The sequence below is a fragment of the Protopterus annectens genome, chromosome 13.part0 (genome assembly GCF_019279795.1).
Source record: "Protopterus annectens isolate FY-2018-M chromosome 13.part0, PAN1.0, whole genome shotgun sequence".
Lineage (NCBI taxonomy): Eukaryota > Metazoa > Chordata > Ceratodontiformes > Protopteridae > Protopterus > Protopterus annectens.
The window spans coordinates 844,831,737-844,975,915 of record NC_056747.1 but is presented as its reverse complement, the minus strand read 5'-3'; the positions used below and the strand labels follow the sequence as shown (position 1 = coordinate 844,975,915).

The following is a 144,179-nucleotide window of genomic DNA, read 5'->3' as shown; positions in this document are numbered from 1 at the left end:
GATATTGAAGAGGGCATTATACTCAAAGATGGGTGACAATGATTTTCTTACTATCGTAGGCACATCTTGGTTGAAAGCCAGGTTACTATCTACATGAGTTTCCAAATCCCTGACTAATGTGCCTACATGTAGGGTGTTTTATCAATGAGGTAGTTTTCCTGGGTGGCCGACTTCTGAAAAAGTTAAAAGGTACTATTATGCACTACCTGGCATTCAGTTTTAAGCCATGGCTATAGCACCAGTCATTTGTATGTGTTAGACCTTCTTGTAAGATGTTAGTATCTTTGGGGGTAGAGTTTCTATGATTGTTTCTAGCTTGTAATCATCTACAAACTTGGTAAGCCAGAGGACCTTGACACTGGTCTTGACTTCCAAAAATAGATGCCAAAGAGGAGCAGACCCAGCTTAGACCACTGGGGGACTCCACTGGTGACAGACCTCTTTGTGGAGGTGGGCTCTCCAGTGCTAACATCTTGTGTCCTGTCTGTGAACCAGATGGCTATCCAGTAAGTTACATAGAATTTTATGCCTAATTTCATGAGTTTATTTACAATGCAAAAGTGGAATATTGTTTCAATTGCTTTCACTAGGTCAAGGTAGACAATAAGCATTGTTTTGCCCTCATCCATTGCTTTAGTGACCTTCTCAATGAAGGCCACCAGGTTCAGTAGGCATGACCTGCCTTTGACAAGACCAAATTGGGCTGGGGCCTGTGTCTGAAGGTTTCCTTTGTCATTGGTAATCATTGCCATGATAATTATTTACATGGCTTTGCATATGAGACTAGTCACACTAATGGGTCTGTAGTTTCTGGGATCCATTTATAGTCCACCCCTTTTGCAGAGGGATGACCATTGCAGTCCTCTATTTGCATGGCAAAAAGCCTGTGGCTATGGCTGTATAGTGACTCCAGTGGCCGTGATAGGTCATATTCCAGCCTATTTAGGAGGCATCCTGGGAAATTATTAAGGCATATCAAAGCTGTATTCTTGGCCTTTGAGAGTGCATCTAAGACCTGGTCCCTACTGATAGCTGGACAAGTTATGCTAGGTGCTATTTCCTGTGGTGTGGCTGGGAGTTTGAGGGGGAGGGGGTAAAGGTGGAGCTGAATTTGTCAGCCAGAAGATTTGCTATATCTCCCGGTTCTGTGAATTTGGCTCCATTACTAACAGTTCAGCAAACTGTTATGTACTGCTTTTGAGGTTTTAGACATAGCTAAAGAAGACCCTATGATAGTATCCCAGGCAAAGGACAACCATAGGGTCTTCTTTAGACATAGCTAAAGAAGACCCTATGGTTGTCCTTGGCCTGGGATACTATCTTCACCTCAAAATATGCTTTGCTTGATGTAATTAGTCCTCTTACTTGTTTATCTATTCAGTTCGGTGAGAAAGTTTTATCCTTTTTTGGAGTTACACTTCATAATTTTGGCAATGACTTTTTTCTTTTGTTGTATCCCCTGTTTAATTTTGGAGTCCACCGGGGTGGTTTGTGTTTTGAGTTAATTTTGTGCTTACTTCTGGTAGGCACAGCAGCCTTTATGCAATAACTGGTATGGCTGTACAGACTTTCTGTGAATGATTCCACATAAACTGCTGCGTTGTCTGGGTCTGGAAGGGGTGAAAGTTTGGCAAGTTATCACTTAATTAAAGGTAGTTTGCCTCAGAGTAGTTTCTATCTGTTACAAGGTTTGCTGGGATTACAGAATTAATTCTTATTTTGAAGGAGATAGTTATGTGGTCTGACATTACCAGAGAGGACACAACACTTCGGGATGTGCAGCATTCTCCCATCTTTCTGAGTACAAGGTCCAATATACTTGTACCTCTAGTAGACATATGCACTAATGGGTCCAGAGTGTTTGTGTTTACAAAGTCTAGGAATCTCTGCACCTGCACATTTGGGGTTGTTTAGGATTCCCTGTTTCTAGAGGGATAATTAATTAAAGTCCCCCATGAGTATGGTATTTGGTTGAATATTGAGTGTCTCCAATAGATGTAAGTATGAGCCATGGATTTCATGGGACATAAAGGATGACCTATAGCTTGCTATGATATGGTATGGGACTTTGTTTGTGAAAATCCTTATGTGGTGGATCTCCAGTGCATCATCCTGTTTAATAAAAATAGAGGTATGCTTGTTACTGTTGTAGATCAAGACACCTCCACCTTTAGTCCCTGTCTGTGCAGTTGATGGTCTAAAATGTGGAAAGCACTGAAGCCTTGCATTGCTGGAGTATCCTCTAAGGCTGATATGAATTCAAATTGCGCATCTCCCATTTTACTTTCTACTTCTCTAGTATTCATTTATGAATCAACCCCTCCAGCACCTTCATGCAGTGTGACAGGAGTTTGATACCTCTGTACTGCCCACAGCTGTGAACTTCCCCTTTGTTCTTGTACACTTGCACTAGAATGCTTATTCTCCGGTCATCTGTGGTATGTCTTTCCCTCCATACTGCTGTGAGTACCCTCAGGAACCATTTCTTCCCTATCTTACCTATTGTCTTGATCATATTTGCCATGACTTCATTGTAGCCGGTTGCTTTCACTGACTTAATTTTCCTTAGTGCTGTTCTTACTTCGTCTAGGGTAGATTGGTCTTCCCCTTTCATAGTAGGCTGTATAGTGGTCAGTACATATTCTATGGGATTTTCATCATTCTAAAGCTGTTTGAAGTACTTCTTCCATTCGCCTGTGATGACCTATGGATTGGTGAACAGATTGCTGCTAGCATTTGTTATGAATGGTGTCTGATTATCTTCCTTATCTTTCTGTCTTTACTTTGCAATCTCTTAGAGTTTCATTGTGCTGTCTGCTGAGTCACTTTCCAGGAGCTGGTAAAATTTATCTTTTGTCCTGTCCTTTACTATTGTAACTGTTATTTGTCTCTTTGTTAGTCAACCAGCATTTCTTCTCAACCTCTCCCGTCTTGGTAACTTCTTGGACTTCTGCATTCCACCACCAGCTTTCCTTAGGTACCTTATTTCCATACCTGGCTTTGCTGTATATCTGGTCTATAGTCTTCACACATGCTGTTTTGAATAACTGTCATTCTTTTTCTTTGACTCAGCCTGGTTCTTCTTCTTCCTGTGGTGCTAAAGCCTTAAGTATGTCCTTAAGCTACTCTCCTTTGCTTCATAGGTTCATAGGTTCATAGGTAGGTACTAGGCTATCTGCCCGAGGGCATTTATAAGCCTAGCCAGAGTGTGGCAGCTTTCGTTGCCCCATTGATTCATTAACTGAGCCTCTGTCAAGAAGAGCCAATGAAGTGATCCCAGGGGTGTAATTTCTGTTACCCATCCACTCGTCAAGGTTTCTCTTGAAGAGTGTTAATGAGGGGCTCTGCCTAATGTAGTTAGGACTTCTGTTCCAAAGCATGGGGAGTCTCTGTGACAGGAATCTATCCCTCCAGCATGTTCTATTTATTGTTGTGGTGAGGTTTAGCTCACTAGAGCGAGTGGCTCGCAGTGACTTGGATTTCTTTAGGTGGAGCATGTCCATCAATTCTGAGTTGGACATGGCTTTGTAAGTCAGGCAGAGATCACCTCTGAGTAAGCGATATGCCACTGAGTACAGCTGGAGTTTTTCCAGTCGGGCTGCATAGGACATATGTTTGAGACCAGTAATCTTCTTGGTGCGGTACTTTTGTGGTCTTTCCAGCTGTTAGAAGTGTCTTGTGAGGTACATCCCAAACGGGGCATTGTACTCTATGATGGGTCTAATGAGTGACGAGTAGAGGGTACTATAACCTCTTTATTTCTAGATGCGAACCCTTTAGTAATTAAATGTGCTACATAGAAGGATTTTCTAACTACTTTGGCAATATGATTGTCAAAGGAGAGATTACTATCTACCTGGGTCCCCAGATCTCTTATTATCTCTTTTGTATTAAGGGGTCTGCCACCTATGTGGTAATTCATGGGTGTTTTGTTTTTCCCAAACGGGATGACTATGCATTTTTTGGCATTTAGCTTGAGACCATGACTTTGACACCAGGTGTCCGTCTCAGTAAGGCCCTTTTGGAGAATGTCTGTGTCAGCCGGAGAGTCAATTATGGCTCCCAGTTTGCAGTCATCGGCAAACTTGGTTAGCCATAGTCCTCCTGTGTTTGCCTGTACTTCTGAGAAGTATATGCCGAACAGTAGGGGTCCCAGGACCGAGCCTTGTGGAACAACACATGTGACTGGTTTAGAGTCGGACCTGGATCCCGCTATTCTTACTGTGTGAGTTCTGTCTGTAAGCTAGTTGGAAATCTATCTTGTGACGTAGGGGGTTTATGTTCAGGCTGGTGAGTTATTCTATAATTACCGAGTGGGGAATGGTGTCAAAAGCCTTGGCGAGGTCAGGGTAGGCTGTGTAAACTACCTTCCCCTCATCTACGGCCTTGATGACTGTCTCAAAGAAGTCAACCAGGTTTAGTAGGCGTGATCTGCCCTTAACAAAGCCGAACTGGGTTAGGTCAAGTGTTTGGATGTTCCCAATGTCTTTGTTAATGAGTTCCATGATGATGCGCTCCATAGCCTTGCAGACCAGGCTAGTCAGGCTTATGGGGCGATAGTTACCAGGGTCAGTTGTGGCCCCTCCTTTGTGGAGCAGAATAACCATTGCTGTGCGCCATTCTGTGGGTATGTAGCCTGTGGAGAGGCTGAGGTTGAACAGTGTGTTTAGGTGGGGGGTTAGTTTGTTCTGTAGTTCGTGCAAGACGCAGCCTGGGACACCATCTGGCCCCACTGATGCTGTGCTTTTGGCTTCTGAAAGGGCTGTTTTCACCTGTGCGTTTGTGATTTCCGGGACACTACACTTTTCCGGTATTGTTGTGGGCCCTTTTGGGGGTGAGAGGGGGGTGAAGTTTGCACTGAATCTATCTGCCAGGATGTTGGCTATATCAGTGGGTTCAGTATATTTTGTGCTATTTTGCACTAGTTCAGAGCATATCTGTGAGTTGCCACTTAGATTCTTGACATAGCTAAAGAAGGCTTTGTGGTTATCTTTTGAATCCTTGGCTATTTTTCTTTCGAAGTAAACCTTGGAGGATTTTATGAGGGACCTTAGTTTCTTACTGATACTGATCAGGGATGTCTTTCCTTCTTGGGATTTGCTTTGCTTCAGTCAGCCTTTAATTATTTAACCTAGTCTTTGTTGACTTTAGATCCCTCTCTGGCCACTACTTGCTGCTGATTGTGGCTACCAGTGATTTATGCTGTGTGCTGATAGTTTCACAGATGATGACTTTGTCATCTCTAATTCTACTCCAATTCCCCTTCCATAGTAGGAAGAAGTTTACCCAAGTTGCATGATGACCACTCTTATATGTGATCTTGTAATTGTATCTCTTGGTGAACCATGTGTTGGTTACCATCAAGCCAATTGCCAGACAGAAGTTAAGAATGGCCATCCCTTCTTTATTTTTATTGCCCCACCCATGTGGACCCAGCTAGTCCTAATATCCTGTTCTGTCATTCCCTTTATGAGCATTCAGGTACCCCATTATCAACACCAACTCATGTTGCCCTGCTTTATCTAGTTGTAACTACTTCCTGGATGCACTCTTTTCTTTGCCATCAGAACCCTGCTGTTGGGCATAAGCTGAGATTATGAATGCTTCCCTATTTTTACACTGGAGTCCGATTGCAATGAGCCTATCACCAGTCCTGATGACACCCCTCACATCTTCTGAAGACATTTCCTCATCATAATTCTCACACCATTTCTGGTCTATCCTGCTCCAGAGTGATAGGCTCTAGATCCTAAGCCAAGTGGCTTTGCTTCACTGCTCTTCCACCTTGTATCCAGGCTCCTCCTTAACATCATATCATCCACTTACAAGTTCCGGCCTGTTAGTGAACTTATATTCAGAGTAGCAATTCATAGTTCTGTTACTATTTCTCCAATTGTGTTTTGCTTAATTAGATACTTTTCAATAGACATTAGATCAGGTTTAGATATTGGTGAGTATGTGTTGAGGGGCATCTCTTGAAAGTTAGAAAAACAAAACTTTGTTTTCAGTACTTATAAAGAACTCTATTGCTAAAACAGAAGATGCAGTGAGTGGGTGGCTACATAGATCATACTTGAGGATATGCTACAGCCTGTATGAGAGTGATATAACTTCCATCCCTCTCCAATATTACAGTATAGAAATAGATCCTAGAACAACCATATTAGGGTGCCTAAATTCCACCTTTATGCTAATAGAATATTTTAATCTGAACTACAATCTTGTTTCAATAGGACTATGGCTTTGTAGACAAACTAACAAACTTGCCACAAGGTCCAAAATGCTGATTGGTAATTGTTCTCTTGCAGATACTAGCTAACAGGACAGATGGATATAATAGCAATATAGTGCCTCCCTAAATTTGTTAATGACCATTGTCCAGTTTATTCACAGTAGCCTTTCAAGAAACCCAAAACCAAACCAGTTTAAATAAAGGGCAGATCTGTCTCTCTGTGAAAGAAAATATAGTTCTGACAGAGAAAGTGGCATTAGGTGGAACACAGTCACTGACTAGACAGACAATGTAATATGACTTGAACATTTTTGTAATACTGTAAGAAACATACTTGATAGATTATTTTCATCGTGGCTAAGAGGACTTAATGGAGATAAATGCCTCTGATACTCAAATGAGTTGTAAACCAAGTTGAAGAAAAGGAACAGAGTCTGAGTAGAAGTAATCTTGAGAACCTGCATGTAATGAAAAATATCTGCAGCAAAAAACAGAATGTAGGATTCAGAGGTAGGGATGCCACCTTTTTAAATGCCAAACGTGGGACATTGTTGGTACAAACATCAGATTTTGCAAGCTAAAACATACGCACGGCCATTACAAAGGACAGAACTTTACTTTTTTGCCTAAATAAAAGCTTATTCTTGTAGAATTTAGTTGCTTATTCTGTTTCTTATAACACTTAGATGTTTCAGATATGGAATAACTGTTTTATGCAACTATTACATAAAATATAGGAAATAATTGTGTCCTACAATCTCAGGACATTTGCCATTTTTACAATTTGTTTGCAGGACACAACTGCCCAAAGAGGGACTGTCCCTCGCAAAGTGGGACAGGTGGTAACCCTATTCAGAGGTGAGTCTAATACACTGCTCATTAATCACCTCCCTAAAATCCTATCCGATCTAGAGGAACCCATAATGCAGCTAGTGACTGTATCACACACATTTAAAGGAAAATTATTTTTTATTACTGCTGTTTTTATGCATTGGGTTGTTTTACTTCATGTAACTGCATACTGCAGTAAAATAATGCTGATAAAGCAAACAAAATGTCATTTTAAGCAGAAAAGCCAATTATTGTAATATTGGCTGTTTCAAGATAGCAATGAACACCACTGTGGATGATACTGAAGATGTTTGGTCTATTTGTCTTTTTCTATATTGTCAGATCTCATTTAATTTTTAGTATGTACATAGTTATACAATGATAGATAAATGAAAACAGAGCCAGATTGGGCAACACATAGCTTGCTGAAGCTGGAATCTGAATAGTGCAGATAAAGAAACAATAGAAATGTTTAAGTAAGGAAAGGGTTGTGAAAATAAGAATGAGACAATGAAATCAAGAGGAATACAATGGAGGAATAAGCTCATGGGAAGGACTTAGAAATAAAATAATATATTTGCTTTATAGCTACAGTAGTAATTCCAGACCTGTGTCTATTTTATATATGTTTATAAGCCTCCAGTCAGCTGGGCAAAGATTAAGAGATGTTGAAGCAGCCAAACATTGGCATTGACTGTCAAAAGGCAAAATGTCTGCTTCAGTGATCTGTCTGGCAACTTCAGACTGTGCACCATTTTATTTTCTGCCCTTTATGTGTCAGAAAGCTATCTGATGAACACATTACTGTGAACATAAATTAATTTACTGTTAATTGCAATCAAAGCTCAGCAATGTGCGCATATACTGTCTATTTGTTTTGAGGAAAGGTGACTGTATTGGGGGGTGGATATGTGTGAATAAACTAGAATCATAGGTTTGGTTTGTGAACATTTTATGCCACCTATTTATAGTCAGAGTAAGTGTACCTTATCAAAATGGCCATATTTGACTGTTAGAAACTTGAGTGCTGAAGGCTAGAATTACAACTAAGTACATGCTGCAGTAATCATATAAGCATCCATGTTCGATCTACTGTTTGCCTCAGTGCTTGCTGACCATTATGAAGACAATAAAGCAGTTGATTAAAAAGGAAAAATAGATATTACTAATTGTGATAGTTATGGTTATTATTAGTATTACTGTATTATTGTTATTAGTACTTCTGCTAATGACATTGTGCACACTATTGTGTATTTCTTGCACAGTGCCATTGTTACAATGTATCACATGCATTTATTAATTCTGCCTCCATGTATTACTGTGTAAAAGTGTTGCTATTCTCCTGATATATAATGTGCCATTATCTCATAGGAACACTGAAAAGCAGAATGCATGAAGACATACAATTTTAATACTTGATTTTTTTTTAGCTGAGGGACCTCTGGGCTATCAACTTTTATAGTGTCTGTTTTCAACCTACATGTTACTTGGGTGCCAAATAATCCTAGCAAGTTCCCAGTGGATGTATGCCAGTGCAGGATCCCACTTGGGTCTTATTAGCATGTCCAAGAAATTCTGGATACCCTGATGGAGAGAGAACTTATAAGGCAGGTGAATTCTCTGTACAACTTTCCCATATGCCCTGATATTAAACCCACAGGTAAATGCATGCTTACCATAGACTACAGAAAGCTAAATCAGCAGGTACCGTTTTGTTGTGTGTCCATGACATATCTGGACCAAAGCTTTGCTAGTGTTGCAGATGCAAAATTCACAACAATGGATATATCAAATGGATTCTGCACCCTGGAGGTCCATCCTCAAGACCAGTGCAAACTAGCCTTCAAATTTGGTGGATAACAGAACATTTAGAATAGGTGTCTTTTGGGTACATGCACTCAGCTTCAAATTTCAGTATCTTCCTGCATAAGGCCGTGTCTGATGTAGAAAGAAGAGGGAATCTGATTTATGTAGATGATGTGCTAATCAAATGCAACAGTTTTGCAAAGCATCTTGCTGAAGTTACCTTATTTCTTAAACCAGCTCAAGAATGTTAAGGCTAAACTGTCCCTCACAAAAGGACAGTGGTTTCGAAATAATAAGGTCTGCTACCTAGGATGAGAAATTGGACCAGATGGATTACACCCTCAAAATATCAAAATAAGGGTTATCTAATGTATCAACTCTCCAAAAAACTTGAGGGAGCTAAGAAGCTTTTTAGGTATTTGCAATCACTCTAGACAATTTATTCAGGACTATCCAGAGGTGGCACAATCCTCTCCAAGCTACTAAACGCCAGAACCCTGGGTATGAGGAAGAGCAAGAAAAAGCTATGTAAGTTTAAAGGATAGCATGAGTCAGGCCTTATGTCTCTCATAGCCACAGATAGATAAAGATTTCTATTTAGAAACAGGTTATACTAGAAACAGGTTATACTGACTATAGCATGAGTGCTATCCTATATCAAAAGCATGACCGTGACTGCCATGTTATAGCTTATGCTAGCAAAGGGTAGAGAAAAGTTATCTGCGTGTGAAAATGTTCCCCTTTCAACTGTATGAGCTGTACAGAGATTCACAATCTATACTTGTGGTGAAAAGGTTGAGGTACAGACAAAAACATCAGCCCATTGCTCTTCTGGGAAGTCAGAAACTCAGGGATGATAACGAGTCTAGCAGCAAAATAGCACCCTGGACTTTAGCTCTCCAGGACCAACCATAGAGATAAAATATCCAAAAATAAAAAGATCCTAATTGCACAAGGACTGGAAAATCTGAAAATGCATGACTGTCTGATGACAATAGACAATCAACTCAGCAGGACTCACTGTCAGACCTTGCTAGTCAACAAAGCAGATACTACTGTTATGATAAAAACGTATGCAAACATTTTCCCATCTTATATGCTGATGGCTGTGGTTTTAACCAGAATGGAAAAAGATGTTGCGGTTTGGGAGTAGTATGCTATGACGATAAGCCATTCCCTCCTGTCAAGTGCCAGCTTGGGTATGAAATTAACCAGTATGCTGACTTAGAGTCTCTATATGTAGCTGTACACACAGCAGTTTAGTTCAGTTTGCAGAACATTGTAATATGTACTGACTCTTATTATGACAGACATAACATCCTTACGTGTTTGCCAGGTTGGAAGGTAAATTGCATGTTTATCTGTAAAGGAAAAGAGTTATACATGCTAAACTAATCCTGGGCGTAGATCAGTTAGTGCAAAATCACTGTAGTGGAAATGTTCAAAGGTCACTCAAAAATGCAGAAAGTAGACAGAGCTGGAAATGCAATAACTGACACTCCGGCTAAGGAAGGAGCCTTAAAAGGTAAAACCTGGGACTTTACTCAAGTCCAAAAAATTATATATGTAGTTACCCATCAACAAAATAAATAGGAACAGGCGTTTGATGAGCACTTGTATAGTAAAAGCTTGATTTGACTTGATCAAAATGCAGTAGGAAGATGAGATTGTAGGGAAGTTGCGTTGTTTCTTTCAGGATCTCAATGCAAATAAGCTGTCTGACAGGGATCTGGAAAACAGCTGTGATCTTAAGGTCATGTATAACCAGAAAGGCAGATTTCTGATAAAAGATGTTCTGCTGGTAAGCAATACTGACCTGTCACATAGATTCCAGTGTGTACTATATTTGGGGTACAGATGGATTAAGCTACAGCCCATTTGGGCAGCTTATTGGATTCACATGTGTCGTGATGTTACTAAGTATATGTACTTTCCCCTAGACAATAGGCACCTTTTCAAGTAAGAGGAATCATAACGACCTGGTCTGATCTTCAAATTGATTAGATTAATTGATTAGATTGCTCTAGAAGACCTTGTTACTGGACCAATCGCTACTTAACTGTTGCCTGTAATTTTACAGAATTGTCCCTAATAACAATGCAGAAACAGCTGCCTTGATTCTAATCACTGGGGATTACCCATGAAGGTAGAATCTGACAGGAGACCATATTTCACTAGTGAGGTAATAGAAAATGTATGGGAAATTTTAGGAATGAAAAGGAAACTACATGTGTCCCATCATCTAGAATACACAGATCAGGTGGAGAGAGCAAACCAAACCAAACAATTATTCATATACTAAAAATATCTCAGCACCACAGGAAGAACTGGGACGTCAAGTTATCGGTCATATTTATGGCCACCCATGTCACGCCAAATAAATCCATAGGTATCTGTCTCTTCGAAATGATGGTTAGAAGGAGAATGGTGCTACCTATGTATCTTCCATGTACTACAAATGAGGCAAGTCTGGCACATGTCCCCATGCCCATGATTATGTGACCCATCCAAGACAGCACATAAGAGAAACCTTTACCTGAGCAATTTGGAGAAGGGTGTGTAGGCCTATAAAACCTATTATGATGGAAAGACCAGCCCTAGGGAATACCAAACAGGTGACAAGGTAATCTGTTTTAACTACAACAGGGAAAAGCCAAAAACAAAGATATTCCTACCAAGTTAGAATGGACAGTTCTTAATAATACCAATGGCCTGTCAAACTGAAACAAAGAGAAAAAGCACTAGTGAAGCATTACTTAAATGGGTTCAGAATTGTACCTACCACAGAAAGTAAATAGACAAGCCTGGAAAATGAAAAAGAAGACTCCAAACAACTGCCATGTATAGTGTCATATAAGACTGCTAAGTGTGCTAAAGAATAAATAGTAACTTTCTTTTTCCTTCCTACTTTTCTTCTGAATGCAGATGTACCCCTTTAGGCATCTACATTCAATAGCAGGGGATGTAGAAAATAAAGCCTTTGATTAAATGGAAAACTATGTATTAATAGTGTTTCTAGTTATTGTTATTATAAGCATTATTGTTATTAATACTATTACTACAGACAGTGCAGAGGTGCAGCGGTAGTGTTGTCACCTCACAGCAAAAGGTACTCTGGTTCTCTGGTTCGATTCTTGGCTACAGTGCCTTCTGTGCGAAGTCTGCATGTCCTCCCTGCGTTTGTGTGGGTTTCCTCCGGGTGCTCCAGTTTCCTCCCACATCACAAAGATATGCATCTGGAGCATTTCTCCCCAGGCCTCAGCTGAAAACTGGCCTCATTCCAAGTTGGACTTTCCTGGTAAACAAATGTTAAATAAATAAATAAAATCTTGATAAAACTATTGTGTCTGTGCCAGTGTTAATGTGTCTTAATTGCATTTATTAATTCTCCCTCCACATATTGCTGTGTATTAACCTTGCAATGGTCAATATATAAAAAAAAACACTGAAAAACAAAATGCATGAAGCATGCAGTTTAATACTTGCCTTCTTGGCTGATGGAGCTCTGGGCTATCTCCTCTACTAGTATTTGATTTCAACAACAAAAAATGTAGACAAGTGATACCATCATATGGAATGAACTTCAAAGCTATACTTAAAATGGACACTGTCCTGCTCTACAGGATTAGTGTCAAGAGGTCCAAAAGCATAATAAAAATCACAGAATGTGGAAGAACACTTTTTCTCTCCTATAAATTATTTGTTTGTCAAAAAAAAACAAACAATAAACTTGATGGAGAGAAAAACAAGCTATTCCAAAGGCTGAGACAGGAACATAATTATGTTTTGACAGCTGGAGTAGCAAATAAATTCCAAAGCATTCCTTCTTTTTGTGTGGGGAAAGAGTTCTTTGCTAGAGGTAAATATGTGCATTCAGTCAGATATTCAGTCTCCTTTCTTTTGTGATACTTGGATATTCAGTCATATGAGCTGCCTAGATAGACCCTGAAAGAACTTTGCTTGGGTATATCAACAGAGGAACTTAAGATGGTGATATTCCATCTTGGTGATTCTGAGCCTGGCCATTCATATAGACAAAGAAAATGCATTTGCAATGAGGGAAATTAAGTTTGCCTGGAGAAGTATTGAAACAAGCAATACCCTGTGACTGAATTAATATTTGCCAAGGAGTTCTCTGTGGATTTGCAAATAATTATTTTCAGTTTTGTGGATTTTCCCAGAGAGAGGACACAAAACTCAAGACTATTTTTGCAATGCTCATCGAGAACCAAAGACCCTTGGAAGGATTCTGCCAACAAAGAACTTTTGTATGAACTCAGAAACTTTTTTAACTTACAAAATAACATAATAAAATAATAATGATGTTTGGATCTTTCTGAGTGTGAATTACATGACAGTATTGCACTGATATTTTATCCTGCATTACTAACACCGTGCAATACTTTGATTTATGCCTATTCAATTATTACATTATTAATTTAATTTTAATATTGACATAAATTCAAATTTATACAAATCCAGCTTGCTGTATGCTAGGTATTTTAATTCTTAGCTTAAGTGGAATTTAGAAAAATCGGTTTGGAATGTGGATAAATAAGTGTAGATACAACTTATTTTCACTTATAGACAAATGGCTAATCAATGAATAAAATATTATACTCCTACCTAATTGCTGTTATGCCTCCCCTGACTGGGCCTGAGATCATTCATTCCCCCATACTGGAGAGGAGTGAGAATCTTTGTGTCCTTTCAGGCATTCAGTCAATGATGGTAAGAGGTTAAGATTAAAATCCCTCCCCTGAGTAGAGAATCAGTGATCTGCATCACAGTGTGAGCCATGATTCTATCACTGCACTCATTTCTAGTATGTACTTAACCGCATGTGGACTGGATCTCTGTCCTGCTAAGCTTCTTACATCTTACTTTGATGTTCTAGATCCAGTTCTATATCTGATTATCCTCCTATCTCTTGAGACTGGTGTTTGCCCTGTAAGTTTAAAAGAGGACTAGTTTCCTCCTGTTCTCAAGAAAGCTGGGTTGGATGATTATAACTTGGACAGTTGCAGAGCTATGTCTTATCTGCAATTCATCAGTAATATTCTTAAGATGCTGTTCTGTGTGCAGATAGAATCCTGTTTACAGGATAATGAAACCAGTCTGGTTTTAGATTTAAGCATAATACCGAGACCATCCTTATCCTTGTTCTTAATGATCTCCTTGTGGTGAGAGATCAGATGTGTTAATCGATCTTCAGCCTTTTAGATCTTGTCCCTGTATTTGAGAAGGTGGGCCATGAAATCTTATTAGATAATTTGACCCACTAGTGTGGCATCTTGGGTATTGTGCATCAGTGGTTTTCCTCTTATCTCACTGGACATACTCAGCAAGTTGTGGCAAGAGTTAATTTCTCCTCTCTTTTACACACTGACACATGGAGTGCCACAAGGTTCTATCCTAGGTTCAGTATTGTTTATGTGTGCTAGCTTGGGGATATTATTCAATGGAGATGTCTAAATGTCTACTCTTGGGCCGATGATATGCAGCAGTAACTCTCCTTTCCTCAAGACTCAATAGCAGCTGTAAATAAATTTGTCTCAGACCTGATGATTATTAATCGCCATAAGCACAATACCAGCAAAATAACTGTTACGACCATTCATGCTCCAATGTGTAACTCTTTGGCTCCTAGTTTAGCACATTATATGATCTTCAGTGGTCATAGACTGAAGTCTGTGCCTAAGGTGCATAATCTTGGTGTGGAGTTTGATAAACAGCTAACCTTTAAGGACCAGATCTCAGTCACTGTCAAATCATCTTACTACTGTTTGAAGAACATCTCACTGATTAAGCACCTTATTCCACTTGTATATTTGCACATGGTGCTGCATGCTTTGGTCTAATCATGCTTGGACTGCTGCAATGCTCTTTACTTAGGGTTGCCAGATATTGAGCTTTGCTAATTACAGCTGGTGCAGAACTTCCATCCCCCTACCAATCAGGATGCCTAGATGCCATTACATTATGTAAGTGCTGCAAAGACTGCAATGACTGCCTATTCAGCTTTGCACTACTTATAAAACCCTTGACTTTTTTTTAATCTCACCCTCTATGATTTGGGTCCCCCTTATCTCAAGGAACTTCTCAGCTGGTGGTATTGGCCCACACCACATCTCTGCATTCTTGATAACTCAAGATCTCACTCCTTTGTGTACCAGGGTCCTTGCTTGTGGAATTTTCCCCGACTGGCTTAACTTGATCCTAATACCTGAAAGTTTCAAGTACTTGCTCAAAACTTATTTGTGGTCTGGTATAGGAGACCTAACTGGTTTGTTGTTTACATTCATTCTTTCAGGTACCATTAGTTTACTTCTTATTTTTTGTAATATTGCTTAGGCTTAAACACTTAAATAAACTTGAATTTGTTTGAGTGCATATTCCTCTGCACCACAGGTGGGAGCTACCATCAACAAAGCTTGGTGGTTAGTTGCAGAATTTTAAGGTTAGGGAGGTGAGGTTTAGGATTAGGATTAGGGAGGGGTTTTAGGATTAGGTTTGGGCATACCTCTCCCTTGTTCCTATTTTCCAGGGACAGCTCTGATTTCAGCTCAACATTTTGCCCTCTCCCACCTAAAACCAGTGATTTGGGAAGAAAAGGTGGTGGAATACACTTCATAAATAAAGGCAGTAATTTGAGTTATAGACTTATTTTACTTCAGAATACAAGATAATTCACATTTTCTTATTCTGTCAATTTCTTGAGTTAATAGTTCTAATTATTATAAAAAAGGAGTCCCTGACATAGCTCTCAACAAATAAGAGACACATTCAGAAATAATCATTGACACTGTTAAAAAATTAATACTATTAACTGGAGACATTTTTGAGAATAAAATTATGTGAATTAATAAACATTTTCTGAAGTAAAATATGTTTATAACTCATAACTATTGCCATTATTTATTAAGTGTAATTCACTACCTTTTCTCCAAATGTCACCAGTTTTATTTGTTGACAAGGAAAGTCCTACTGGGCATGTAACCCCTTTTCATCAGAGGCCCAAGGAGAAAAATTCTAGAAAAATAAACATAATATAAAATATAATATCATAGAATATAATTCAATATGTTCTAGTAGTTACAGAAGGCTTAAGAACTATATATACGGAGGAATATAATAGCAAAGATATCTATATTTTTATACACATTAATATAAACATGATAGATTATGATGCATAAAAAGCAGTTACATAGCGTTATGAGTAGTCATTGATTAGATGGAAATTAATAATTAATAACAGCAAGAATATCCATGTCAGTATAGTAGGCAAAAGGGATACTGGAAGTTGTGAAGATTGGCTTTACATGTGAGTTGTGGTTTATTAAGTTACAGTGCTAGAAGAGATTAACAGGGACAGAGCTAAATGTTGAGTGAAAATCAACGACAGTTGAGTGGTATGACCCCTGAATCAGGGGCTTTGATTATTTCTGCATGTGTCCCTGAGTCCAAAGGCAAAAGGTTAAGAGCATAACTCTCAACTGTCCCTGATATTTAGGGACATCCTTGATTTTGACTCAACTTTTAACTCTGTCCCTCTTAACCCCTCCTAGAACAGATGACTTTGGATAAAGGTGGTGAATTACCCTTATTAATAATGACAATAATTAGACATACTGACTTGCTTTGCTTCAGAAAATGAATATTAATTCATATTTTCTTAATCTGTCAATGTTTCAGGTTAATAGTACTAATATTTCAAAAGTGTCCCAGATTATTTCTGGATTTGTCACTAATTCTGTTGAGATTTGTCCATGGCAAGACAATTGTGGTTAAGAGCTATGCTTCTGACTGAGCTATACATATCCTTCAATTATCCTCATTACGAGGAATGTTCCTCATTTGGGATCTTAAAAAGTTCATGTTCGTCAAAATTCCACATTGAAAGGGTCTTTCACACATTCAGTGTTAGCACTTTTTTAACCGATATTCACGGTAAATAGAATTAAATCATATTAATTCATTAACATAACTACTCCATAAGTAAACATATCACATTTTAACCATTCCATGAACTTCCTACTTGAAGTTGTTAGTAAGTGTTCCACATTTTGCACATTTGTTCCACATTATGAGAGGTGATGTTCCTCATTTATAAGATGAAAGGTTGTGAGGAGCTATGGTGCTGTATAATAGTCAGTGATAATGGAGAACACTGGACTGACATAGTGTCTTTGTGTGACAATAGAAACAGAGCTGTATGCATGTGCACTGCTGTTGTAACATTTTAAATCACAATCACAAAGACACTCTTTTAGTCAGGTGTTGTCCAGTATGGCCAGTACATAGGTACTTGTTAAAGACTTTACTTCCGATACCTTGCAGCATTCTTTTTCCATCTGAAGTTACCTTCCTTTGTTTTAAGAGTCTTGCAATTGTAACTCAGAGATCAGTTAAGCAGCATGTGGGACCAGTTTAATTTAAGGGTGCAACAGAAAATTACATACTGTAAGAGAGCTCCTCTTTCAGGCAGTTAGATAAATGGACATTGATCCTTTTTTCAAAATTTACTGAAAGAACTTTGGAGTGGGGAGTTCATGTCCAAATGGCACATCACACCTCAAGTGTTTTTCAATGTAGGACTTGCATTAAAAATAAGCACATAGCTGGTGTTAGGCACCCATTGAGCCCACTGCTGCAGGGAGCTACCAATTATCTCCCTGCATAAAAGGGCCCCCACATTCAGCAGCCACAGGTTTCTCCTTTTCCTCCACTCCTTGCTCGGCACCTCCTTTATGTTTGCACGGTTGTGTGATGTCACTGTGCAATTCGGGCAACACCAAAATGATGCAAACAGTTTTTTTTTTTAGTTGCCTGTAAGCTGCATTCATTCAGGTCCACTTCTGTGAAACAAGGGACCTGGTTGGTTGCAGCAGCCAGGAAAGTAAGTTGTGTTTTTTTTTTTTTTTTTTTTTTAACATGGAAGTGATGAAACAAGTACCTGACTGGTCCTTGTAAAGCACTTCCTGTGTCAACTGCCTTTATAAATGCATGTGTGTACAAACTTTACTTCTCTTCTTGTTTTTCAAGAGAGGGGTTTGTTTTGCTGTAATTGGTGCATCGGTTCTGTGGATTACCAGTATGAGTATAGACAGAGGATTCAAGCTTTCCAAGAATGATCACAGGACAAGAGAAGGAGATGTATTTTCAACTGCCCTGGTAAGAGCAATTTCTAAAATATCTGAAAAACTGTCCTTTTAAGGGCAATTTAAAAGGGCTGAACTGGTCTGGTCTGTGTGGAGGGAAAGCAAGCAGCAGATCAGTTTGCAATCATGAAGAGGGAGCAGAGGATTAGTAGCAGCCTTCTAACAACTGCAGAAAAGGTAAGTTGCTGGGTTTATTTTTAACTTTATTTTTTTGTGGAGTGGGGGTAGGAAACCTAGGGAGATGATTATATTACTTTTTGTGCAGAGTTCTTGTGCTAAGAGGATTGGGGGGTGAGGGGCTATGGTTGTAACAGTATTATTTTACCTTTGTCTAGAATTTTTCTGCTAAGACATGGAGGGAAAGGAGGCTTGTCTGTAACAATGTCCAGATCTGATGTAGCCTTTTTAGTCAGTCTTGCATAAGAATGTTCATTAAATTATTTTTGCTTTATGCTGAGAGATTAATAGTGGGATGATAGTGGCTGTGAGAATGTTGCAGAATGTACAGATGTTTTAATGTATACCAATGCACACCCTGTTCTGCTAGTATTGTTTTATGTATACCAGCAATGTTTACAACTATCCCTGATGGTATGCCTTTGTTCTGTGATAATTTTTTGCTTTGTCCAGAATTATTGTGCTGAGGTTGGGAGGGGGGTTAAGGGCTATGAGGATGTTGCACAGTGTTCAGATGCTTGCCTGTTATTTTTTGCCTGTTTCTCATTAAAACATGTGGGGTCATGCAATACATGCTACTACAAAATATGTTATTCCAGCATCTTTGTTAGCTCATAAGCATGTTGTTTTTTTAATGCTATGCCCTTATCTTGTTTTTATTTTGTTTTTACTTCATCCAGAATTATTGTGCTAAGACATTGGGGAGTAGTGACTGTGAGAATTCTGCCAAATGTACTGATGTCTTAATGCAAACCCTGTTATTTCACTATCTTTCTAAATTTGTCATAGCAATGTTTTAAACTATCCCTGATGTTCTGACTTTGTTCTGCAGTTATTTTGGCTTTGTCTGGAATTATCTGAGAGGTTAGGAGGTTGGTAGGGTCTGTGAGAATATCGCACAATGTCGAGATGTTTGGTATTTCTTGTCTGTTCTTCTTCAAAAATATGGGGTCAAATAATACATACTACTATAAATCTGTTATCTTAGCATTATTATTAGTTCATAAGCCCAGTAGTATTTTAAATCCCTAATGTAGTGCCTTTGTCTTATGGTGTTTTTGCCTTGTCCAGATTTATTATAGCAATGTTTAACACTACCCCTCATGTTGTACCTTTGTTCTGCAGTTATTTTTGGCTTAGTCTAGAACTGTTAAACTGAAAGGTTAGGAGAGGGGAAGGCCTGCTAGAATGTTGCACAATGTTTAGATGCTTGCCTGCTATTTTGGTCTGTTCCTCATGTAAAATGTGGGTTCATGCAATACCTGCTCCTGCAAAATCTGTTTTAACATCGTCATTATTTCATAAGCACATGGGAGGGGGCTGTGAGAATTCTGCAGAATGTACTGATGTTTTATTGCATGCTAATGCAAGCCCTGTTATTCTAGTAGCTTTCTAAGTTTATTGTAGCAATGTTTTAAACTATCCCTTATGTTAGTATTTGTTCTGCAATTATTTTTTAGCTTTGTCTACTAGAATTATTGTGATGAGAGATCAGGGATAGGGGCTGGAATAATGTTGTAGAATGTTTGCTTGATATTTTTGGTCTGTTCCTCACTCACAAACATGTGATTATGTAGCACAACATTGAGGGCTGAAGCTACTGGAAAAATGGACTTCATATCCCCTGAGTAATGCATGGTTCATTCCCTGGCTTTATGCTTTTGTCCATAGTTCTTGTGCTCCAGATGTATGTACCTCATAAATGAGGTTTTCTAGCATACAACAGTAATGCCATGAAGGTCCAAAAATAGTTAAAAACAACCCAATTTTATTAGAAGATTGAGCACTTTCATCCCACAAGGGAGACTTCATCAGAATGAACAACCAAATCATAAAACTTCATTAAATACTCAATTCAAACCATTCCATTGGTTAAATAAAAATGAGTTGTACAACAATTACATTCTTAAAGCTGCAGAGATGAATACTGATAGGCAGCATATACAATATAACAGGGTTTGGTTATTCATTCTGATGAAGACTCCTTTGCAGGATGTAAGCGCTCAATCTTCTAATAAAATTATGTTGCTTTAAACCATTTTGGACCCTCGTGGAATTCTTATTGAATGGTTTTGGATGAGTTATAAATGCTACATTATTTTGCTGCTGTCTAGGTTTTCTACAACTTCATGATTTTACTCCTTTGTCCTACCAATGAATTTGTTTTTTTCAGACTTGTGTGTTAACAGATTGAGAGGTAGTGGGTGGGTGTATGAAAATGTTGTGCATGTTATGCAGTGCATGTCATTGTGATACTGCATTCCTGAATTTTGGCTGGTTTGTGATTAAAGTGGAAATAGTTTTTGGGAATGTCTTGTTTTTTGATCCATAATGTTTTTTATTGCCTCATAGTTTGGTGTGATCCCCTTAAAACTTGTGACTTTTTACCTAACCATTGTTTTTTTCATTCTTTCATCACCTGTTCCAGAGAGCTTGTAATAACAATATTTTAATTTTTTTGGACCTCTTCACATGTCTGGTAGGATGAAAGGAGGAGAATTTTATAGAATAAGCTGAGGTTTACCTCCAGTGTTTTTTTTTTTTTGTGTCTTTCAGCTTTTCCTGGTTAGGGGTCGCCACAGCAGAACTCCGGTCCGCTAATGATTGGTAGTTGATTTTTACGTGTTGAGTTACCAGTCCTGACGCACAACCTTCAACGAAGGTATGCCCATTCATGCATGTCTCCACGCAGAAGACACTCTAACTGAGAATCGAACCGGACAGCGTCTTACTGTGAGCCGACAACGCTACCGCAGCACACCTCCAGTGTTTGGTATTTGACTTAAAACTCTGATTGGGCTTTTCTTATTAAGTTTTGTGCCTACTGGTCAGTCATTCTTCAGTCTTTCTGCCTGCAGTTCAATAGTAACTGATGTCAGTGGAAGTCATTATGCACTCTGGCTGTTTATATTGTAATACACTTCAGTTGTGCCAATTGCCTGCATTACAGTTCTTTTTGCCTATTGCTGTCTGTTACTCTGCAGTTTTCTTCCTGTGGTACAACAGTAACAAATTTCAAGAGAAATTTGGTATTACATTTCAGTTGTGCCTATTGGATTGCTTGTCCTCATGAACAGTGTTCAGTATTGGTTGCTCATTCTTGTGCCTGCAGTCGTACTAACATGACTTTTTAGAACCTCATCCATTTTTCTGGTATATATGCCTGCACTGCAGTTCTTTTGCCTACTGGTCCTTGTTTCTCTTCAATTCTGCCTGCAGTGCAAGATGGAATCAACTGGGCATTTCTTGTTGGGTATACATTGCACCATGGGCTGTGTAGCTCTTAGCTGACTTAGTGTGGCAGCCTCAGTTTTTCTGGTTAATCTGAATGCATTTTTTGCAGTGGTCAGGCCTTAATACTGCTGTCATCATGTGTGCCTTTGAGATATAAAAGTCAGCTGATATGAGAATTTACATTTTGTAAAACTCGTCTGTCACATCAAGATGTAGTGCTAGAGGGGATGGTAATACTACCTGGTTACAGACCATCTGTTTGAGGTTTTCTTTTATTATGACTTTTTGTAGGAGTAGTAGTGCAAGACAGCAGAGGATGTTTGGAGAGTAATGCACAAAAGTGATGTATAGTTAGTGTTTGTTTTTTGTAAACAGAGGAGGCAAGTGTAACAGGTAGTGTGTTAAGGAAAAGTTTGTAGTTTAAACTTCCAGTTACGATACTTATTGCTTACACTGGTTGGTTAGCTTGGAATTTGTATTTCACATAATTTGGCAACGGACATCTCAAAGTTGAGGGTTTGCCTGACTGGATCAATTAAGGAAACCTGATAGGTAACATTCCACTATTGTCATATGGGAATTATTTCTGTGTAGTCTGGAAAATACCATCAGCCTCAAAATGTGCTCAGAATGCTAACCTTTGTCAAATTTCAGTTGACATTATGTAGTCCTGGGTAGGTCAAAGAATGCGGTGTAACACACACCTGAAGTGTAGTGCTTTTTACTAACATTATCACAAAAGGACCTGATGTCTGCATGTGTAGTAATTCTGCTTTACTTCCATTCCCAGTTAGAGATGAAGTGCACATATTTGTCAGGCACAGCAAAAAGAAAGTCTCAGCAGCAGCGGAATGAAGATGTGCAGAGACAGGGTTCCATTAAGAGATTATTCTGTGGGTTATCGGAGAAGGGAGATTCAGAAAAGTCTGCCTGCAGGACAGCCCAGTGGTTCTGCAATACAGCCTACCCATTATGATCCCAGTATCCTTTTCATAGAAAGTGACCACTTGGTTGCGGCTGCACCACAGGCTACCTCCTGTGAACCTACAGCCATTATCATGGTAAAAATTATATCAACATTTATGGATTTAACTTTAGAAGTGCTGCCTGGATCACCAGAGTTTGATAAAGAAGGACTCCATTCTTCTGTACTAACAACAGATATGGTCTATGACTTCCATGGAGTGTCAGGTGTATCATTTGAGGATCAAGGAACTTAGCCAGATTTAATAAGGGACTAGTTTAAAGTAGCTGCCACCCAGCATGGACCTGTGCAGTTGGTGTTGCCACAGTTCCCAGTCAATGAAAAGAAAAGAAGATTTACATCGGAGAACTATTTCCATATGCTGTGTAATGAGGAGAGAGCAATACGCACTTGGTTGACATATTCAGTCTCAGAGGATGCACTGCTTTGCATGCAAATTATTTGGCCATTCTAACCATCTTCTCTGGTCAGGTGGTTACAGAGCATGGAGACAGATGTCCAAAGCTTTACACAGCCATGACTGAACACCAGAGCATACAGCATGCATGATAAAGTGGAAGGAACTGGACAATAGAGTAGAGTAGACAGACAATGGATGATAGGAGAGGAGACAAGCAGTGGTTGAAAAAGAGATAACTCACTGGTGTACTGGTGTGGTGTATTAGAATGCATTATAGCTATTGTCTAATACTTGGCGGTATGGAAGATGGCATTTCATAGTACAAGTGATGCCTTGTACACCTATGGCAATGGCAATTTCTTAGGCCAAATGCCGCTTTTGTCACAATTTGATTCTGTAATGGCTGAACATCTGCCTCATACTAGGAATAAAAAAGTAATGGATCATTATCTTAAAAAGGACATCCAAAATGAAATTATCCAACTGATTGTAAATGCGGGTTCCTATCAGAAGAGTGAATGCTTAAATTAGCGAATGCTCTTATATCGAACTTTAAAACGCAAAACCTGAAAATATCGAAGGCACGGAACATTGTTTTTTTCACATAGAAAAAATTGATGTGTCGTTCTCCGGACTTTGCTGTTTTCTCCACTGTGGTGCGATCTTGGAGTTGGTATATTTAAGTTGGGGGTGTGTGGGGGGCACAGCCCCCCACTTTATTTTGCCTGTACATTTTTTTTTTGGATCAGCAGATTTTTTCCCTAGGAAAAAATTCACTGATCTGTTCCTTCGACATTTTAAGGTTTCGTGTTTTTAAGTTTGATAAAACAGCGTCCACTATTTTTAGCTTTCGATCTTCTGATATAGATGCGCAAATGCTACTTAAGTACCATTGTAGGGAAGATGAAGGACGCTATGTACTTTTCCATGATTTTTGATTGCACAGCAATCAAGAGCGAATGACTTTAATAGTTAGGTAAGTGGACATTTCAAGGACTGTAGCCACGGCTGAGGAACACTTTCTGGGATTTCTGCCTGTGAGGAGGACTTACAAAGCACTTCTTTAGACTCTGTAAAATTATCAGCTGGACATTAATGACTGTCGAAGACAAGGATATGACAATGGCAGCAATATGAAAGGAAAATGAGCTGGAATACAGGCCAGGATAAAACAGCTGAATTCAAGGGTTTTTTTGTGCCATGTGTCATGTGCCTCTCATAATTTAAGTCTTATAGTTAGTGATGGCGCACATTCATCACTACAGGCAGTCTTTCTTTGGATGTCTGCAGAACATTTATGTACTCTGTTCAGCATCAACAAGCCAGTGGCAGATCTTGAAATGGCACATAAACATCACTGTGAAGCCACTGTCAGAGATTCGCTGGGAATGCAGGATAAACTTTGTCAAAGCAGTAAGATTCCTGTTGAAGGGAGTTGTGGAAGCATTACAGGAGATAGGTGAAGCTTTACATACAAGTGATGCTGAAACATATCAACAAACAAGGGGAATGTGCTTGGAACTTATGTCATATCAATTCATTGTATGTTTTGTGGTTTGGTATAATGCGCTGACTACAGAGTCCATTGGTTGATATTTCTACATGTGTCGAAGTGCTGGCATCAATTAGGGACTTGCTGAAGAACTACAGAGTGACAAGATTTCAATGGGTCATGGGTGAAGCCTCCAAGACAGCAGAAGAAATGGATGTTGGCACCACATTTCAGGAAAGAAGTGCTTCTTTGACTATGAAAATTAGGATGACACTGTACATGATCCAAAGGTAAAACTACATGTAGAGTTCCTCTGAACACAAGAATACAGTCATTTACTGACTGGTTTGAGCAGCTCTCAGACTTTAAGACTTTTTGATTTTTATCAAATATTAAAGCCTTGAGTGAAGTTGTGGAAGGCACATTGATCCAACAGTGCAAGGCTCTGAAAGAACAACTGACTGACAGGATAAGTGACCGCTGTGGCATTGATGACTCTGACCTTGGATATGAACTGAAAAGCCATTCTCGAATGACTCATACTGAGTCATCACCACTTACTGTGTTAGATTTCTCATTCGCAACCACTTTCAAGACACCTAAATATTTATGTTTCACTGCACATTTATTTGACTGCACCTGTTACAGTGGCTACTGCAGAACACAGCTTTTCAAAATAAAATTTATAAAGGCATACCTACATTCATCAATGAGACAGCAGAGACTTTCAGCCTTAGTCATGCTGTCAATTGAGCATGAAGTGGGGCAAAGTTTATTACACAACAGCCTCACTGAAGACTTTGTCCAAAAGAAAATTCACAAAATCCCAGTAAAAATCTAGATATGTGCTCATATGTCCTTTCCAGTAATCTTTTAGAATGCTGTATGGCAGTACATTTCAGGCAGCACCTTAGCCTGGCTTGTATAGTATGATGTGTATTCACTGATTTTGCTTACTCCAGCAGGTAGGACCATGTAGGACAAGGAGAATGAAAAACAGCAGGATTTGTTGAGGCAAAGGCAGCTAGGAGAGGCAGGATTCATTGTGAGGCAGCACAGTTGGGAGTTGCAGGACTCATTGTGAGCCCTGGACAGAAGCACGGGAAAAACTAATTGTTCATTGCACTAAACGTGGCAGCAACTAAAAAAGCCGAGGAGCTAACTGCACACTGAAGATAAATGACACTCTGGTGTCTGTCATCTGTGTGCTTTTTGACTTCACCTGTTTCTCTTTGGGTTTGTCTGTCTGCCTCAATCTCAGTAAATCCCTATGGGTTCCTCCTGTATGCCGTGTGTGTTTCTTTGGGTTTGAGTCTGTCTGCATCAGGCTCTGTAATTCCCATGGCTTTCTCCTGTATGTCTTGTGTGTCTGTAGCCTTTTCTATGTCTGTCCCATGACTCTCTTGTGTGCCTCTGCAGTGTGGCTGTTCTGTATGCCTGTAGCTGTCTTTGTCTTGTGTGATGGGGTTGGTTTATCTAATGCTTCTTGTGCATTTCAGTCTTGCTATAGTGCTGTCATCATCTTGTTTTTGGGAGTCTGAGTGAGTGTCTCAGTTCTGTCCTGCAGTAGTGCTGCCTTCATCTTGTGTGGGTCTCTGTTCATTCTTGATGTAGTTTTGTCCTGGTCTTGTATGTCTCTGTCCTGTGTGTGGGAGTCTGTATGTGTTCAGTCTTGCTAGAGTGCTGTCTTTGTCTTGTGTTCATAGGTTCACAGGTGTGTACTAGGCTAATGGCCCTGAAGCCTTTACAAGCCTAGCTGAAAAAAGATGGCCCAGGCACCGTTCCACCTGATGTTATTTCACAGTGCCCATGTCCAGTAGGGCAACTGGAATGATCCCCAGAGTGAACTTTCTGTTACCTATCCACTCGTCAAGATTTCTCTTGAAGAGGGCCAGTGAGGTGCTCTGTTTGACATGAATGGGAAACTTATTCCAGAGTATGGGCAGTCTTTGGAAGATGAACCTGTCCCTCCAGCATGTTCTGTTAATTGTGGTAATGAGGTTATATTCTCTGGAGTGTGTGGAATGGGGGGTTTGAGATTTCTTTAGGTGTAGCATTTCAAGTAGGGCTGGGTTGAACATGGCTTTGTGCGTCAAGCAGAGATCACCTCTACATAGACGATAAGAGACTGAGAACAGCTGAAGTTTCTTGAGTCTGTCCATGTAGGACATGTGTTTAAGGCCTAGGATCCTTTTAATGAGGTACTATTGTGGCCTCTCCAGCTGTTGCAGGTGTCGTGTCAGGTACATGCCAAATGGGGCGCTATATTCGATGATTGGTCTAATGAGAGATGAGTTGAGAGGGATGATGACCTCTTTCTTCCTGGATGCGAAACCTTTGGTTATAAGATGTGCCACATAGAAAGACTTTGTGACCACAGTGGCAATGTGGTGGTTGAAGGAGAGGTGGCTGTCGACCTGCGTGCCCAGATCTCTTACTGCCACTTCAGTGGGCTCCCATTAACATGGTAATTTGTGGGAACTGAGTTTTTTTCCAAAGGAGATGATAACACATTTTTTGGTGTTAAGCTTTAGGCCATGGTTCCAACACCAGTCATTGATCTCAAAGAGGCCCTTTTGTAGGATGTCTGCATCACTTGGGGAATTGATAATGATGCCTAGCTTGCAGTCATCAGTGAACTTGGTCATTCAGAGTCCTTCTGTGTTGGCCTGGACTTCTGAGAAGTAGATGCCAAACAGGAGAGGGTCTAGCACTAAGCCCTGTGGGACTCCACTTGTGACTGATCAACAGTCTGACTTGGAATCTGCAACTTTCACTCTGTGGGTCCTGTCTGTGAGACAATTTGCAACCCACCTAGTGATGTAAGGATTGATGCTTAGTTTGGTGAGTTTATCAATGATACCTGAGTGGGGAATGGTATCAAAGGCCTTTGCCAGGTTGAGCTAGGCTGTATGCACTGCCTTACCCTCATCCACACTCTTGGTTACTGCCTCAAAGAAGTCAACCAGGTTCAGCAGGCAGGATCTCCCCTGGACAAAGCCAAATTGTATGGGGTTAAGAGTCTGGAGATTGCCTGTACCTTTATTAAGCAGGTCCATGAAGATACACACCATAGTTTACATACCAGACTAATGGGGTGATAGTTCCCAGGGTCAGTAGTTGCTCCCCCTTTATGGACCGGGATGACTGCAGCAGTGCGCCATTCCTTAGGGACATAGCCTGAGGTAAGGCTGTGATTGAATAGGGCAAACAGATGGGGTGCCAGTTCATTTTGTAGCTCATGTAGGATGCAGCCAAGGATATTATCAGGTCCCATGGACGCTGTATTCTTGGCTTTGGACAATGCAGTTTTTACCTGTGCCACAGAAATGGTGGGTACTAGGCTTTCTATTGGTATTGTGATAGGACCCTTGGGGGGGTAAAGTTGGCACTGAATTTATCGGCCAGTATGTTGGCTCAGTATAGGAGGTGCCATTGTGCAATAACTCAGGTCAAATCTGGGTATTACCTTTGAGGTTTTTGATATAGTTATAAAAGGCTTTGTGGTTGTTTTTGGTGTCAGCCGCAATTCTGCTTTCATAGCTGGCTTTAGAGAATTTGTTTAGGGATCTCAGCTTTTTGTTGAGACTGATAAGGGAGGTTTTCCAGTCTCGTAACTTGATTTTTTTTCTGCAACAGTTTCTTCCTTCTGTTGTAGAGTTTATTGATGGCTGGGGACCACCAGATTGGCATCCTTTTTTGGAGGAGAGCATCTTAGTTCTATTTGGTATGGCAAGGTCCATGCATTTGTCTACATGCTCATACAGTACATTGGTGTATGATTTGGCAGTCATGCAGCTATTTTCCATTGGCATGGGTGCTGAGAAGTTAGCCACCTCTGTTTTTAGGAGCCCAAAGTCAGTTTTAGACAAGTTTTTCAGGGTGGTCACCTTAGCGGGGGGTGTAGTTGAGATGGAGATTTCCATGGTGATCAGTTTCTGGTCAGATTTAACCAGGGAGGAATTGAGTACAGATGTGGAGCAATGGTCTCCCATGTTAGTGATAACCAGGTCAAGGATGTTGCTTTCTCTAGTGGGGGTCAGAATGAGCTGGTCCTGGCACTGGAATTGATAAATTCTAGAAAGCATTGGGCCTGTACATTGGTACTTGGATAGTTTTCCCAGTTGATAGAAGGGTAGCTGAAGTCACCCAGTATGAGTATTGGGTTGGACCTTAATAGATTCCAGGGTGCTTAGGAAGTTGGAGTGAAAGTCTGGGGACATGTTTGGGGTTTTGTAGCAGGCTATGACTTGTATCACCGTCTTACTCAGTATTAGTTGTACCTGAAGTATCTTGGATGCATTATGCTGGGCTACCAGTCTAGAGGTGTGCGTATCCTTTAAGAATATGGAGACACCACCACCTCTGGAGCTTCCAGATGTATTCTGGGACCGAAAGGTATGGAATGAGTTGTAGCCTGGGAGTGCAGGGGTGATTTCTGCCTCTTTAAACCAGATCTCTGTTACAGCACAGATGTCAACATTCTCCATTTTGAGAAGAGCTTCAAGTGAGTGCATCTTGACATTTAGACTTCTAGCACTGAGCAGCATGACCCTCAGATTACATTTGTTTGTAGCTGTTACGATGGAGTTTTGGGCTTTGGAAGAATGCCTAAAAAAGGCACTATAGGGGTTGCTAAAGCCTTAGCCAATACCCAGAATCCCAGGGGTGACAGATGCAGGCCGTCTCTGGCAAAGCATCAAGGTCTGTCAATCATGGGTGTCTGTCCTGTGTGTGAGTCTGTGTAGCTGTGTGTGGGAGTCTGTGTGGGTGTTAACATTTAGTCTTGCTGTAGTGCTGTCTTTGTCTTGTGTTGGTGTCCTGTGTGAGGAAGTCTGTGGGTGTCCGTTCTTGCTGTAGTACTGTATTTGCCTTATGTGGATGTCTATGTCCTGTGTGTGAGAGTCCGTGTAGCTGTCTGTCTTGTGTGCGGGAGTCAGTGTGGGTGTCTTTGTGTATCTCTATAGGACTGGCTTCCTTGATGTGGTACAGAGGCTTGTCATAATGTAAAATTGCTATTAAATGCCACTCAATGAGTGTGTATACCTCTGTGACTGTGTGTGGCTACCTTGCTGTGGTACAGGGGCTTGTCATAATGTAACAGTTATCACTAAATGCCAGTCAGTATGTGTACCTTGCCACTACAAGTCTTTGTAGTGGTCTGACTGCAATAACATTATACAGGAATTTGCCACTTATCCTTTTCACAATGCTCAGCTGCATTTACATCCATATAGTACATGCAGACGGACATTAAGCTAAGCCGAATACAAAGTATTGGGTGTTCGCTTAATGTCCACGCTGCTATAGGATACTATCCCTGATTTTAAGCAGCACATATCCGTACAGTGATCGTTAAATGTTGCTGGGCAAGCTTGACAAGGAAGGGGGCGTGATGGCAACAAGATCAAACTTTATATTCTCCTGGATAGGACCCCTACTTGAAACTTGCTGGGGGGGGGGGGCTAAAATGCTAGCACAGACCCTGAATAAGCATTGAGCATGTTGGTACAATAGGTTAGTGGCATTAGTGCTTCCTTTTGAAAAAGCCATTTACGAGCTCTCTGCCGCTGTCAGTGCTAATTCCTTTCTGGGAGTAAATTCTGTTTATTAGTACAACTCGGCAATCTTTAGAGCAATAAGGGAGAAGACTGATCTGACTGTCACTCGTGTTCATATTCATAGATGTTGAGTTATACTCAGTTCAGAGTATTCGTGATCAGCACTTGTTCAGAACTTGCAAGCACTAAATAACCTACTAATTACTACAGCACTCAACCTTCCTCATTACCTGGAGGAAAACAGTTATGGTACTTACTTTCCTCACTTGCTTAGAGAAAAACAGCTCTTGTACTCACTTTCCTCACTCATCTAGAGGAAAATAGTTTTTTATTCAGGCATGTCCAAGGGTCAGTTCCCAGTGTTCTCTCCTGTCTATCTTATGAATCTGAGCATCTTGGGGCAATGTAGAAATTGCCTCATGTACACAGACAACCCTCTCCTCCTACCACCCAACACTACAACCTGTGAGAGATGCACTTATCTAGCCAAACTGGAGGTAAAGCTCTCTCCAATCAAAACTGAACTTGACAGTCAAGAGGAGAAGGTAAATACTTGCACCACACCACACTTATCACATAGCCTCACTAAATCTACACCACCAAAATCCACACATAGAAACACAAAAACATTCATGGAGGCTCTCAATAATAATCTGCTCAAGCAACAGAGACCTCCAAAGCAGAAATGTAAGCAACCTCCACCCCCCAACACAACCCAAATGACACATAGCCCGCAGACACAGTGTGCCACTCAACCACAGCCAATAAGCCAAAACAACGTACCCAACACACTAGTCATAGGTGACTCTATAGTCAGGCACACTGATGTCCCACTCACCAGGCTAAACAAGGAGAAGGTTACATTCAGCTGCCTGTCGGGTGCCAGGATCCGCCACATAACCCACGCACTCAGGTCACTCCACAACAAGTACAAATATGACTCTGTCATTGTCCATGTTGGTGTGAACGACCTGAGACGTACCTCCCTGGACATGAAAAGAGACATGGAACAGCTCTCCGATCTTGTAGCCCAGGCAGGTATGACCCTAGCCCTGAGTAGCATTCTGCCATCACCCAGAATGATGCCGCAGTACACGGACAAAATGATTGACTTCAACAATTGGCTAAGCTTATGGTGTTATTCTAAAGGGATCCAGTATCTGTCAGCCTGGGATGACATGGTCGACAGACCACAATGCTTTGCCAGAGATGGCCTGCACCTGTCACCCCTGGAATTCCAGATACTGGCTAAGGTTCTTGCCTCCCCTATAGTGCCTTTTTTAGGCAAGGTCCAAATGATAAATTTACCACCGTAACAGGAACAGGCAAGCAGAAACTGAGGGTGATGCTACTCAATGCTAGAAGTCTAAATCTCAAAATGCACTCACTCAAGGCACTCCTTAAAATGGAGAACATCGATATCTGTGCAATGACTGAGACCTGGTTCAAGGCTCCAGAGAGCACCCCTGCACTACCAGGCTATAACTCATACCACACTTTTCGGCCATGTAACCTGGACCGGAACATCAAAGGCGGAGGTGTGTCCATATTCATTAAGGATATCCACACCTCCAGGCTAGTTGCTCAGCATAATGCAACCGAGGTTATCCAAGTGCAACTAACTCTAGGCAAAACTGCAATCCAAATTGTAGCTTGCTACAGATCACCCACCATGCCCCAGGATTCCCACTCCTCTTTTCTTGATGTAATGGAAAATATTAGGGTTCAAACAAACACCCTAATAATGGGTGATTTCAACTACCCCACCATTAACTGGGAAAACTACTCATGTACCAACTCCTTCACTCAACGCTTTTTAGAATTCATAAACTCCAATGCCCTGGATCAACTTATCCACATCCCCACCAGGGGCAACAATATCCTAGATCTAGTCATTACCAACATGAGTGACCGGTGATCCACACCTGAAGTCAACGCCTCATTGGTCCAATCCGACCATAAGCTAATTACCCCAGATATCCACATCCTGCCCCCACCCCCCCATTAAGGAATCCATGGTAAAAAATTTCTCCAAAGCCAACTTCATGCTTCTTAAGACAGAAGTGGTGAACTTCATGACACCCATGCAGTTGGACAATACAGTTACGACTACTGAATCCTACACAATTGTACTTTATAAGCACTTACATGAGTGCATGGATTGTGCTATCCCAAACAGAACCAAGAGGCTATCCTTCAAAAAAAAGGAAGCCAATCTGGTGGTCCCCTGCTATAAACAAAGTACAACAGAAGGAAGAAACTGTTGCAAAAGACAGTAAAATCCCATGAGTGGAGGAGCTCCCTGGTCAGACTCAGTAAGAAGCTGCGATCCCTGATAAAATCCTCAAAAGCTAGTTATGAAAACAAGATCGCCACTGATTCTAAAGACAACCACAAAGCATTCTATAGCTATGTCAAGAATCTCAATGGCAACACTCAGATCTGCTCTGAGTTACAGCACAATGGCACTAAATATATAGACTGATATTGCCAGCATCCTGGCAGATAGGTTCAGTGCTAACTTTATCCCCCTCTCACCCCCTAAAGAGCCCATCTCTATACTGGAAGAATGCAAAGTTCCTGTAATCACGGCTGCACAGGTAAAAACCACACTCTCCAAAGCCAAGAACACAGCATCCATGGGACCACACAACATCCCAGGCTGCGTTCTACATGAACTACAGAAGGAACTGGCACCCCACCTAAGTACCACGTTCAGTCATAGCCTCACCTCAGGCTTTGTGCCTGCTGAATGGTGCACAGAGACTGTTATCCCACTCCACAAGGGGGGAGTCACCATGGACCCCAGGAACTACTGCCCCATTAGCCTGACGAGCCTGGTCTGCAAGGCCATGGAACGTATCATCATGGAACTTATAAACAAAGACATTGGTAATCTCCAAACTCTGGACCCCACCCAGTTCGGGTTTGTAAAATGCAGATCATGTCTACTAAACCTGATAGACTTCTTTGAAGCAGTCACCAAAGCCATAGACAAGGGTAAGGTGGTTCACACAGCCCATCTAGATCTTGCCAAGGCTTTCAACACCATCCCCCACTCTGGAATTATAGATAAACTCACTAAACTAGGTATAAATCCCTATGTCACAAGATGGGTTGCCAAATGGCTCACTGACAGAACCCACACTGTGAAAGTAGCAGACTCCAAATCCAACTTCAGACCAGTGACAAGTGGAGTACCACAGGGTTCAGTCCTGGGTCCTCTCCTGTTTGGTATCTACTTCTCTGAAGTACAGGCTAACACAGAAGGTCTTTGGCTAACGAAGTTCGCAGATGACTGCAAACTAGGAGCCATAATTGAAACTCCTAACGATGTGGACATCCTACAAAAGGACCTCACTGAGACAGATGCCTGGTGTCAAAGCCATGGCCTCAAGCTCAATGCCAAAAAGTGCATTGTCATCCCCTTGGGTAAAAACTCTGTACCCATGAACTACAACATAGGCGGTAGTATACTTAAAACCGAAAGTGTGATAAGAGACCTTAGGACACAGGTGGACAGTAGTCTCTCCTTTGATAATCACATCGCCACAGTAGTAAGGAAATCCTATGTGGCACACCTCATCACAAAAGGTTTCTCATCCAGAAAAAAAGAGGTCATTGTTCCCCACTACTCATCACTCATTAGACCCATTATAGAGTACAACGCCCCTTTTGGTATGTACCTCACAAGACATCTACAACAACTGGAAAGGCCGCAGAAATACCTCACTAAGTGGATTACCGGCCTCAAACAGATGCCCTACGCAGACCGTCTCAAAAAACTACAGCTTTACTCCATCGCATATCGCCTACTCAGAGGTGATCCCTACCTAACATACAAAGCTATGTCAAATCCAGAGCTGTTGGACATGCTCCACTTAAAGAAATCCCAATCCCTCCAAGCTACACGCTCTAGGGACCTAAACCTTGTCACCACAATAAACAGAACATGCCGGAGGGATAGATTCCTGTCCCAGAGACTTCCCATACTCGGGAATAAACTACCTATCTATATCAAACAAAGCTCCTCATTAGCACTTTTCAGGAAAAATCTTGATGATTGGATGGGAAATAGGAAATTCACCCCGGGGATCACCTCTGTGGCTCTGCTCGACAGTAGCACAGGAAAATAATTTTCTTGGGTGGCAAAAGCCAGGGTACCTTTTTGGCTGGGCTTGTATAGGTCCCAGGGCCGATAGCCTAGTACCTACCTATGAACCTATTTAGTATTCTCCATCATCACCTAGTAATCTGCTATGTGCTATATGTATCTGATAACCATCTGTAAAAATGCAACCATACCTCTCAAGTGTACCTCATTATGAGGAACGTACCTCATTTGTGGTCTTAAAAAGTTCATGTTCCTCGAAGCTCCACATTGAAAGACTGTCACACATTTAGTGTTAGGAATTTTTAAGTGAAATCCATGGTAAATAGAAATGAATCGTATTAATTCATTAAAATATCTTCTTTATAAGTAAAACTAGCATATTTTAACCATCCAATGACCTTCCTAGTTGAAGTTGTTAGCAAGCCATTAGTGTGTGTTCCACATTTTTCCCCATTTGTTCCACATTCTGAGGGCTAGTGTTCCTCATTTTGGAGATGGAAGATTGAGAGCTATGAATGCAACTTAAAACATTTTTGACTTTTGAGTGTAATCTGTGTTAATGGTGTGACTGCTTTTTGGGCCCGGATCTTGGCTTTAAAAAGGGTTTTCTGACTATCCAAACTATATGGATAAAAACTATCATACACAAAAATAGAATAGTTTTCAAATTTCGCAGTTCGGAATTACTGCATCTCGGGACAACCTAACTTTCCAAGGTCTAATCTTACTGGCTTAGCAGCAAAAACGTCACTGATGTGTGAGACGCGGAAGGAATTGTAATGAAACTGGCATGTTGCCATTGTTTTAGTGGGAATTGTAGTTTATAATATTTTTACTTCGTTGTGACATCTGTTTTGTGATGTAGCTGCAATTAGTCCTTAAGTATGTAATTCTTGAATACCGATGCTTGTCTGGGATTTTTAATTACGCGATTCCAAGATGTATTTAATAACTACAGCGCAGAGTGATTTCTACATAGAATGACGTGTCTATTTCGTAATATACAGTCGGATTTATACTCGAACAGGTCAGTTTTATTTAATACTGATAGGGAAACCAGAGATATTAATTCTGAGATAGTGGTGGGTCGTTTTTACTCTAATCATGCAAAAATATATATATATATATATCTGATAGAGTCCCGGAGATATTCTATTTTGCCCTAGCTACTCTTACGTTCGTTACCCGGAAGTTTGGAATACTGACAAGACTAAATGTAATAAAATACCTTCTACGGGGTCTTACTCAGATTAATCCCTTTATAGAAAAATTATGCAGATAAACGTTATATGTCGTAAAGTACTGTTATTAAGTTTAGGAAGCTATTCGCTTATAGCTGATTTACAAATTTAGTTTCAGTACCAGTAGAAGAAAGTAAAGGGATTGTATTCCTTTTGTAAGGGAAATATTGACTTAAGGATTTAATTTCAATACTTGTTAGACCTGTCATTTAATTTCACTTGTGACATAAACAGAATGTGCTAGAATTACAAATATGTGTCCCAAAGGATCCCTGCACTATGAAATAGGCTCCCCATTCACATAAAACTGAGTTCATGTCTGACCCTATTCAAATGAAACCTTCACAGTTTGATGGGAAGTTGTAAATTTACCCCTGGACTGGCCCCCATACCCCTTAAGGACAGAGCCCATCAATAAGAAAAGTATTATAGGAAGTTACTGGGCTAATGGCCCTAGGGCCCTTAAAAGTGTAGCCAAGTTTTACCATTGTTTCCATGATTAGCACATATTGCCCCTGTTCAAAATGATGCAGGTGGAACCCCTGGGGTGAATTTACAGTTACCCATCCAGTTGTCCAGATTGCATTTGAAGAGGGTCAATGAGGTGCTTTGTTTGACATGAAGTGGGAGTCTATTCGAAAGGTGTGGCAACATCTGGGGGACAGATCTGTCCCTCCAGTAAAGGTCTTTAGAGAGAGTAACCTGTGTACAATTTGACTTGCGGATATGCAGCATTTCCAATAAAGCAGGGTCAGAGATCGCCTCTAAATTGTCTGTATGAAACAGAATAAAGTGATGGTGATTTCAGACAATCCACATAGGACAGATGCTGAAGACCGTGAATTTTCCTTGTGAGGAACCTTTGTGGTCTCTTCAGTTGCTTCAGGTGCTTGGAAAGGTACATACCAAAAGGGGCATTGTATTTAATTATTGGCCTGATAAGGAAAGAGTACAGGGAGGTTATTTCTTTTTTTTCTGGAAGTAATGCCCTTACTTATGAGATGAGCAATATAGAATGCCCTTCTTACCACTGTGGAGACCTGATGATCAAAGGTAAGGTTGCTGTCAACCTTTGTGCCCAGGTCTCTCACCACTGAGTGCGTACTTAGGGTGTTGCTATTAATGTGGTAGTTAGCGGGAACATCACTTACCAAAAGGGATGATAATACATTTTTTTGCATTGAGTTTAAGGCCATGACTTTGGCACCAGTCATTTGTTTGTGTGAGACCCTCTTGTAGGATGTTGACATCATTTGGAGATTCTATGACCGCTCCCAGTTTGCAGTCATCAGCAAACTTTGTCAGCCACAGACATTTAGTTTTAGCTTGCACTTTGGAGAAATAGATTGCAAACAGTAGATGTCCTATGACTAATCCCTGTGGAACACCACTGGTTACAGGTCTGCTGTTGGAGGTGGATTCCCCTATTTTGACTGTAGCCTGGGATGCCTAGTAAACACCTATGAACCTATGTTATCAGATCCCATGGATGTGTTTTTGATCTTAGAGAGGGCTTTCATGACCTGCTCTTTAAAGATACAGGGTAATGGACAGGTGGTAGGGATGTCTTTGGGGAATTGTGGCGGGGAAGGGGGAGTGAAGTTTTCACAGAACCTGTCGGCTAATGGGTTAACATTATCCACAGGCTCATTATATGTTGCATCATTAACTACCAGTTTGGCACAAATCTGAGCCTTTCCTTTTATGTTACGGATGTAACAAAATAATGCCTTAGTTGAGGAAGCTAATTTGAATTCATAGTTAGCTTTGAAGGACTTCACAAAGAGTCTTGTTTTCTCGTTTAAACTAAGGAGGGAGTGTTTCCAGTTTGGGGCTCACTTCCTCTTATTCTTAGACGACAATTTCTTCCTTTTATTGTAAAGCCTGTTAATGGCAGTTGTCCATCAAACAGGTTTGCTGCTCCTTGAGGAGCTTTTTTTGGTCCTGTCCAGTATGGCTGCATCAATGCAGTTGTTCAGGTGTTTGTATAAAACATTTGTGTAGAACTCAGCATAGTTGCCTGTTCTGTCTGAGGGAGGAGGTGCAGTGAAGCTGTTTATACCTTCCTGTTATAATCTGTTTTGGAGAAGTTTTTTAGTTTGGGTGGGGGGTCGGGTGTGATAGTAACTTTGAATGAGATGAGACTGATTTATTGTCAGATCTCACCAGGAAAGACCTCACAATATGGGGTTCTACAGTGGTCCCTCATATTGGTAAACACCAGATCCAGGATGTTGGCACCCCTTGTGGGGGTATCAACTAGCTGGTCCAGGGCATTGGAGTTAATGAAATCGAGGAACGTTTGGGCAAGTGAGTTTCTGCATGAGTAATTGTCCCAGTCAGTAGATGGTAGTTAGTCACCCAAGCCTATATTGTTTGGTTATATCTGGATAGAGTCAAATAGATCCAAGTAAGCAGAGTGGGTGTCCTGATTCATGGAGGGGGTCCTGTAGCTGGCAATGACTTGAATAGGTGTCTACCAACAGTTAATTGCACCCGAAGAATCATACTGTTTAACCAATCTGGAGGTGTATTTATCTTTAACGGATATTGATACACCACCTTCATTAGTTTTCATGCCTTCAGTTTGTGACATGATCGTGTGTAAGGAGGAGTAAGCCGGTATGATGGGGTGCTCTCCACAGCCTTGAACAAGGTCTCCGTGAGTGCACAGATGTCTGCGTCATCCAAAGTGAGGACTGCTTCCAGTGAGTGCAGTTTCATGTTAAGACTCCTAGCATGTTATCATTAACCCCCCCTCCCACAAATCCTTAGTTATCTAACTACTGTGCCCCACACGTGTAGATGCCCATGACTCTGGACCCAAATGGTTTGGGGGGTGTGGCTAGGCTTGTAAAGGCCCTCCCTAGTGGTCATTAGCCTAGTTATATAGCCTATGAACCTGTGAATACTAGTAATAGAAGAAAGTGGAGAAATTGCAGTTCTGTAATGTGGGGACAGTAAATCTCTTCTTGTGCATTTATTATAAATAATTGCACTATCTTTACCATTAAAGTAGTTTAGCTTTTGGAATTATATCCTGGTTTGGTTTTGGGGCAGGTCTAACTTGCTTAATGTGTGACTGCTTCTTGGGCAAAGATGTGACTGCTATTGTCTGTTGAGAAGCTTAATAACGTTTATCATGTCCGCAGTTCTGTTTTTTGCCAATTCAAGGTGTCCCACAACAGATTCAAGGGAAAAAAAATTCTTCACCCTGTTGTTGTGTTCTTAAACCCTGTGGCTGTTTTTTTGTCTACCCAATATGTTATTTTGATCATAAACTTCCTCACTGTCCTTTGACATTACTTTTGTGCTAAATGACAACAGTCAATCATTTTGTGAAGTCAGCCACTTAAAGCTAATTAAGTAGGTTTATTTTTCCCCTGTATTTCACACATCCTGAATAGTGAGTGTTCATCCAGCCAGCCTACATTGCTGTTTTATACCTGGGGCAGGCAAGTTGTTCAAAGTTGTCTTTTCATGTCATCTGACCATACCAATGAGCATTAGTAGTTCAAACTGGGGAGTTCTTCCAGTTAAACTGCTAAAGTTTTGCGTTACCTTCTCTTTCATGTCTTCCTGCCTTCTTACTGCACAATCCAGTACCAATAAATATCGGCCTTTTTCTCTGTCTGACGTTTAAAATGTGCAACATATGGGACAAAACTACCTTTCACTGGGGAGTCTTTTGTATATTTAGTGATTACTGTTATATTTACATCCACCCTCTGTTGCATTCATTTTACTAGTCTGGGCAACTAAGCACTGACAAGGTGGAAATTCATCCTGTTTCATCTCTGTTGCCAGTTTTTTAGCATTAGGTATCCTAAGAGTGAGAACTAACTCACTTATTCTCAACACTAGTAATTCCATCTATGAGAGGTGTCCGCACCTAGATAATCAAGAGACGTCTAAAAAACTTGCCCAGGTATCTTCATATCACTGTTCTTCACTAATCACACCAAAATGTGTTATGCTGAGTCTGTAAAGCATCATTCCCTAAGCCTCCTAGAAGTAAGAAGATTAAGTCTCAGCAAAGATCAGGCCACTCATCTACCAAACGCATTCTTGTGATAGAGTCACTGTGAACAAAAGCAGTGCAAATCTACAACTCTGATCTGCAGCAGTAACAGAGATAGTTTAGTCAAATGTAACTCTCTTATCAGGCACGGTGATTTTGTCACTCGCAAGGCTGGACAAGGAGAAGGTTATATTAAATTGTCTTTCAGGCACCATGATTTCAGACTTTACAAGGGTGCTAAGGACCTTAACTCCTGGAAATCTGGCTGTGACATGTTAGAGGTGCACGTGGGAGTGAATGACTTGAGACATAAAAGCTAAAGGGGCATAAAGACTGACATTTCAGAACTTTCTATGCCTGTTACAAATGCAGATAAGACACTGGTCCTGATTTGGAATCTTTCCTTCACCTCGAATGATGCCTAGATGTAAAGAAAAGATAATTGCTTTTAGCAGTTGGTTAATTAGCTGGTGTCATTTCAAGGAGGTGCGCTGTTTGTCAGCATGGGACGAGATGCTTGACAATCCAGCTTGCTTCTCTAAGAATGGCCTTCATTTCTACGTCAAAGGTTTACACGTACTGGTTAAAGTCTTTGCTGCTTGTCAGTACCTTTTCTAGGCAGAGTCAGGCTGAAGGGCATTCTTATGGGACTAACATATCAGTCCTGAAATTGGATCACGTTAGGCTGCTTCTCCTCAACCCCAGATGTCTAAATAATAATTTGCTTGCTCTTCAGGCGCTCTTGCATTTGGAAAACCTCCATATCTGTGTAGTTGCTGAGACTTGGTTTAAATAAAAAGAGACCACTCACAATATACTTGGGGTTTTGCACTTTTCATGTCTTCAGACCCAATGGCAGCTGTGTTGAAGTCTCCATATTACTCAGGGAACATGTTAACTTGCATTCATATCCCTATGAAGCCACTCGCTGAACATTACATCACTCCAGCTAGGATTAATTATCATTTAATAACTTATTACAGAACATCTTTTTCTCCTGATGACCATGTAAGATTCTTCAATGTTCTAAACTCTCTCCCTATTAGCAAAAACTGCATTATTTTTGGGTAACTTTAACTACCCTCAATAAACTGGGACACCTGAGCCTCCAATGTAGGATATGCCCAACAATTTGTAGACTTAATGAAAAACTCCCTTCACCCCCCAGTAATACCCTTAAAATTTAACCCTCCAACTATAACTAGGGAGCATGTACTAGCTTCACTCAATAAAGTCAAGGACACGGTGTCAGTGCGCCCCAATAACATCCCAGGATGCATCCTAAATAGTTGAAAATATAACTTATCAGGACTCCATGTGTCCAAGGTAGTTATAAAATTTTTCTCTGTTGCTCAACTTATAAGGAAGGGCATGACATCTAGGTCCAGAGAGGTCATCATACCACTGTAATCAGCCATCATCAGGCCCATCACAGAATAATGACCCTTTTGGTATGTACCTGACTAGACACACACAGCAACTGGAATGTTCACAAAGGTTTCTATCTCTTTACTCTGTATCATACAAGACTTCTGAGGGGTGAGCTTTGCCTGGCATATAAGGCATCCCTGGACCCTGTTTTGATGAATCTTTTACACATCCACAAAACAGACAGCATCAGAACTTGTAGATTAAAAGACCTAAATTTTGCTTGCAACATAAATAGGATATGTTGGAGAGACAGATATGTTTTTCAGGGAATTCCCATTCTCTGGAACAGGTTCCCTATCCAGATGAAGCACATTTCTTCCCTGTCTCTAGCTAAACGCAATTTGGACTAATGGATGGGTAATCAGAAATTCATTCCTGGTCTGGCTCCTATGACAGTAATGGACAAACAAGTAAATCACCCCCTATAAATCAAATTTGTAGGTCTCATTTGGGTTGCACGGCTAGGCTTTTTAGGGCCCTAGTGGTCATTAGCCTCGTATAGACGTATGTATCTGTGAACCTGTAAAAACTCACTTGAGTGGTTTGTAAGTAAAACCAGTAAGAAGTAGTAGCACAACGTTGCGAGTCCACAGATAGGATTTATTAATACAAAAATACACAAATAGTTAAGCGCTTAACTATTTGTGTATTTTTGTATTAATAAATCCTATCTGTGGACTCGCAACATTGTGCTACTACTTCTTACTGGTTATACTTCAGCACTTCAACACCATTTGGTTGGACTTTGTTGGTTTGTAAGTAAACCTATTACCGAACACAACATTTTTGACATGATTCTTACTAGTATGAGTACTATTATAGGTTCATAGGTAGGTACTAGGCTATCTGCCCGAGGGCATTTATAAGCCTAGGCAAAGTGTGTCGGCTTTTGCCACCCCATTGATTAATTAACTGAGCCTCTGTCAAGCAGAGCCAATGAAGTGATCCCAGGGGTGTATTTTCTGTTACCCATCCACTTGTCAAGGCTTCTCTTGAAGAGTGTTAGTGAGGGGCTCTGCCTAATGTAGTTAGGAATTTTGTTCCAAAGCATGGGTAGTCTCTGTGACAGGAATCTATCCCTCCAGCGTGTTCTTTTTATTGTTGTGGAGAGGTTTAGCTTACTAGAGCGCGTGGCTCGCAGTGACTTGGATTTCTTTAGGTGGAGCATGTCCATCCATTCTGAGTTGGACATGGCTTTGAAAGTCAGGCAGAGATCACCTCTGAGTAAGCGATATGCCACTGAGTACAGCCGGAGTTTTTTCAGTCGGGCTGCATAGGACATATGTTTGAGGCCAGTAATCCTTTTGGTGAGGTGCTTTTGTGGTCTTTCCAGCTGTTTGAAGTGCTTTGTGAGGTACATCCCAAATGGGGCATTGTACTCTATGATGGGTCTGATGAGTGACGAGTAAATATGATTGTCAAAGGAGAGATTACTATCTACCTGGGTCCCCAGATCTCTTATTACCTCTTCTGTTTTAAGGGGGCTGCCGCCTATGTGGTAATTCGTGGGTGTTTTGTTTTTCCCATATGGGATGACTATGCATTTTTTGGCATTTAGCTTGAGGCCATGACTTTGACACCAGGTGTCTGTCTCAGTAAGGCCTTTTTGAAGGATGTCCGTGTCAGCCAAAGAGACAATTATGGCTCCCTGTTTGCATTAATCGGTGAACCTAGTTAGCCATAGTCCTCCTGTGTTTGCCTGTACTTCTGAGAAATATATGCCAAACAGTAGGGATCCTAGAACCGAGCCTTGCGGAACACCACTTGTGACTGGTTTAGAGTCGGACCTGGAGCCCGCTATTCTTACCGTGTGAGTTCTGTCTGTAAGCCAGTTGGCAACCCATCTTGTGACATAGGGGTTTATGTTCAGGCTGGTGAGTTTTTCTATAATACCCAAGTGAGGAATGGTGTCGAGCACCTTGAGAGATCAAGGTAGGCTGTGTGAACCACCTTTCCCTCGTCCTTGGCCTTGTTGACTGTCGCGAAGAAGTCAACCAGGTTTAGTAGGCATGATCTGCCCTTAACAAAGTCGAACTGGGTCCAGGTCAAGTGTTTGGAGGTTCCCAATGTCTTTGTTAATGAGTTCCATGATGATGCGCTCCATAGCCTTGCAGACCAGGCTAGTCAGGCTTATGGGGCAATAGTTACCAGAGTCAGTTGTGGCCCCTCCTTTGTGAAGCGGAATAACCGTTGCTGTGCATTATTCTATGGGCACGTATTTGCACTACTCTTCTGGTATCTCATTCCCCAATAAAGTTTGACCACAAACCTGTGAGTTTCTCCTTTAAATTCACAAAAGCAAACCCCAATAAATTTAAGGACTACAGATGTGCTAACCTCAATCTACTCTATGATGAAATATCAAAATTCACATATGACTGTACCACCCCGCAACCTTTCTACAACAAGTTTTACTAAGGAATTTTACACTCATTTAGAAAAAATGCATAGTGCTAGCAGTCCTTACCAGAATCAAATATCATTGAAAAATTCAGACAAACCAACCTGATGGTCCACCACCATAAATAAGCTGTACAAAAAAACACAAAAAAGTAACTCCTTTTAATTACACATCAGATATCCTGTTCTAAAAGAAAAGCATTGTGAAGAAGTCTGAAAAAATGCTATCAGGTCCACTAAAGGAAACCATGAACTTAGGCTGGCCTCTGAAGCCAGTGATAAATGTAAATCATCTTTTAACTATTTTAGTAAACTAAAAAACAATACTGTATATTGTACCTCACAAAACTTCCAAAGAAACAAAATAGCCGTAAAAAGGCGAAATAATAAAAAAAGAACGGCTAAAAACACAAATTGACTTTATTACCAATTTGTGTTTTTAGACGTTCATTTTTTTTATTTAATACTGTATATTGCTCTGAACTTACTCATAAAGACACCTCCTATTCTTGCTCAACAGACATTGCCAATATCCTTCCTAACAAATTTAATGCCAATTTCACACCTGAGACTGCTATACAAAGACCTGAAATACCTGAACCCTTTACTGCCTCATTTTTTGTCTCTAAAGATCATTTATTGAAAGTACTAAGACACTGCAGTGATTACGCCTCTCCATAAGAGTGGGGTTACAGTTGACATAGTTAATTACAGACATGTCAGTCTAACAAGCCTCATCTGCAAAGCTATGGAACGTATAACTGACCTCATAGATTACGAAATCAAGAATAATATTAGTCTTGATTCTCAATTGTTTGGCTTTGTGAAGGGTAGATCCTGTCTCATGAATCTAGTAAACTTTTTTGAAGGGGTTATAGAGGTTGTAAACATTGGCCTTTCAGTACACATGGAATATTTTGACCTAACCAAGGCTTTCAGTATTGTTCCATATGCCGGCATTGATGCACAATGTTTTAAAGACTGACCCATGTGTGGGTAAGATGAATTGCAAACTGGCTGAAAGAAGGAACCCATACAGAGAAAGATGTAACCATTTCATCAGAATATAAGAAAGTGAACAGCAGTGTTCCTTGGGGCTTGGTGCTGGGCTCCCTCCTTTTTGGCCTTTACTTCTCAGATCTCCAATCAGGAAGTCATGACCTGTGGTTATCTAAGTTTTCATATGACTCTAAACTGAAGATTGTTAAGTCACCTTCTGACACCCAAACCCTCCAGAACTGAACTCTGCTTAGTAAATTTTATGTACAAAAATGGCTCAAATTAAATCGTAAAAAAGTGTAATATTATCACTTTTAGTAGACAACTCCTCCGCTCATCGTACTGTAGAGGCAACAAACCACTCTAAAACAGAAATGTAGTCGGAGACTTGGAACCTTGAGTTGATATCTCCCTCCCTTTTGACTATCATGTAACAATGGTTGTCAGGAAATACTTTTATTTGTTGCAGCTAACTGCCAAAGGAACATCATCAAGGTCTAAAAAAAGCAATCACTCATTTATACTCATCGTAGATCAAACATATTATTGAGTACAATGCTCCTGTTGGAATATGTCTTAACATGTCAAACAATTAGAAAGGCTCCAAATATTCCTAACGAAATAAGTCACAGGCATAAAGACCCTAAGCTATCAAGAGAGTTTGGAAGCTCTGTACTTTTATTCATTGCCTTACAGACTTAGAGAGATTTCGGTATATTTTATTGTGCCATTAGAGATCTGATTATCTTGGACCTTCTGTATCTCCTTAAGTCCAGTGGTTCCACCAGCATTAAAAACCAGGGACCTAAATTTTCACCAAAAGATAAATAAAACACTGTAGAGACACATGTTTATAACTCAGCACCTCCCTAACATCCAGAATAAACTTTCCATGCATATAAAGCAGTGTAACTCACTCTCTTCCTTTAAAACATGACCTAGATGCCCAATTGGAGGCGTTAACTTTCATTAGTGTTTATATTACATTTAGGACCTGCAGTTTCCTTCCCATGTATTATTAGTGCTGTATGCATTAAATTAAGTATCGGTTATGTGAAAAATTCCATATATTTAAGTTGCGAAGTTATGATCATCTTCTGGTAAGGTTCTGTGTTATCAGTAGGGTATTTTGAATTTCTTCTGATAAGGAGCAAGCTGTAGATGGAGATGAATGCCAGCTGTATCAAATAGGAAAATGTGTGGTTGTGAACAAAAAGTATAAAAAAAAATAGTTTGTATTATTTTTTCATTTATGTATGTTTGTTAACCAGGTAAGTGAACTGGTCCAAAGACCCTTTTCGGTCACGACTCAGTCTAGAAAGCTAAAACATTGTAAAGGCATATCACATTTATACAGTAGAATAACTTGTCAGTGCTGAGGTAATAACAGCAGCACGTTTGTTACAGCATCAAGTAGTACATATAACAAGTTTTCAGAACAGATGTAATAATGGCAGACCCTATACTTAGTACATGAGAATTTTTATCACCTACTGGTGCTGCTCGAGTTTCTTCTTGAAGCTGTTTACTTCCTCTTAATATTTTTCTAAATAGCATTCCAATTATCTAGTAGTATTTTTAAAGATGTTTTCAGTACAAGATAACTTTTATGGTGGTCTGAGCAATTGTATTGCTTTTGTATGTTTCGGCATGTACATAAGGCTGGCTTCTGGTAACTAGCTTATTTGCAAGAGGTGGGCAGTGTCAAGCATTTAGTAATGTAAAGGTTAATACATTTGGTGGTATTGATACCCTGGCTTTCACTGGCAGCCATTTTCCTTTCTTCAGGGTTATGCAGTGATGCTCATTGTTAGAGGTTTAAACCACAGTGTCTTATTTTCTGTAGTTTGTGTAAGAGAAGTCAGTATTTCACAGTATTCCACCTTGGAAGATATGCGTTTTTTTTTTTTGCACTATCTCTTCACTTTCTATAAGTATAATTAAATTTTACATAGGGTCTTTAGTTTATTAGTACTTTATTGACTTGCGCTTCTGTGTGATTAACAAAAGAAAGACTGATCCACTAGTACTATAGGGTATCTTTGTGTTTTATATGGTAAAGGTATTCCGGATGGGTCTTTAATGGTAATGGAAGCTATGTTTTTAGTCTTTGCGTTGTTCCAAATGCCATGACTGTAGCTTTGATGTGTTGACACTTTAATTTGTTAGTAGTCAGTCAACTCCAAAGTAATTTAAAATGTGTTGAAAAGGATGATTATAGTTTTAACTGCTCTGTTAAGAGCAATGTCATCTGTATAGAGTAGCAGTTGTGATAGGTGCTAATTTAAATTATTTGTGGGAAGATAGGAGAGAGCAGAGGTCTGAGGGTGCCCTGTTATGATGCATCCTTAGTTAATGATCCTTTTTCCTGATTGTCTGTTAGAGCCAAATATTCTAAATGTTCTGTTAGTAAGGTAGTCACTAAGCCATTATATTTTTGTAATAAAAAAAAACAAAACAGTATGATAGCTTTTCTACTAGTAAGGCATGATCCACAGTTAAATGACATTTTATGTCAAAGAAAATAGTTTCAAATAGTACGCCATCTTCCATCTTTGTGTATGTTTAATCAGTTAGTAAATGCACAGCTCTCATAGTACTAAAGTTGGGTCAAAAGCTGTGTTTGTCAGTATGTCATAGTTTAGTCTAAAATGTATTTATATAATTCTTAGTATTCTTGCTAGTGGGCATAGTTTAGTTATTGGCTGCAGTCAGAAAGTTTATGTAAGAGATGGTACCTTGGTATATGGGAGAATTATTGTGTTTTAAGCTGCACACTATGGTAATTGTGGTAAGGGTAAAATTATAAATTAATATTACCTTGTTTGGTTTTCTTGCCCAAGCTTAACTAATTTATGATATATACAGTGGATGTCTGACTTCTTATCACTGTCTTAGTTTTTCAAGGACGTCTAATACTTCTTGTTTTTTATAGCTGTTAACTAAAAGGGCAGAAAATCAATACATTTATCCAGTGGTATACTTGGTGTGCTTTTTGTTGTTTTGTCATGAAATAATGTGTTTTTTTTTGCTTGTGGTGGCAGACAACATTGGTCTCCTCTTATTTTTGTATTGAAGGCTATTTTAATAGTATTTTGCCTGTACTTAATGTTTTAGTTGTATTCCAGAACTGTTTAGGATTTCCCATATGTTTTGTCTATTGTTCCTCAACATATTTTGCCTTAGCAACAGCGGTATTTATTGTTATCTGTTATTCTGAGTTCTTTTTTTGTTTCTGCTTGTGTGGACTGCTTTCCATTCTTCTTATGTTTTGGTTCTAGACTTTGTGCCCATATGTGTTCAGTGAACCCAGGAGCTATGTTTTCTCTCATTCATAGTTGCTTCATTGGGTATAACCTGTCCAGTAGTGGGGTTAGTAAGTTATAGAATGCTAATAAAGCTATGGTGGGATCTCTTTGTGCAAACAGTTCATTCTAGCCAAGTATTAGCAGTTCTGCAGTTTAGTTAATGTCTATTATGTTTAAATTGTTCTTGTAAATCTTATTTATGGTGACGGTCTGTAATATTGTAGAAAGCAAGATGAGAGTTATAATTTATAGGTTATGGTTGCATATAGTATTGGGATCATACACATCTTTTGTAGTTTGTCTAAAATGCCAGTGTAACTTCTAAACCTGAAGTATGATATTTTGGGGGCTGGTTATAGTACTGCATTTGACCATCTGCGATTAACTATTTACTACGGATGTGGCCAGTTCTGTCTTGCATTATCCTTCTCAGCCCATCTTAAAATCACTCATAAAAGTAATTCTACATTTCTTAAAGAACTCACCAATTTTTTTTCTAATGTTGCATGAATGGGATGTAGTTATAAAAGGTGGAATATATGTTACACCAGTAACTGACCTTATTTTTCCCACAAAGTAGAATTTCTAGTGGAATATAGTTACATTCTTTAACTGAGGTCTGACTACTGCTTATAAGAGAACGGTTTAGGTTTGCCATTTTGTTAATTAGCAATAGTGATTCTCCTTGTTTCATGCCTGGCCTGTTATAATTGCAGTTGTCTTTCCTCTTAGGGGATTTTCAGGATGAATCTTTAAGCCAGGTCTCTGTTACTTTGGTTATACTTTATTTTTATGTCTGTGCTTTTTCTTCCAGTTGTATTCAGTTATTATTTAAGCTTCTTGCAGTCATGAAATTAAGAGGCAATTTGTGTGCAGGAAATGTTTTTTTTTTGTTGTTGTTTGTGGAGTAGGATTTAACTCTGTATCCCTTAGTAATTAGTATAATAGTTAATACAAAGAGGCGTCTGTGTTTCTTAGTCATGTTATATATTGGATTAAGTACGGTGTGATATTTTAATTTTGCAGTAAAATACTCATTTGTGGATGTGTTTAGTATGCAGTCCATCATAATAAGAACAGAAATTTCTATAGAATTGCAACCCTTTAGTTTTATGTGGGATAGTGTTTGTTCATTGGTGTAACTTTTTATGTGTTGCCTGAGTGGGAAAAAATGTATGCCAGTACATTATCTAAAAGAGAATAATTTGAATCCTTGTCATGTCTAGTATTGGTCTGTGAATACAAATTAGCAATGAGGGGTAGTAGTGCCTGGTTATGCAGTGGTGTAAAAGGTATTGTGGAGTTATGTATGTAATAAAGTTTTGTCAGTTTAGCAGTTGTCTGATATATTTGTTTATATAGGTTTTTAGTAGTTGTCTAGTATTGTAATTAATGTGTACTGTCTACTTTAACAAATTACTAAGCATTTTTAAGAGGGGTGTACTGAAGTGCAGGAAGAAGGCATTCATACAGAGATGGGTTGGGAGGGTGGACTAATCGTTAAGGTGTTTGCCTTACAAGGTGCAGGGTTCGATTCTCACAAGGGATACTTAGCTAGGCTTAAAATGGCTCGCAAGGGCAGTTAGCCTAGTACTAATCTATGAACCTATGGAAAAGAAAGAAATTGGAGATGGGAGCAGAGTATAGTGGGTCTCTGGTTAGCAGGAACATAATCAATAAGTGCATGCTTGTGTACTGCACAGACCTTGGTGGTTCAGAGATGGAACATATGTGTTTGTTTTTTGTTGTTATTTCATTTAATAATGTATGCAGTGCATTGCATACCCATCTGTAACTAAACATGCAGAATGCCACGCAAACTAATACCATAGAGGTGGTTCAGACACTGCATTCAATAGAATGACAACTGTGACTTTGTGTTGTGTAGTAGTTCACATCCCAGGCAAGTCTTCCAAGAAAGACCATAGTGAGTCAAAACACAGTAATTTGGTGTGTGTGTAAAAACTCAGTATAACCAAGTCAGGAGGACTAGAAATATGCAAGGGCGGAACTGCAATAAGGGTAGTCCAGTTAAACACTGCCATAATGACATTTGGGTTCTATACCACAGTAAAGCTTTGTCAGGACATTCCAGATGAGCTGGTGGTAGCTAGGTTACCACTCTGCATTTTAATAGATATGCTGATTGCTTGAGAGTGGGTGAACTGCAGACTCCACTTGTAGAGGCTGTTTACACTGAGAAGAGAGAAGATGACGTTAAGCAATTTGAGAGAAGAATTTATGAGAGGATATTCTATAGAAGAAAGTAATAAACTGCATGATCCATAAATAGTGGATAGAAAAGCTATTTAGCTGATTGTAAGTCCAGAGACCTTGTCTGTTTAGCTCGATGTATAAAATGTGCATGTTTCTATATAGGTAAAACTAACCAAATTTTAAGAGAAAGGGTAAGAGAGCATATTTATGCTATTAATCGTGAAGATGAGACCAATGCTTTGGCAAAACATGTGTTAGATCATGACCTAAGTCATAAGTTTAGATTTATGGTGTTGGAGTTGGTTAAAAAGAGTAATAGACTAGGGAACATTAAAAATTACAAAGAGAAGGAAGAGATAAAATGGATAATTAGGATGCAGTCAGACAAAGGCAATAGTTTAAATGACAGGCTATCTCTTAAACCATTCCTTAAAGACAGACCTTTGAAACAATGAGATTGAGATTCCTTAAAGACAGACCTTTGAAACATTTATGGTGTGTGTGTGTGTGTGTGTGTGTGTATATATGTTTTTATATTTTTGTATTTTTATATTGTTGATTTTATATAGGCATGTACACTTTTACTATATGTATTTATTATATTAAGGTAATTCATTGTTTTTTAACTAATTGTTTAAGATATATGTACTATGGCTGCCATCTAGTGGTTAAGTTTGAAATGATTATTTAGGAATTAAATTTTTATGAATGAGTTTTTGGCGCCTTTTTTAGTATTTAAATGAAATAGAGGTTATCTAACAGTGTAGTACCTCGCAGGATGCGCAGTAGCAAACCCCACCCCTAAACGCCCACAACTTACATTGCAACGTTAATAGTAATTAGCTGTAATATTGCAAAAGCATTTTAATATAGCTTCTAACAGAATTTAGCAACACCAAAAATCAAACTAAAAAGCATTTTAATATAGCTTCTAACAGAATTTAGTAAGGACAATTAATCATGAGAATGGTTAAAAAAAAACGGTACTTTTCCGAACTTTGAAGTTCAACGCAGTGGTGGATATTAGCAACAGCTGATGTAATATTTTCTATTTTTTGTACTAAAAATAAAATTGTCTCTTATTTTATAATAAAACAAGTCAGTAGAGTAATCAGTGCTGCTTAAGTTTTTGTGCTTGTCACTTTGGCTTCCTCCTCACACTATTATTCATTTTGTAACGTCATCACTAGTTATGTAATTCTTGTTTCATGCTTGTAATCTTGCCTTTCTTGTGAGAGTGCTATTGATTTTGGCCCGCAAGTCAGCGATGCTTTTTTGTTGCTGCATTGGGCTTTTAATTTTGCCTTTGTTGTCAGACTGTTACTGATTCCCTCTCAAATCAGTGGCACTTCTACAGACAGTCATTCAAACATGCAGTGTTACTTCAGCAAAACGGTTAATGGGGCAGAAGGCAAAAATAAGCAGGAAGTGGAAGGAACGCTTCCATTCAAAAAGTATCGACCACAAAATCTGCCTGACCTAGGGAAAGAAATTAGTCAACTTGATATTGAAATTGGGTAATTTCTTTCAGTAAAACAAATCCTAACAAACAGATTCATAGTGGAATTTTGTGCTTAGTGGTGTGTGGACATTTAGCTTAATGTACAAAGGTGTATGCTGCATACTCCGTGAGACACTTAGTTGTGTGAACTACAGCAGTAAACTGCTTGTGGGTTATACAAATTAACACTTTACAGGAAGACTTGAAAGCAAAAGTGATGACCAAACTGTTCAAATCAATCCCCATTCTGCCACGGATGGCAGGAAAGAGTCAGAACTGCCTTAACTTCTATATTTTCTCTATCTATATCTTCTGTGTATCAAGCCTGGCTAGCTCTCTCTAGAATGTGTAAAAATCTGTTAACAAGTTTACTGTGTAATTTAATTTAATCCTGACTTGTGCTCAGGATTAACTGTAACATGTGGAACTTGTTTAACTTGCTTACTTATGTAATCTCTGTAAATAGTCTGTTTGTAATATGTAATGCTGGTATTATGTAATGCTGTATCTGCTTACCTTTGGAGCTTTTCTCCCCAGGCCTCCGCTGAAAATGGACATGCATCCAATTGGACTATCCCGGTCAACAAATGTAAAATAAAATAAATAAAAATAAATAAATTTTGGAGTTGGACGTTGTCTGCAGCTGATATTATTGTGGGGCTTCCCTTGTGAATGGTCACTTGCTTGAACGTTTCATTTTGTTCTGACAAGCAGATGCAAGACTTTCTGTATCACAGACACTGAGCTGCTTTCAAACAACAAAAGCAATGCGGTACTATAAGCAGCACTGACTTTACATCAACCGCACATTTCGCCTGCTGCCCCATTAACGGAAAAGTACCAAAAAAGCGTATACAAACACCGGTCCGACAATTAATCAGTATCAGCATTAAAACACAACGTTGTGTTTTTCAGATTAAAAACTTAAAGTGCTATAACTCGTATCTTTTGTTGATACAAATTTTTGAGGCATAATGGGAAAGGAGGACCACTCGCTGTCACTCAAATGTGCGCTGAAACTGTATTGTATAACTTAGGTTACTTATTGTATAACTTAGGTTACTTATTGCTGTATAACGGGAAAAGTGGACCACTCGCTGTCACTCAAATGTGCGCTGACATGCCAATCATTATGGACACGCCCTAACATGCGCAGTACCGCCCAAGAGGTACTACACTGTTAGATAACCGAAATAGAATATGAAATGGTTTTATGTCTGATGAAGGGTTTGGATGTAACCCGAAAGCGCTTACTGATCTGTCTTGACTGTGCGTTCTAATAAAAGTTTGGGACTTCCAGAGTCATGGTCGTACTTTGTGTTCTTGGAGATTATCTGCGTTTGTTTTTGCACTTCGGTACCGTCACCCTGCAGCTGTCTTTGGATTTTAATGATACGTACTAGACGGGTCTATATTATATTCTCGACAGGTGAAAATGTCGACTCTGACATGTTCGACACCAAAATGTCGAACTACAAAATTAGCGAACGACCAAATCACCGATTTTCTTTCCAATGGTAGCTTCCCATAATCCACTCCTTTTAGTTCCATCTATTTAGTCTAGTATTACGGTATTTTTTCTCACTCTATCATGAGCCTTACAGACACAAGAAATTCCACTAAGTGCCCTTCAAATAGTCAAGTTCAGCTCATAAACGCTTAAAAAATAATGCTGCTACTGCTGAGTGTGCAGCAACTTTGGAACACTTGTACTTAGGCTTGTTATTATAAGTTGTGGAATTTAACCATTTTCCAAACTGACACAATTTGAGAGGAGTGCTGTACTACCATAATGCATACAAGGAAGATAGTCAGAAAATACTTGAGGAAAAAGATTAGCTTTCTTTTTTTTTTTTTTTTTTAAGAGATTAGCGTTCTTGAATGTACAAGAGCTAAAGAGAAAATTTCCAACCTTGAATTGGAATGCTAAAAGTTACTTAAGAGTGTATGTATGTAAGCTGAATAATGCTAAGAAAAGATAGAAATACTTCATTGACTAATTATACTGTAAAGATCCAACAGAACAGCAACTCTTTCAACCTGGACCTTATCAGGAGCCAGTAGTGATGAAAGCAGAGCTGTATTGAAAGTGTTAGAAAAGAACAAACCACGAGGCACCGATAGCATTCCACCTGATAACATTCTGATACAATTGTTACATTATTTGCAAGATTCTGTCAGGAAATAAAATACAGCATTTTGGATGACTGACTTGAAAGTTTGTGTGTTTATATAAACCAGTCTCTTAGAAAGGTGATCCAACTGATAGTGGAAATTATCTCACAATTGCTTTGATTGCACATGCCAGCAAAATCATTTACAGGATTGTTCAGCAGAGATTGCAACCATACATGGAACAAGAATTGCCAGAAGTTCATTGAAGTTTCTGGAAATCACAATTACAAGAGACAGCATTGCATATGTGAGATGATTTCTTAAAAACATAAAATAATATTAAAAGGATATCTATACGTGTTTCAAGTCATTTGACTGTGTAAATCATGGAAAAAAAACACTCTTGGCTACACTGAGACATATTAATACACCAGAACATGTAATGCTTGCCATGCAAATTGTTTACACTTAGCAAGAAAAAAGAAGGTATGGACTTAGCATAATGTTCCATCTGGGTTGTCGCTCTTCATTATTTCCTAATAAATGGGTTTGGAACTAATCCGCCAGGTCGGACTTGACCAGTGCAACAGCTCACAGCCACCAGATCTCTTGAGCCTCTCCCTTACCCACAATGCCCCTTGCCAAATACCTCAGATCTTGTTTGCTGCTATAGATTGTAAAAGAACATGGAGAAATATGGGAAGCCATATCCAAAGTCGTATAACCATGTAAGTGTACTAATTCAGCAACCATGTAACTGTTCGTTCTTCCAGACTTTATGGATGGGGGTAGGTGGGAGGGGATGTGAGGAAAGAATGAAAATCGACAACACAGATGGAACGTTATGGCAAGTAGATGTTGTTGTTGTCTTTCGGCTTTCCCCGGTTAGGGGTCGCCACAGTGGAACTCTGGTCTGCTAATGATTGGCAGTAGATTTTCACAAACGCTGAGGTGCCAGCTTGACGTTCAACTTTCAACGAAGGCACACCCATTTATGCATGTCTTTCGAACGCCCACCCAACCGCTGGGAGGGCATGCAGACTCCACAAAGAAGGCACTCCCCGCACTCCAGCCGAGAATCGAACGGGAGAACCTCTTGCTGTGAGGCAACAATGCTACCGCAGCACCACCGCAGAGGATAACTTCTTTATCTGATGTTGTCAGTCTACACTCTGTGCTCACAAAAAGCACAGCGTCTATAGCTACTTGAATCCAGGGTGGACTCGAGGAAGGATATTCCTGAGCACCATAGAACCAAATGATGCCCTACCTTTGGTGGAGACCAGGTCCAATTTGTAATGAGTGATACAAGTGAAGAGTAGCCCAAGTTGCTGCTGCACAGATATCATCCATAGTCATCCTAGATTGGAAAACTGTGGAAGCAGTCACAAACCTAGTGGATGTGTAAGAGAAATGCCCAATTTATTATAGACAAAGGGGGTGTAATTTTTTGACCACTGTGATGGAGTCATTTTTGAAACTGATTTTACTATTTTTGGTCCAGAAAAGGAAATAAACAGTTGGTCTGCTTTCCTGTTTTTTTTTTCTGTTCCATGCAAATAGAAACACAACTGACTATGAGCATCCAGTAAATGCAAAATGTATTTTCGTTTGTTGGTAAATTTAGGAAAAAATATTGACAGATTGATGAAACTAATTTTGTTGGATTCTGACACCACCTTCGGAAGAAAGGACAAGTTGGTATGTAAGGTCACTCCGTCCTTATGGAAAACCAAGTATGGAGGTTTAGAAGATAACACTTGGATATCAGAAATTATTCTTGTGGAATTAATGGCAACCAAGAACATTGTTTTCCATAAAATATATTTAAGGCCACATGTAGCTAGTGGTTCAAAGGGAGGTTGTGGTAGAGACTGCAACATCAAATTCAGGTCCCATGGAGGAATAAGGTCTTTAAAAGGAGGCTTTAGAAGAAGTGTCCCTTGCAAGAAGGCCTTGCTGAATTTGTGAGAAGCAATGAGTGGGCCATTCAACCCTGCATCATCTTCTTCTTTCGGCTGCTCCCGTTAGGGGTTGCCACAGCGGATCATCTGTTTCCATTTCTTCCTGTCCTCTGCATCTTGCTCTGTCACACCAATCACCTGCATGTCCTCTCTCACCATATCCAGAAACCTTATCTTAGGCCTTTTCCTGTTACCTGGCAGCTTCATCCTTAGCATCTTTTTCCCAATATACTCTAAATCCCTCCTCAGCACATGTCCAAACCAACGTAATCTTGCCTCTCTGGCTTTGTCTCCAAACCTTCCAACCTGGGCTGACCCTCTAATATACTTATTCCTAATCCTGTCCACCCTCGTCACACCCAGTGTAAATCTTAACATCTTTAACTCTGCCACGTCCAGCTCTGACTCCTGCCTTTTTGTCAGTGCCACTGTCTCCAACTCATATAATATAGCTGGTCTCACTACTCTCTTGTAGACCTTCCCTTTCACTCTTACTGGTACTCGTCTGTCACAAATCACACCTGACACTCTTCTCCACCCACTCCATCCTGCCTGTACTGTCTTCTTCACCTCTCTTCCACACTCACCATTACTCTGAACTGTTGATCCCAAGTATTTAAACTCATCCACCTTCGCCACTTCTACTCCCTGCATCCTCACCATTCCTTTGTCCTCACTCTCATTCACACAGATATATTCTGTCTTAGTCCTGCTGACCTTCATTCCTCTTCTCTCTAGAGCATATCTCCACCTCTCCAGAGTCTTCTCCACCTGTTCCCTACTTTCACTACAGGTCACAATGTCATCTGCAAACATCATAGTCCACAGGGATTCCTGTCTGATCTTGTCTGTCAAACTGGCCATCACCATTGCAAATAAGAAAGGGCTCAGAGCTCATCCTTGATGTAATCCCACCTCCACCTTAAACGCATCCGTCACTCCCACCGCAGACCTCACTGCTGTCACACTACCCTCGTACATATCCTGTACCACTCTTACATACTTCTCTGACACTCCCGACTACCTCATACAATACAACTCCTCTCTAGGCACCCTGTCATATGCTTTCTCTAAGTCCACAAAGACACGATGCAACTCCTTCTGACCCTCTGTCTACTTTTCCATCCACACTCTCAGAGCAAGCATCGCATCTGTAGTGCTCTTTCCTGGCATGAAACCATACTGCTGATCACTAATCATCACCTCCCTTCTTAACCTAGCTTCCAGTACTCTTTCCCATAACTTCATGCTCTGACTGATCAATTTAATCCCTCTGTAGTTACTACAGCTCTGTGACTGATCAATTTAATCCCTCTGTAGTTAGTACAGCTCTGCACATCACCCTTATTCTTAAAAATCGGTACCAAAACACTTTTTCTCCATTCTTCAGGCATATTCTCACTTTCCAAGATTTCATTAAACAATCTAGTTAAAATCTCCACTGCCATTTCATCTAAACACCTCCATGCTTCCACAGGTATGTCATCTGGACCAACAGCCTTTCCATTCTTCATCCTCTTCATAGCTATCCTTACTTCCTCCTTGCTAATCCAGTGCACTTTGATTCACTATCCGCACATCATCCAACCTTCTCTCCCTCTCATTCTCTTCATTCATCAGCCCCTCAAAGTACTCTTTCCATTTGATCAACACATTCTCCTCACTTGTATGTTTCCCTCATTATCCTTTATCACCCTTACCTGCTGCACATCTTTACTAGCTCAGTCGCTCTGACTAGCCAATCGGTACAGGTCCCTTTCACCCTCTTTAGTGTCCAGCCTTTCATACAACTCTTCATACGCCTTATCCTTAGCCTTCGGCACATCTCTCTTTGCCATGCACCTCATCTCCTTATACTCTTGTCTACTTTCTTCATCTCTCTGACAATCCCACTTTTTCTTCGCCAACCTCTTTCTCTGTATACTCTCCTGTACTTCCTCATTCCACCACCAGGTCTCCTTGTCCTCCTTCCTGTTTCCAGATGTCACACCAAGCACCCTTCTAGCTATCTCCCTTACTAGCTCTGCTGTAGTTACCCAGCTATTCGGTAACTCTTCACTGCCACCCATTGCCTGTCTTAACTCTTCCCTGAACTTCACCTCACAGTTACCTTTTTTTCAATTTCCATCATTTGATCCTTGGTGCTGCCGTCACACTCCTCCTCCTCTTGATCACCCTGTATGGTAATTTGAAATCACTGCTAACTGTACCCTAACAGTTGTGCTACCAGCACAGTTCTGAAAAAGGTGAGCAAGGAAATCTAATATTTGATAAATAGAGGTTGAAAAGGGGTCACGTTTATGTTGCTGACCCCATATGGCAAACATTTTTCATTTACTTGAATATGTTTTTCTTGTGGAGGGTTTATGGGAAGATAGAAGTATATGTCAGATGATGAGAGCATAGATTGTCTGGCTGCTAAGGGAACTGGAGAATTCAAGCAGTCAGCTTGAGGTTTGGTATATCCAGGTGTGATATGCCCGTCGGGTGAGACAGGAGGTCTGGAGTCGGATCAAGGTTCTATGGTGATTGAACCAGGTGAGGCCATAGGAAGGGAAACCAAATTTATTGAGGCCAGTAGGTGGCATTGAGGATCACTGTGCTCTTCAACCTGGCAGCTTTCTGCAGAAGTTTTGGAATCAGTGGAATTGTTGGGAATGCATAAAGGAGACTAGGAGGCCAGTCATGAAGTAGAGCATCCTTTGGTGACTGACCCCATGTGGGAATCTGGGCAAAGTAGTTGATGCACTTGATGTTTAGGGGGAGAGGCAAAAAGATCACAGCATGGCTGGACCCATCGATGGAAAATTTTGTCTGCCACCTTCTCATTTAGGGACCACTTGTGTGGAAGTAGAAGGCACCTGCTTAGTTTGTCCACAATCGCATTGGATCTCTCCGGAATGCGTGTCGCTGAAAAAAAGTGGTCTGAACAGATCCCCCACTGCCTGACTGAGTGCTTCTCAACACAATGGGTAAGATTTGGTTCCCCCTTCTTTGTTGATATACCAGATGACTGACATGTTGTCCATCTGAATTGCAGTCGTCCCAGAGGGAAGAACATCTTGAAATGCTTGCAACACCAAGAGCACAGCTATCATCTCTAGGACATTCATATGCAAATTGGCCTCTTTGGGGCACAAAGTATCCTGGACTGTCTTCCCCAGATAATGCTCCCCCATCTTATCTGGAAAGCATCCATGGTTAATGTGGCCATGGGTTGTTGAGGAATGAATGGATGGCCATGGAGCAGTTGATCGGACTGGATCCACCAGTAGAGATCTTTTTTGCAAGTGTTGGTAATTTTTATCTGATACGTCATTGATTGATGGAAGATTGTCCATTGAGTAGCCAACATCCACTGTAGGATCCGCATGTAAAACCTGGCCAGTGGGACTAAGGTTCTCGCTGCAGCCGTGAGGCCCATAGTTCGAAGGACTGCGCGGGCTGAGACTGATGTATTGTCTCTAACCTTCTTGACCTGTGACCTTATAGTTAGAACTCTGTGTGGTGGAAGGGAAGCAATGTCTGTCTTTGTGTTGAGCACTACTCCAGTAAATTCCAATGTCTGAGTTGGTTGAGGTTTGATTTGTTGTAGTTTATGGTTATTCCTAGGAGAGCACAGGTGTGGAGAACCTGATCCTTTGACTGTATGAGATGCCTGGTTGGAGCGGTAATAAGCCAGTCGTTCAGTCAGGGAAGTACCCAGAATCCCTGCAGTCTGAGGTGTGCTGCTACTACTGCCATGCATTTGTTGAACACCCTGGGGGCTGTGGTGAGTCCAAAGGACATTACTCTGAATTGGTAATGACCAGCTCTCCAGCCAGAAGCATAGGTACTTCCTGGACCGCCTGTTCCTCTTTATGTGATAGTAAGCATCTTGGAGATCTGTCGAGCACATCCACTTGTCTTTGCCCAGAATAGGGAGAATGGACTGAACCGTAATAATCCAGAACTTGATTTTATGCACAGAATTGTTTAGATTTGTGAGATCCAAAATTGGTCTCCAGTCCCGTCTTTTTTGGCATTAAAAAGAACCTTGAGTAAGTTCCAGATCCTATCTGGACTGGCAGGGCCTCTTGGAGGACTCTATTTTCTAGAAGCTTTTGAATTTGAACCATTGTTCATAGGTTCATACTAGGCTATCTGCCCAAGGGCATTTATAAGCCTAGCCCAGAGTTTTGTGGCTTTCGCCACCCCTTTAGTTTGAAGAAAACTATGCCCATTATTTTGCTGTGCCTCTGTCAAGCAGTGACACTGAGGTAATCCCTGGGGTATATCTACGATCTCCCATCCATTGGTCAAGATTTCTCTTGAACAAGGCCAGCGAGGTGCTCTGCCTCACATGTACCGGGATTTTGTTCCACAGCATAGGGAGTCTCTGGGTGATGAATCTGTCCCTCCAGCACGTCCTATTAATAACCGTGTCAAGGTTTAAGTCTCCCGCCCTTGTAGTTCTGAGGGATCTAGATTTTTTGAGGTGAAGCATGTTCATCAAATCTGGGTTTGACATGGCCTTGTATGTCAGGCACAGGTCACCTCTGAGCAAGCGGTTTAATCTTAGCCTCACCTCAGGATACGTACCCAAGGAGTGGCGCACGGCAACTGTGGTCCCACTTCACAAAGGCAGTGCCTCCACCGACCCTGGAAATTACCGTCCCATCCGATCAACTGGAGTTCTTTCAGTCGGGCAGCATAAGACATATTTTTGAGACCCTTTATCCTTTTGGTGAGGAACTTTTGGGGCCTTTCCAGCTGCTGCAGGTGTCGGGTCAGATACATTCCGAATGGGGCATTGTACTCAATCATTGGTCTGATGAGTGATGAGTACAGGGGGATGATGACCTCCCTTGATCTAGATGTGAATCCCTTCATGATCAGGTGGGCAATGTAGAAGGTCTTCCTAACTACTTTAGCAACGTGAGTGTCAAACGAAAGGTTACTGTCAACCTGGGTCCCCAGATCCCTGATAACTTCTTCTGTGCTCAGTGGATTGCCACCTATATGGTAGCTAGGGGTAACCTTGTTTTTCCCGAAGGGTATGACTATGCATTTCTTGGCGTTTAACTTTAGGCCATGGCTCTGGCACCAGTTATCCGTTTCTGTGAGACCCTTCTGAAGGATATCTGTGTCAGATGTGTTTTCGACTATGGCGCCCAGTTTGCAGTCATCTGCAAACTTTGTCAGCCATAACCCTCCTGTGTTTGCTTGTACTTCAGAAAAGTAGATGCCGAACAAGAGTGGGCCCAGGACTGAGCCCTGTGGGACACCACTTGTGACAGGCTTTGAGTCTGACATGGCGCCAGCAACTCTGACCCTGTGGGTTCTGTCACTTAGCCAGTTTGCAACCCATCTTGTGATGTATGGGTTTACATTTAAGCTGATGAGTTTTTCAATGATACCTGAGTGGGGTATTGTGTCGAAAGCCTTTGCCAGGTCGAGGTAGGCTGTATGGACTGCCTTTCCCTCATCAATGGCCGTGGTGACTGTTTCGAAAAAATCAACCAAGTTTAAAAGGCATGATCTGCCTTTGACAAAGCCAAACTGGGTTGGATCCAAAGTCTGCAAGTTCCCTATGTCTTTATTTATGAGTTCCATTATGATCCTCTCCATGGCTTTGCAGATCAGGCTTGTCAAGCTGATGGGACGGTAATTTCCAGGGTCGGTGGAGGCACTGCCTTTGTGAAGTGGGACCACAGTTGCCGTGCGCCACTCCTTGGGTACGTATCCTGAGGTGAGGCTAAGATTAAACAGCTGTCCTAACTGCGGGTTTAATTCCTCATTGAGTTCGTGGAGCACACAGCCGGGGACACCATCTGGTCCCATGGATGCTGTGTTTTTCACCTTGGAGAGAGCAGTTCTCACCTGGGCGTTAGTGATGTTTGGGGGGCTACAATCCTCTGGTATAGATATTTCTCCTTTTGGGAGGGGGGGGAGAAGTTTGCACTGAACCTGTCAGCCAGTATGTTGGCAATGTCTGTAGGTTCAGTAATTTTCACATCATTTTGAACTAATTCTGAGCATATCTGGGAGTTTCCTCCCAGGTTTCTAACATAGCTAAAGAAGGCCTTATGATTGTCTTTTGAGTCCTTAGCGATTTTTCTCTCAAAATTTGCCTTGGATGATTTTATGAGAGCTCTTAGTTTTTTACTTATAATGATCAAAGGTGTCTTACCTTTTAAAGATTTTGCTCTATCTTGTAGTAGCTTCCTCCTTTTGTTGTAGAGCTTGTTTATGGCTGGGGTCCACCAGACTGGACGCTTGCCTTTGGTACAAACAGTCTTTGTTTTGTTTGGGATTGCCTGATCCATGCAGTCCTGTAGGTGCTGGTAGAAGGCATTTGTAAGTGATTCAGCGGCTTGAGTAATGTTTACCGCCGGCTTGGGGGCCTTAAAGGAGACCACACTAGTCTTTAGAAGTGTGAAGTCGGCTTTTGAGAAGTTCTTCACTGTGGTCTTTTTTATCTCAGGTGGGGGCGGGATGAGGACCTCCAGTGAGATTAGTTTATGATATGATCTCACCAGTGAGGGGTATACTTCCGGTGTTGAACATTGTGATCCCATGTTCGTAATGATGAGATCAAGTATGTTTTCACCTCTTGTGGGGATGGTGACTAGTTGTTCCATGGCATTTGAGTTTATGAACTCCAGGAACCTTTGGGCTAGAGTGTTTGGGCTTGAGTAGTGATCCCAGTCTATATTAGGGTAGTTGAAGTCACCTAGTATGATGGTGTTTGGAGATACATTTATCCCCTCCAGTGTTTTCAGGAAAGCTATGTGAGGTTCCTGAGTTTGAGAGGGTGGCCTGTAACATGCTACAAATTGCAGAGCAGTCTTGCCTATGGTTAATTGCACCTGGATGGTCTCCGATGCATCGTGCGTTGCCACCAACCTTGAGGTGTGGGTGTCCTTGATGAATATGGACACCCCCCTCCTTTCTTGGTGTTGTCTGGATTTTGGGGCCGGAACGCATGATATGAGGTAAAACCTGATAGTGCTGGGGTGCTCTCAGGAGCCTTGAACCAGGTTTCAGTCACAGCACAGACATCGATGTTCTCCATATTGAGAAGGGCCTCAAGTGCGTGCATCTTGAGGTTGAGACTTCTGGCATTGAGCAGCATTACCCTTAGTTTTTTCCTTTTTGTGTTCTAGGGTGGTAGGTTTAGAATTTGAGCCTTGCCTAAAAAGGCACTATGGGGTGGCAAGAGCCTTTGCCAATATCCGGAAGCCCAGGGTGACAGGTGCAAGCCATCCCTGCGAAGCAGCGTGGCTTGTCCAGCATGTCATCCCAGGCAGACAGACATTGGATCCCCTTTGAATGACACCAGAGTTTAAGCCAATTATTAAAGCTGATCATCTTATCTCTGTATTGTGGCATCATTCTTGGTGAAGGTAGGATACTGCTCAAGGTCAGGGTCATACCTGCCTGGGCTACATAATCAGAGAGCTCCTCAATGTCTCTTTTCATGTAGTCCAAGGAGGTACGTCTCAGGTCTTTTACACCAGAGTGGACAATGACTGAGTCGTACTTGTACCTGCTGTTGAGAGACCTAAGTGCTTGCGTTATGTGGCGGATTCTAGCGCCCGACAGGCAGCTTACTGTGACCTTCTCCTTACTCAATCTGGTGAGCGGGACGTCAGTGTGTCTGACTATGGAGTCACCAATGACGAGTGTGTCTGGCATTGTGTTTGGCCTTAAGGGCTGTGACTGTTTGGCACACTGACTGTGTGGTCTATGTGTTGCATGTGTTGTGTCCTGAGGTGGTAGTTGTTTGGCCTCTGCTGTTTTGGTAGATTTTTGATCAGAGCCTCCGAGTATGTCTTTGTGTGTTTATGTGTATGATTTGAAGTTGTGATAGTACTATGTGAGACTGGGTATGTGGTGTGTGTGTGGTTACCTTCTCCTCCTGTCTGGTCTTGCCAGTCCTATGTTGAGAGAGCTCAGCCTCCAGTTTGGCTGTATAGTTGCATCTCTCGCATGTATTTGTGTTTTGTGGGAGAAGGAGAGGGTTGTCTGTGTACATGAGGCAATTGTAACATTGCCTCAATATTCCCAGGTTCACCAGCTGAGCAGGAGAGGACACTAGCAACTGATCCCTCGACATGCTAGAAGGAATGGACAAAAAAACTTAAAAAAAGACTCCGGGGGATGTGGATGATCGAGAAAGGGGTTTTAGGCTGTTGGGGTACTATCTATAATAAAAGTGCTATATCAAGGTGAAAAGTACTGTAGGAGCAAGTGCTAGGCTTTACAGATAGAGAATAGTCTACTTGGGAATCAAGTAGAGATGAACTTTTTAGTTATAGGATACGCTGGTTAGATCAGTAGTACAGTTCAAGGAAGGCTGTTTTAAGGGAAAATTTGAAGAGTGGACTTTAGGTAGCCCGAATAGTTTAACCTTGATTAACCGCTGCTCTTGTGTGCTCCTGTGGCAACTCCGCACTAAAGCGCGCTTTATAGCAGGGGGCTGGAAAAGACAGGAAATGACCCAAAATGGCCAATAAACTACAAGTTACTGCCTTAAACCACTCCTCTGAGGACAAACAGGCAGCTCAGTACTCCACACTCTCACTGGTGAGTAAAGAAACTTCCCTCTGGCCACACAAGAAAATGGAGGAACACAGGAACCAAATACAAAGCCCAGGGATCAGCAAATCTGGTCACTGGAACAACTAGCTAGGAAAGTTAGGAAAGCAGAAGTATTTTTTTGTTTTTTTTAGTTTTTTTTTGCACACACAGACAGAAAATACAGTAAATGCTTTGTTATTCAACTAAATTGCTATCAAAGGCTAGTACACTTGAGTGTATTAGCCTGTTTGTTAACTTTTAAGCAAGTTTGATCCCTCTGACTGGGTGGAACATTAGAGATTTTCCTGGGAGTTGAGGGTGGAAGGGAGAATGGTATTGTATAACCTCTGGATATAATCCTCTGCACCCAAGTATCTTTTGCTAATTCCAGCCATGCTGTCTGGTGCAGGGATAATCTTTCCCCTACTGTCTCCAGACGTGGACAGTCGGGCCTCCATTCAAGAGCGCTGGGAGGGTTTGTCAAAGGAAGGTTCTTGTGAACTCTAGTTTTGCGGGCCACCTCTGCCATGAGGGCAACGACATCCATTGGAGTTCCCCGGTCTGCCTTGGGTGGCACTTTCTCCACATGTGTCATGGAGTGGACCTTGGGATTTTTTTAACCATATTTTCCAGCCACTCCGTTGATTCCTGGAGAAGGATCTCTGTGGGGCTGAAAAATGTATGCCAATAGCAGACAAGATCTTTCCATCTTACTCACAACTGGAGAGCTTTTCTTTCACTTTAGGGCCAAAAATGGTAGTTCTGTCAAAGGGAGCATTGATAAAATTGGACTTAAATGGCTTTGCAAAGTCACGTAAGTACATCCAGGCACGCCTCCTCATGGAAATGCCTGTACCTGCAGCTGTTGATATCCCTTCCATTATGTTGGAAATTAGCCTCTTGGAGCTATTATGTAGGGTTGCCATTTGAGAAGTTACAGAATCCTTTAATTTCTGCATATATATGGTTCCTGAGATAGTATTTGATAACTCTTTGGTCAAATCTCTGAAGTCTAACAAAATGGGCCAGATATTTCAGCAATCATAATGCAAAGGTTGTTGAAGCAAAGACATGCTTCCCCAGTCTGTCCATCACCAGCGACTCCCTGTTGTGGGGATGGACGGTGGAACTCTCATCAGCTAGTTCCTTCTTTGTGGCCACTGCAATGACCGTTGCCTCAACTGGAACCCCTTTTCCCCAGAACTGTCTGCAGGTGATGCCATTATCCTGTCTGGTCTCTGAGGTATTGGCTCTATGGAGTCAGGCTCCTTCCATGCCCGCTTAGAGATCATGTCTACGAGCTCGTTAGCAGATGGAGTCACCCAGGAAGTAGAGGGTCTTGTACCGAAAGCCTCTAGGAGAACTGGTTCCTGTGGCATAGAGTTGGAGGATGTCCAATCACCTGTCTGTTTCAGGATTTCTAGTATGTCTCCAAAGGGAACATCTTCAGGAAGTGACTGTGGGGGGCCCTCACCTTCGAAACCCATGTCTTCAGTGCAGGAGTCCATGTGCTTTCTGTTGCACATCCTTTTCCTGGGCAGTTCTTCATTGGGTTGATTTGGGGACGTCTGTGAAGAGGAGATTTCAATTACCTGAGAGGAAACCTGAGGTTTCGGTACAGGATATCCCTGTGGAGATAGTTGAGGCTCCAGATGCTGAGTCATCATGGAGTAGGTAGGATCGGAGTGGGAAGGCTCTATCAGTGCTGCTGAGACAGCAAATGCTCTCTTCATAGCCTTGAAGGCAGAGCTTGAAGGACCCAGAGAGAGGCTGTGATCAGAGAAACTGGGTTTCTGAATCATCACCTCCCTCTGGTCCATCAGCACCATCCCAGAGAAGCAAGCCAGAGTCAAACTGTCCAGTGCTGACGTGTCGAGGAACAGAGACTGCTCTGAAAACTTCAGTCTTGAATGCAGTACCCCAAATCTGGCAGGCAGGCTGGCTTTGGCTCCGAGAGCTCTCCTGATGTGCAAAGATAGGTCTCGGTGAAGATGTCAGATCCGATGATACAGAGATCCTCTGATCCAGGTGACTGGGATCCTGGAAAAGCAGATGGATTTAGAGGAAGAACTTGAAGGGATGGTGTGGTGGAAGGTCGGACTACAGGACCCAGAGGAGTAGGGGCTGAGGGAAGACCAGTCTGCCCCTGAGCCGAGAGAATCTTCCTCGCCACTCTCTCCACATCTTCTTCTGAGAGACTTTAGAAGAATGATCAGAATAAATGGAGAGGTATGCTGGTCTCTGCAGAAAAGGAGATGGAAGCCTGTCTGGTACTGGGTCAACTGATGGAGAATATCTAGTGTGAGGACAGTAGAGAATCTCCGAAGGATGTGTCTGATCTGGTGGCTATGTCTAATCCGACTTTGATAGAGCAGGAGCCATTGATTCGGGGTTGAGACTGGATGTTTAGCAGTCTGTTTTTGTGAGAAGTCAGAGGAGGATTTTGATGAGGTGGAGGGCTTCAACACTGGAGTACTTGGCCATGGCTTCTCCAAAGGAAGAAGGAAGGAGATCTTTTAATTTATTTTTATGATCCGTTAAGGCTCGAGAATTTCTTCCATGACAAATCGAGCAATCCTCCTTTAGATGTAATGGACCCAGGCAGTATATGCAAAGGGAGTGCGCATCTGAGTTAGACAATTTATGTCCACATTTGGAGCATTATTTAAATCCTGTAAAATAGAATAAAAACTGCACCAAAAGCTCACACACCAAAGATTTTATTTAAACAAAAAAGTAAGCGCTTTTGCAACTAACCAAGTTGCTTCATCAGACAGCTAGTAAAATACTATAAAACATTTAAATAAATAAAAGATGTCAGGTGATCAGCACTGCTAAGGTCATTGGTTATAGTTAATTAAAAAATTGTCATGATTAGTTAAAATAAAAACACATGAGTACTGTGCATTGTATAGCCTTACTAAGCTCTAAAAAAAGTAGAGAAAGCATTTCACATAACGGTAACAATGCACATAACAACAAGCTAACCATTTCTGTATATATCATACTAAAAATTAAAGCTTTCAAGGACAGGTTACTAGAATTTATGTGGCAATGGACTTGCTTTGAGAAAAGGTTTAAGGGAAGCAATGCCATTCAAACCTGGGGTGGGGGGGTTCAGCATTAAGCCTCAGTATCCATTCTTGCTCAATGCTTTCTGTGTAATTCTCAATTTGGCCCCTGTGATGTCAGGATGTATTACTTGTATCACAAAAATTTTAAAATATGTGTGTAGGATCTTCACAGCTTACATGGTTAGCTAATGCACTGCTGTCTTTCTTATTTTTAATGTCCCTAATATGTTCAAGCACTCTATCTTTGAACATTCTATTAATTTTTCCTACATAAAATGAATGGCAGGACACACAGAAAGAGAAGTATACTACATTAGAAGTTCTGCAGTTGGCAAAGCATTTGCTCTTAATGTTAAAGCCTAAAGATGGATGGGTATAACTGGTACTAACATGAATGTGTTGGCAGGCTATGCAATGCTTGCAAGAAAATGTGCCAAAGCGATCATTTTTACCAGTATGCTGTGATCTCTTTTTATTGCACAGATGTGTGAGCTTTTGGTGCAGTTTTTATTCTATTTTACTTAATTTTCTCTGCACCTTGCTCTGTATCCCTGGAGCTGCTTTATCTTTTAATTATTTAAATCCTGCAGGTTTGTCACTCGTTTCTACGATGACTATAGAACAAAAAATTCAAAATATGAATTTGAAGAAAATAGTAAGGGAATACGACAAAGTCATAAGGGCAAGGGAGAAAGCAGAAAGAAAATTAAGTTTGAAACTGTAAACAGTAAAAACAGCAAGGGCTAAAAGGATACAATGTAACTACAGAGAAAAAACTGTTTGATGGAAGAGTTTTAAGGAAAAAAAAACTTTGCTTCTCTAATAGACTAGAGTGAGACTGGTAGACCACGTTGGCTAGAAGTGGCAAACGCAATCTGAGGAATTTGGCAAGGTGTGTTGTGGGTAAGGGAGAGGCTCGCGAGGTCTGGTGGCTGCAAGCTGTAGCATCGGCTGAGTCGGATCTGATGGATCGGATCTGAACCCATTTGTGAGGAAAAAATGAAAACTGACAGCATCAGATCAATCGTTCCAACAGAAAATGGAAAAAAAACCTGAATGGTTTCAAATTGGTAAAGGTGGAAGAAAAGGCTGCACACTTTCTGTAAATCTGTTTAATTTGCATGCAGAGCAAACCACCAAAGAAGCAGGATTACATTAAAAAAATCAAGTTGTCAAAATTAGATGAGGAATTAGCAAAAAAAAAAAAAATGTGCTAAGAATATCACAATGCTGGCGGAAGGTGTGAAATATCTGCACATAGTTTTATAATGGGTTTGCACATTAACATAAAAGTGACAAAAATACTAACAACTGGTAAAGTCAGTGCACTTCTTTTTGATGGAGAAGAAACAGAAATAATAAACAAATCTAGCTTGCAGACAAATAATTAGTAAAGAAATTAAAGGCTTTTAAAGCGATCTGATGGTAAATCACTCTTGGGGGAATGGCCATGAAGGATTTTGATAAGATTTCAAGTGCAAAGATTTATTTTTGTGTGCAAATATTTGACTTGTCTAGGCTTTGGTATTTTCAGTAACATCATATGTATGTGAAACTTGATAATGAAGAAAACAGACTCGAATTATATTACTGTTGAAGAATTATGAAGTTTATACCACTGACCATCCTAAAATCATTTGGTATTATAGGAGAAAAAAACATTCCCTGAAAACTCAAATGACAAGAATTTTGACTTTCATACATTGGACATATCATTGCAAAAAGAAGCATCTTAAGAAAAAGACATCATGCATGACGGGTTGAAGCCCAGCATAAAAGAGAGAGATTGTCAGTGTGATAGATTGCTAAAATAATAAGTGGTAGATGTTTGTCTATCAAGAATCAATTGTGTGTATGGAACATATGGTTGCTGTAAGCTGACATAAACTCAGCAGCACTTACAAAGAACAACCCCTTCTGTACTCCCTCATGTAGAGGTTATGCCTCCCACCCCATTATTAGTTATTCTTACACTGAGGTTGCTGCGTCTCTGAGACAAGGTAGTCACTGACCAGCAGTGTAAAGCCTCTTGCTTTTTGTCTTGAAGGCTGCAAGTGTGGCAACCTGCAAATGAAAAACATTTAAGCGGTAACATCATTCCCTCATAACAAGTTACTCTGTTAACACCCACCATACCATTGTAATTTTCAAATACCCATTAATTATCACACCTTTTTATTTTTCTTCCTGACCCAGCGCCTTCTCTTTTGCTTTAATTTGACATATTTCCTCTTCCTCTTCAGGGTCTGATGGTTTGGAACACTGTCAACCAGCCGTTGTTCCCCCTCCTGTATTGCTTTTTTATAGATATGTAATATCAGGTTTCTTATTATTCCTACATAGTCTGTCAGTTTTTCCCTAGTGTGTTTATTTTGCTTTGGTAACCACTAAGCTTTCACGCTGCCTTTCCTCTTCTTCCTACTCTATCTCCTGTGTTTTCTTATGCAGATTGTACTCCAGTATAACGTTGTCATAATGCTTGCCTGTTTTCTGTGGTCTTTTCCATAGCTTCTCCATTATTGTTCTAGTACCATCTGTAATTTGATCATTAGCTTTCTGAGACTCCTTAAAATGCAGAACACAAGCTTCTGTATATCTCTTGATTAATTGTTGCTTTCCTTTTCTTTTCCTAAATGACGTGGTGTATAACAGAGTACTAAAGAATAAGTAACGTATCAGATGCAGAAAATGTTGTCAGTCGAGTTTTATTTATTTATCTTTTGTCAACTAGGTTAGTCTCACTAGGCTAGTAGCCCTTTTTCAGGGCAGACCCACGTTAAAGTGAAGTAAGTTAGACTGTATGCTTTACAGTAAACAGAAGGATTTTAGTACACATTATGGACAAACATTTAGAAAATTATGCTACCTTACTATGTAGAGGCTGATAATTTATTTTTTTGGGCAGGCGTCACTCCACTGCTTGTCTCAAACTGCTTTTTCTATTATTTTATACCAATTAAATTGCAACCATCTCACTAAGAAGTTCATAAAGATTGGTGAGAGACCCCTTGGAACTCCATTCTTGTTTATGTAAATCTGCACATTTATTATCCCCCCTTTGTGTTAATGCTGGAAATAAGATACAACTCTTGATATCTGTTCTTTTTAAGTTAACCCGATTGAATCCAAAAAGTAAATGGAGTTAATCAGGTTTGTTAATGATAAAGTGAACAACTTTAACCTAGGAAAATTTAAATCCCCATTGTTATTACCTTGTCATTTGTGGGTTAAAATGCTTATGTTGCTTATCATACCTCTTAACTAGTAATGTTTTTCAGTGGTGGTACCATTTTTATTAAACTATTGCAGTACCACTGTGCCCACTAACTGCTTTTTCTCTTGTATACTATTTATAGCACCCAACTATCTCCTTGTCTTATTTTTCCATGTCTTTGTGCTGAATTTCTCCTTGTAATTCTTGTACTGTCCTGTTTTCATAGTGTATAACCATTTAGTTAAATGCCATTTGCTGCTCATACCTCTTGTTGTGCTGTGGTATAACTGTCTCCCCCTGCCCACACATACACCTATATGTACATACACAGTGGCGCGCTGGGTGCTAGGCTTCAAATTCTTTGGTTTAGCTATTGCACTATTTTATCGTTGCTGTTATAAACTACCAATTATCTTCATGCCAGAGTAAGCACCATCTTCCCATCGTTGTACACAGGGCTGTCTCTGGCCAAAGCTGTGACTTGTAATGTAAGTGGTACCACAGAGTTTCAAATAGTCGTCAGAATGACTAGATGCCTGCATATAATGCTGTTGGTGGTGCTGCGGTTGCGTTGTCGCATCACAGTTAGACGTTGTCCTGTTCGATTCTCAGCTAGAGCGTCTTCTGTGTGGAGACATGCGTGAATGGGCGTACCTTTGTTGAAGGTTGTGTGTCAGGACTGGCAACTCTGCATGTAAAAATATACTGCCAATCATTAGCGGACCGGAATTCCGCTGTGGCGACCCCTAACCGCTAAAAGCCGAAAGACACAACAACATGCAATGTTCATCCAAGTCCTTGTAGTCCTGTGATCTTTGTTACAGTGTCCAAGGTTACAGTGCTCTGCCTTCCACGCCCCCATTTTGAGTAATATATGGATGCTTACCCCAGTGAATATCAGAAATGTTAGAAAACACTTGACATAGCTACACGCATGACTTGCTCACTTTATTCTCAGTATTGTAGCCCATTCTGAAACTTTGCTAAACTTCGCATTGTGAATTGGATTATAGTATATTGTTTTGTGTGCCTCAGATAGGATAGGCAAAGTGTTGTGGTCACGCATATTCCAATAGCATCCAGCCACCCAAAGGATCTGAAACAGATGGGAAGGAAGTGCTGTTTACATTTGCGTCTGTAAGCCGCGGTGGTGCAGCGGTAGCGTTGTTGCCTCACAGCAAGAGGCTCTCCCTTTTGATTCTCTGCTGGAGCGCCTTCTATGCGGAGTCTGCATATTCTCCCCGCGGTTGAGTGGCGTTCGAAAGACATGCGTAGAATGGGCGTGCCTTCGCTGAAGGTTGGGCTTTGAAGTGGCACCCGTAAAAAAATCTACTGCCAATCATTAGCGGACCGGAGTTCCGCTGTGGTGACCCCTAACCGGGAAAAGCCGGAAGAAGATAAAGTTAATGTCGTACGGATTTGGTCTTCTATAACATGAATGTGTGTGTGCTGGTATTTAGGAGCCATGCCAGAAGAAGATAAAAATTTTGTACGGATTTGGTCTTCTGTAACATGAATGTGTGTGTGCTGGTATTTAGGAGCCATTCCTCTTGACCTTTCCAAAAATTTTGACATTATTATTTGTTACACACTGTTTCTTGACAGGTTTACTGTCATTGGCTGCAGCTGGTTTACATACTTTCGTATAAAAAGACATTGAATCATGTGTTCAGATATCCCTTCTGAGGACTTGTAGTATTACAGTGGTACCACAGACATCTGTGCTTAGCCTAAAATTGTTCTTTTATCTGTGAGTGATGCATCCTGTTTTTTAACAGGTGTTTGTTTATTTTTTTTAGTATATAGATTGTATGTTGCTGTTCTCATTCATAACATTTGAGACGCTAACTCTAACAAAGGACTCATCTGCAGTGGAGAGTTGCTTGGTGACTGGGTTTTTTTTTTCTGACCGTCACCAAGACCATGCTGTCCATGTTGCTTGGGGGAAGATGCTAGGAAAAGACTTGAGCAACACTTTCCTATTTCTGTATTGACTAGACTAAAGTTGGTGAATAGGTGAAATTTAGTTTAGTAACCTGTAACAAAATAAAATACCTTAACCTTCGGGCTGGAGGACAGTTGATGAGATCCGCTGACTCCCGAAAGATTTTTCATGTAGGGACTGTAGGGTTATTGTAGGGAGGATTGCACACCTACAGCAGTAAGGGGTTTGTATTTTTTTTCAGTGATTAAAGGGACTCTGCAATTTCCAGAACAAAACATGAATGGCCCCTTAAAAAGTGAGCCTATAGAGGACACCAACATCCTCTGGGAATGCAGTAAAGCACAGCCATGAATACCAGCAGGATATTATGCCAGATCCTGATGACTTAGCAAAATTATGATGAAATCAACTGGCTAAAAAAACTCGAAATAAAAAAAAAAAATGCCAACCCAGTGGTGTTGAAAAATAGTACCTTTACATTCTCCCCTGACTGCTGTCATCTCTCTCACTCACTATGAGATACAAGCACATCTGATTCCTGCTATACTACAGATGCAGACAGGCACACATGTGCAGCTTGTATCTTCAATATTCTGGAAGCAAGCCTGGCTACCAGGAGTATTATTTCCTTTTTTTTTTTCTTTTTTTTTTTTTTTAAGTAAAACTTTGTTGTAAGAATGTTGCCCACTCTTGACATAAGTGTAAGATTGCTAAGGAAGCGGGAAACAATAGCATAAACACTGGAAAAAATGGGGAAAAACAGAGGGGGAGTTTAAAAAAAAAAGGTTAGTGCTAAAAATGGGAAGGAACACCTGCTGACTAGCTGTCCCTGCATTTTGGCTGGCTCTAGATGCAGACCTAGTGTACAGTGAAACATAAAAATACAAATGTTTAATATCAGAATGTCAGCAGTCAAAAGCATTATTACGGGTCAGATCAACAGATGGCTAACAGTAGCTGGACAAGCCACATCCACACAACCATCTACTCAGAGAGTTTATTATATAGTGAAGGAGGGAGGCTGCAAATGACCAAGACTTGCAGCAATCATATGATATACCTTGTCACCGATGGTATGGGTGCATATAAAAGAGAACGCGAAAGAGGTGGTAACAGATAAACTGTGACCACTCTAGCTGTACGAAGCTGGCATGCAGAAGTAGAACAATATACTGGGGTAATGACTGTACAGGAATGTGGAATGAATTGCAAAAAGAAAGCCAAAGATGTAAATAATGGCAAAAACAATATGCACAGGTGTGTGGCACGACGGTTTAATCAAAATGACGAACACAGATTCTCTGTAGACGGGAAGTCAAATGGCAGATGTCCGATTCCCATTACATGATTGATAGTTCATATCAGCAAAAATGTGATGTGAAGTGTAGGAGTTAAACTTACCTGAGCTGCTGTATGGATATCATGTTCGATATTCGGCGAAAATGTCAAATCTGCTAAATTCGTTCAGCAGATTCAACATTTTCATCTAATTTATATTATGACATTCGACATTCCCGTTCGATGTTCCGAATGGTTTTTGTTTGCATTTTCGTCATTTTGATAGTAAACCTTGGCATGACATGTGAATCCCCAGGTCAAGTCTAACATTGTTTAGTAGCTTATAGGTTCATAGGTTCATACTAGGCTATCTGCCCTAGGGCATTTATAAGCCTAGCCAGAGTGTATTTGGCTTTCGCCACCCATTTTAAATTAATTTTGCTATGCCCTTTTTCAAGGTTAGTATAACAATGCCCTTGGTCTCCACGTTGTACATGGGGATAATGGAGACATTCTTCTGCTGCAGAGAGCATGGAAGATGCTTCACCTAGAATAATGCGCATAGCTGTGAGCAGTGGCAGATCCAGGAATTTGCAAAAGGGAGGCACAGTCTGGGTGGTTGAGTACCGGAGTGGGAGTGGGAAAGTGGGGCACTGGGTTTGGTGGTTGTGGAAAGATCACCTTAAGAAGCTCTGACATTGTGTGTAGAAAGACAGCAATATACTTTCATTTGCACATGATGTTGCTGTGGATTTGGTAGTAGATTTTGTAACAGTCAGCTGTCCTGGGCCCTCCAACCATTGGCTGTAACTGCCTTTAAATAATTGGCCTGTTGAATGTAGAGTATTACAACAAAAGCACTCAACAAACTACCTACTTAACTGGATAAACTCCAACAAGGCGTCTTTATTCTTCCCACAGGGAGGGTATCAGAGAATGAGTCCCCTAGATCTCCTAGCTAAAGTGATTTTTATCTAGACTAATCCTTTGTACTCTCTTTCTTGTTAGTCCTGCCATTCCTGGGTCACAGGTTGTATGCCATACCTGACTCGAGCTTTCTCGAATACCTCTGTTCACAGTTGTCATTTAGTCATATCAGTATATTTGCCTGACATGCAGCTGTATTTCCACATCTCCAAACACTCCCAGCTACGTGGGGCAGATGCATAAGAGGATATGCTGTTTTTTAGCATGTTTTAAATAAATAAATAAATAAATAAATAAATGAATGAATGAATGAATGAATGAATTAATTAATTCATTTCGTATATTAACTAGGAAGTCCCCCTGAGCCAGAGGCCCTTATGCAAAGAAGTTTTGTAGTTTAGAAGTAATATAAGATTACACAGCAGAACACACATATGGTAGTTACTAAAGAAAACTGTGTTGTGATTGGGTATGCATGAATACAGTAATTATCACCAAAGGACTAGTGCAGATTTTGGAAGTTGTATTCTTTACGTACATTGCAATTTTACTTTCTCAAAGGTTTTATGTGAACTACAGCATGCGTAATGGTTGTATGGTAAACAGAAACACAGTGCACTGTAGAGTCATGGTCAGCAGACAGCATATTGGGAACACTAATCAGTTAATAATTAGCGTAGTATATCCAAGCATTAACAACATTAAACACTCATAACATTTTGGATTAGAAATATGGTATCTCTTGGGGTCACTTTTCATACGTTTATATTTTTAATACAGAATAATGCAGTAATACTCAATAGTCCTTTGTAGAGCACAAAAAATTTCAAGCTACGGCTGTGGGTTGCAGTACATGAAGAGTCAGTAATATCAACTCTGTTTTACAAAACAGAATGTTAGCGGAGAGGGCAGGCATGATGAATAAATGTAGTAATGTAGTGTCACCAGCATGCCCCATAGCTCTAATGGCTTGTGTCCTGTTTCAGTTAGGTACCCAGTCAAATATAATGAAATGGTAAGCAGTACAGAACAGCTGAGCAAAATCACAGAGCCATTTTTTGTAGAATATTAAGTAATTCCAGCACACCATAATGGATCTTTTGCAGGATGCATTATCTGAGGCTGACTTTGAAGGTAGAAAGATTGCTGAGGACATAATAGTTTTCACTACAAAGCCAGTAGAGTGTGACTGTACTATTAAGAATTTATCTGATATATTCTCCTTGAAATATATGCTCAAGGTCTAAATGAACTGTGTGAAGTGCCCACTAATCCCTGCATTCCTTATCCACGACAGCACCTTCTTCTGTCGCCTGTAGTCTTTAGGACACCACCATAACGTTTGTAAATAATGCTTGATGTTCCTCGTGTTTTACTGTTACAGTCCTGGCTTGTGGGATTTCCTGATGTGAAAGCCCTTGGCTGGCCCAGACTACCAGAGAAAATTCTTTCCTCTTCCTAAGGTTGGCAAATGCCCTAACCAAAGTCAGTACATTTGGGTATAAAAGGAGCCAGCCTATGTCAAGAAATCAGTCTTTTCTTGCTGTCAGAGCCCAAAGCAGTGTTTCAGTGCATTGTACCAGAGAGACGTCATCAGAAAGACAAGTACCCCATTGGGGAACTCCTTTCCTTTGCTTTAAACTCATGTTAGAAAAAGTAAATTATTGTCTGCACTGTGGTAAGCAAATTCCATACAGAGACTTCCACTCTCTTTGTGTCACCTGTTTAGGGCTGGATCACGACATCCCTAGTTGCCACTTTTGCTCCTGCTTTAACTCTAGGATGAGTAGGCATAGGGCTGAGATTTTAGCTAGATTCTTTAGTCTTGAATCGTCTCAGCAGGATCTGATGGTGTCCTCTGGTCGTCTGGAGGTTAATCAGCCTAGACATAAGAGGGAAAAAGAAAAGATACTCAAGTTAAGCTTAAGTCTAGACCCTTGGACAAAAAACATTCTCTGTTTCTCCCTCTAGGCTTGTGATTGTTGAAGAAGGTATAGCCCCCTTCTCTGTCTGAGGTAGTGCCACAGGCTCTGTCGAGACCTATCTGGAGTTCAACATGCCATATGGCCCCCCTACTTCTGCACAGGCCCTTGCTTTCAGTTTGTCTGTCAGTTCTGGGACCGCTCAGCAGGCCTCTGCTTCTAAAGAGCATTCTCTTCCTGGTGACACTTCTTTACAGCTTCAACCTACACCAGTTCATCTTTCTGCCAGGGAGTAGGCTCAAGGCTAAAGCGACTCATAAGAGAAATACTGCTGCAGGGCCTTTGCCTAGGCCTACTGGCTCCCTTTCTCAGGAATGACAACAGGACTTAGACTAGCAAAAGACCTGATCTCCATACTTGGGTCTAGATAAGCACTCAGGGGATGCCTCTCCAGGTAAAAAGAAAAGAGACCCTAATTCTGAAGTCTTCCCAGACCCTTTTGAATCTTATGAGGATTCAGATCTTGAGGGGTCTGGTTCTGAAGGAGGACTCTCCCTCACATCTTTTGAGGATTCAGATTCAGAGGAGAATCTGCCCTCAGCCTCCCCCCAGAGGATATCACCTTTTGAGAGATTCTCCATGCTATGAGGGGACATTTTCATTTGGAGACACAGGATTACCCTCAGTCAAAAAAGAGAGTTAGGGAATTCCTGGAATTGAAAGAGCACAAAATTCTTGCTATTCCACCCATTTTAGAGGTGGTTGAGGATGTCTTCCAGGATTCCTTCTTGAATCCTGACTCTCTTCCCCCATCCCCTCATAAACCAGACAGGTTCTTCAGGGTGCAGGATTCCCTTAAGTACTTTTTCAAAAATCAATCTGCTGATCCAGAGGAGGTCACCCCAGGACCCAAAGGGACTAGAGCCAGTTCCTCTAGAAACCCTTTACCTATGGGTAAAGAAAGCAGCGCCCTTGATAGATTTGGGAAATAAAATTTATACATCAGCTACCCTTACTATGAGGGCTTTCAAGTGTCAATTTCACGTGATTAAATATCAGCAAACCATTCTGGATCTGCTAAAACAAAAGGTCTCATTTCTAGAGGATAAAAACCTTTCTAAAGAACTTTTGGATCTCTGCCACTCCGGTTCTCAGGTAGCTAGGCATTCCTTACACTGTGGCTATGATGCTATGAAGACTTCTAGCTGGGCAGCTGCCACTGGCTCAGTGATTAGGAGGCATGCGTGGCTTAGGGAACAGTCTCTTCCTGACCATGTTAAATCTAACATTGATGCTCCCCATGGCAAGGAATTCCTCTTTGGACCTAAAGCTGAGGCTGTTCTAAAAAAAAAAAAAATGAAGACAAAGCTAAGTCATTGCAGAAAGACTTCCTCCAAGTTCAGCCTTCTAAGTTTAGCACGGACTTCCCCACTAAACACTGGTCCTTTCCCTCCCAACCTAGAGGCAGACAGAGGAAAACCCAGTGGGAATGAACTCGTAGACAGCGACAGCAGCTGCAGAGATCCAGACAGTGGTCCTCAGAAACTTCCAGGCAAGGGAGTTCTAGGCCCCAGGTTTCTGCCAGAGAGCAACAATGACTTACCGACCCCACTCCCCCTCCCACAAGACTGTGATGAAGGCTGTCCCTGTGCAAACAAAACTGGACTCGCATCACTTCAGACAAGTGGCTTCTGGACATTATTTCAGATGGTTACAGACTCACTTTCAAAGAGCCTTTAAAACACTCAGGCTATTCATATATGCCTCAGAACTAGAAATCAGAGGACCTTTCTCAAATCCAGAATTTGTGTGCTCGGGGATCAGTGGAACTAATTCCAGAACATCAAAAAGGCAAAAGGTTCTACTCAGATTTATTCTTGGTTCCCAGAAGAGAGGGCTCTTGGCGGCCTATTTTAGACCTGTCCATCCTTGATCAGTTTCTCCAGGTACCAAAATTCAAAATGTTGATAATTCAGAAACTCTCACCCATGATAGCTCCACTGGCCTTTATGGTTTCGTTGGATTTAAAGGATGCCTACCTGCACATCCCAATTTAAGAATCATACAGAAGCTTTCTTCGCTTCAGAGCAGGTTCCATTAACTATCAATTTTCAGCCCTGCCCTTTGTCTTATCAACTGCTCTTAAGGTTTTCATCAAGTGCTTAGCTCCTGCAGTTGTCTTCTGCAGGACCAATGGGGTCCAAATATATCCCTACCTAGATGATTGCCTGATACAGACGACAAAGCTGACAAAGCTTTGCAAGGATTTGAAATTTACCCAAGACCTCCTGTCCTCCCTGGGCTGCATGATAAATCTGCAAAAATCCAATACTGTTCCAACCAACAGGATAGTCTTCCTGGGGGCAGTCTTGGACTCTTAACTTTAAAAAGCCTTCTTTCCACCAGGCAAGGTTTCCTTTTTGATCCACTACTTTCAAAGAATCTGTAAAAGGAAAAAACTTCAAAGACCAATGCAAGTTAGGTTCAAGCAAGGCACCCTTTATTACTTGCAGCAAGGAGACAAAGCATGTAGGTACAGGATTTGTCTGGCCCTCTGGTGATCAGCATGTTATTCTTATACAGTTCTCTTCATGTCACACAGAAAATGTTACTATTCTATTGCTGACATAGTTGGACACAGCTTTCTGTATGTTTCACAGAAAATGTTACCAGACTTATTGCTGACATGGTCAGATTATTTGCCGTCTTGCAAAAACATTTTGAGAAAAACAACCTGGCCTTTGGCTTATTTTAGCCCACCTTAACTTTTCAATTCTTCAATTGTACAGTTCTAATACATGTGTTACATTTTGTCTAGATTCAAGGTACATTTCTAGCTTTGGTACAAGTAATGCAAGCATCTGTTGTTTTCTTTATCAAAGCTTCTAGCAGCTGCATATTTTCTAATGGCATAAGCAGAAATGAACTATCTCTTTGTTAAGTTTCATGACATTAACAGAAATGAAATGTCTCTTAAGTTTCTAATAGCTGTGCAGATTCATGCAGTGTGAACAGATTAAATGTATTAACCCTTTTAAACCTCGAATGCACTAAGCATGCATATTACTATTATATATTTTTCTAACATTTCCCCCCTTTTAATACTTTTATTCTACTTTCAAGATAAGCATAAACAGTTTTTTTTCTTCTTCCCCTAACCTATTCCTGCTCAGGATTTGCAGTTAAGAGAGTCATTCAGTTTAAGCTCATGAAAGCATTTTCAGTTTTTTTAACAATTCTTCAAGTTCAACATCTTGGTATAAGGTTTCTGAAACTGAAATGTCGACAAAATTTTTAATCAGTCTTTTTATGCAGGGGATGCAGCAGCACACACATACCACCAGTAGGATTATTCCTACACAGATGGCAATCAGAATGTTCATCAGGATGCTGCCCCAACCCCCAAACAATTTCTGGAAAAAGTCTGTCAATGGATTTGGTCCTGGTGTTTTCATGGCTGACACCTGCTGAATCACCTCAAGATGGTTGTCTATCTCGTGTTTGTGGTCAGGAATATACGAACAGCACTCCTCCTGGATTAAAGCGCACGTACCTCCTCTTGCCGCTAGGGTGAAGTCAAGAGCCATGCGATTTTGAAGCACCAATGTTCTCATGACAGTCAGTTCATCAGTCACCAATTCTAGGGCAGAAAAGGTTGCATTGCTCATTATTTCGAGAAGCTTAGACAATTTTCGCAGTTCCCAGATTGATTTCATTGCTCCATATGCTGGCAGTACACCTGCCCACGATATAACAGTATCACTCAAGTCCATGTGTGACAGTCCATTGTTCCCTGAGCCCACAGCATGATGGTTTTTCCAGCGTGCATTGATTTGTCCCACTGGATTGACAGGCTTCTTGATTTCTCGAACATTCCGAATTTTCCCTTGAGGTAAAACTGCTGTGTGTCGTATGGCCGGAACCAGGTACCCCTAAAAACAACTGCCGGACCAATTCTCAGGTAGCCATTTATATGCTCTTCTACTGCATATAAAGTAACAATCTTCTACTTTAGTAGTAACTTTACTATACCCTGACTCTGAATGAAACATTTTTTTGTCAATTATGGACAGTTGCTTATAGAGGTCAGCATTATGTTTTACTTCTTCAATTGTCCTATGCATCAGTTCAACAAATGTATCATAGCTCGTGTTGCAATAGGATATGATGTTATCAGGCTTAGTGTAGCATCTATAGGGAACAGTCACATTGCAATTGCTCCAACCCACCTTGACTGTATCATTCTTATAAAAACACACAGTTCCCTTCTGTCGAACAGACAAGTGCAATGCTACTTTATCTTGTGATGTGACATCTGATGTATCATGAATTAGGTTTTCCCAGGTCTTGTTGGCTCCTAGGGGAACTGAAGTTAACAGTAACCCCCCATATGCTGTTGGTAAAGCTGTGCAAATCCAACAATTCAAAACATTGAAGGTTTCAGCATACACATATTTGATTGCCTGGTAAGTGTTAAAGTTTGGGTGCCACTCTGCACGCTTGTGCAGTTCAATTTGTGTGGCTGAGAAAAGGAATGGCCACAACAAAAAGATTATTGTCACTAGTATAGACAACAGGATGGTTATGCAATACTTTTGTGGAAACGGTTGTTCTGCATTTCTGTTTTCTCCGGCTCTTCCAAGTAGGTGTATTTGGATCTTACTGGATTCCGTCATCTTTACTTTGGACACGTGCTCTTACTCTCTGCCCTAATAAGGACCTTCAGCACCGATGGTTTCTTCACTGGGGTTGAGACGGATCAGTCCTATTGATCTGACCCCCTTTGTAGCCAGACTTTGTGCTGAGGGCCCCGATGGAGAGGTAAGATTTTTGTCCAACTCAAAGTTCTTAACCAGCTTGCAGTGCGTCAGGTGTATCCATGAAGCTCGTTCTGCTATCTTTACTGCAGTGGGTGTCGAAAGAAGCATCTGGTATGGACCTCCCCACCTTGGCGATGCCCAGTTTTTTCGCTTGACAACTTTGATCCACACCCAGTCTCCTGGCGTCACTGCCACTTTTGATGTTTCGGTTTGTTTTCTATCTGAAACAGAATTTGACTGCAACAGATGTTTAGAACTCAACAACTTTTTCATATATTCAGCTAGTGTAAAATCAGCTTCCTGATCTGATGACTTGAGAAGTTTCCACTGGGGTGTATAATAAGCCCTTCCAAATAGTTTTTCAAAAGGAGTCAATCCTTTTGCTGTAGGGACAGTTCTCATGCTCAACAATGCCAGGGGTAAACAGTACAACCAAGTTTTTCCTGTCTCAGCTATTAATTTTCTCAATTTGTTTTTTAGTATACCATTATGTCTTTCAACTAGCCCTGCAGATTGCGGATGGTATGCACAATGATTTTTTAAAGAAATATCAAAATGCTTATTCAACTGCTATATGGTTTGATTTACAAAGTGTGTACCATTGTTACTGTAGATTCTTTCCGGAATATCAAACCTATGAATGATTTCCTTGACAAGTACTTTTGCCACCGTAGCTGCATCTGGATTTTTGGTTGGAAAGGCTTCCACCCATCTTGAAAACATATCTATAATGACAAGACAATACTTCTTATTTTCACATTTGTTCAATTCTATGAAATCCATACAAATAGTGTGAAACGGATATGGTGGTGTGGGGAAACTCATTTGCTTGGGCTTTATCGCCCCCTGTGCATGATGTTTGTTACAAATCTGACACATCAAACAAAATTTTTTAGAGTAGTTTGTAAATCCGTATGTTGTGAACACCTGGTTCACCAGCTGTACCATCCCCCCTGTTGAGACATGGCACTGCCCATGGCTCAACAATGCTGCATAGCGAAACAAATTAGAGGGTAGTATCGGTTTTCCCTCTCTAGAGATGTACAACCCCTTTTCGAGGATTGCTCCTCATTTTATCCATCGCTGTTTTCAGCATGCGTAGTGAGTGTCTGCATTGTTTTTAACATATCTAAATCTAAAGTTTCAGAGGGTTGTAATTCCTCATTTAAAAGGAATACTTCTGTGGCTGCTTGTTTTGCAGCTGTATCAGCTCTCTCATTACCTTTTGAAATCCTATCTTGTTGCTTGGTGTGAGCTGTGTATTTACAAATGGCTATTTTCTGAGGTAACCGAATAGATTCTAAAAGATCTAAAATAAATTGCGCATGATTTATAGGTTTGCCAGTAGATGTTATCATTCCCCAGTTTTTCCACTGTTGCGCAAAAACATGTACAGTAGAAAAAGCGTACTGGCTATCAGTAAAAATGTTTACACATTTACCCTTTGCTAAGGTACATGCCCGTGTCAGGGCAATCAATTCTGCTGCCTGTGCAGATAAGTTGTATGGTAAAGGTTTTGCTTCTATAATCCCAGTATCAGAGACTACTGCATATCCTACTAGGTTCTGTCCTGCAGGACCTCTTTTGCATGAGCCATCCACGTAGTATGTCACCTCGGCATCATCCAAGGGGACATCCGTGAGATCTTTTCTAGGTAGTGTCTTTTGCTCAATTACCTGCAGGCAGCAGTGCGGTGTGCCGTCTGCAGGGGTCGGGAGCAGAGTAGAAGGGTTTAAAGTCGTGCATCGTTCAATTGTCATATGAGGTTGGCTCAATAATATAGTCATACAGGAAAGATGCCTAGCAGGGGAAAGATATGCCACATTTTCTTGTAGTAAAATAATTGCGACTGCATGAGGTACTCTCAAAGTGAGACAGTGGAACAAGACTACTGAGGCTGAAGCCTGTACTGCCATTGCAGCTGCAACTACTGCTTGTACACAGTGGGGTAAGGACCATGCCACTGGGTCTAGTTGTGATGAGTAGTAAGCAATGGGGCGTTGCTTATCACCATGCTGTTGTGTTAACACTGATGTCATGTAACCCTGCTTACAATCTACAGTTTGGAAAAAACGTTTATGGTAGTTTGGCAATCCCATAACTAATGAGGATGCTATTAACTGCTTTAGTTTACAGAAGGTAGATTCTGCCTCTGGTGTCCGTTGTAACAAATCCTGCGCTGCCATAGGCTTCTTATATATAAGGTCAGTCAGAGGTGCAGATTCCAAGGCATAGTTTGGAATCCAGCTCCGGCAAAAATTAGTTGTACCCAGGAAGGACATAATTTCCTTCTTGGTAGTGGGTTTTGGTGCTTGCAAAATTGCTATTTTTCTGTCCTTATCTAACGTTCTACCTTCCTTGGATATTACATATCCTAGGTATTTGACCTGTTTTTTCCAAAGCTGTAGTTTATTTTTATTTATCTTATGTCCCTCAGCGGCTAAAAATCATAGAAATGCTATGGTATCTTCTCTACAATCCTGCTGGGTGGGGGCCACCAGCAAGATGTCATCAACATAAAGTAAAATCTGACTGCCTCTTGGTGGGGTGAATCCCGTCAAGTTGCCTGCCATTTCTTGTGAAAATATCATTGGACTTTCACAATATCCCTGTGGTAGTCGCGTATATGTATACCTTTTCCCCTGAAATGTAAATGCAAACCAATACTGGCTATCATGGTGTATCGGTATCGAAAAGAACGCGTTGCTGATGTCTACCACGGAAAAATACTTTTGTTGAGGTTTCAAATCATTCAACTGGATGTGTGGGTCTGGCACCGTTGGTGCCGTTGGTATTATTGCATCATTTACGGCTTGTAAATCCTGGACCATACACCATTCTCCATTGGCCTTTTTAACTGGAAATAAGGGTGTGATACATGGTGAATCGGGAGATTCTACTAGTATCCCTCCTTTAAGTAAGGCTGCTATAATAGGCTTTATCCCTGCCTCTGCATCTTTTCTTAAGGGATACTGTCTTTTTTATGGTCTGAATGCTGACTTTGGCATGATAGTAACTGGTCCCGCTGTACGAATGAGCCCTACATGTGATTTCCCTGTTGACCAGAGAGTCTCTGGTATGTCTCGTAAGGCATTCTCCTCCTCCTTTAATAGGAGTGTCAATCAGCTGTCCTCACTGGACTGCAAGTGCACAGCTGGGTTGGTCTGAGTTATCCATTTCAACTTTTGTACTTGTATTCCTTGTTCTGACAGTTCTAGATCTGTCTGTTTCTTCCGTCTCGTGACTTTTTCTCCTATGTCTGCCCATTCTATATTTCTGTTTTTGGTTAAGCTAACATGTGGTAATCGATTAGACTTATAAAGTGCAAAGAACTCCTTGGGCAATGAACAGCTGGCTACACTGTTCCCTTCTGTGTCCCAGTACAGGTTATGCAATATCAATCTGTACAGGGTACAGTGCAACAGGTGTTGCTTATCAATGTCAAGGGAGGGGAACTTGCTGATGGCTAGGTTCATCAACTCTTTGGTCACAGTCCCTGGACCAGACGTAACCAAGTCCTGGCTGTACCAATAAAACATTTCACCCTCCGATTGCACTACAAAGGTGTTATTTTGTCGCTGTGCTTCCATACCCTGCATGGTTGGGACTACTGCTATACCAAATAGCTGCATGAGGTCTCTGCCCAAGAGGTTTACTGGGCACTTTGCAGAAACTACAATTTTGCTTCTTTGTGTCAATCCTAAAACTGGATCAGTTATTGCAATGTTACGGGAGAGAGGCTCCCGTTACAGCTGTCCATTAGCTGCTTTGACCAGTATGTAATCAGGTGACTCTGTGTTTTCTGGCAGTTTGGAGGGGTGTATCAGGTTTCGTGATGCCCCTGAGTCACACACAAATTTGACCTCCCTCCCTTCTACCAAGAGTGTAACTTCTGGCTTCGTGTCTGCTAAATAGAGCTCTAAGCTCAATAAAGCTAGGTCTAATATTTCATTTTCTTCATTGTCACTAACTTCGTGCACTTCCTCTACTCCCTCTATCATAGGTTCATAGGTTCATACTAGGCTATCTGACCTAGGGCATTTATAAACCTAGCCAGAATGTGTTTGGCTTTCGCCACCCATTTTAAATTTATTTTGCTACGCCCTTTTTCGAGGTTAGTATACTGTGCCTCTGTCTAACAGTGACACAGAATTGATACCCGGGGTAAACCTATGATCTCCCATCCACTCATCAAGATTCCTCTTGAAGAGAGTCAATGAGGGACTCTGCCTAACCTGGACTGGGATTTTATTCCAGAGTGAAGGGAGCCTCTGGGTTATGAATCTGTCCCTCCAGCATGTCCATGTCCTATTTATTTCATTGCTTAGGTTCAAGTCTCTCGAGCGCGTAGCTCGATGGGATTTGGATTTTCTGAGGTGCAGCATGTCCATTAATTCCGGGTTGGACACGGCTTTATACGTCAGGCACAGATCGCCTCTGAACAGGCGGTATGCCACTGAGTAGAGCTGGAGTTTCTTTAACCGGGCAGCATATGGCATCTGTTTGAGCCCTTTGATCCTCTTGGTGAGGTACTTTTGGGGTCTTTCCAGTTGCTGCAGGTGTCTGGTGAGGTACATCCCAAAAGGGGCATTGTACTCAATTATGGGCCTGATGAGGGATGAGTAAAGAGGCATGATGACCTCCCTGATCTAGATGTGAATCCTTTCATGATTAGGTGGGCTATATAAAATGTTTTTCTAACCACTTTGGCCACGTGGTTGTCAAATGAGAGATTGCTATCAACTTGGGTCCCCAGGTCCCTAATGACTTCTTCTGTACTTAATGGATTACCACCTATGTGGTAATTTGTGGGCACTTTGTTTTGCCAAAGGGGATGACTATACACTTTTTGGCATTTAGCTTGAGGCCATGGCTCTGGCACCAGTTGTCTGTTTCTATGAGGCCCTATTGGAGGATGCTTGTGTCGGCTGGAGAGTCGATTATGACGCCCAGTTTGCAGTCATCTGCGAACTTGGTCAGCCACAGTCCTTCCGTGTTGGCCTGTACCTCCGAGAAATATATACCGAACAAGAGAGGTCCCAGGACTGAGCCTTGCGGGACACCACTTGTAACTGGTTTGGAGTCTGACATGGCTCCAGCAATTTTTACCATGTGGGTTCTGTCCTTGAGCCAGTTTGCAATCCATCTAGTGACATAGGGGTTTATATTTAAGCTGGTGAGCTTATCTATAATGCCCGAGTGGGGTATTGTATAGAAGGCTTTTGCGAGGTACAGGTAGGCTGTGTGGACCACCTTCCCCTCGTCAATGGCCTTGGTGACTGTTTCAAATAAATCAACCAGGTTTAAGAGGCAGGATCTGCCCTTAACAAAGCCGAATTGGGTAGGATCCAATGTCTGTAGGTCCCCAATATCTTTATTTATGAGGTCCATGATGATCCTTTCCATAGCTTTGCAGACCAAGCTAGTCAGGCTTATGGGGCAATAGTTTCCAGGATCCGTTGAGGCACCACCTTTATGGAGAGGGACCACTGTTGCTGTACGCCACTCTTTGGGCACATATCCTGTAGTAAGGCTGAGATTGAACAGTAGTTTTATGTTTGGGTTTAGCTCTTCTTGGAGTTCATGTAGGACGCAGCCCGGAACACCGTCTGGTCCCATTGATGCTGTGTTTTTTGCTTTGGAGAGGGCAGCTTTTACCTGAGCATCTGAGATGTCAGGGGGACAGCACTCTGCTGGGATAGATATTTGCCCTTTTGGTGGGGAGGGGGGGAGAAGTTTGCACTGAACCTGTCAGCTAGGATGTTGGCAATGTCTGTGGGTTCAGTGTATTTTTTGTCATTTTGGACTCATTCTGAGCATATCTGGGAATTACCACCCAGGTTCCTAACATAACTAAAGAAAGCCTTGTGATTATCCTTAGTGTCCTGTGCAATTTTTCTCTTGAAGCTGGCCTTAGACAATTTTATGAGTGCCCGTAGTTTTTTGCTAATACTGATCAGTGATGCCTTCCCTTTTTGGGATTTTGCTCTATCATTTAGTAGCTTCCTCCTTCTATTGTATAATTTGTTTATGGCTGGGGTCCACCAGACAGGACGTCTGCCTTTGGAGGATTGGGTCTTGGTTTTATTTGGGATCGCATGATCCATGCATTCCTGAAGGTATTTATAGAATGCGTTTATAAAGGATTCTGCGGTCTGGGCTGTACTTTCCACAGGCCCGGGGGCTTTGAAGGATTCCACCTTGGTTTTGAGGAGTGTGAAATTTGCTTTAGAGAAGTTTTTCACTGTGGTTTTCTGGGCAGGGGGTGGGGCTGGGATGTGAATATCCAGTGAGATTAGTTTATGGTCTGATCTTACCAGTGAGGGATACACTTCTGGTCTGGAGCATAGAGTCCCCATGTTGGTGATGATCAGGTCCAGTATGTTTTCCCCTCTTGTGGGAGTGGTAACAAGTTGTTCCATAGCATTTGAGTTTATAAATTCTAGGAACCTTTGGGCTAGGGTGTTGGGGCTAGAGTAATGATCCCAGTCTATGTTTGGGTAGTTGAAGTCGCCCAATATAATGGTGTTTGGAGAGACCTTCATATTTTCCAGTGTTCTCAGGAAGGCCGAGGGAGGTTCCTGGGTTTGGGAGGGTGGTCTGTAGCAGGCTATAAACTGGAAGGCAGTTTTACCCACTGTTAGTTGCATATGGATAGTCTCTGATGCTTCGTGCTTTGCCACCAACCTGGAGGTGTGGGTATCTTTCATGAATATCGATACTCCCCCTCCTTTTGTGGTTCGATCCAAGTTTTGGGGCCGAAAAGCATGGTATGAGGTATAACCTGGTAGTGCTGGGGTGCTCTCGGGAGCCCTGAACCAGGTTTCTGTTACTGCACAGATATCGATGTTCTCCATGCTAAGGAGAGTTTCAAGTGCATCCTTGAGGTTTAGACTTCTGGCATTGAGTAGCATTACTCTTAGTTTCTTATCCCTTGTGATGCCTATGGAGGTGGGTTTGTCTTTTGAGCCTTGCCTAAAAAAGGCACTATGGGGGTAGCAAGAGCCTTTGCCAATATCCGAAAGCCCAGGGGTGACAGGTGCAAGCCATCCCTAGCAAAGCATTGTGGCTTGTCGAGCATATCATCCCAAGCTGACAGGCATTGGATCCCCTTTGAATGACACCAGTACTTAAGCCAGTTGTTGAAATTGATCATCTTGTCTTCATATTGTGGCATCATTCTTGGTGAGGGTAAGATGCTACTCAAGGTCAGGGTCATACCGGCCTGGGCTACATGCTCAGAGAGCTCCTTTATGTCTCTTTTCATGTAGTCCAGGGAGGTACGTCTCAGGTCATTCACACCAGCATGGACAATGACTGAGTCATATTTGTACTTGCCTTGGAGTGACCTGAGTGCTTGTGTTATGTGGCGGATCCTAGCGCCCGACAGGCTGCTCACCGTGACCCTCTCCTTGTTCAGTCTGGTGAGCGGGACGTCAGTGTGCCTGACGATAGTCACCTATTACAAGTGTATGAGGTGTGTTGTTTAGTCTTAAGGGCTGTGACTGTTTGGCACACTGGCTTTATGAGATATGTGTTGCACGTGTTTTGTTTTGGGGTAGCGGTTGCTTGGGTGTCTGCTTTGGAGGTCTCTGCTGCTTAGGCAGATCTTTATTTAGAGCCTCTGAGTATGTTTTGTGTGATTATGTGTTTGGTTTGCTGTCGTGGTAGGTCTATGTGAGACTGGAATTGTAGTGAGTGTGGTTTCCTTCTCCTCCTGACTGGTTATGCCAGTACTGAGTTGAGAGAGCTTAGCCTCCAGTTTGGCTATATGGTTGCATCTCTCACATGTGTTGGAATTTGTTGGGAGGAGGAGAGAGTTGTCTGTGTACATAAGGCAGTTGTAACATTGCCTCAAGATTCCCAGATTCACCAGCTGGACCGGAGAGGAGATTGACAACTGACCTTTGGACATGCTAGAATAATATTGGGAATTCCTTAATAATTGAAAACAAGGGCCAGTGGGGAGTGAGGGTGTAGTGCTTTTAATTTTTAGTGCTGATTTATATAATTGCTTTAGTGAGCAAGTGCCAGTTAACTTAAGTGCAATGTGTTACAGGTAACTTATGCGGAAACGACAAACAGTAACTTTCTTTCAAGTGAAACAAGGAAATAAGTACAGTAAGCAATGCAGATATCACTAGTGATCCACAGAAGCACTGAGAAGCCGCGTATTAGGTGGAATTAGCGTTCCAGGGAAATAACAAGCAAACAAACAAAGCTAGATTCAGCAGGCCTGGATCTAGTCTATGCTACAGCAAACAAGGTGTACCAATTTCAGTAAGATACAGTTCAGATATTCAGGCACTATAAACCTTTAACCAGAAATTCCCAGCTCAGAAGGGCAGAGTCCAGCCTCTTCTCTCACAAGAGTGCAGACCACAAACCTTCTTAATGTAAAATAACTGGCCTGAAGCCCAAGTGCTTAATCCAGAACTAATACACTTTAAGAATAACAGACACTGGGCTCTCAATCAGCAGTTCCCAACTTAGAAGGATGAAAGCTACCTGTCCTGCCACCACAGTGCATGCCACAAACCTTCCTAATGTAAAACAACTGGTCTGAAGCCCAAGTGCTTAATCCAAAAGACTTAGAATGATAGCTACACTTTAATCAAGTTACTACCAAGCAGTAATAAATACAATTGAATACTTTAGAGAATGCCTGAATTAGTGCTCAAGTTACACAAACAAAGCTAGATCCAGCAGGCCCGATCAAGTCTATGCCACAGCAAACAAGGTACACCAACTTCAGTAAGAAGCAGTTCAGATATGCATGCACTATAAGCCTTTAACCAGAAATTCCCAGCTCAGAAGGGCAGAGTCCAGCCTCTCCTCCCACAAGAGTGCAGACCACGAGCCCTCTTAATGTAAAATAACTGGCCTGAAAGCCCAAGTGCTTAAACCAGAATTAATACACTTTTAGAATAACAGACACTGAGCCTTCAATCAGCAGTTCCCAACCTAGAAGGATGTAAGCTACCTGTTCTGTCACTACAGTGCAGACCACAAACCCTCTCAGTGCAAAACAACTGGTCCAAGCCCAAGTGTTTAAACCAAAAGGCTTAGAATGAGTTACACCAAGCAGTAATAAATACAATTGAGTACTTTTAAGATGATGCAAAAGTAAAATAAAGTAGGTAGAAACACAAGTACAGTAAAAGCAGATGATTTTTTTTTTTTTCTGAACAAGTGCTGAGATCAAAGAAACAGATTTGAGTGCTGAAACTAGAAAACTGGCTAGTTATAAGAAAAAAAACTAAGCTAGAAGGCTTCCCTCCAACACAGAAGGGCTTGGGGACTCAGAAGCCTACAAATAGTCTATACCACTTAACAGGCCAGGCAGGAAACAAGCTTAAATTTTTTTTCTGTTTCCCAGATGCTCTTTTTGTACACAGTAGGAGTGCCTGAAATCAGAATATGATCTCACTGCACTCAGTTGAGTGAGCAAATGAGATGGGCCCAGAAGGAGTATCCAAACACAAATTTACAAGAGGGGCGGGCAGTTTCAAGGCCACTAAGATTAACACCAAAACAAAAACATGGAGGGTGGGTGGGACTAACTGAAGAGCAGAGCCAAAACTTCCAGTTCAGTTAATATTCCTCCAACACAGTTAAAATCAATTTAAATACTGTATTTTTTTGAAAATAAAAGTGCAGATAAAGGTACTTAAATTCTCTTATACGTCCAGTTGAATACAGCAAGTTCTTAGCCGGCCAAAGCTGAGGTTTTTAAGCAGAAAATATTTCACACTGTACCACTTAAATAGGCAAGGACAGGAAATCAAGGAATGTGGCTACCCCCGCACCTGTAATAATTACTAGCAAATAACAAAATTCTCACATTCTCATTTGTCCTTTCTTCGCTAGCCCCTTCTAGTGATTCTTGACTACCATATAGTCAGTCCTCACCCTCTTTGTCTTCCGTTGTTGCCTTCTTGTTTTTCTTGCAATCCCTTGCCAAATGTCCCTTTTTACCGCATTTAAAACATTCTCCCCTTTTTTTCCTCCCTTCAAAGTCCTCTGATCGCTGATCAGATTGTTTGTTTCCCCTGTGCGTTTTTCTTGCCCTTTTTCCCTGACTGTACTACATAAACTTCTGCTCCATCTTCTACAGAAAATACTTGAGCTTTCTTTTTCTTCTTGCTATTAAAATGCCTTTCGGCATGCCTAGCATATTCAAGTAATGATTGTAACCTGCTTGTACAATGGTCTACCATGTGTTTTGTAATAAAACTGCTTATAGGCGTGCTACTGCCTTTTAAAAATGCATTCTTTAACTGTTGTTCATATGGGGAATCTTGTGTTTGATCTTCAGGAACCTGCATTCCACAGTGGTTATTAAAACAGTCTAACAATCTGGCATAATACCGATCAATTGTTTCACCTTCTTGTTGGATGCATTGATTAATGCAAGTCCAGTCTGCCCTAGGTTTCCATTTTTCAGAGATGTGGTCTGTAAGACCTTTTACTCTGGTGTCTAATTCTGAGCTGCTATGTGGGAGGGGTCTTTGTGCAGCGTCACAGGGATTCCAGTTCCCACTAATCATGTACCAGTGTGGCCCTACAATTTGTCTAACTACTTTTTCTATTTCTTCTCCGTTTAGGTTATAACTCAACCTCATTCCTTGTAAATCTTCTGAGAATTTTCTGAAATTAACCTTTGGATGGGGAATTCCCTCAGTGGCTTTCCGGACATCTTCCGGAGTCCAAGGTCTATACACTAAGATAGTTGGGTCCTGATTGTCTTGACCTGCCTGAGGATTGGGTACTTCTATAAGCGGGCATATTTCTTTTTCACCTATAGATCGTGAATTCTTAACTATTTGCCATAACTCGATACCTTCTTCTGAATTACCTGCCTTTGTTCGGGACCTGGTCCCGATGGGATCTCTAATTTTAGTCAGTTTTAATTTCACAATATCTCTATCTTCAGTGACCACAGGATGTAGTGGAGGTGGACTAATCTGTTCACTTGCTTCATATTCTGGTAAGGGAGGCGGAGGTGCTGATGCTATTACTAAGTTATTATCCTCCTTATCTAAAAACATTGCTTTTGAATTTTTGTTTTTTTTGTTCCCTACGGTTTACTTCCTCTAGCCACCTGTGTGCCTGAGGAATTCCTAATCGACGTTGCTTTTTTACCCGACCCTTGGAATCGTTTTTGAGCTGTTTGATAAGCGAGGATTTTTCTAATTTTCCGTCAAATTCGTATTTATTAACCCATTTTGAATAATATCTAATATTGTCAGCACGCTGCGACTGCATATATTTTGCGTCTTTCGTTAACGGCGGGTTTTGGGGTCTTTTGTGCAGTTATTACCCATTTTGTTTTACCCTTTGATCGTTACATAACTTCTCTTAATTTTTAATGTGGTACCACGGATTTTGTTATAGTCTCTCAGAATGACTGCCTACTTATTCTGTTTCTCCTGATCTATGACAAGACATTAATCTTTTTTGTCCCTGACTTGCAAAAATACAATCTGACAAAAACAATACACATCTAGTCCCTGATCTAAAACAGAAAACAGAAAAAAGTAGATTCACCTTACCTGAGCCTACGTGATTGATCACCGATTCGCGGAGACCCATCCTTCAGTCACAGATCAGAAAGTGGCATGCCTCTTTTGAATGACAATTCAGTTGGAGGACTTTCCATATAAGAAGAACTGATTTGGTTTCTTCCCCGTACGGTTTCAACCACCTGGCCGTCTGATCCGAGGTGAAGAGAGTGTTCCGGTCCGAAGGACCAATCTGTAAAAGGAAAAAACTTCAAAGACCAATGCACGTTAGGTTCAAGCAAGGCACCCTTTATTACTTGCAGCAAGGAGACAAAGCATGTAGGTACAGGATTTGTCTGGCCCTTTGGTGATCAGTATGTTATTCTTATACAGTTCTCTTCATGTCACACAGAAAATGTTACTGTTCTATTGCTGACGTAGTTGGACACAGCTTTCTGTATGTTTTACAGAAAATGTTACCAGACTTATTGCTGACATGGTCAGATTATTTGCCTTCTTGCAAAAACATTTTGAGAAAAACAACTTGGCCTTGGGCTTATTTTAGCCCACCTTAACTTTTCAATTCTTCAGTTGTACAGTTCTAATACATGTGTTACATTTTGTTTAGATTCAAGGTACATTTCTAGCTTTGGTACAAGTAATGCTGACTATGGTTTATACTTTCAAGCATCTATTGTTTTCTTTATCAAAGCTTCTAGCAGCTGCATATTTTCTAATGGCGTAAGCAGAAATGAAATATCTCTTTAAGTTTCATGACATTAGCAGAAATGAAATGTCTCTTGTTAAGTTTCTAATAGCTCTGCAGATTCATGCAGTGTGGACAGAATAAATGTATTAACCCTTTTAAACCTTGAATACACTAAGCATGCATATTACTATTATATATTTTTCTAACAGAATCCAACAGAAATAATCCATCTCAGCCAGAAAGTTTCTCAGAGAACTGGGATACATGGTTTCTTGCCTCCTCATGGTTCCCTTGACCAGATTGCACATGAGGAAACAGCAGTGATACTTCAAAAATGTATGGTGCCAGCACTGTCAGTCCTTGGAGACCGAGATACAGTTGATTCCTTGTGTCAAAGAAGAGTTTGCATGGTGGGTACAGGCTTGGACCCACAATCAGGGCCTTCCATTCAGATTCACTCCCCAGGGTCAAACTTACCACAGATGCCTCAGAGACAGCCTGGGGTGCTCACTTCCAATAATTCCAATCCCAAGGAAAGTGGGAGGCTCAGTTGAAAGACAGGCACAGAAACCTGAAAGAGCTTATGACAGTTCAACAATGCCTGATAGTTTTCAAGGAAAAATGGGAACCAGAAGTCTTGTTAGTCAAAGCAGATAGCACAGTAATGTGGTACATAAACAGGCAGGGGGACACCCACTGTCACCCTGTATGCCACTAGTGATGGAAGTCTGGGAAACTGCTCACTCTCTGAGGTTGCACCTCCTGGCACAATACCTTCCAGGGGTTCAAAATACTCTAGCATATCACCTCAGCAGAAACTTGATGGACCCCCACGAATGGCATCTGCATTTGGAAATTTTTCTCAGCAATTGGCCAGAGATGGGAAGTCCCACAGATAGACCTCTTCACCACCAAGGAAAATGCTCAACTGAAAAGATTCTTTTCCAGGGTAAAACAGAAATCAGCCTGGGGAACAGATGCCTTCTCCTTCCGTTGGACATCTCTTCATTTATGCATTCCCTCCCTTACCCCTACTACCTCGAGTGCTTCTAAAGATGAGGGAGGAAGACCCAAGGGGAATACTGATAGTCCCAGACTGGCCCAGGCAGCACTAGTATCCTCCTCTTCTCAAAATAACCAATCAGAGGCCATGGCTGCTGCTTCAGAGAGTTGACCATCTCTCTCAGGACAAGGGAAGGACGGTGCACCCCAACCTACAGATGCTCAGCCTTTCAGCTTGGATAATTCCACAGCATTCAGCTATAAGCTTAACCTAAGCAAACAGGTCCAGGGCATCCAGAAGGCCTAGCACTAGGAAATTATACACAGTTAAATGGAAAAGGATTTTCCATCTGGTGCCAGCAGCAGCACCACAATCCTGATCTAGTCCAGATTACTGTCATTCTAGGTTACCTGGCTAGTCTGGTTGATAAAGGCCTTTCCTACTCCTCCATTAAAATTCATGCATCTGCCATTTCGATCCATATACCTGCTCTTCCTCCTGTCTTTTCACTTCCCCTGTTAAAACAATTTCTTAGGGGAGTCATTCACATCAGATTGCCTAGGAGGCAACCTACTCCTGCATGGGACCTTAACTTTGTTCTGGAGAAATTGACACTGCCTCCTTTCGAACCAGCAACCTCTGCCCCGCTGAAGTTTCTAACTTGGAAAATTGCCCTGCTGCTGGCTATCATCTCAGCCAGGAGGGTCTCTGAACTGCAGGCTCTCATGGCAGTGGAACCATTCCTAATTTTCCACCCAGACAAGGTTTCCCTTAGAATTAATCATTGCTTCATGCCCAAGGTGATCACTGACACTTCTCTAAATCAAGCCCACATTCTTTCCCAATCCTCAAAACAAAGGAGAAAGAATACTTCATTCCTTGGATGTACATAGGCAGCTACGTTACTGTCTTAACAAAACAAGACCCTTGAGAAAATATGACCTGCTCTTTCTGACCTTTGCCCCTGGCTGCGAAGGGAAAGCCATCTCTAAACAAACTATCTGAAAATGGATATCCCACTGCATCTCGTTCTGCTATAGCCATCATGGCATGAAAGGAGTCCCTACTAAGGACATCCTGGAAGCTGCTACCTGGTCATCTGTGCATACCTTCATGAAACATTACCACTTGGCAACCTTTTCTAGGTTCAGAGAAGGATTTGCCAGTGCCATCTTGCAGGGCATCCTCTCTTCTCATTAACCTTCTTCCACCCTCTTTTTGGCTTTGGGAAACTTCCCAGAAATCAGAACTGCAACAGTGAAACACAAAGAACATAGTACACTTTTCGAGTGTATTCACTGTTGCAGTCTTCTTTCCCTCCCTCCTTCCTCATCTCATGTACTTATGACTCCATTCCAGTCTTGTTTTCATACTTGCCATAGTGCAGAAGTGCCCTAATTAGGATGTTCCAGCGTTTTTATTAATTTTTTCATACTGATTATACTTGATCTCTCAGTGCCGTCTAAATCTGGTGCATACACATACAGCTCTCACTGGGAATGATTAATGAGCCCTGACTTACAAAACTCATCCAGAATTTTTGGAAAGAGTGATATCTACCTTTGGTCGTAAGGATACAGTCTTCAACAAACAGGATAAGCTGATCCCATCCCCCATTTCACTTGTTCCTGTTCCTCCTGGACATTCCTTGCTAGGACCTCCATAAGTAGTGCAGCAGACTAATCACTGCTGGAGACCCTCCCACTATAATATTCCTGGATTCGCATCTGTTCAGTACCTCTTTCAAAGTGGAGAAAGTGTGTAAAATGTCTTCCTGCATCTGTGTAAAAAAATTCATAGCAGCCGGGTTGAAAGATAAGTGCAGTTAAGAAGCACTTTAACTTTTATGGTTGCTATTTTTCTCACTGCTATGTAGTGAAACATATATATATATATATATATATATATATATATATATATATATATATATATTTTAATTTGCTTGTACTGTACCACTTAAAAAAATGATGTATTTTAAAATCTAATGTAACTTATTTTATTCCAAAATGTGCCCATCCACAGCAGGTAAACACTTTGCTCATTATTTTTTGCTGTACAGTTATGCTTCCAGTAACACAAAATGAGATAGTTCATTGTATTGCCAATGTATGACCACATTCACTGCTGCATATGTGTATATGCACATAGATATTAAAGCCATTCCTATAGACTTGCATCAACATACAAAGCTGGATGAGGAACAAAGTTTGTTTTGTACAATGGCATTATTTTTATTTCTTTCATTTACTGTTCTCTTTTATTGGGTAACTTGGCTGGTCTGTGGCCCCTTTTTAGCCATGACCCAAAGATACAATATAGCTATATCTGTATCTGTAATTTATTGTAACCAATCAACATCCACGTTTTAAAAGAAGTGAGTGCACTCATACAGACATGAGGAGAAGATACAAACTTTATAGAAACAATGACCAAAAATCAGGACTGAAGCTTAGACATGAAACGGTAAGATATAGACCTTACCAAAGAGCTACCATGCCTTTTACAGAGGTAACACATTTTTTTTAATAGTACCATTTCATAATAGCAGTACACCATGAAAGGCTGTGGGTGGCTTATATATTTTTCATGCTTGTGGTGCTCTACAAATAGTCACACAACATACATTATTCTGATTCCTAGTCTCTTTATATATCTAACTCTGTTAACCCTAACAAATACCACTACATATTCCACCTTGCTCTCATTAACTCGGACATCTAGTACACAAACCCTTCTATTGCCTGTTAGCAGAAATAAGTTATTCAAACATCTCGCCCTCCTTTCATTCCTACACAACACTTATAACTAGATAAAACAAAACTTTTCTCTCTACCCATTCCAAACTCAAAATAAGCAATTTTTATCTTCCCAAACCACTTTGACATAAAAATGACACCAATGCTATTATTCATCTTCTCCTGTCTCTCACACAGTGTGGTGACATCCACCCCAACCTTGGCCCTAAATCTTCAACTAACTCAAAAAGCCTACATCTTCAATTAGTAACAATAAACACATGTAGCATATGTAACAAAATTTCTGAGTTCCACGCATGGCTATCTACTCGCACCCCAAATATTGTAGCAGTAACAGAAACTTGGCGAAAACCTCATATTGCTGATACTGAAATTCTTTCTCCAGGGTACAACATTATTCATGCTGATAGACTCCACAAAAAAGGTGGTGGCGTAGCACTAATATACGAAAACCGCCTTAACTTAGCAATCTGTCCCAAACAACTCCCCACTTTTGGCAATCTAGAAATCTTACTAACTTCCCTTCACATCAACAATAACAAACAAACAATTATAGCATTAATCTACATCCCACCAGGGCAAAATATCCCCCTCCTAGAGGACTTTTTTTATCTTGGGCAAACCAGAACATATCACAGGAAACTAGGAGATACAAACATTAATTGGCTAAACCTAATAACCAACTCTCCAGTCAACCGCATAAACCTACACAGCTTATTACAACTCCTACCCCTGGCATATCCACTAGATCAGAATCCACTCTAGACTGGATATTAATATCTCACCCACAACATTATTCCAACTCAGGCACCTTACCTAACATACTAAGTGATCACCTCCCAGCATTCACCCATAGGACCCACCCTCAAATATCAAAAACACACACCTACAAAACATCCAGAAATCTTGCCCACTTTGACCCAGACAAATTTGTAAGCATCCTAAAAACCCAAAATTGACTCCCACTAAAAACTCTTCCCCTAGATGAAGCTGTTAACTATTTCAACAAACTTTTTCTGGCACAATAAACAGCTTAGCTCATACATGAACCAAACGTACCAAGGCCAGCCATACCCCTTGGCTATCCAAATCAACAAAACTAAGCCTCCTCCGTAGAGATAGAGTATGGAAACAGTGGCAACAATCTAAAACTAAACAAACCGAACTTACTTATAAGCAACTCCGAAATAATTCCAAAAAACTAGTCATACAAGATAAGAAAAGCAACTTTACCTTGCAGCTATCCACCGCAAACAGCAATCCAAAAAAGTTTTGGAAATCAGTCTCCACATTACTTAATCTTGGCACTTTACAAAATCCATCCCCTGCACCTGATAAAGGCCCACAGCAAATCCGTCAACACTCATTTCATTACTACTATTAAAAAAACTAGTCACAAGATAAGAAAAACTACTTTACCTTGCAGCTATCCACCGCAAACAACAATCCAAAAAAGTTTTGGAAATCAGTCTCCACATTACTTCATCCTGGCACTTTACAAAATCCATCCCCCCACCCGATAAAAGCCCACAGCAAATCTGTCATGATTTTAACACCCATTTCATTACTACTATTCAAAACCTAATTAAAGACCCTACAACAAATTCCTCACATAATAATAAAATTTCCCCTACTCTAGACTCTTGCATTAATAATCTAACAGCACCTTCATTCTCCATCGAACCAATTCCAAACTCACAAATATGCAAACTTCTAAATGAACTTAAACTCTGCTCTGTCTCTGCTGACAACCCCCCCCTCCCAAATATTTAAAGCTAGCATCAAGCACAATTGCATACCCAGTCAGTATTCTAATAAATCGGTCTCTCTCTGAATGCTATGTCCCAAACTTATGGAAAAAATCTATCATCACCCCACTACATAAAGGTGGAACTTCCCATGTCCTGTCAAACTACCGCCCTGTCTCAGTACTTTCACCACTATCAAAAATATTAGAAAAATGTGTACACACTCAATTACTTAAACACCTCCTAGACAATGAGCTTCTCTCTCCCACACAACATGGCTTCCATTCAGGGCATAGCACAATTACAGCCTTGCTCTTTCACTGATACTGTTAACAAAGCCCTTGACACTGGTCTCTATACCTCAGTAATCCTACTAGATCTGTCAAAGGCTTTTGACACAGTATCACATAACAAACTACTACACCAAATATCAAAACTAGGATATTCCCCCAGTTCTGTCAGATGGTTTACCTCCTACCTCAAGTAACAGAGAACAATCAGTAAAATGCGCAGTCTACCTATCAAAAAAAACAACATAGGAGTCCCTCAGAGCTCCAGTCTAGGGCCACTACTCTTCAATATTTTTATCAATGACCTTCACAAAGTCTCTCAGAGAGGAAACTTGATCCGATACGCTGATGATTCGACAATTATATCGTCTGCCAACAATCTCTCTGACCTTCTCAAAATAACCCAAAAGGCTTTTACCTCAATAGAATCCTGGCTAAGTAATTCTCAATTATTACTAAACGCCAAAAAAAAAAAAAAAAACTACTCCTATTCACTTCAAAACCACCTAACATAGACTTTAAGGTTTTTTCTAAAGATGGAATTGAAATAGAAATAACTAAAACTGCCAAACTATTAGGTATAACACTAGATGACAAACTCACCTTTGAACCACATATTCATAACACAATAAAAAGGTACACTTCAAACTAGGCAAACTGTATAGGCACAAGTTATACCTCAACAAGCAAACCAAAGCTAAACTAGCAAGCACCCTACTCCTACCTTCCCTTCTATATGAAAGTGCTATCTTCACCAATCTACTTTCATCCCTTAAGAATAAACTGGAATCTTGCTATTATAAAATAGCTAAGTTTGCCTCAGGAAAACCAAACCGCACACACCACTGTGAAGCAACTGCAGAACTCAATTTGCTAGAATTCTCAAGCCATCTTTCTTATATCCAGCTAACACTAGCACATAAATTAATCTTCAAACCCCACCTCTGCCCAGTGCTTCACTCAGTCCTGCAAACCTACACTCCTTCTTGGTCGCTTAGATCATCTCAGAAACAACTAATAAAGGTTACAAAACCAAACAAAAGAGCTGGACAAAGTCTGTACTCCTGTAATATAACCAAACTTTGGAACAAATTACCCTCCCATATAACTCTTATGGAATCTTCAAAACTCTAAATCATCACTCAAGCTACATTACCAAAAAAAACTTATCCTGTCACTGCACAACAGTCAGTCCCCCATAGCCTCCCTACCTCACGCTAAATTATCCTAAGTGACACTCACAGATTACCTCATTATATACTTCTGCCATTTACTGCTTGACTTTACTCTCTTTCTTGCTTCTAAACCTACTGAAAAATTTTTTTTTGAACAAGGAATTATAAATATGTTAATTTTAAATGTTCTCTGTTGAATGTACTATCACAGTGGTATGTAATGTGCAAATGTTTTTTTAATGTCGTAATGTTCTATATTTTTGAATGTATTACCATGAAGCTTTTCTCCCCGGGCCTCTAGTTAAAATGGGTCAGTGGCCCAGTGGACTTTCCCGGTCAATAAATAAATAAATAAATAAATCCCTTCCCCGAAGTTGAAAATATGGATTACATACTGCCTGTCACTGTGTCATGTTTAAATATAATGAAATTGTCTTCACAAAGTCCAACATGCTAAAGGGTTCCATCTGCTCTTTTCACTTCTACAAACCCCGAGATTTTTATGCTTCCAGTAATTCTGTTTATCTAGTATTATGTTAGAATTTTCCCATAAGAATAGGCTAGAACATTATTTTTATCAGACTGAAAAACAACCATAGTCAACTGAATGCCTCAACCCCAAACATAATTTCTGAAAATCAAGCATGCAGTCTGCAAGCAAAAACATAAAAAGTGTGTACATTTAAAATAAAGTCTGAGGAAGGGCATGCCACTTTGAGAGGTTGCCTCTCTGGACTCCCATACAAATTTTATGATCTGAAGTAGGAGATTCATTTGTCTGCAACCTGTGGGTTATGGATCCGATATCGGATCCGAACCGGCATGGTTTACCAGCTATGGATCCGAGCTCTCAGCTCCTCCCCTCACCCATAATGCCCTGCTCTCCCTACATGACCTCAGATCTAGTTTGCCGCGCTGGTGACCAGATTAGTGTTCTTGAGCTCTTCAGCTAAGTAGATTTTTCAAAGTTATTATACTGTTAAAATTTAAATTTTTTGTGAAAGTTGAGTGAAAGTTTAGGATACCCTTTTGATAGTTATACTTGTTTAGTGATTTAATATTATTTTTTTAGTTTCCTCCCTCGCTGGTAGCGTAGTATGTGTTTGGGCCTGTTGTGTGTGTTTAGTTACTTTTACTTGTTGTCCTTTAGTTTAAGTAACTTTTTAGCTTTTAGGATGTCAGAACAACCTAAAGCTGTTTTCTCTAAGTGCTCGAGTGTGGCCATAAGCTTTCCCCTGCTGATGGCCACATGGGGTTGAGCACCTCACTTCTGGATGTTCCATTTGTGCAGGGTTCAACCCCAGGGCATTGAAGGCGGGAGGTCTAAGCTTGTCCTGGCGGGACTTTATGGTTACCTCCCGGCTACCCCTCCTCCTCCTGGGACTCAACCTCCCTGTAGTGGTTCGGAGGAGGAAGCTAGAAAGAGGACCGGAGGGAGAAGCACCATAAGCGCGGGCCGAGACCTCTGTTGGCTTCTCCTCCGGCCTCCTTGTCTGCTGGTTCTCCTCCTCGCACTGGGACCTGAGGAGGAGACCGATCTCCGCCGAGCCGAGGCTATCAAGGAGGCACTCAAGGCCTACCTGGTAGCCTCCGTCGAGATCGACCTATAGCTTGTCAGACGCTGATCTGGACCGGATGATGAGAAGGTTCATCCAGGCCCAGATGCAGATGGGAGTGGGAACCGACCTCGGAGCCTGGATCCGAGCCGGATCCGGGGATCAGTGCTCCGGCGCCGCTTTGTCCGACAAGACTGTCCTTCGGCCGGGAAGGCCGGCGCCGGCTCGATCCACTCCTCGGATCCAGGGGAGCCGGATCCATTGGTCGAGGTCAGCCCTCTTCGGCGTTTGATGTAGTGGAGAGGGCCATGTTGAGGGTATCCCCATCTGTACTGGGTCAGGCTTCCACCATCCGGCCCTTGGGACAGCCCGCTTTTGCCCCAAGCTGTTCCCTTGGAACAGGAGGAATCCTCTGACAGCCCCGAGGATGTTCCCCGCAAACATCACGCAAAAAGGAGGCACATTGACTCCAGTCTCTCACAGAAGACATGGACTTGGAGGAAGGTGAGGATGTCTCATTTGGAGACATCATGGAAATGCTCTGGTCTGCCCCAACTCTTCCTCGGACGAGTCCGTGTTCTTGGAGGCATTTGAAGCGGGCCCGTCTACCTCTTGGGTGTCCCATCCTGCCGACCCCCTGGTGGACCTCATTACCACCAGGGTGTGGAAGGAACCGGACACCGTGGAGCCAATCCCAAAAAGGCCCGACCGTATTCTCAGTCCCCCGGCTGACCGTGCCCATTGGAGTAAGGGGCCTCCGGTAGATGCCATGTTGACGGCGGCTGCCACCACGAGGGAACTTGCTCAGGAGAGTCCCTCAGTCCATCCCGAGCAAGGAGTCTCGGATGATGGACCGAAGCGGATGTTTAGTTCAGCGACCTTCTCAGTGAGGGCGCTGAACTACCTGGCATATGTGATTAGGATGCAGCGCGATCTTATAAAATAATACGCTGCATCCCCCCCAGAGTCCATGTCGGAGGAGGACAAAGTGCTGCACTCCACCCGTATGGCCACTCTCAGGTCCGTCACTAATACCTGGCTACTGTCCCATGCTACGGAAGGTGCTGCTAGAGCCGCAGGGGCAGGCCTAGTTACCAGGCCTGGCTCCATCATGCCCTTCAAGGCGTCATTTGCGCCTTTCGATGGTTCTGCCCTCTTTGGCAAAACTGTTCGTGACACTTTGACCCAGAGCGAAAAGGACGGGAAGACGCTGTCTGCGTACCCCAGAGGCCCTATTCTAGGAACCAAAAGGGTCAGAAGAAGATGTGGTTCGGAAGTCGCAGCAATCCCAGCCTGCTCCGGACAACCAGTCCTTCCGTGGCAGAGGAGGACAGGGAGGCTAGGGGCAGAGGGTCTCCCAGGAACTGGGTCCAGAGAACCCTTCTCCTGAAGGGTTGCCCGGCTGCTCCACTCTGGAGGCAGTCGGGGAGAGCACCTAGCAGCATGGGAGTCCATAACATCAGACCGCTGGGTCCTCCAGATCATATCCAGAGGATACCATATTCCTTTTCACATGCCAAAATTGAAGTTCCTCCCGGCGTTCCACCGGTCAGTGGGAGGGGCAGAAATTGGCCATCTGCTAAAGAAAAGAGCCATCCAGCCCGTCCCCAGACCAGATCGGATCAGGGTTCTACTCCAGGTTCTTTTTAGTGCCAAAAGGGGATCTAAGACCAATTTTAGACCTTTCTCTCTTGAACCTGGCAGTTCCCAAGGAGAAATTCGAATGGTTACATTGCAGTCTATTCTCCCCTTCTGGGAGAAAACCACTGGATGTGCTCCATAGACCTCAAGGATGCGTACTACCATATACTAATGGACAGGCCCAGGAGGTTTCCTGGGAGCCAGTCACTACCAATTCGGGTCCTTCCCTTTGGTCTCACCACAGCCCCAGGGTGTTCACCAAAGTATTAGCAGTGGTAGCGGCCCACCTGAGGCTTCAGGGGTGCAGGTCTTTCCTACCCTGACGACTGGCTTTCTCCACCGCCCCAACAAGGCATCTACTTCTCTTGCGGTGAGACTCCTTTCTCCATCTTGCTCCTCTGGGCATCACGATAAACACAAAAATCCAACCTAGCACCCACGCAGTTCATAGATTTTATAGGTGCCAGGTTAGACACGAGGAGAGTGAGAGCCTTCCTCCCTGCGGACAGAGTTCAAATCCTGCAGCCCCACGTGCGGGCCATTCTCCACACAAGCTCAGTTCCGGCGGAGTTGGTCCTGAGGGCCCTAGGGTCCACCAGGTTCAATATCGCATCCTTCAATGGACACTCCTAGTTCAGTGGTGTATCTTGCTCTTCCTATGCATCATCCCATTGCGATCAGCAAGGTCCCTCCTGTGGTGGCTACACTCTCCAGATCCGCTCGAGGCCGCCCGCCTTGTGCCTCCCTCTCGCCCGACCACGGACGCCACGCCCGCCTCGGGTGGGGGGGGGGGCAGGCAGGGGGACGGTCCAGGTGCGTGGAATGATTCAGAGACCTCACTGCATATCAATGTTCTAGAGATGAGAGCAGTGCTCTTAGCATTGCTAGCACTTCAGGCCTTTCTTCCCTTGGGAACAATTGCGATTCAATCGGACAACATGTCTGTTGTCTGGTATATCAACAAACAAGGAGGAACCAGGTCTTACCCTCTTTGTCGAGAAGCCATGAGTCGGTCCAACATCCTGGCGGACAAACTCAGTCGCACCATTCTCACCCCGTGGTCTCTCAATACTCAGGTAGCGGGCATCTTCACACAGTGGGGAACTCCTTGTATCTTCTCCCTCAAACACCAAGTGCGACAGTTTTTTAATACCTACTCCCGGAGGTGCCCAAGGCAGCTCTGGTGCATGCTTGGCTACCCGGTCTTCTTTATGCTTATCCTGCCTCTGATGCTCCAAGTTCTTCAGAAAGCCTCTCGGTTGGGATGCAGAATGATTCTCATTGCTCCATTTTGGCCTCGACAGATCTGGTTCCCTTTCCTAAGGTCTCACTCAGTGAATCCTCCTTGGATTCTAGATCCCATTCCGGATCTGATATCGCATCCATCCCGCTTATCTCCCCCGAATCTGGACAACCTGAAGCTTGCTCCAGTTCCACTCCTGATCAGGACTCCCCTGTTAAGGCCATCCTGGTAGCAGCTCATAAGCCATCCACTAGGAAGGTCTACCAGTAGGTGGAACGGTTCTCCAACCACTCTTTAATTTCTCATTATCATACTGGTCATGACTCCAGTCCACTGATGTCTGCCAAATTGTGTAAGATTTTCCTAGATCTGAAATTCTTATCTTTCAAGACCGCCTTTTAGTAGCCAGAGAGTCTCAGAGCTTCAAGCATTATCAGCTAAACCTCCTTACTTGGTCTTTCATCGAAGCAAACATTAATCAATCCATTAACCTCCCTAAATATCAAAACAAGGGTGAATACAAGCGTCATTCCTTAGATGTTCACAGGCAACTTAGATTTTATCTAAACAGAGTTGTTCATTTCCTTTGCTAATTTAATTTGGGCAAGCCAATTTCTAAAGTCTCATTAACTCGCTGGATTTCACAATGTATCTTATTGGCTTATGATGATATTTGTGCAGCAGTCACTTGGGCTTCATCTCATACCTTTATTTCCCACTACAAGTTGGACCTTACATCTAGGAATATCCTTCCATGATGGAGATTCAGGTAGCTGGGGACTCTGTCCCACAGGTTGCAGACAAATGAATCTCCTACTTCAGATTTAGAAGTTATGTACTCACCATAACATTCCATCTGAGTAGGTGTATTCATTTGTCTGCAACCATCCCGCCCTCCTATCCCCCTGGCCTTTTCAGTTTCCTGCATATGATGTGTTACCCTTCTCAGGGTGTTCATGCTGTTGGCAAACTCGATCTGAGGTCATGTAGGGAGAGCAGGGCATTATGGGTGAGGGGAGGAGCTGAGAGCTCGGATCCTCGGATCCATAACCCACAGGTTGCAATACACCTACTCAGATGGAACGTTATGGTGAGTACATAACTTCTAATTTTCATATTCTCATTCTGGAATTACATCAGTCTCAGAGTAAGAATAAAAAGTAGTTAACTAATTGGTACAGTTTCTTTACTCCCATGTCTGCACAGCCACTTTACCCTATTCAATATTTCGGAACTTTTGTACTCCAGCAGGTAATATTTCAGACAAATTTCTTCAGGGAAGTTACTTCCTTTTTCGGACTCAGGCTCCTATCGCCAATTCAATTTAACACATCTTTTGGGGTAAAAAAAAACAAAAGGAATTCTTACACTAATGCAGATAGTGTAAGTTCCAAACCTTGAATATTACCCATAACAAAAAGGGAATGAGAACCCTTTTCGGAGTCTTCGACCTGACAGTTTTCTCAGTGGTTGACGTCCTTGGACTGTTTACTGATGTTGCATGTCTTCAAAAACTAAAATGTCCAAGTTATTATTAGGATAATTTTGCAATTGCTTGTATCTGTTTACCCCTTCTGATGCCTTACTATTGCTACTGGCATTCAATTTAGACTCTCTTAAAAATCTCACATACTAAAATACTCTACTGCCATAAGTAAAAGTGTCAAAATGGACATGCTTATAAAAACATTATTTTCTTGTTTTATTCTTTCTTTTTGAAATACCGTTTTATAGATGCAGATATTTCTTTTGCCTTCTGTGGAAGGTTGGGCACCGGGCTGGCAACTCAACACTGTAAAACTCCACTGCCAATCATGAGCAGACAAGGTGGTCTGCTGTGGTGACCCCTAACCGGGAAAAGCCGAAAGAAGAAGAAGATGGAGATATTTCTTTCAGCGGGCATTCCCACAGACCACTAGAGGGGTCTTAAAGGTTTGTTTTGTACATTTTAATTGTAGAAACGGCATTTCCCCTTAAAGAGTAACCTCATACTCCCTACCCCATTATTCTCTATGTACTTCCACAAAAAAAACCTCCTGATAGTCAGAAATACAGAGCTAGACAGTCAATATATATTCATTAAGTAATGCAGCTTCTCCTCTCTCCCCTTTTACTCTTTCTTTCACTGTCTGTCTCATACACACAGACAAACGTGACACACACACACACACACACACACACACACACACACACACACACACACACACACACACACACACACAGAAATAGCATAAATATTTCTTTTTTCAGGGTACAGTTTCAGTAACAATGTTTTTCAAGTTATCCTCCATCTGTTGCAGAATGTTATGGTTGTGTAACAATACATTTTTTTGTTTCAGTACAGCAGTTTCAGCTATAGCATTTTACCTTAACTGTGATTACTTTCCTGTGGTTTCGGAGTAGCTCTATTGTGTCAGGAAAACGCAACACAACTCAAGTGATATACCTTATGTTTTTCACAGGCAATCAAATAGAAATAAACTCATCCCAAAAATGGTGGACTGGGATCTAAACTAGTACGGACATGGTTTGTTTGCAAGCTTTATATATGGATACCCTTAACAGCATCTGAAAAATTCCATAAAATTCTTGGGAAAGTATTAATACTCTGCAAACAAACATACATAAACAAACAAACAAACAATAAATATACATCCTTCCTCTTTCAACGAGAGGACGATTAATCCGGTAGCATACAGTCGGTGATATGCACCACTATTGTGCCTGACAGAACAATTTCTGATGCATCTTTCACAGGGGAAAAAAGTTTGCAGTTTGAAATGTAAAAACATACCATTTCGGTGGTATGTTTTCTGATTTCACCAAAATAACAGCACAGTGCATTTTTTTAAATGGCATTCTAAACAAGTTTACAAAGGGGGCAGCACGCGCCCCTGCACTGATGCAAAAGCCCATCACTTGTGAGGGCCATACTGTAGAAGGACATCGGGCTAGCAAAGAGGTTTCAAACTCAAGTAAATGAGGGGCTAAAGGATTTGGGTTATGAGAAGAAGCTGTCAGCTTTGAACAGTCACAGTCTAGAAAACAGCAGAATCGTAGAGTGGGGTTCACAGACTCCTGAGAGCAGTTAAAAATGAAGAATCAGGCACTGACTGGTAGATTCTTAGAAATACTTCAGTATAAGATGCAAATAATGTTCTTTACGCAGAGGGCACTGAACTCAAGAATATTGGGAAGCAAACTGGCAGGGGGAAATCAAAATGGATGAAACAGTAACAAGTCAGTAACTAGAGTTATGACAGTTGTGTAAAGAATACCTGTTCAATTAGACAGTCTCACCTGGCAGACCAACCTCTTTTGACAAAGACATAAGTAAATAGAGATTGCTTGGCATGAGGTAGCAAAACGAGAATTAGAATGACAAGAGAACAGAAAGAGATGTTAACAAGAAAGGGAGATGGAACCGTGAGTGAGAAGGTAAGAGAAAAGGGAGCACAGCCCAGTTCTATGCAGAATGCTGTCAGTTGGAGAAGGCGCAGGAAGGGCCATAATCAGGTGAACTAGCAGGACTAACCAGCCCCATCCCTGAAGAAATACCTAACATTCGTTGGTCATAAAATACAATTCCTTAAGTTGTTTCTTCTATCCATGGAAAAAAGGAGGTGAGACTTTGGCAGTGAATCACTGAATGGCTTACCCTTCTGGGTACTGGCAATTCAGGGGACATCCAGGCACAATTTTTATATGTGACTTAAGATCCTTTTATGGGTGTGTTGTAAGATAATCCCTGACAATCCATGTTAGGGTACATGATGCAGTGCTTGTTCATTATGTAATACTGGTGTGTCCTACACACAAACAGTGGGCATGAAGGTGCAGCTGTGGTCAGCAAAGAGGATAAAGTGATGCTCAGAAGATAAGACCAATGCCACATTGTGGTCTGATATATACCTGGCTGCAGTAAGCTGAGATTCTTGTGGCCAGTGATTGCTAGTACTAGATTTTCACACAGTAAATTTGATATTGGGACAGAATGACATTTTAGCCCTTGTCAGGGGAGCAGTGCATGTGATTCACCTACAGAGGGAAATATTTCCTGCATACCTTTTAGATGAAAGCAAATGCATGAGTTGAGAAAGTCAATTCATAATCTAGCATGACCCAAAGAAACTTGAATTCATTTCTAGTACCCCCTTAACATATTTATTTTGTGCTAAAGATGTTTATTCTTCCTTCTTTTGAATTTGTAGCATATGTGGAATGAAAAGTTTTATAACAGAAGACGTATTTTTTTTACTGTCTGGTATCTCTGCTAGGTGTGTTTTTGAGATCAGGGTTATGTCCGTGACCCCACTTTACGTGATCATTTGCTTAAACAAATGTTGGATGTTAACACTTTTTTTCATGCCTAAGCTGGCTGATGAGATTTTTGTAAAGCTGTCAGGTCATTTGTTAGTCTTCTGTTCACAATATTCTAACCAAGGAGTTTATTTTCTTCAATGCATGAATGCACACTCGTAACTTAAGCATGACATAAATTCATTGCATGTGTGATTGACACTGAAACGTGTGATCACAAAATGTTGGTGTTAGTAAATCATCACGCGTTGTAAAAAAAAAAAAAAAAATCTGCACCCCCTGATGTAGGGGTTCTGTTACCCCACATCCCTGATAGTAATACATACATAAATATTCCAAGAGTGGTATATCTCAGAGTAAGTGGAATTCTTTGCAGTACAGAGCTGTCAGCCTTATATCTGTGACTTTATTCAGACTTTAGTACATTCACATGTAATCAGGGAAACATAACTGCCGCAGTAATGTTAACTTAATAACATCCTCATTGGATGACATAGATGATGAGACAGCTTCCTTGTCATCTGTAAAATCTTTTGCCCAGCAGTAGAAGCTGGATATGACCTCAAGGTTTGTCTCTTCCTTTATGGACAAGACTATTAAGAGGACTTTCTTGTAGGACATCCATCCAGAAAAACTAGGCTAGGAACTCAGTACTGTTCCTTCAGCAAGAGGTATGCAGAGTGAGATACGTAAGGTCTTGGTACACAAATTAAGTATAGGTCTGTATGTTTACAAACAGATCTGCTGGCTCAGTGCCATGAAATGATGAAGCTTGTAGTGTGGCCCTGGCATGTTTGTTTCAGCAGGTAAGTTCTGAATCAGGAAGATTCAACCAGAGATAATAGAAATGAGCATCTGAAGCTGGTTTGCCAATGCCACAAGATGGGTGGAGGGGTTGTAGTTTATCCCACAGAGATGCTGATAGCTAATGGAAGTAAGCAAAAGATGGAATATGAAGTCTGCTTGGATGAGTATATGTGAAAGGTTCATAGATGTGCACTAGGCTAACAACCAGTAGGGCCCTTAAAAGCCTAGCCCTGCAACCCAAATGTGACTCACAAATTTGATTTATAGGGGTGATTTATTGACTGCGTCCGTAAGAGACAGGAGCAAGACCAGGGGTGAATTTCCGATTACCCATCCATTGGTCCAAGTTGCACTTAAATAGGGATAGGGAGGAACTCTGATTTACATGGATGGGGAGCCTCTTCCACAGAATGGGAATTCTCTGAGAAATACATTTGTCTCCCCAACATGTTCTATTTATGTTGCAAGAAAAAATGAGGTCTTTTAATGTAGTTGTGATCCTGTTTGTTTTGCTGATGTGCAAAAGATTCATCAAAACAGGGTCTAGAGATGCCTTTTATGCCAGGCAAAGATCACATCTTAGACGCTTGTATAATACCAAGTAAAGAGACAGGACTTTGAGGCAGTCAGCATAGGACATTGTGTTTCCTCTCTGTATTCTTTTTGTAAAGAACCTTTGTTGATGTTCCAGTTGCTGCATGTGTGTGGTCAGTCACATACTGAAGGGGGCATTATACTGTATGATGGGCCTGATAAGGGCTGAGTGCAGTGATATGATGATCTCTTTGGACCTAGATGCTATGCTGTTGCTTATAGTTTGAGTGAAATAGAAGGAATTTCTTACTACCTTGCACATGTTAGTCAAAGGCTAGGTTATGGTCTACATGAGTTCCCAGATTCCTGACTAGTGAATCGACTTTTAAGGTGTTTTATTGATGACATTTACCTGGGGTGGCAGATGTCACAAAAGGTACTGTAATGCATTTCTTGTTACTGAGTTTTAAGCCATGGCTCTGGCACCAAGTGTTTGTATTAGACCTTCCTGAAGGGAGTTTGCGTCTTGGGGGGGGATTCGGTGACTGCTCCCAGTTTGCAATCGTCTGCAAACTTTGTTAGCCAGAGGCCTTTGACATTGGCAAGAAATAAATGCCAAAGGGGAGTGGGTGTAGCACAGAGCCCTTGGAGACACTCTGTTGGTGACCAGCCTGTTTGTGGAGGTGGCTCACCGATTCTAGCCTCCTGAGTCCTACCAGTGAGCAAGCTCACTATCTAGCATATTATAAAGGAGTTTATACCTAGTTTTGCAAGATTGTTGACAATCCCCGAGTACAGTGTTGTATCAAATGTCTTTACCAGACCTAGGAAGGTAGTATGCATAATTTTTCCCTTATCCATTGCCTTAGTGACCTTTTCAAAGAAGTCCACCAGGTTCAGTAAGCATGATGTTCTTTTGACAAATCCAGACTGGGTTAGATCCAGTATCTGGAGGTCTCCTATGTCCTTGTTGATAATTTTCATGGTAATTCTTTCCAGGGCTTTGCAAACAAGAATAGTCAGACTAATGGGTCTTTAGTTTCCAAAATTTGTTGAAGGTCCTATCTTATGAAGGGGGGTGACTGTCACATTTCTCCATTTATATGGCACAAAGACTGTTTTCAGATTCAGGTTAAATCATGACTCCAGTGGTCCTGATAAGTCCTATTTTAGACTATTCAAGAAGCATAGACCATTGAGGCCATGTTCATGGCTTTAGTGAGTGTAGCCAGTACATGCTCCCTAGTTATAGTGGGAAGAGTTGTGTTTAAGGATATTATTGGGGGATGGCTGGGGGTGAGAAAGGGTAAAGCTGAAACTGAATTTATCCACTTACAGGTTTGATATATCACCAGGCTTGGTGAATGTGAAACCATTAACCAGCAGTTCAGCACATTGCTGTGTACTGCTCTTGAGGTTTCTGACATAACTGTAAAAGGCCTTATAGTTATCTTTTACCTGGGGATTATCTTAACCCAAGAGTTGGTTTTGCTTGACCTAATTAGGCTTCTTGGTTGCCTATTTACTTTGAGAGATTTTATCTTTATGGGAATTAGCCTTCCTTCCTCATTTTTGCCATAACTTTTCCTTTTGTTGCATGTCTTGTTTAATTTGGGATGCCACCAGAGCAGTTTGTTTCTGGGGCTAATTCTGGACTTACTTCTGGTAGGTACAGCAGCCTCTGTGCAGCCATTGACATGGTTGTACAGAGTTTCTGAGAGCAATTCAGCATAGGCTGGTTGTTCTCTGTGTTTGGAGAGGCGCTGATATTTTGGCAAACCATCACGTAATAACAGTTAATTTCCCTTGAAGTAGTTCCTAAGAGTTACTTGTTTTAATGGGATTACAGAGATGAATGTGATTTGAAAGGAGACACCACTTTATGGTTGGGTCTTACCAAGGAGAACGAGACACTGGGAGGGGGTGCAGCATGCTCCCATATTTGTGAGCACAAGGTCTTGTATGTTGGAGCCTGTAGTGGTTGTTTTCACTATTTGGTCAAGGATGTTTGTATTTACAAAGTCCAGGAGTCTCTGTGCTTGTAGATTTGAAGCTGTGTAGGATTTCCAGTTTGTAGAGGGGTAATTAGTCTCCCATGTGTAGGCTGTTAGGTTGGATGGCAAGTGTCTCCAGTAGGCCAAAGTATACTTTGTGAGCTTCTTGGGTCATGTTGGGTGACCTGTAGCTGGTTAGGATAGGGTACAGGATTTTGTCAGTGGTGATCTGCACATGGAGGAACTCCAGCACATTTTCCTGTTTGACCACCCTAGAGATATGCTTGTTGTTGATGCATATTGAGACACCTGCCCCTTTAGCCCTTGTCTGCAGACTGATAGCCTAATATTTACCTTCACAGACTATTACAGTCTTTGTCAGTGACCAGGGGTCAGAATCAAACCCTGTACCTTTTATCTGTGAAGTAAAGACATTAATAATTATGTCAGCCTCTCCCCCTTTTTAAGTCTTAAGCTAGCTGCCCTTAGAGGATATTTTAAGCCTAATAAGTTTCTTTTTCAAAGGTGAAAATCAAACCTTGTACCTTACTTCTGTGAGGTAAACCCCTTAACCATTATGCCAACTCCCAGCTTCACATTGGGCTTTGAAACCAGGACCCTTTGTGTTCTAATCAAGAATCATAACAGTGAGCCTGTTCACAGTCACCACTAGGCTCAGCTTTGCAGATCCACTTTAGTGATATGTCCATCAGTCACTGTGGGGCAGGAAGTAGTAATATAGAAAATATAACCCATGCCACTATACCCATTTGTGTTCTCCCTCTCATGTGCTTGGATGCAGGAGGAGGGGGAATGAATGAACCTAAAAGAGGTAAGAGCTTTATAGTCATAAGAAGGATGCAATAAATATCTATAAAAAGCGTTACTAACGGAGCATGATAGTTTTGTGAGCAGTATTATTTGTGGGGTATGTACAGGATATAGACATCTGACAGTGCAGGTAACAGTCTGAAAAATAACTGTGGTCAGGTTACTGCAGGCTGTTTAGATTGCTCTATTTAGGAAACACATATAGAATGAAGTCAGCTGGCCTGCGTAAGCACCAGTAAGGGATACATCATTTGAGAAAGTAGCTAGATGCTTTAGAATGTAAGATAAAATACTGTGAGGTGCTGCAAGGTAGACTAGGTGAGGGAGCAATCGGCAATCATCGTCCAGTTTTTTTTTTTCCTCTCTTCAGTGGAAGAGCTAGCGAGGGATGGTGATTATGCAACAGTGATAATGCAGTCTCTACAATGTACTGATCAGGTCATTACATGGAAGTTCTTTTTAATTTTTATTTGCTTTTCAAAGGAAGAGATATCTGGGGGAAGGCATGGATATAACTGTAATAATCCAATGGTGGAGTGCTGGATTGTGGTATCGGCATGGGGTACTGATTGTGCCAACTACACCTCTGAGTCAGTTCAGCAGTTCCCTGATGAATGGGTTAAGAGCAGTAATACAGTTGCACTGTAGTAGTTTGAATTTGTAGTCTGTTATACAGAACTAAAATAACTTGCACAGAGTGAAAGATGAACTAAACAGGAGTTGGGGAAAAAAAAAGTGTGAAAATGCTGTAGACTAAAGCAATATACAAGGTTGAAGAATGCTCAAGATTTAAGTCAGTGTTTCGTTTAATTAGTTGAGGTTATTCATTGAGGTTATTCATAGCACACACATGCCTTGACTGTTACTAGATACTCCTTGACCTTAAAGGACATAAGTACCTCACATGTATGGTTTTATATTGGTGGTTTTATATTGGTGTGGCATTCCAAAGTCCTTGTGCAACTGCTTTCAAATGCTTTTTCACTGAAGTTGAATGGTTCATATTTCAAGAAGTGACACAGGTTCACATCTGTAAAGTATCCCAACGTGTGTTTCACAAAGTAGTTTTATACAATGTACTAAGCCAGATGAGACTAGTAAGGATATAAAGAGTGGCTAGTGCATACAGTGTTCAACTGCTGAGATCAATGGAACCTGGTAATACTATATTGTTTACATTTTTAATCTAGCTCTGAAGTTAATATAGATGACATATGAAACTGGCCATTTCTGGAGTATGGTAACCAACTTGTAGTAAGAAAACATACTGTAAAATGTTTTGTGTTTACAGTTGTACATTATTTTTTAACATAAACACCCTTTTTAGCCATTCAGACAGAGTTGCTTGCACTTTGTGTTTTGTTGGCAACAAGCTATCAGTGATTGTTTTTTATGTATTTGTTTTTTGCAGGACCACTTCATTGACAATGTCACAGAAACTGTTCAAGGAAGAGTTTGTTAGTCACTTAAATGGAACTAGTTTGGGTGAAATTTCACTGGGCTTAAGTCTTCCTCCGCTGTGCTTGATGTTTCGAGGCTTGGTGCTGATATCGCTATGTATGGAGAACCAACTACTTGGTTGTTCGTGGTTTGTCCACCTGCTCTTTGACTTCACTGTGTTGGTAGCACCTCTTGTGTTCTCGTGCACAGTTTTTAGTGGCTTTCTTATTCTTTTTCCAGTGGGCTTGATTGCATTAAATACAACACTGTTATTACAGTTATACAACACAAGGAGGCCTGTTGTACCTGTGCGTTCCAAACATATAATTGATGAATTTTTAAACTGTAAGTTAGAAGCTGAACATATCCCATCAGTAACTGTATTCAGAGTTTCCATCAATATGCTAACTGCAGTCAGCATTCTGGCTGTTGACTTTGTATCATTTCCCCGAAGATATGCCAAAACAGAATCATATGGGACAGGAGTTATGGATTTTGGTGTGGGTGCATTTGTTTTTGCAAATGCCCTTGTTTGCCCTGAAGTTAGAAGAAAAAACACACAGTGCTCGCAATCTAAGGAAGTTAATGTGGTAAAACAGTTAATATCTGTTTGGCCTTTCATTTTGCTTGGTGTGGGACGACTTATCACTGTCAAGGCAGCCGATTATCATGAACATACATCAGAGTATGGTGTGCATTGGAATTTCTTTTTTACCTTGGCAGTAGTCAGGGTGGCATCATCTTTACTTTTAACACATTTTTCAGTTAATAGATCAGGGATGCTGTCTGTGATAATTGCAGTGTTTTATCAGATAGTACTTCAGAGCACTGAGTTGAAGATGTTTATTCTGCATGGTAACACTGACGATGTGTCTAGGACTGGTTTTTTAAATGCAAACCGTGAAGGGATATTCTCTGTCATTGGATATGTTGCCATTTATATGGCTGGCATTCAAGTGGGTCTGTTTGTCCTGACAAAGAGAATCACTGTGAAAGACTGGATCCCGGCAATATGTTGGCTTATGTTTGGCAGTTTTGCACTATTCACACTTCTATGGGTGGTGCAAATTTATATAGAACCAGTGTCCCGTCGGATAGCTAATCTGCCATTTTGTATATGGATAGTTGCACAGAGTTTATATTTTTTATCATTTATATTACTTCTGGATCTTGTTTTACTGTTTGCTAAACTTCTTTCAGGGGGTTCAGTAGTACCATCTTCTTGGAACATTTCACATTCCTTTAATTTAACACAAAGAAGGATCAGTAACCAAAAGTTTAAACCTTTTATTCAAGAAAGGAATGCATCTAACTGTTGCCTTTTTGAAGCCATTAATAGAAACCAACTTCTGTTCTTCTTGCAGTCTAATGTTATGACTGGTATTGTTAATATGTTGACTGATACTATAAACACTAGTACTGCATTTTCCATTTTTATACTGCTGTTGTATATGTTTTGTAACAGTTTTATAATGTATGTTTTACACATGAGGAAAATTACTATTAAGTACTGGTAAAAGGGGTCAGCTGCATTGGTGCAGAGGGCTAAAGTCTTGACTATGATCCAGGTGAACTGTGTTCAGTCTGTGGCTTGGACATCTGTTGGAGATAGCTTAGAGATGATGGGAGTGTCTTTCCGGATTAGGGTGGGGTGGGGTATCAGGGTGAGAGAAAGTTGTAGATTGCCACAATCATTTGAAGGAGGGGAGACAATGCAGATGTGATGGGGGTTTGTTTCACCGAGGTGTTGCTTGGTGGTAACATTCAACATGTATGCAGGGAAGCATGCATTTATGGGAAGCCATAGTGGCTCCATCAGTGGTGGAGGTCTTGCATTCCCCCTCCATCCAGGGGCTGGGCTTACAAAACTCCTGATGACAGTATTTTCACCTATGAAGAACAAATGAGCTAGCCCAGATTATGGAAGGGATGAAGGTTGGTAAACCACAGGAGAGAAAAAGGACAGAAAATGATATTGGTGACTGTGAAAAAATATGTATTTTTAATATAATGCAATCATGTTTTTCAAGTAGCTATTAAGATTATGATTGAATATTTACAAAATGTAGTGTAATTTTGCACAGTGGGTTGTTAAGGCTTGGGATTGTCTGCTGTTGTACCATAGAACAAAAATATGTTAAATAAATATGAGATAAAATCACAGTAGTATAGTTTGTTTCTTGGAAATGGGAACAGTAACATGGCTGTCAAGAACTGTAATGGTTTAAATAAACCTGAAGAAACACTGGGTATATCTGAGACATGCAAACAGACTAGCTGGTTCATTGGTCATTTCTACTATTAAAATGTTTGACACAGAAAAATACACACATTTTTATTAGTGTTGCAGTCCTGTCTGTGTGTCGTGTGTGTGTGTGTATACACATATATATTTCTGTAGTCAGAAAAATTAGGATTGTTTCTGTAGCTTTTTGTTTGCTGCTGAATTGTCCATTTGTACTTAGGAGGCACACTCTTAAATCACAGATGGAGGTATTCACTTTAAATAAATTAGCTTTTGTTTAACTTTTATATAATTTTCAGTTTCATTTATATTCTTTTATTTTCTTTGTTTATTTTAGCTTTGTAAACCAGGTAAATAGAGTGATCAATGAACCCATTTCAGACACAATCTGAACCATTTGGCAGTGGCTGTTCACATTGATGCATTAGTACATTAGATATCACTTACATAATGTATTGTGTAATGTAGTACAAAAAAGTTGGGACCATTATGTAATGTTGATATGTCTACCTTAGGGAAATGTTTGAAAAAAGTTTTGTGTCCTTGCTACAAGTACACAGTTGAAAGAAGTATTGCATGTATGTTTTAGTTACAGTGTGCAAATCTTTACACTTTCCATACAACAGGCCATAATGACATTTGTAAGCGAATTGTTATCAGGGCAGTTTTAGTGATGGAATAGGCTCCTTTTTGTAAATGTCAGCTATGACTATTCTCCTTTAATGTTTTTTTCAGGAGGGGCGAGCTCTTCTGCACCCCCACACTCCTGCTGCTTGTTTATACAAACTCCAGAATTGCCATACTTTGGAGAAGAGGGAATGCTGCAAGACACTGGGACCTTGGACTTGGTGTATATCATTTCTTTTTTCACACATTCTTTCTTGCTATTCCGAGACTTGCAGTAACAAGTCTCAATTTAAAATTGTTACTGATGGAGTATTACAGGCAGGTGTTTGTCTGTATAAGCATGATAGATGACTGCTAGTTCTTGTAACTTGAGATTTGGTTATACAGCAGACTGGAATTGAAGACAGCTTTTCAGTTATCAGGTTAGGATTAAACTGATAACCAAGTAGCAGTGTGGAACCTAGAGAGATGGAGACCAGAAATACATTGAATAAGGATGCTTTCCACCAGTGCAGGATTTATTTTTAAAGAGGAGCTTTCACAACATATCAAGCTATGCATGAACGACTGAAAGTTTTAGTTATGTGTATAACCGGCTTCAAACATTTGGGTCTGTAGTGAGGTTGTAATTATGGAATAATAATTATGAAGAGTTGAGAAGACTGCTGAAGTGCTGACTTGCTATTAAACCCTAGCTAGAATTGTTTAGTAGGATTGCATTCACTGTTTTATTACATCTGAATGCATATCCGTTTATTGACTAGAATAATACCTATACACTTGCTGATAGGTTATTATAGTTAACACCTGGAACAGTTCAAGTTACACATTTTCCTCTGTATCACTGTTATCCCTGACATTTCAGTTCTAGCCACAGTGTAATCCTCCCAAAAGTTGGTGAAAACTAGGTAGACCCTGTTGCTATCTAGCATTTCTGAAGCGGTTTAGGGTTGGATAAAGCTTCAGCTGAGTGTTCTGGTCAGAAGTTGAAACAGATACTGAAATGTACAGGCACAACCAATGGCTTTACAAGTCAGGACTCTTGCATACTTCAGTAGTGATTCTAAGGCATGCTAACTACATTTAATCTTAGTTGGATTAGATAATTGTTAAATAAAGGAGTAGAAATAATTGTAAATGCAAAACAGTCATCTGTTTCTGTGCAGTATTCGTATGTTGGTCTGTGGGGTTTAGCTAAGGGAGCAGTTAATTTGCCTGTTTTCCTCCAAGAGGCAGCCTGTGTTTATTGGTAGGGACCTAACATGGTAGGTTATCCGTAATGTCTGATGGTAACATATGCTGTTTGGCAAAACTAGGAATATTACCCACTGGAATGCCAACTGGCTTATAAATAGGAGACAGGTGATCAAAGAAGATGAAGCTACCTCCATAAAAAGGCCACTTACCAGTGGAGTCCCCCTGGGTTGGTGCTGGGACAACTTCTGTTTTGTCTGCGTTTCTAAGAAGTAAAAGCCAGTACAAAAGAGCTCTAGCTACGTTTGCAGATAACTGCAAGCTAGGATCAGTTACTGAATCTCCAAAGGATTCAGCCATCCTACAGTAATGCTTGTCTCAAACAAATAACTGGTGCCAGATTCATGGACTAAAGCTGAATGCCAAAAAATGCGTTATTGTTTCTTTGGAAAGACAACTATCCTGGGGGACTACCACATCGACAATATACCCCTAAGAACTGACCCAGTAGGTTGGGATTTGGGAATTTGTGGACAGTGACTTAACTTTGGGCCAGTATATGTCCACTGTGGTAAGAAAGCCCTTCTATATTGCACAGCTGATACAGAAGAGAATTGCTTCTTGGTTCAGGGTTGTCATTATCCCCATTTACATGGATCTCATAAGGCCAGTCATTGAGTATAATGTTCCTTTTGGCACATACCTATCCAGACATATGCAACAACATACCTTATGAAAAAGACACAAGGGTTAAACAGTATGTCCTACATGGACTATACTCAGTCTTTCACAAACTGGTTAGAGGTGACTGTTGTCTAGCATACAAGACATCCTCTCACCCAATACTAATAAACTTGCATTACATCAGCAAGTCAAATGGTATCAGAAATGCTGTATCCAGGTAACTGAACCTCTTCTGCAACATTAACAAAATGGTTTGGAAGGACAGATATATCTTGCAGAGGATGCCACCGCTCTGGAACAGACTCCCCATCCATGTAGAACAAAGCTCATCCCTATCAGTATTCAAGTGTATGTAACTTGGATCAATGGAAGAGAAATGGGAAGTTTACTCCAGGACTGACCCCTGTACTACTGATGAGCAGAGGCATCTTTTACAGCCTTTGTCCCACTCATGGGTCCCCTCCAAATGTCTATGGTTTGACTCTAGACATTATCACTAGAGTAATGTATAAATATTGATTTTGTAATGGGTAAGGTAAATCTAAACACAAAATGAGATTGGCTACTTTAAGCACCAAATGGGATAACTTAATAGGATTAAAATTACCTGCAAGGGCAGCTATCCTTATTTTAACCTATGAACAGAGCCTTAGCTCGCTCATGTAGCACCTGGTGCCCATTCCTGATGCAGAATCTCATCTGCCCAGCTCTTTAAGTGAAGAGACAAAAAAAAATAAAAGGATTTGGCTTGTTGTACAGCAAGCCAACTGGTACATTTATACCCGTCAGCTTCCTGCAGCAGACTCATGCCCCCTCAGCTCTTCAAGTAATGAACAAATGCCAGCATTAAATAAATAAATAAAGAAGTGTACTTTTGCACATCTCGATGGCATTCCCTAACATTTTGCAAATGGTGGTTCACGTACCCTTGCTATGCAACTGCCTAGGAACCTATGGTCAGTAATGACAACTTTTATAATCATTGCAACCTGTTTTACATTTCTGTGACAGAAGCTGTTATTCTGAAGATGCAGTATTGGTTTCAAATGTGTAAGTTCTTTTAAGGATGTTTCAGTAAATGTTTGCTACAAGAAGGTGAGCACATTTAGTAGCAAATGGTTATAAAACTATCTCAATTGATTATCAGCACTGTTTGTTGCAGAGGCCACAGTTATTAAATAACAGGCATAATTTGTTTTATTGTTTGTCAGCTCTATCCTTTTTTTCCTTCATTCTTATTTCTCATTCTGTGGGTTGTCTCTTCTGTGTTGATTACTGCAGGGGTGGATGAAAACTAATGTTCGGGCTTACATCTCACTGCAGTTGTCATACTATATGGTTTTACAAGATGTTGTAATAAGACTAGTATCACAAACAGGTTGTGTGTTTCACTAAATCAAAGAATCTGCTTAAGGAGAATTTAGGCCTTATTAACCTTCAGGATTTGGTGTGCAACTTAATTTATACTCTGTTCAGAGGACGCAACTTTTCCAGGCTACTTTTGGCACCTTGTACGCCAGTGTTATTGTGCATCATTTTCTTTAATTTCTTGCTAAACCTATTCAGTTGTATTCTAATAGTGTAAGGCTATGTTTCTGCAGTTCTTTGCAAATCATTTTCATTTTTCTAACTGATAAGTATAGGTCGGCAGTCTTCTTTTGTAATTTATTTTTAGTCCTTTGCTGTAGTTTTGAGACGTCTGCTTATGTCTAAACACACCTTCTTCTTCTTTGGTGTTCCTGCCCTTTTGTCTTTTCCTCTTCATGGACCTCCATTTTCTTCTTCACCGTTACTTCAGGCTTTGGCTCACTTTTACTGTTGTGACTCAGTAATTCTACTAAGTGTGTGACCGCAGAAAGATTACTAATGCTGATTTTCCTAATAAATGTGTCTTGCATATGTCCAGATAATTAATCAGATCATTGTGGTATTTCTGCAGATTTTAATAAGGCTACTTTTAAGGCAGTGTAGAAAATAGTTTTGTGCTGCCCTTGTTTTTAGAGTTTCATATTAAAGAGAAATTTCAGCAAAGTTCCCATTCCTGAAGTCTTAGATGTTCTTCGTGTTTCACTGTTGCAGTCATCACATTTGGGTTATCTGCCTGCAGGTAGCCCTCAGCCGGTCTGAATACCAGAGTCTTGGATTCCTGCGTCGGATGCTGTCTCTTCTTCCATGACGTCAGGCCGTCAGGGGTATAAAATATGCAGCTGACACCATTACATCAGTCTTTCTTGCCATGCAGTGCCTGAAGTAGAAGCAGTTCACAAGTGCCGGTTGGGCGACTCCTGAAATTTTCGTTTTCTAGTTTCAGAACCGAAGTCTTCAAAAAAAAAAAAGATAAGTATCCCATTGGGGATCTTTTTTCTTGCTCCAACCGATGTCAGTAAAAGTTAACAATTGTCTTACTTGTGGAAAGCAAATACCTCATAAAGATTTTAATTCGTGCTGCATTCCCTGCTTAGGCCCAGACTACGACGTCCCTTGCTGTCGGTTTTGTGCCTTGTTCAACCCCCGAACTATTCGTTGATGAGCTATATTTGCAGCAAATTATTTTAGTACTCTGTATTTGTACTGTGAAATGGCTTCGGTAAGCCATCCAACTACCGATCTTCTGAAAAAAAATGTAAGGATAAAGATAGAGACCGACTGCATAAGTCCAGAACTGCCGACGATGCTTCCGTTAAGCTAGTTGCCAGTCTGCCGGTACTCGGTGAGGTGCTTTCGCAGCCCCTGATAGCCGCTACGTCAGATTCGCAGGCCTCTACTGAGACCCATTCAGAGTCCAGTATGCAGCGAGATGCTTCTTCGACTATGGAACCTGTGGATGTCTCTGCCTTGGATGGGTCTGGAGCCGCTGTGCAGGTATTGGCTTCTGAGGGTGTATTCAGGCCTACAGATTTGCATTTTAAACCGACACCATCTTCTTCATCCAGGCCTAAAACTCACATCACGCCTAGAAAACTGACGTCCAAACCGCATGCTCAGGCCCATATGCCTAACAAGCAAATGCTTAGAATGGCTGAAGACCTTATTTCCTTAATTAGGGGAAGCCAGCCTTCCCCCCTCTAAGAGACCTAGAACTGATTTTCCTTCTGATTCTTCTGATCAGGAATCTGATATTGCTGTTAATTCTGATTACCAGGATTTGCCCTTATCTACCTGTGAGGATTCTGATGCAGAGGATTCCATTCCCTCTGCTTCCCCTCCAGAAGATTTTTCTTTTGGTGAAACCTTGGACACTCTTAGGGAGCATTTCCCTTGGGAAAGCCAGGATTACTCTGACTCCAAAAAGAGGCTTAGGGAATTCGTACTCCTTCCTCAACACAGGCCTTTAACTATCTCTCCTGTTCTGGACATTGTAGATGATGCTTTCTTGGAATCTAGCCTTTCCCCAGACACTTTACCTCCAGCTCCCAGAAAACTTGACGTGTATTACAGAGTACCTGACTCTCTCAAGTTCCTCTTCAAGAATCCTACTGCGGATCCAGAGACCATTTCCCAAGGACCAAAGGGCATTAAGGCTACTTCTGCCAAACATCCTACCCCTTCTGATAGAGATTTCAGAGCCTTGGACAGATTGGGATAAGAAGGTATACACTTCTGCTACTTTGGCCATTAGGGCTTTGAATTGCCAGTTTCATATGTTAAAGTACCAGCAGCATATTATGGGACTACTTAAATAGAAAATTATGTTGATATCTGACTGTGTGGAACACAAAGAATTAAAGGATTTAATGCATTCTGCAGAGCAAGTTGGTAAACATACTTTGCAATGTGGTTTTGACTCTTTAGAAGCATTTTGCAGGGCTACTGTCACTGGGACTGTACTTAGATGCATGCTTGGCTTAAGGAGCAAAACTTGCCAGATCATGTTAAAGCTAAATTACTGGATGCTCCCTTAAACCAAGACCACCTATTTGGCAACAAAGCAGAAGAAGTCCTCAAAAAGATGGAGGAAAAAAGCTAAATCTATGCAAACTGTTAAAGATTTCCTGCAAGTACAGCCTCCCAGATTTAGTAGGCATTGGCCTTCAAAGAACTGGTCCTTTCCAGTCTCTTCCAGGCCTTCTCAGTCCAAACCTAGGAACAGCAGACCACCCAGGTTACAGTCTCAGGCTATGCACAGGCCTAAGCAGTGGGTAGCTCCCACTTCCAAAGCAGGGAGTAGTAAGGCACGCCCCCCACAGAAAAATGGCACAATGACTTAACCTTAACCCTTCCAAGCCCTGCTCAACTGCCTGCTCCCTTAGGAGGAAAGCTTGCACTGCATGCAAAATACTGGGAACTCATTACCCAGGAAAAATGGGTTTTGAATATAGTTTCCCAAGGTTACAGATTCCACTTCCGCACCCTACCAGCCCCAAATGGTTGGCCAGATCTACCCCCAAATCAGTGGGCAGAGACCCAACAGCAGGTTCTCTCTCTTCTAAGTATCAGGGCTATTCAACCTGTCCCAGCAGAAGAAAGGGGACAACGTTTTTATTCAAGACTTTTCTTGGTACCCAGAAAAGACAGCTCCTGGCATCCTATCTTGGACCTCTCTATTCTAAATACCTTCTTGGTAATCCCAAAATTCAAAATGCTAACGCTTCAACAGCTGCTTCTTGTGTTAGGCAAAGATGCCTGGTTGGCATCCTTAGACTTAAAGGAAGCTTACCTGCATATTCCAATAAGGGAATCTTGAGGGAAATACCTATGCTTCAGGGCAGGCTCCATGCACTATCAGTTCTCTGCACTTCCCTTTGGCTTATCTACTGCACCCAGGGTATTCAAAAAGTGTCTAGCTCCAGCCATTGCATTTTGCAGGCAGGGAAAAATTCAAATATACCCTTACTTGGACGATTGTCTGATTCAGGCAGAAAGCCAGGACTTGTTATTAAAACATCTGGCATTCATAAAGAAACTTCTAACCTCTCTGGAGTACACCATAAACGAAAATAAATCTCACCTAGTACCCTGTCAACAGATTGTATTCCTGGGAGCAAGATTGAACACAACTTCCTAGATGGCTTTCCTCCCTCTAGAGAAACAAGTTTACTTGACAACCTACTTCAAACTATTGGCCACAAAGACCCAGCTATCTGCAAGGACAATTCTGCAAGCCCTGGGGTTCATGGCCTCTTGCATTCTACTAATTCCATATACAAGACTGCATATGAGAAAACTACAAAGGTATCTAAAAAGCCTATGGTGTCAACATTCTCAGGACCTGGAATCAATGATTCCTATAATTTCTTCTATAAAGACAGAGTTCCTTTGGTGGGCAGAGGCTTGCTACCACAACAAGGGGCTCCCTTGCACTCTACCCCTGCCACCCAAACCCTAACAACAGACACATCAGACTATGCATGGGGGGCTCACTTGGCAGGGCAGTGCATTCAGGGCAAATGGAACTCGAGACAGATGCACCTGCATATCAACCAAAAAGAAATGTTAGCTGTATAGAATTATAGAACTCCCTGACAGCCTTCAAAGACCGCATTCTTCCAGGACAATTATTGGTAAAGATAGAAAACACCACGGTTATGTGGTACATGAACAAGCAGGGGGCGGATCCCACTCGTACCATCTCTGCAGACTAGCCATGGCTCTGTGGAACACAGCCTTGAGCTACCAAGTACACCTGCAAGCTCAATTCCTGCCAGGCAAGCTAAATTCACTGGCAGATTACCTAAGCAGAAATCTCATGGACCCACATGAATGGAAACTGGAACCAAAAATATTAAACCTCTTGAGGAACAAATGGGGAACTCCAGAGGTAGACCTGTTTGCCCCCGCTCAGAACTAACAATTGGACAAATTCTGCACAAGGACTTCCCGCAGTCAAGCCTGGAAAGTGGATGCCCTGTCCTTTACCTGGGAAAGCGTCTTAAGTTTATGCCTTTTCCCCCTCTGCCTCTCCTGTTGAAGGTTCTGCAAAAGATCAAACAGGACAAGCCAAGGACAGTACTGATTGCACCAGACTGGCCACGCCAGCAATGGTACCCCCTCTTGCATAGTATGACACTACTGGAACCATGGCACCTGCCTCAGACTCCTTCCCTGCTGTCCCAGCAGGCGGACCAGGTTCTGCACCCTCAGCTTCAAACCCTGAACCTTGCAGCCTGGCTAATTCCTTGAGCTCTCCAATAGCATCCCTCAGTAAGCAGGTGCTGGATGTCATTCTGGAGGCAAGGAGGCCTAGTACTAGAAAATCCTATGCTGAAAAGTGGAAAAGATACTGTTCCTGGAGCTAGACTCAGGGGATAGGCACAACAGTGCCCAGCTTACCTCATATTCTTCAGTACTTAACAGAAATGCTTCACAAGGGCCTATCCTTCTCGTCAATTAAAATTCATGCCTGTGCCATTTCAGCACATTATAATACCGAGCCAGCCCTCTTTTCTCATCCCCTGCTAAAGCAGTTCCTTAGAGGGGCCAAAAATTTAAGACCCCCCAGGAGAGCCCCTACTCCAGCCTGGGACCTTAACTTTGTATTGGAAAAGCTCATGCTCCCTCCCTCTGAGCCAGCTGCAACTGCAGAGTTGAAATTCCTTTCTTGGAAAACAGCCTTCCTTCTAGTCATCACTTCAGCAAGAAGAGTGTCTGAATTAAAGGACCTTATGGCAGTGGGACCCTTCATTATCATCCATGCAGACAAGGTTTCCCTCAGGCCCAATCCTTCCTTTATGCCCAAGGTGGTGTCTAGTGTGGCCCTAAATCAGTCCATCCATTTGCCTACTTTTTTCCCTAACCCACAAAACAAAGGAGAATGAATACTGCACTATCTGGACGTGCACAGACAACTTAGATTTTATTTGGACAGGACTAAGCCTCTCAGAAAGTCTGAACAGCTGCTAGTGGGCTTTGCTGCAGGAGCAGAGGGGAAGGTCATTTCAAAGCAAACCATTTCTAAATGGATAGCCCATTGCATTAATTTCTGCTATCAGCACCATGGAAAACCTACCCCACAGGGGATAAGATCACATTCCACCAGGGCTGCATCTACCTCTACAGCCTTTCTTAGAGGAGTCCCTACCAGAGACATCCTAGAAGCAGCTACCTGGAGCTCTGTTCATACCTTCCCCAAGCATTACCACATGCCTATTTTTTCTAAATCCAGAGCTGGTTTTGCCACTACAGTCTTGCAGGGCTTAATAGCTGACCCTAATGCTCTCTAACTTCCTCCTCCCTTCCTTAGCTTTGGGAATCAATCCAAATGTGATGACTGCAACAGTGAAACATGAAGAACATAGTACAATTGTGTACACTTACCATAAATGTAGATGTTCGAGTGTATTCACTGTTGCAGTCCTGGTTACCCTCCCTCCAGCCCCATGACTTCTCTTGGCTCTACCCTTCCTTCTTGTTTGGTGTATTTAAGCTTTCTGGTGTATTTGATTTTTGGTGGAGGTGTACCATAACATATAATTGCTTCCCACTATGGGGGCACCTGACATCTGGAGTAAGAAAAACTGATGTAATGGCGTCGGCTGCATGTGTTATACCCCTGACGTCATGGAAGAAGAGACAGCATCCAACGCAGGAATCCAAGACTGGTATTCAGGCCGGCTGAGGGCTATCTGCAGGCAGATAACCCAAATGTGATGACTGCAACAGTGAATACACTCGAACATCTACATTTGTGGTAAGTGTACACAACTGTACTTTCTGTTGCTTTTCTAGATAGGCAGAAAGGGTGCTTCTCTTCTTACACTTCCGTATAATTCTCCAGAGAAACCATGCCCTTTTAGATCTACTCAGCCTAAGAAACCATTTTTGTTAACTTAGCCATGTCTGTCAGTCAGCTATTAAGGCCAGGTACGCTAAGGTGTTTAAAATTAAAGCTATACCTTCTTCTATAGTAACGGGTATAAACAAGATGGAGTCATCCCTTCCTGTTACCTGTGAACCTTCAGCTTTTGTAGTGAACTGTACTCCACATCAAGCATCTCCTGCATTTGTTCATACCACAGCTTGAGGGAACCCAACCCATTCAGGTGCTTTCCTTCTGTGCTGGTTATTACTTATACTGGCTGACCATGGCTCTTGCAGAACTTCAGCTTCTCACCTCTCTCAAGCTTTTGAATTGCATGAAAATGAATCTGATGTTATCATTCACTTTTCTGTGGGACCATTTGTTCAGCTCATATCTTTGGGTGCTGCTTCTCAGGTGCCAGAACACCAATTCATACACTTTAATTTTGCTTCACTTGGATTCTGGTTTCCCATTATTAGCTGCTGTGGTATAATGAGGGCCAGCATTGATAGCCCCAGCATTGGGCTCCTTCTCTTTCGCTCCAGCTGCTTCCATGTTGCCTCTGGGTGACCTGATCTTGGTCTCTTCTGTGCAACTTCAGCTTTATGACCTAGCACTACCTGTTTTGTGGACTTGCAACATTGACTTTTTCAGGCCCTGTTTTAGCTCCTCCATCTTTTGCACACCCCTTAGGTGGTCCAGAATTGGTGTTGGTATCAGCGTATTTGGCATTCAATAAGCCAACATTGGGTGGGCTGGTGTAGGGTACCCAGACACTGTCTGTTTTAGGAGGTCTAGCACTATCTGTTCTGAGATCAGCTGCTCTAGCTGTATGGGCATTTCCCATGTTCCACATGGTCCAGTGGAGGAATCTCAGATAGTTTTGTTTGGGCAACCTTCAAAATTGGATCAAGGACCTTCAAATCCCAGGCAACAAGCTTCCTGATGACTGTGTTTTCTCTTCTGATGTAATAAGTTATCTAGAGAGGCAAAGAATGTGGACCAAGAAGACCCATCACATGGATCTGTTAATGGAAGATTATGATGACATAGGGTCTGTATACCTATTCTTGCCTCTGAAAGACTGGAAATTCAGTGACATTTTGCAATTGATGAGAAAAGAGGCTAACTGGTCCTCTCACAATCTTCCCTGTCTGAAAAAGACACCGAAGAAATTCTGCAGAACACATCAATCATCCTCTTCAGTTGTTCCCACCTTGCTGACATAATTGGAAATGCATTAAATCTCATTTTGACTAAACTGGACACTGTAAGCTTTTCTTTGACAAATGAATGAACTGTTGCCTCAGCAGTATGCAGCATTTCATGTGAGATAGCCTGCTGTAAACAGAGCATATATGTTAAGGTAATTCTATACCCTGAGGCACAATGTCAAAAATACTAATGTCTGCTTCTGTAGCCTGACCAAAACCATTTATTCCTTGTCATGGAGACAGGCAAATGAACTGTCACCTCAAGGGCTGAAAGGGGTATTCCTTTCTCCTTCATGTCCTGGAGATGCTGTCTGAATTTAAGCTCAGATAGCAAAAGTCTTGTAAATTAATATCCAGAAGTATCATTTTAGCGTCCTTGGAGAAAGTGGTAAGGCACAGCCAGGACTGGTGTGTAAGAAGGTGAAGTCTGACTGTGGTGTTTCTCCTTCAACTGATGGAAAGTTAAAGGCAAAACACCTCAGTCAGAGTTCGGTGTCTTCCACAGTTAGTAACCTCATGATCTGATGTCGTCTTTTTGTCTGATTCAACCTTTGGGTTTTTGGATCTGACCTCTGCACTTTTTTAGAAGCATATTTCCCTCAGTTCTGCAGAGTATCTCGGATTTCACCTGTCACTTGATCCAGTAGGACGTGGGGTTCAAGGGCTTTGATTTTCTTCAAATGATAAGTTTTTCATAGCCTTTTCCTAAAAATGTTGATCTGTCTCCTTCAGTTGTGTCTTGTGTAGCTGTTTTTCAGCACATCTTCCCGTTTCAAAAGAAATATAGAGCTTCACTATTTTTTTTCTGTTTTTAGTGTGCTTTAAAATAGAACTTAGGAGTTAGTATTTTTTTCTGTTGTTGTTGCTGTTTTGTTAGAATTGATGCTTGTGTTTTACCATGGTAAACGTTCATCGTTCTCTTTCTCCAGTATGTCAGACAAAGCCCCACTGGGTTTAAGAAATGTTTGCTCTGCAGCTATAAGATACCGCCATACAACCCACACTCACTGTGCATCAGTTGTTTTGGGGTTGCATGCCTAGATGCAGACTGTGAGTCATGTGCCTCTTCCAAGGCCAGAGTGTTAGGAAGGGCGTAGAGACAAACTCATTCTAAAGGGCCTTCTTCCTATCAAAGCTGGGAGTTTGGTGCCTTCCCCTCTCGACGTTTTCTTTCCTGGAAGAAAAGTAAAAAAAATAAAGTTTCAAATAGAAAAATAGAATGAGAAGGAAAGTGGTAAAGCTGAGGAAATGTAGCAGAGAGAGAGAGAAGTAAAAAAAAACAAGAGGAAAGGTCAGAAAGATCCAGGAAACAGTCACCAGATCCATTGGAGTCTTATAGCGTGGCCCCAAAGACACCAGGGTGTTCAGATCTGGAGCCTTATTGGATCCAATCACCATCTCTCCCTCCACGCTTCTCACTGGAGCCAGTGAGCCCAAGGCTTCACTGTCCTTTCTTACAAGAGAAGTTCTCTTCTAGGCCACCTTCAGTGGCTTGGTCCTTCCTTTCCTTGAAGAGTCTTTCAGAAGCCGATGTTGACAGGATGATGCAGAAGTTCTTTCAGACTCAGATTCATCTGCAGGTCTTCTGGGTGCCAACCCCTTTGGGGGCTCCAGGCAGGGCCCAGACTACTCCATGCTAGTTTATACCATTCTGATCTGACCATCAGTTCATGGTTCCGAGTCTGCCTAGTAGAACACCAATATCAGAGCTGATGGCCTTTTCGACTTCAACTCCAACTGCTTCCCTTACTCTGTCGACTCCAAAGGTGTCAGATCAGGATGAGTCTCAAAGCCAAAGTGCCAGAGCAGAGGGTCGGAGTTGGCCCTGAAGTTTTTGGATCCATCCCTTCCCGTCAGTGCCTTGGCACCCAAAAGCTTGATGTCATTGTCAGCCTGAGATCCAGGGAGGGTCAGCTCTGAGGACACTTCCATCTTTCCTCTTGCAGATTGGAAGGGTGCTTCCTCAACCCTAATTTCATCTTTGGCTTAAAAGGCATTAGAAAGGGTTCAGCTCTGAGCCCATTGCTGGTCCTAGTGGTGATGAATTACATCAGTAAACAAGTCTCTGGAAAGATCAACAGAGGAGGAGGTGTTTCTACTGTATTCTGCAATGTCCTAATCTCCTGTGTATTCTTTCTCCATATTCACTCATCCTGATCAACATGGACTGTCAGCCTCATTCAGCCTTAGTGGTACTCCCCACACAAGCTTCCTGTCTGATTCTGAGCCTTCCCCGAAAGCCCACATGGGGGAGGTTCAGAGGAATTGGGCTTGTGAGAGTAGACATTTGGAATCTTCACCATAGTTGGTCAGTGAAGATTTTTATGACTTAGAGTGCTTCCCAGAATTCCTTTTAAAGGATGTCTCCTTTGGAGACATTCTGGAACTAATGAAGCAACGAGGAGATTGCTCATCCAATGCTCCCACTCCCTGAGGAGTCGGTGTTCCTCAAGGTGTTCAGGGCTGGCACTTCTACCTCCTGGGTGGTTCTGCCAGCTGATGAACTTGTATTCCTAGTTTCTCAGTGAGCATGGAAGGAACTTGATGTGGAGGAGCCAGTATTATGTAAGCCAAAAAAATTTTAGTAGTTTTCAGGTTTAGGTCACACTGGAGCAAGGGTCTCCCAGTAGATGTTATGGTTGGTGCAGCAGCCACAAGAAAGGAGCTCTTTGAAGAGAGCATGTCTGTCCAACCTCTTAATAGAGAATCTAGGGCTTTAAACAGGGTTGGGAAACATATATATGAGTTAGAGACTTTTGTACTTAGAGCACTGAATTTCCTAGCCCATATGACTCATTTTCAGAGGGACTTGACAAAAGAGCTAACAGAATTCTTCTGTGGTAATTTACCCACAGATATACAGAGGCCAGTGGAATCCTGGTTATCTATGCTTCATCATCAACAACCCCCTTTTTCCCATGTTATACATGGGGCTGGAGTGTCATGCCAACTGTCACCATCTCTCACTCTCTATTCAGTGCCACTGTCTTGCTTCTGTCTTCTGCTTTTCTGCACATGTACCCAAACTGTCACCATCTCTCTCTCTCTATCTTTTCAGTACCACTCTCTTGCTTGTCTTCTGCTTCTCTGCACATGTGCACAAACCACCATAATCTGTTCACTTTGACCTTTCCTGCAGTTGGAGCTACTTTGTCTTCTGCTCGTATGTCCTTATTTCTTTGTCTATCTCACAGTGTGCATCCTACCAACCATCTCAGGCACTTCATTTGCATCACCTCTAGTTTCCTCTACTGCTCTGCCTTTGTTGCCCAGGTTTCTGTACCATACAGTAGCATTGGTCACACCACTGTTCTGTACACCTTACTTTTCATCTTTGGCATTCTTCTGTCATACATTACCCCTGAGACTCTGTGCATATTGGCTGCAGCCCTTCTGATTCTAGTTCTAACTTCCTCATTCAGACTTCCCTTGTAGTCAACCATCACTCCCAGATACTTGAAGCTGTTGACCTGTTCCACTATTTTCCCTTTTATCTTAATTCTAAGCTTCTTCTTGTTTCTCCCATTTGCTGCCATTACAACTGTTTTACCTGTACTCCATTTCATCCCTATGTACCTTAAGTTTTGCCTTCAATTCCACTTTCCTTTACTGAATTTTTTTCTCAGAGTCTGCCTGTAATGCCACATCGTCTGCATACAGCAGATGTGATGATCTGTCCCGAGAATAGTTTACTGATGTAATTCATCGCCACTAGGAACAGCAATGGGCTCAGAGCTGAACTGCACACCCACTCCCCCAAGAAATGAGACCAAACACTGCTTGTACTTGAGTCATTGGGTCATTGCACATAGCCCGCACTAACTCTGCCAGTGTTTCTGGGACCTCAAACCACCGGACTGCTCAAATCAGCTTTCTTTGGATCTTGTCATATGCTTTCTGCAAGTCTATGAATGCCCAGTTGGGCCCTTTCAGCAACTGTAGCTTCTTCTCAACTATCTGTTGGGTCAGCTGTGCTGTATTCTGTTCTGAATCCAAACTGCTCATCTCCCATCTTACTTTCTACTACTACTCATATTCTTTTATCAGTCACCCTGTCCAGAACTTTCATGCAGTGTGATAGTTTTTTACCTCTATAATGCCCACAGTTGTGGATGTCCCCTTTTTTCTTGACTACTGGTACTAATATGCTTATTCTCCAGTTGTATAGGATACTACTCCTTTTTTTCCATACTGCTATGGGTAAACTCCAGGAAAAAACAGTCCAAATCCACCGTTCGATAAATAATTTAATTGGCTCAGGACATAAACAGCACAAATAGCAGAACAAAGCTTTCAAGTAAAAAAACTCTTCTTCAGTGTTTAATAAAATTGTCCAACCATAGCACAAGCATATATACAACAGCACAATCAAAGTGCAAACTTAATAATAGCAGCAATTACATCCTTAAAGTGCCCCACATCTCATAAAAGTTTCTTTAAAACTAAGCCTCATTGAGGCTTATATTTTATCATGTCTATCTTTTAAAGTAGGTTTTATACTATTATTCACATTCAAACCTGGCATGTGATTGATTAGCTCTAAAAAAATAATCCATTTATATTCGGCCAACTCTGTTTTATTTATTAAATCACCCCCATTTTTATTTTTAAACACTACTTGCAAAATTCTAAATTGGAATTTATGCTCAGCGCCTACTGTTGCTACATGCTTAGCCAAAGCATTTGTAAGGACATTTCTACGAATGTCAGAACAATGTGCACTTATTCTCTCTTTTAGTTTTTTATTTGTTTTACCAATATAAAAACATTGGCAGCATACACAGTTAGCAAAATAAATTACATTTTCTGTGTTACATGTTCCAGCAGCTCTAAATTCAAACAGCTTTTGACTAATTGGGTGTATAAAACATAAATCCATATTAATATCTGCACAATGTGTGCAGTTATAACACGGTTTAGTGCCAAATTTATTAATGGATTTTTGTAACACATTATCTTTCCTTATATCCTTATAGCACAAATGTTGCTTTAAATTTTTTTTCTCTTCTGAAAACAAAATGTGGTGTCTCACCTACTAGATCAACCACTTCTTGACTGGACGTAAATATAGTCCAGTTCTTTTTAATTATTTGCTTAACAAGACCTGTGTGTCGATTATATTTCATCATAAAGTTCAATGTATTCATAGTTCTATTTGGTTTAGCTGTCTCCACCACATCATCATCAGCCTTGCCGCTCAAATACGGTCCGACTGTATCATTCCTTAACCCAGTAACTATTCCCTTCATTTGTTGTACTATAACTTTATTATAGCCCCTTTCCATAAGAGTCAGTCATCTCATTCATCTCCAGTTCAGAAATTACATCTTTCATACTAAGTCTGCTAGCTTGCATAAGCTGTCCTTTTACTACCCCTTTAAAAATGTGCCTGGGGTATAAGCTTTGTGGGTGTACATACTTACTAAATTGTACATCTTTCCTATGAATTTTGGAATTAAAATACACATCATTTCTAAAAATAACTATATCCAAAAAATTTATTTCATCAAAAGATGAGTTCACTTCAAATCTCAAAAAGTTTGTGGTAGTATGCAAAAAATTTTATAAATGCAATAAGTTCTTCCTTAGTACCATTCCATAACAGGAAGACATCATCCACAAATCTTTCCAGGAAAAAATAGTCCAAATCCACCGTTCAATAAATAATTTTAATTAGCACAGAACATAAACAGCACAAATAGTAGAACAAAGCTTTCGAGTAAAAAAACTCTTCAGTGTTTAATAAAATTGTCCTACCATAGCACAAGCACTTTAAGGATGTAATTTCTGCTATTATTAAGTTTGTACTTTGATTGGTTGTGCTGTTGTATATATGCTTGTGCTATGATAGGACAATTTTATTAAACACTGAAAAAGAGTTTTTTACTTGAAAGCATTGTTCTGCTGTTTTTGCTGTTTATGTCCTGAGCTAATTAAATTATTTATAGAACGGTGGATTTAGACTGTTTTTTTCTGGAATTCTGACTGCTTTTCTTCCAAGTCCTCTGATTTGCTGAAGACCTGTTACTTTGTATTGCCATGGGTAACCTCTGGAGCCATTTCTACCCTGTCTCACCCAACATCTTTATCATATCTGCTCTCACCTCATTTCAGTCTGCTGTTTTCCCTGACTTTGTTTCTATTGGTGTTCTTCCTACTTTTATGGTAAGCTCCTCCTCTTCTTTCTGGAGCATTACAACTTATGTGGAGTTTTCTTCATTCAGAAGCTGCTGGAAATACTCCTTCCATCTGCTTTTGATTTCCTGTGGACTGGGTTGTTGCTGGTATCTGTTGTGAAGGACTTCTAACTTCTTTATCTTTCTGCCTTTGTCTTACAACCTGACACAGTTTCTTTGTGCCATCTACTGAGTCACTTTTCAGGAGCTGGTAGAGTGCCCCTTGATGATTTGTTCTTTGCCACTGCAACTCCTCTCTTAGCCTCTTGGTTAGGAAGGAATATTGGTTGGCTAACATAGTCCGTCTTTTCTGTCTTCCACTTTTTCCTGCACTACTTTCTTTTGATGACTTCCTGGACTTATGCATTCCAGCACCAGGTTTCCTTATGTATATTATTTCCATATCTAGTTCTGCCAGATTTCTGTCCCATCATTCTAACACCTGCTGTTTTGAGGCACAGCCATTCTTCTTCAACTCTGCTTATAGCCATTTTTTTGAGATGCTAGAGCCCTGGGTAATTCCTTGAACTGTTGTGCTTTCTCTCCAGTCAACTCCCAGGCCTTCAGCGTAGTCTCTGACCTTCGTGACTTCTCTGTCCACTATTTGCAGCTAATTGTGGCAACCAGTAGTTTATGCTGTGGGCTGACTGTTTCACTGGGGATGACTTTGCAATCACTGATTCTACCCCACTGCCCTTTCCTTACTAGGAGGAAGTCTACCCGAGTTGCATGTTGGCCTCTCTTGTATGTGATTTTGTAATTGTCTGTCTCTTGCTGAACCATTCATTGGTCACCATCAAGCCATTTGGCAGACAGAAGTCTAGAATAGCCTCTCCTTTTTTAATACTGTTGTCCCACACATGTGGACCCAGGTAGTCCTCCTATCCTATTCTCTCTATCCCTGTATGCGCATTCAGCTCAGCCATTATCAACACCAATTCATGTTGCCCTGCTTAATCTAGTAAGTCCTACAACCGCTATCTGAATGCACGCTTTTCCTCACTGTCAAAACCGTGCTGTGAGGCAATGGCTGATATTATGAATACTGCCCTATCATTACAGTGGAGTCTGATTGACATGAGTCTGTCACTGATTCGGATAACATCCCTCACTGTCTTATGAAGCCTGTCTCTCACCACAGTTCCCACCACATTTCTAGTCTGTTTTCCACCTGAGTAGTAAACTGTGGATCCCAAGCCAAGCGACTTTGCTGCACTGCCCTTCCATCGATTCTGCTGGAAAGATAGGATGTCCAGCCTTCTCCTTACCATCATGTCATTCACTTCCAAGCCCCATCATGTCAGTGAACCTACACTGAATGTGCCAGTTCTTAGTTCATATTTGGTAGGTTGATTAGTTTTATGTCCAACTTTCACTCAACAGAGCTGGCCTGGCTAACACAAGCTGGGCAACTGGACATTGAACAGCCAGTGACTTATTGACCCAGGCATCTACACCTCTCCAACAATTCACATGAGTCCCTGGCATAGGTTGGAATTTGCCATATATTCAAGCCAGTTATCACCGGCAAATACTATGCCTGTTTGGCGGTATTAATCAACATGACTGAATCACCTAGAGCCATATTTTTACATCATTAAGTTGCAATCCCTGCCATGGTGCTCAGTCTGTGATCCATGTTTTCTTATCTTGAAGATGCTGCACACCACAGTAGATGCACAAAGAGGTTGGTCTATATAAGTCTACCCCCTATAGGACACCATCAAGATTCTGTGCTGCTGCCCACGACTCCATTCTGGGGTGAGTTTGAGAAGGAAACACTCTGAATGTTTTTGGGAGGCAGGAAGAACCCCACAGAGATGCAGGAAGAACAGGCAAACTCCATACAGGCAGTTGATATCTAATTATCCATGCTTCTGCTCTGCAGTGTAGCTGATGGTATGGCCAGGTCATCAGGCACTAGTATTGTTTTGATGCACTTATGCTACTTTGCAGAAGGCTTCAAGACATTCTTTATTAATGTTTCTTTGATGGTTTGTCCCTTTTCAGGCCTAAAGTGAAAGAAGCACTTAACAGGAATAAGCAAGATGGCAAGAACTTATCTGCAGTCGGAATCTGTTTTGCCACCCACAAATGAACTTCTGTCAGAATCAGATAGGGAGAAAGCTGTGGTTTTGAAAATCCAAGGGATTTGACCAAGACTCTTCTGTGGATTCCCCCCCCAGGCTGGGGGGTAATTATATTGGATGTTGCCACAGAGGCAGTGGCAGACTGTAGAATGGGGGGGGGTGCTGCCCTTTTATGGAGAAACCTTACTAATGCTTCTCTATTATTGCTTATCCCTGCATCCACAAGCCTGGGAGGCCATCAGCTGAGGTTCATGGGTGCAGAGGATAATCACCAGACACTACATTATTTCCCTTGCTTTCCCTTCTTAGAAAAAGAAGAACATTCCTTATATGCCATCCTGTTAGATGGAACCGGCAGCAGCAGAAGTGAAAAAGCAGCTAGAAAAAAGTCATCCAGCAAGCCCCCCAGCACCAATCAGGATATGGAGTATTCCAGGTTCTTTTTAGTTACAGAGAAAACAGGGGACATAAGGCCAATTGTGGACCTAAGCCACCTGACTCAGTTCATGAAACTGACAAAATTCCTGATGGTCATAATAAATGCATTCTACTTCTTCTGAGGAAGGATAACTGGATGTGCTCCATAGATCTCCATCATGTCTGCCATCATATCAAGACAGCAAATCAGTCCAGCAGATTTCTCCATTTCTGTCTTGTGAGCCAATCATTTTCAATTCAGAGCCCTGCCCTTTGGTCTCACCATACCTCCAAGGTGTTCACCAAATGCATGGTAGTTACACCAACCAAAGATCTCCTAGTTTGGCGCAGGGACTTCTAGCTCCACTTTCCCCCATAATAGATAATCAATCTTACCAAGAGCCAACTAACACCAGTGCAGCCAATAGAGTTTATTGAATGCCACCTGGACACAAATTCTCAAATAGCCAAAGTTCCACAGTCAAGAGTATTGTCTGCGTATCAGGTAGCTTCAGCGGTCCTTCATCACCCTTGTTCACCAGCAAGACTTGTTCTCCATCTGTTGGGTTTGATGGCTGCTTCACTCACTCTTGTTCCTTAAGTAAGGTACTGCATGAGAGTCCTGCAGTAGACTCTCTGTTCAGTGGTCCGTAATGTCTCATCCTGTACATGCACCAGTACACTTCACACCAGTATGCAGAAAATATGTCAATTGGTGGTTGACCTCCCCCATAGACTCAAGGCGTTGACCATTCTTCCTACTGCCCTAATAGCCACGGTAACGATAGACAATTCTCTTCCTGCCTGCAGAGTGCATTTTGAGGGGAAGACAGTTTAATGTTCTTGGTCAGTGACAGAGGCCAGTCTTTTTACATCAGTGTCTTGGAGATGAGAGCAGTCCTTCTAGTACTGCAGGCCTTTTAGGATTCTCTCCATGAAGTGATCTCCATCGATATGGACAACATGGTGGCAGTCTGGCTTATCAGCGGTGAGGAACCTGACCAAATCCACTGTGATTGGAAGTAGTGAGATTGTGGCAGTGGGCAATGTCTTTCCATCACTTTCCAATTTCAGTTTACATATTGGGGACTTCCAGTGTTCTTGTAGACAAATGGAGAAGGTCTGTTCTTCTGACCCATGAGTGGTTCCTCAATCAGACAGTGGTGACACAGAATTTCAGTCACTGGGGCCAACATTGCTGCAATTGTTTTGATTCATACCTAACTAACAAGTGTGTGAATTACTGTGTCCTAATCCCTCCACAGAGTCAGAGACTGAGGGATGCTATAGTTCACAACTGGGCCCTAATTACAACGTTTGTTCAGAAAGTTAAAAGGTGCAAGGCAAAAGGTATCCTCATTGCCCCCTTTTGGCCCTAGCAAGTTTGGCTGCCCTTCCACTGTTCTTATCTAGTACATCTGCCCTGGGTGTTGGACCCTCATCCAGACCTTCTTTATCACCTATCAGGTCAGCCTCACTGGGACCTGAAAGTGCTGGAGCTGAACTCATGGTTTCTTCAATTTTAATGATAGCCAGGCATGACAGGCCTGTCTGCTCCATTTATTCAAATTCTATTCTCTTCACAGAAAACAGATGTGAGGTAGTGCCAGCTAGGAAAAGTAGAGCAGTGGATGAGTAACATGCCAGCATAGCTAGCTGGAATTTTGTAAAGAATTATATGTAATTTGTATATCAAACTGATTTGTACAGGTGCTTGTGCTGAAAATGTATTTGTGTTTGTAAAGCTGCTTGTATTAAACATGTACCAGCAAGTGGGTCCTGTTAGAAAAGAAATACACCTGTATGTCAAACTGTATTGTAACTGTTGAAATGAGTATGCTGTAACAGAGGATACTAGAAGAGAAGAGGTTAATCTCAGTCCAGCTAACTTTGAAAAATAGCCTGAAATTTAAATTACCTGGTTTAGGCCATAAAGATTCTATGTTACAGTTCTGATTTCAGCCAGAGATTAAATGTCTTTGAAAACCAGGACTAGGATTCATACTGTAGTGTCCTTAGGGGTGAACTAATTGCTACCCTGGAAGGGTGGAAGTTTTGAAATAATTTTTATAGCTTCCAGATGCTATAACACATCTCAGCAAAGCTCTGTCTGTGTGTATGGTAACACATATGTGCTAAATTCTAGTTCAGTTTCTAGGAAAGAGGGGTAGTGTAGGAACAAGAAGTTGGATGACCAGATGTATGTGATCTCATTCTGTAATCCAACGCTGAAATTATGTTTCAGTACTAGATGAGGCAGAAGTCTTAATGCAGTCTGTTTTTTAAAACCTGACCAAGAAGGAAAACCACTCATCCACTTCATCTTGCCTTGCTTTAGTAAGTAACCAGGCAATAGTAATTCTTTAGGTCAGTCAGGAAAATGTAGTGTGATTAGTTAAGTACTGTTTTGTGTGAATCTGTCCATCTGTATTATTTTTAATATTTCCTATGATTGAAACTCTGGTGTTTATTGTAAATAGATATTTAGCATTTTCATGTTCTTTTATTATTTATTACTAAATATATTTAAACTTTTCTTTGTAGCTGGTCTTTTAGAGAATATTCTAACCTTTGAGAGTACTTATATTTATTTGGTGACACTGGCCGCTCTTGAAAGTCTTGCTGCTCAAACACTACCATTTGTATAAGTATTAATTTTACTGATTATAATTGGGTACCATTGTAAGAGCCTTAAAGTAGCTGGCTGGTGGCAGTGAATCTACCTTATAGTCTGGGCCTAGCTGATAAATCTGTGACAGCCTTTTGTGTGTGTGTGTGTGTGTGTGTGTGTGTGTGTGTGTGTGTGTGTGTGTGTGTGTGTGTGTGTGTGTGTGTGAAAATCAAATCTCAGAGTGTATGTGTCTGCTACTTGGAGCGGGGAAATAGAGCACTGGTTTCACAGAGAGGGTGGTAGAGGATTTGGCTTGAAACACTCAGCTGAGGACTCAACTTTACAGTTGTGCCAGTGGGGAGTCTTACTGGGGGCCTGGAGAGAGAAAGGGAAACCCACCCCCTGGACTGAGTATGTTCCCTGTGTGCTTTTAAGGGAAATTGTGCTTGGTGCAGAGAGCTGCATCTGGAAATACTGTGTGTATCTATTTTTGATCCAAGTGAATAACCCACTCCAGAGTCAGTGGTGAGGATTCAGGCTTCTTGATTACTGGTCCAGAGCAGGGATGTCACACCAAATACCAGAAATGTTTATCTCAGTAATGGAGAAGGTTTACCTTATGGTCTTCTGCAGAGGTTTAGACTATTTTTCTCAGCTCTTTTCCATCATTTTTGGATTTCTTGGCAAAGTTGTTTCACAAAGGATCCAGCTTCTCCACCATCAAGGTACAATTAGTGGTTATTTCTCAGTTTCATGTAGGGCAGAATCAAACTTCTATTGCTTCCCTAAAGATTTCCATAACCTTTTTGAAGGGAACTCTCCTTTTAAGACTCCAGTTAGGGATACAATTCCTCTCTGGGATATTACTATCATGTTTCAGGCTTTAACAAAAGCTCCAGTCACATCTGCCTGTACAGCAGATGTAAAATGTCTTTATTTTCTTGGTAAGCTGTCTTTTTGGTTGGTATTGCATCTGCTAGGAGTGCTTCAGAGTTGCAAGCCTTATTATGTAAACCTCCATAGCTGTTATTTTTTTTCATAAGGATGGAGTATCTTTGTGAACATATCCCCACATTTTTCCCAGAGTTAGCCTCTGAATCTGAAACTTTAATCAAATTAGCCTACCAGTGTTTTCCTAAAGTTCTCTAACAAAACAGAATATATCCTACACTTACTAGATGTTATTTATCAACTCAGGCTTTATTTGCACAAGACAAAGGCTATCAAAAAGTCTGATCAACTTTTCCTTGCCTATACAAAAGCTAAATTTAGTCAAGATTCTTAAGTAACAGTACCCAGGTGGCTTTTTGACTGTATTATCATTGTGCATGAAAAATTGGGACTGACTTTACAAGGCAAACCAAAGGCTCATTCTATTCAAATGGGTCTATGCATGGACCACTCCTGCATAGCATATTCGTAAACAATTTCCAAGCATCTCTATCTCAAGGATCTGTCATTCAATACACAGATGACTCTGCTATTGTCTGCTCAGCCAGCTCCTTCTCTGATCTTCTTCAACTAACTCAACAGGTCTTTTCCTCTACTGAATCCTGGATGCACAATAGCCACCTAGCCCTGAACCAAAATAAAACCAAGATTATACTATTCACCCCTAAGAAAACAACCCCGTTAAACAAAGCTGAGTTCACCATCTACTCTTAGAGTAAGTCCATAATCAAAGTCATCAGCCATACATGCTTGGAGTCGCTATCGACAAACACATGAAATTCAACCTGCATATTGAATGTAACATTTGCAAAACACCTCTGAAACTCTGAATCATCTATAGACATAATCAATTCCTAAGCCCATTCACAAAAATTACCCTCTCCTAAACTTACCTCCTACCATCTGTCATATATGGTGCCCCTCCACTTACCAACATCCAAAGCTTTACTAAAGCCAAATGTGAGGCATACTACAATAAAATTGCCAAATTCGCTACCACCTCTAAATACTCCACCCATCACTGCCCTGCCCTTAAGTCTTTCAAATGGCTAGAATTACCAAACTCTGTCTCCTACTTGCAACTAACCACAGCTCACAAAATATTCTTTAGACCCCTAGATTGTCCTGCCCTGAGCTCAACATTCAACTACTACTACCCTAAAACGCCTCTTAGATCAGGAGATCATAAATTCTTGCAGGTTCACAAACCAAACCTCCCACCAGGACAGCTTCTTTATTCATACTCAGTATTAAAGAACTGGAATGCCATGCCCCTGTCCATTAGAACTACTGAAAATCCTACTTTTTTAAAGACTTCCCTTCACAACCACCTATCACTAAGCTGGAAGTGTACCTGCACCAAGCCACATTATTTTCTTTTGTACAGTATTTACTACCTTTACTCTTTTTCTGTTGTATAAAAATACTAAGTTAGATAGAGATCATAGAGACTGTACACTATGTAGTTCTTTACTGTGCATTTTTCTCATTATATTTACTCTGTATATGTTGTACATAATTTTCTATGTAATTCGATTTTGTAATTCAGATTATTAATTACTTGTACTTTGGAGCTTTTCTCCCTGGGCCTCCACTGAAAATGGGATGTTCTTCGTGTTTCACTGTTGCAGTAATCACATTTGGGTTATCTGCTTGCCAGTAGCCCTCAGTCGGCCTGATTATCAAAGTCTTGGCTCCTGCGTCGGTTGCTGTCTCATCTTCCATGATGTCAGTCAGGCATACAAAGCATGCAGCCGACTCCATTACATCAGTCTTTCTTGCCGTGCGATGCCCGAAGCAGAAGCAGTTTGCAAGTACCGGTCTGCCGACTCCTGAAATTTTCGTTTTCGAGTTTCAGAACCAAGTCTTCAACTAAAGCTAAGTACCCCATTGAAAAAACTTTTTCTTGCTCTAAACCAATGTCAGTAAAAGTCAATAATTGTATTTATTGTGTAAAGCAAATACCTCATAAAGATTTTAATTTGTACTGTATTCCTTGCCTAGGCCCTGACCACGACGTACCTCAATGTATGTTTTGTGCCTTATTTAAACAACGAACTATTTGTCGTTGGTATATTTACGCTTCTAAATATTTTGGTACTCTGTTCAATTATCCAGATATGTCTTCGGTAAGCCACCCGACTACCGACATTCCAAAAAAAACGCAAATATAAAGACAGAGAGAGGCCGCCTAGGTCCAAAGCTGCTGACGACGCTTCTCCTAAGCTTGCCACCAGTTCGCAGGTACTCAGTGAGGCGCTTTCGCAGCCCCTGATACCCACTACTTCAGATTCACAGGCCTCTACTGAGACCCATTCAAAGTCCAGTATGCTGCAAGATGCTTCAACTGTGGAACATGCGGATGTCTCTACCTTGGATGGGTCCAGAGCCGCTGTGCAGGCACCGGCTTCTGAGGGGCGTATTCAAGCCTACTGACTTGCATAGTAAACCGATGCCATCTTCTTCTTCAAGGCCTAAAACTCGAAACATGCCTAGAAAACCGACGCCCAGACCGCATGGTCAGGCCTCTATGCCTAAAAAACAAATGATAAGAATGCTGAAGACCTTATTACTTTAATCAGAGGAAGCCAATCTTCCCCCTCTAAGAGACCTAGGACTGAATTTGCGTATGATACTTCTGATCAGGATTCTGAAATTCCTGATGTTCTTTGTGTTTCACTGTTGCAGTCATTACACTTGGGTTATCCTGCTGGCAGGCTACCCTCAGTCGGCCTGAATTCCAAAGTCTAGGTCCGGCGTTGGTTGCTGTCGCCTCTTCCTTGACGTCAGTGTGCCAGGGGTATAAAAGATGAAGCCAACACCATTTTCTTCAGTCTTTCTTGCCGCGCGGTGCCTGAAGCATAAGCAGTTCGCAAGTGCCGGTCGGCCAACTCCTGAGATTTCCGTGTTCGAATTTCAGATCCGAAGTCTTCATTAAAAGCTAAGTACCCCATTGGGGAAACTGTTTTCTTGCTCCAGACCGATGTCAGAAAACATTAATAATTGTATTTCTTGTGAGAAGCAAATACCTCATAAGGACTTTCATTCTTACTGTATTCCTTGCCTATGCCCTGACCATGACATTGCTAGTTGTCGGTTTTGTTCGAGATTTAACCAACGCACTATTAAGCGTTGGTACGATTTTGCATTACACTATTTTGGCAGAAGATTTAATTATATGTTGTCGGATAGCCATCCGTCTACTGGAATTCACAAGAAACGCAAAGAAAAAGAAAAGGACAGGCATCCGAGGTCCAAAACCGATGACGAGGCTTCTTCTAAGCCAGTCGTCGGTTCTCAGTGAGGCGCCTTCGCAGCCCCTGACGCCCACTACTTTAGACCCACAGGCCACTACCGACTCCCACGTGGAGTCGCCTAGGCCGCTGGAAGCTCAAGGTATTGGACCTTTGGAGACTATTCCCTCAGATGGGTCCGGAGCCACTGAGCAGGCATCTGCTTCTGAGGGTGTTTTCAGACCAACTCAATTATACATTAAAACGACTTCAGCTTCAAAGGCAAAGACTAAAGCACCAGTAAAGACAAAGAAACAAGTACAACAGTCTCATGGACAGGCCTCCATGCCCAAAAAACAGATGCTCAAAATGGCCGAAGATTTAATTACTTTGATCAGGGGTTCCCATCCCCCACCTGATAAAAGGCCTAGGCAAGAGACAGAATATGAATCTTCAGATCAGGTTTCCATTTCATTTGATTCCTCTTCTGATCAGGAATACTCTCTTCCTCCC

General features: G+C 41.3%; 1 protein-coding gene across 2 annotated transcripts; it reads left to right on the top strand.

Moving 5' to 3' along the window:
* The first annotated feature begins 34,767 nt into the window (after positions 1-34,767).
* Positions 34,768-116,649, top strand: PIGW (phosphatidylinositol glycan anchor biosynthesis class W). 2 transcript variants are annotated; one of them, XM_044054568.1, is made up of 3 exons: positions 34,768-35,020; positions 106,295-106,492; positions 114,458-116,649. In XM_044054568.1, the coding sequence occupies exon 3, from the start codon at positions 114,474-114,476 to the stop codon at positions 116,001-116,003; it is 1,530 nt and encodes a 509-aa protein (XP_043910503.1). In that variant the 5' UTR covers positions 34,768-35,020; positions 106,295-106,492; positions 114,458-114,473; the 3' UTR covers positions 116,004-116,649. The 2 variants fall into 2 exon arrangements, with proteins under 2 accessions (XP_043910503.1, XP_043910502.1); XM_044054567.1 differs by lacking the exon at positions 106,295-106,492.
* Positions 116,650-144,179: the final 27,530 nt, after the last annotated feature.

Bases quoted from the DNA above. Each gene is read 5' to 3' on its own strand.
- PIGW (XM_044054567.1), top strand. From the start codon at position 34,974: ATGACGTGTCTATTTCGTAATATACAGTCGGATTTATACTCGAACAG. The intron at 35,021-114,457 runs GTCAGTTTTATT...TGTTTTTTGCAG, and splicing joins TCGGATTTATACTCGAACAG to GACCACTTCATTGACAATGT.